The sequence below is a fragment of the Saccoglossus kowalevskii genome, chromosome 12, assembly GCF_978046115.1.
Source record: "Saccoglossus kowalevskii chromosome 12, keSacKowa6.1, whole genome shotgun sequence".
Lineage (NCBI taxonomy): Eukaryota > Metazoa > Hemichordata > Enteropneusta > Harrimaniidae > Saccoglossus > Saccoglossus kowalevskii.
This window is the reverse complement of record NC_140652.1, coordinates 7,861,031-7,975,663: the sequence shown is the minus strand read 5'-3', so window position 1 is coordinate 7,975,663 and position 114,633 is coordinate 7,861,031. Positions and strand designations below refer to the sequence as shown.

Below are 114,633 nucleotides of genomic sequence, written 5' to 3'. Positions count from 1 at the left end.
TGCCTTTCCCCGAGGATATTAACATAGCGACGTAATACCCACTGTACACCTACCCGTCTCTAGTTGCTAAAATGTTTCGCAGATTTTATGGTGACAAATTTAAAACTGATCACTTGGGGGTGCTTGGTTTCCAAAGCTGCCGCGTTTATTCACAAACCTAGTTGATTAATTGTTGAATGGCATAGCCTAGTGAGTTTCAATTGATACTCTAAATAATGAATGGTGATGTTCTCAAACTCAGTAAATGCTGATTGTATGGATTCATTCTGTTTGTTAGTGGTATTATACTTTTCTTGTACACTTTTCAGCAATGGCTATCAACACGAATATGATAAATGTAGCGATGTCTACAAATAATGCAGACAATATCACGTATATTGTGGGTGATGCCGAAACCGCGGCTTATTATGCTTTGAATTGGGTTTCAAAATGGCCTGATACCGCAAGACATCTATACGAGTGCCCAAAGCCCGGCGATGAGGGCTATTTAAACATTGTAGTCGATCGAAAGCCACACTTTTTCAGTGTGATACACGATGCTATCATTGAGCTGTCGAAATGGCAAACATTTGTGCAGGTTAGTATATTATATTTTTTGAAGATTGTGACGGGCTTAGTCTTCCCTATAGTAATGTTGTTCAGACAGCATATAACTGAAACTTTGTTTTGTAATATGAACGACGGTGATATCAACTGTTTCACATTGTTTTAACAGAGAACATATTTATGCAGTATTTGTTTCTCATGTCATATTCTTTGACCGTGTTGTTATTCAAGCAGTCGAAAATGATACGATACCAACCACACACACAGCGTAATCTTGGATTCTCGTCAAAAATGGCCAACCATTGAAGTATTTGCACTAATTGCATTGTGTTTTAACCGATCAACTTGAAATTGTTCATGTGGCATGTATGGTCAATGCTTCCAAAAAAATATAATTTGATCATTCACATGCTTTTGCCACTGTCTTTAATATTGTAAATTGGACATTTCAAAGAAAGAGTACCTAAGCCAAGGAGTACCTAAGCCAATGAACTTGATATCATGTCAACATGTATAGAGAAAGCAATATAAATAAAATAATTTTGTTCGTCCATGTGATTTGGCCGCCGTCTTGGATTTCCGGAAATATGATCACAATTTAGGACGTTTGTTTATTATGAGGGCTTGAATCAATCAACTTGATATTTTGCTTCGAACACGTACGTGCAAAGATTTTTTCGAGATGAATAAAATTAGGCTGATCAGTGACGTTACGTGGCCGCCATCTTAAAATACTTTGGATTGCTCACATGGTTTTAGTCGCCATCTTGAATTTCTCGCATAATGGGTCCCCCAATGTAAGCGTTATCTATGGGTTCTTTATGTAACCAAACACCAACAAACTGTTTGTCACAAGGCTTGTTTTCAGTTAATAATGGTAGCCAAAGGAGGACCAAAAGACCTTGCCTTGTGTTGTGGGTTCTTTAACCATTATTGGGGTGACCAGCTTTGGAAATGTACACGAATTCGACACGCACGCTTGCAATGATAACACGAAGATGTATTAACTTCCAAATCGTATTTAATAACACAAATATAAATAAAGGGGGGAATAATACAAAGAGGGCATATACGGAACAACTGATATATACACACGGCTTCAAGCTCCAGTCACGAGTGACAAGTGACTGGAGTATGTAGAGCCAAAAGTAAGTAAAATATGTAAAGTTTAACAAAAGCATTGATCTCCAACTGTAAACGTCTTAACTATTTGGTGTTCAACCAAGTGAACCGTTCATACCAAAGTTGGCAAAACTATTGAACCCAACAGAACATTGAACAAAATAACACGCTGCTACTCTAAAATAATTCTGAAATAATATCATGCATACCATGTCGACGGTACAGTCATGTGGAAGCGTAGACCTGCTGTACACGCTGTCGAAGTGGAGATGCACACGCCCTATTCCAGCTGGCAACGGAGCATTGAACTGGTTACACTCGACGAACCAAAGGCTTCTTGGCAAGGTGGCTTAGAGTAATGCGTCAGTTCCTATGAAATTTACTCAGCTCGCAAAACCATTGGTGACATCCACTAGAAAACTGCATCCATGGCGATTTCTTAACAAAGGATAAAAGAGCGGGCTTCCAACGCCCAAATGATGTGTATACTCATACTATGTGGCAGGAAAGACGTTGACAATAGCTTTTCCATTCATTAAATACCATGCATGAATTAGCATAACAGATAATTAGCATGTAGACCCTATCCAGTAAGCAATTAGTTGGTTCGTTGACATTGGTGGCGTCCTTATTACTCCACTAAAAATTAACAGACGTACGTGCATTTCACTTTGAGTGGGGAATCGACGTCCCACATACTCAACACAATTCGTTGCTGGGATTATTCTGCCCAGGTTATATTTATCATTGCGAATTTGCATGCTTCATGGAATTAGTTCTATAATAATTACATTACTATGATCTGAAATTACATATGTATTTTGGAACCTTGTGACACTGCTCAACTAATTACGTTTGTGATATACCTACAAAGCACAGCAATATGGTCATGTGCTGTAGTTTGTACAAATTGGGTTGAATACATACAAAAACTACTTAAACATGCTCTAACCTCTGAATTTTTAGTTTTTGCTGGATGTCAAAGTACGAGTTAATAATGCGTTACCATACTTCGTATTTGAAAATGATTTGCAGACGAAAGGTATGTAGAAAAATAATTGATGTGACGAAGTCAAGTTTCTATGATAACGTCAAATCGTCATATTTTCATCATATTTTCGTCGTATATTATACACATCTACAAAATCCGAAAATATGTCACAAATGTCTTCTTTTCAACGCCACGCATCTGTGACGTCAAAACTAGACTACTGTAACTGTCTACTTTATGGGATTTTTCTCATCATTATACACCAGCTCCATTGTGTTAAGAATACATCTGCCTGTCTCATTACTATTGCTAAGAAATTTGAAAACATCACACACATTATCTACGACCTCCACTGGATACCAATACCCAAGAATACTAACTTCAAACTTACAAATTACAATCAACTGTCAAAACATGTTTTAGGGCTGCAATTGTTCTCGAACCAACATCTATACATTAGTAACTGATTTATTGGCTTACTTTAGATATTCTACTATCTTACTACAAAAAACACAAAGGACCTATATAAGTATGCTAAACGATGCCATTAAATGAAGTAAAAGAAACTGAGCGGCGTGTAATCGTTATAGATAACTATACATAATCTGACATTTATTCGACTTATGGCAAAAACTGTGGACTGTAAACCCACACTATCTCGTGTGATACATATTGAATTGAATAGAAAACGTACTATTTGTAAAATTATAGTTTAGTTTTACGATACTTAAATATAACAAATGATTTAAAATCAATGCAAACAATCAGCTTACAACCCGTTTTTTAATAAAACGTTCTATGCACGTTTTAAACGTTTGTTATTTAGCTCGAGATAGCTCAAAAGCTAAATCAATAGAATAAACAGCCATTGTAGATGGAGTAGCCAAGGTATTAAAATGGATTAAGTACTGGCAAATTATATTCTGCAAAGGTTTGTCTCTAACGAATTATTTTTGCTTCATTAACTTTTTTGTATTTTGTTTGGGCTCTACAACCCTCAGAACCAAAATAACATATAATAATGTAAATCATCCATCGACTTCTCACGTTTTCCCTCGTAAAAGCGTTTTAGTTTGTTCCTCTCTAGACACCAACATAATATTTGTTGTATTAAACAAATGAGCTCAATACTAAACACAAAGGGAAGTGTATTGGCTTAAATTGGGATTTAGATCTTGTTATAATCAAAATCCCGCTTGGAAGTGATGTGATCAGAAATTTTCATATTATTTCTAGGTTTTAGTGTTTGAAGTTTGTGACTCGTGCTGATTAAATTGAGTTTCCTGTTCTATCAATTTGTATATGTATTTTCGCAATTTGTGTGTTTCCACTTCTTACTTCAAATTATACAGTGATGTGTAACCATTATTTCACCGGTATTTTTTCAGCTTTTATCAAAAGCTTTCTGACTCAACTTGAGTGTATACCTAACAAACTCAAAGAGGAATTTTTGGAAGATGTTTTTCGCCAGGCCGAACCAAAATGTGAGAAGACTGAAGAAGGGCGAGCCATGTGGAAAGACCCGGTTTTCTTTGCAACCGTCAGGAAAGAATGAACTCGTAAACTCCTGCTTGGAAATGGTTTTATTGTAGAATTTTCCCCTGTTATTACATATAATAAAAATAATTTTATTTTATGATTACTAATTTACTGAAAAAGAAATATGTGCTCATGCATTTTAATTCTGCGTTCTTCGTTTCCTTATTTTCTGAATATTCAACATATTCAGAAAATAAGGAAACGAACAACGTGGTTCATGCATATTTTTACTTGTTTATTATGTCAATTTCGTGTAGATTTCACACTGGAGTGACATTTCCCACAAAAAGAAATGTGCTACTTATGTTGGCAGAATCAAGCAAAATCGTTCAACAGAATGTCCATATCACAGATCAATGAACAAACAAATAGTGGAAATTACAAGTCTAAGTATACAAAACTGACAATACACAGGCGAACCAAAACAAGTCGATGGGTAAGGGATTATTGCGTACACAGTAATCAATAGTTTTTATTTGCGTATTACTTTGTTTGTGTGCAAATACATTTAACCTTCATAAATTACAGACGTGGTGAAATCCCGCTCGAACAATCTCGACCCCCCCACCTGCGTCTCGGGCAGTACACAAACTGGCAAGCAATGAGGTGCACGAAGACGAATGCATGGGACAATGTCGTGTAAAGGTGGGAGCGATCAGTCACCAAAATGCCAGGATAAATAAATCAGACTAAACCCAAAAAATATACAAACAAAACCAAGGCGCCAGTTTAAATACAGAGTAGTAGTCCAACTTGGTCCCTACACCATGTCGTAGCAATGTCCTAAGACGAAGACTATAACAGATGCAATCTTTGCACCATTTCTAATTGACTTCGTCCGCTAATTTCGAACTCTGAAGACACGACAGATGGTAAATGTGCTCCCTGATTGTATTCACACTGTGATATATATAGCCTATGGACAATTAATTTACACATTAAGGCTTTGCTATTTTCCAGGTACATTCGTGACAGTAAAGGTTACACAAGCAGAGCATTCTACAAACTGGCTATATAAAACATGATTATGCATTTCATCCTTTCTGTTTGATAACTGCAGTTCTTCTAAAATTGTGTACACTTACACCAGGAGTTATTGTCTTGCCTAATGGTGATGATTAATCTGGATGGACATTCGCAAGTTTACCTACTGCAAGTGCGAGAGGGCGTTGTGCACTTGTGACACTTTCTGGTAATGGTCACTGAATGTGCAGCAGATAATCTCGAGATTCGATCAAATTACAAGTTTAAAATCCCCAAATTAATGGCTAAAAGGGGGTTTTAATTTGCTAGTCGAAAGTGGTAGAATATCTATATTAGGACCTATAATTTATAAATCCACTGTAAGAGAACGTATATAGCACAAAACCAGACTCTCTACGCGTTGTTAACATTTTCAAGAAACAAGCTGCCCATGAGTTGACAACAAGCTACAACTTGTCCTTAACCCTAAACTCTATCAAACATCTCTCATCTGCATGCCACGTTTCGCTTCTCCATGTGATTTCATATGACAATATGTTAAGCCTCAGTGACATTGCTGCAGTGGGGCTCAGGCACATTGTATTAGCCACAGATCTATTTGGAGAAATTCAAACGTCACGTTGTCCTAATAACAAAAGTATTGTGAAAAGCATGCGACTAGTGTTGTAATGTTGGAAATGTGCTTTGCACATCAAATAAACAACATCAAGAAGGATTGAAAAGAATATTAGCTCCGTGTCTCTGTGCTTCAGAGAAACATATTAAAACCACTAGTTCCCCGAATTTGAAAACCAAGCTCAAGTTTATCCTGTGTACATACAAATAAAATTCATGGCCAAACTATTACGTTTTTTCTGGGATGGAGCCTCACTAAGTTTTTTGGGGAGCAATTAATTACTTCAAGTGGGCCTTTGCATCCAGGATAGATCATGTAATATGGAATATATCTGTCTGTTTATGGGGTAAATTGCTTCAAGTAGTTGGATTAAAGGCAGTTTCGTCGTCCTATACCAACACAGCTTTGTAAATATAGGGCAAAGTTCAACTTGGTCAAACACAGATTCTTGACCTGGTTTCTAGACAAGTTTAATTTGTGCCTGCATTGGTGATTGTAGACGACCTATAGACTACTAAAAGCCACTTTCTATATGTCCTTGAATCCAGTATTAGGTCACGTTGTGATGTCATTCGTTTTGCGTACATGCGCACATTTTTACTGTACATAACTGCGTCACCAAAGGGAGCAAAGTCACTTATCGGAGCTTTGACAAAAACAGAAGCCTGAGCGAAGCTGAACGAGTCTGTCGATCAAGGTAAGCAGTGATCATGAACACCATATTGTGGTACTGTGTTTTGAATACGTTCATGTTTTGTTCTTGTGAAAAATGTCGGATCTTTGTCAATAGAACATTCGTACAATACCCCAGTAATGCAACTGACCTGTAATTTATGTGTAGACCGAAATGTTTTCAAAGCATAAGTGTGGCGACAACATAATCATAGTATCACTGTGTTAGTTCATCAATACCAATTCATCTTGATATTGGAATTATTAAATGAGTGTAGACATGTTTACTTCATTACCGAGAGAGCAAGCGACTAAACATGAGATCACGGGTAGCGACTAATGAGATTCTACTAACAGCGTGTGCGTATATTTATGGGTAGTATACATAAACATGTTGACAATATTTGGATATCTCAAGAGTAATCGGTATGTGACACTAATCTAATCATGTGTTCTGGCATAATACAGTTGGTAGAATTAATAGAAGCGATGTTCACACATGACACTTGTATATGTGAATGTATGCGACCTTGCATACATGTAGCGAAAAAAATCAAGATTTTTTTTCAATTATTTCAAGATGAACGTTAATTTTACAATGTAAATGTTTTGACTGAACATGAAATCCCAGTTAAATACACACATATCGTATATGTTCAATCCATTAAGTGTGTATGCCTGTAACTTCAACTTCACATCCACATTGTATTAGATGTGGTTCGGCATCTGTAGACTCACAAATATATAAGCAGATAAATCCTTTAGATTAATGACATGTTTAGCTTACATGGTCGGCTGCACAATCAGCCTTTACAACATTTTGCCAACTTACCTGGTTTGATGCATTGGAACAATAGCGGACTGTCAGATGGAACCTTCAGTTCTGTACTAAGGGCACGTAAACAATATTATAGCTACAACAAGTAGCAGACCATCACGAGATGACTCGAACTAAGACCCAGACAGTTTTGGGGTTCATTCACCGATCAACGTAATAAAAAATGTCATATATTTAGACATCTCAAGAGTGGTAATAATAGTCATTGTCAGCTAAACATCCATGATATGTTCTCAGTTAGCTTTCGCACTTCTAATAGAACTCGTATATTTTTTTCGTAACAGGCCATGTGGCCATGTTACGGTGTCACATTTTGGTGGCGGCGCTTTAGGGACGGATCAGTTATTATAGCCGGGGATGGGCCGGCAAATTCCAGGGGTGTCCTCCTTATTTCTGAAGTATCAAGATGGGCGGTCAGTCTTTTTCAGACAGCATTTGAGGGGGTCACATTTTTTATAAAATATTGCAAATTATAAGTTACAACATGCCATACTTTCTTCACAGAATTTTGCAAGTGTAAACTGTTACTTTCTTTCCAGGCTGGTATTATCGGCATTGTATTTCTATATCATTTTGAAATTATTATACTTGCAAAAATCGGTATTTTAGTTATAATTTATTGCGGTGCACCACAGAAACAATTTATGGCGTATGACAGCAAATTATATAAAAACTTGTGAAATATTAACAATATTGCAACAATTAAGGCCAATACATTAAATGTGAAAAGAGCACAGCACGCTCTGTTGCTGTAAGTCTGGAATGTGATTTGTAAATATAAACTGTAAACAGAAATAAACTTGTTATAAATTGCAATAATGTTAATGTAAATGTTGACAAATACAGTACATGACAACACCCTGTAAAGTATGGACGGTTATATGTCAAATAATTTATATTGACTACAGAACAATAAATTAAATAAAAATATAAAAAGTTCTTTATGTTAATGTGTAAATTATACCACAATAAATAAATATTAGTAAGTGGAAATAAATAGGTTAACAGATTCTAAGCTATTAATTGTATGCAGTTTGAAATCACTGTCACATGACAAAAAGTATGGAGATTTACAGGAAACACAATAAAGTATGATATAAAAAAATAGTAATATAGAATATATATAAAATAATATAAAAAATAACAATCTTACATTTGAATACTGTCGATGAGAATGAAAGTGATTCAACCGAGTTAGAATCTGATTCTGATAATGATGCTGTAGTAGCAGAAATAGGCACCTGCAGTAGCAGTGAAGTGCGGTATACAGTGACAACAAGATCTGGGAGACAAGCAGGGACTTAGAGACATTCACTGTTTCGCTGATTTGTAGAAACATTTATTTTTCATTCAATGACTATAGTATGCAGACAATCTACATCAACTAACTATAACTAAACTAAATAATAAAAAGAACTGAAAATGGGGGGTGTCACATTACTTTTAGTCTTTGTAGGGGGGGGGTCACCATAATTGTTATTGTGGATACAGGGCGTTTTATTGATTTTGTTTCTACATTTACAAAGATTTGCCGGCCCAGCCCCGGCCATAAAAACTGATCGGTCCCTTAGGCTTGGTTAAATAGCACCTGGAGTAGTGTAAGATAATGTGATTGGCCGAGAAGTAGCCGTCTGGATATGTGTATTGAGACGTGTAAGACTGGCTTTGGCTGGTCACTTGCCAGAAAACCAGCGAAGACTGAACACACTAAATCTTGTATGCGGAAAGTAGTAGTTTACTATAATAGATATGCGCTGCAGGCAGTTATCAAACCAAGTTACGAACTGAAGCCTGTGCAAGTCGTGTGAAACCCATTGTATTGTAACTGACAAATAGCCTAGCTGAGGTGTGGTGGTTCGCACACTGAGTGGTCGTATCATTGTAATGTCAAATCTCTGCAAAATTTGCTGCGGCACGCTGTAAACGGGTCTACGTTTTTCTAGTTCAACTACTGTACGGCGAATGCACGCACGTGACAGGCGGATATCTAGATTCGATATTAGCAAGGTCAATAGAGGAAACGTTGGAGAAAGTCGCTAACTGCGTGGGACCACGCACATTGACTGTACTTTTTCACACGTTGTCCCAAACGACAAATTATTTATCACAACTAAATTTTAATATCCAGTAAGAAACTGAGATATAAATACAATTGAATAATCGTTACGCCAGTCCCGGGTGCCGTTCGACCGAACAGCAAAGCACATGCCCTGTCGGACCGAACTGATTCTATCTCTCGTCTCCAGGTAGCACGCCTGCATCTAAATTAAAAAAGCACATTTCATTTTATTTTATATATATATATATTATTTTATATATATATTGTCTAAGGGGTGACCGATATGATCGTTGTCGGCAACTTGGACATTGTGTAGAAAACACGCGGCGATTCAAACTGATCACAGTTGGCCTACATTAAAAATTGCAGTAGCTGCCACAATGAACTCAGTCGTGCCGCGGTTCCCGGTTACTAACTAAGGAAGTGACCATAGTCTCTCACTTATGTCCATGTCAATAAACAACCTTTGTATGCGCATAGGATTACATAATTTATATTTTGTAACTGTACAACGCTATCTAGATGAACGAGTCTCGCCAGTGCTTTGGAGCCTGGTTTACGTTGAATATCGGCGATACGCTTGATCACTTTGTAACTTGAACCACACAATCTATAAAATAGAAGTATACCTTTCGCCCGAGTGTTAAATTTTTCCCAAACGACGTCCCAAACTGAAAATATTGGCCAGTTTGTTCAGTGGAAAGGTTATTTGCCGTTTCTGCCAAATGAAAACGGACTAATTAGTGAACTACAGTATCGAGTTCGCTGCGTTCCCTGGGTATCGCATTCGCTTGAATGTTGCATGAAAGTGTCAAACATGCGGGTGAGAGCGTTTTATCCTAACAATAATCGTTGGCGAGAAATCTCGTTATAAACTAAAATAGTTGTTGTTGTTGTTGTACTTAACCAAGAAGCATGTCACTATACGCAAAGGAACGTTTATAAGCTTAAAATAAGATGACGTTTAAAAGACAATGTGTAAACTGACATGCCAGCACAATTTCGAATATACATATGCAAGTTAACTTCAATAACAATAATACTATAAAAAAGACGATTCAGACCATATTGTTTGTGTGAATAATTATCACTCGTAAATGTGTGGGTTATTTATCAAGTGAAGCTTTTACGGACATACACGTAGAACATTGATTGCTTATATGTCAGATCCTTGCGCAAGCGCCCGGACCGCCCTAGGTTGGTTAGCAGACCCCCCCCCCCCAAGTAAATTTTCGTGCCGCCGCCTCTGCTTTTTCTGGAATAGGTAAGACGCATTAAGTATTAAAATGAAGACAATAAAATCAGGGGAGGCAATAACACCAAAGTAATATTGCCCCGGGCGAACTTGACGTATAAATAGGTACTATTTCAGGAACTGCAATACAAGGGATGTAATAAGAACTAGTGAACTCAGGCCCGTAGCCAGCGCTTTTGAATAGGGGGTTCGAAAACAACAATAATATATTTGATGTGAAACGTGTAAATTTTATAATATGCAAAAAGTGTATTTGAGCTCTGTTACAGACATTTTTATATTCTCGGCTTTAAATTCAATTAGTTTACTTTGTGTTACGTTGGTAAGTTATTTCACATAACATCTTTGAACTATTTTATCATTTTAGAGAAGGGGTCCTGAGCCATCGTCCACGCACAGACAAACACATCCACATCCTAGATTCACTACGGCAAAATGTTGTACACAAAAAAGACAAGACTGTACGTATCTTAGCAATATTGTCTAAGCATTTTAAGGTAGAATGCTACTCACGAGATTGTTCGCTCTTCACAGATGTTAACGCACATAAAAGTCGAAATCTGTCTACAATTATTCATTTTAGTATTAGTCAATTTTGTATTATGTAATTTCATTGCTGTACAGGGCCTCAGTCCGTCGTACAAAATATAATGGGTAGAAAAGTGCATAGCAGGTTTTAAAAACAATACAACATCCATGTAAACATATGGTACTAAGTTAAGCTGGATTCATATTCATCTCGTCGCTTGAAAACTTTTAAAAGATACAGAGCTAGTTGATATATGGTGTGGCAGTTTGTGTAGTGACGAAGTAATCCCGACTGTCAGTATTTGCATAATTGCATAGGGTTATTGACAAAAGATCAGCCCTTAGACCATTATAAAATGGACATATAAAAACAAAGCGAATTTTTATTTTCTACCATGCTAAATTCAAACGCATAACTGCAAAAACTAAAAAAAATATTGATCTAACTGTATTTTTTGTGTGTCTGCCCACAGTCCCTCTATCACTGTGGTCTGCCCAATTCAACATTATGTTTATGGCCAAGACAGCGACAACTCGTCAGCATATTTTTTAGTCTATAATTGCTTGCTTGCCTAAAGTACACAGCCTGGATGATTGTAAAGTTGAGGCATGCCATTCTTGCTGACAACATTTCATTTATTCTTTATCTCTAAGACATTTTCAGTATCTCCAAATTGTTTTTCAAACCAGACAATGACAAAACCATATTTGAACAGGAGATTGTTATGTGGGTTTCCCAAGTAAAACTGCCGGTCTCGTCTAATCGTTTAAGCATGAACGTTTAGGGGTTCCAGCTATTTTTACTTCAAGTAATTTTAATCAATATGAGATACAACGCTTGCTTGAAATAACCACAGCATAATGGCAGCCTTCCACATTCGTCTAACATCGCTACATTGTTTGTACAACTATTAACGCTAAGCAGATATCTGCAAAATGTTGTCTGTACCCTCTCGATTTCCGAATTTTCGTACCCCCATATCGTTACCATAACAAATAACTGGCACAATGATTGCATCAAACAAATTAAATGCACTAACCAATGGCATACCACCAAGATTTTTACAGTATGTATTTTTTTTCGTCCACTGTAAATCTGATTCTAGAGGGCGGTAAAATAATATGCATATAGTGGCAGTTTAGCGCCGGTCTCAATAGACTTCAATGACTACATCTTCTTTTTATGAACCCACTAAAAATATAGTAAATCCTCCAAGACATAAAAAAACGTGTAAAAAATATGTTTGAACAATATAATTCATCACATAGTTTCAGTGCTGAAGCAACACTGTGGGGTGAATTTTTGGCTACAAGAAGCTCTTCGACCTATACAACTCGTGATGATAAATCTTCGGCATTTTTTTTAATGATCTGTTCAACCCATAGCTGTACATTACTGTCCAATAACACAAGCTACACATACTAATACAATAAGTTGACTACATTTAGCTGATACACTTGGAACAAAACAGTATATATGCCATCATTAACTTGAAGAATACAAAACTAATGAACCAAACTGGGAAAGTACAGTGTCGTGTTATCGTGTCAATCCCGTTCGATCCCCACACTTTACTAACTGAGCGAACACTAGCAAGACAAACGGCCCTATTCAGGACCACCACATCCTTCAGAGAGTGACTAGCATTACATTATTGTTTCAATGTTGTTTTAATTTTTAACATCAGCTGCTTGAACGCGATCTTCATTACACCATCGAATAAGCTTACCCATTTAAAATCATGTATTGGCTTCTGTTGAACTGATACTTCACGATTGACATTCAAAGCTCGTTGCCACCAAAAGTGCTCATTACTATTCAATTACGGCTGAGTTTGATAGTTACCTCACCGAGTCAAGTGATTTAAACGATGATAATTATTTTAATTAATACTGTACTCTACGACCATAAATCTATTCAGTTCCAAAATTTAAGGGGTTCGACCGAACCCCCCGAACCCCCCCCCCCAAACTACGGGCCTGGAACTATGATCGTCAACAATGTCACTGAAATCTTCTATGGGTCAAGGGCAGTCTCGCGTGACTCATAAAGGTCATACTGAATCTGCCGCATCCCTTTTTTACTGTAAGTGAAACAGTTTAGAAAGCCATACAGATAGTTTCTAAACTATGTTATTTTTACGTTGTGGTTATGAGTTCCTCAAGGCTTGGCTATGGCAATTTTCACATGTATGTATTTATGTGTACCTTGTTCAGGAAACATGCGTTTCCCCTTGAATTTAGAAGGTCATTCACGGTTGAATGGCACGGAACTGAACTTGATTAGACTGAAATCGAAAGCGACAACAATTGGGGCTGGGCGTTTGGGTTCTCTGTTGAAAAGGCTTGGTCACTCAAATTTTACACACAGTGTTCGACTATCGGAGTAAACACCGTATTTATATTAGGTCAATGAGAACGCCTCCGCCATAAAAATTGTTACTCGACGAGATCTATGACAACGTTGTACGTTTTTGGAACATCCAGGGCCGTAGCTAGCTTTTTTTCACTAGGGGAGCAGCAAATGCATTTTTTTAATTGCGTATAAATGTATAAAGGCGTAGAGTTGTGCAGTTGCGCCATACGTTATGGGGGTATATCTATCTATTTTAACAATAAAATCATCTTGATATATTTTATGAATATATACAACACACTTTTGTTCTATCTTCATATAGGAGTAACATTAATGTAATGTACAGGACTGATTATTACAATTGATAGTTGTAAAATACACAGTTTATGTTTACAACTTTGGCAATAGCATATCAATTTATCTCCAATTACTTTTCCTTGAATAAATCATCTCTGGGGAAGGAATGATGTCTGTGCCTCGGTGTACTAACATTACAAGAGCACTGAGTCTGTTTTGAGCCATGCTACATTGTGTCCATATCTTCACCCGCCGAAGTGCAGAAAAAGAACGCTCACATGACGCGCTTCCGACAGGTGTTGTAAAGAATATTGTGAGAATATGTGGATGGCTGGGAAATAGTTGACATCACAAACAGCAAGAGATGAAGCAGCATCATTATGCGTTGCTCAATTGGTGTATCGCTGAACTTTGTCAATTTCAATATTCAAAAATTCATCCCTTTGCAACAATTTCCCATAGTAGTTGTTAATTGAGGTCACATGGGTTGATGTGTGCAATGGTAAAAGTGCTTCTGCACACTAATGATAAGCAAATTGCGTTTCAAGATCTTGGATGACATGATCCGGGAAAAGATAACATACATTCAATATTTTTGAGTATATTCCGCATCGTTTACGAAATTCTCTCAATTGCTTCCCGCTGCCGTGAGGCATTGTAGACCCTCTGGAATCTCGACCACCAAGAAGATCATAATGAAGTGATCGAGCTTGATTAGTGGCTTCATAGCAACCAAACTAAACGGCCATTTTCATGGCAACCGCATATTCCAAAAAGAGAGAAGCCGTAATTTAAATGATTTATATCATCAGATTGTGGCGAGTGTGATCGATTTTCAGTTCAATTTACTGCCATACATACTGCCAGGGCAACGTCATACATCAATCATACTGGTATTCCTCACATTACTGCTTGTACTATAAAAATTCAACATTGACAGTTGTGTGCAACGTTTCTTCGAAGCTGACATGGCTAACGTGTCAATCAGAAATACTTGAAGGTAACGTTTGACCCACTGTGCGTCAAAGTGTCAACGCGCTCAGTAATAAATATAAACAAAGTACACGCAACTGTTTTATTTCAAATCGTGTACAAACCAAATACGTGGTTGCTCGAAACTTTTCGATTTTAAGTTTGTTTTTTGTTTTTTTAAACTCCCAAACTCAGAGGGGGAGCTGCCCCCTTGCCCCCCCCCCCCCCGCTAGCAACGGCCTTGACATTTGCGAGATCTGCTCACAACCTCTAGGGGGTCCGGGGGCATGCAAAAATTTGAAATCTAGACAATCTAAAACGCTATTCCTGCATTAGGGGAAATTTTGCTGACACAAAGGGTTTCCGCTTGATTTTGGAGGGGCGACGCCCCCAACATTTTCTTCGTGGAGCGACCGCTGCCGCTACAACTGTGTATGTATGCTATTAAAGAATAAATCGAGGTGAGTTGTAATTTTCACGTGCCCGTTTCAGTTTCACTGCTAAGAAGATCGCCCCCCCCCCCACACACACACATACGCGGGTCATAGATTGGAGTAAATTCATATCGTTTTCTAACGAAACTAAACTAAACGGTCCTTTTCAGAGCCACCATTTTGTTCCCAAAAGAGTGATACCGTACCAAACATTACATAATTTAATTATATTCACACAGAAGTAATAAACTGTCACACATACTCGCCACGACTGACAAATTACTTTGTGTGGAATATAAATAAGGAAAAATTATTTCTGCGTGTTTTTTCCGTGTCCCTATATCTTTTGAATGAAATAAAAAAATGATGCATGCATGTCAATGTTACTATAGCAGTCTGAGATGTTATGACTTAAGGTTAGGAGTACTTTAGGGTCAACTACTAGTATCTTATTCCGGGATCGCAAAGGCTAATTGATATACAGTAAAATACTATATTTTAGCTGGAAATAATTTTCGCTGTTATTTCCCCCAATCACTCACGCAAACGCACACACATATGCTATTTCCATATATTGAATACGTTGGCAACGGAAGGGACAAGTTTAAATCATATTTGTATAACACAACTTGAAAGCAACAGTCTCACAATAAATATATGTTCATCAATTATCAAACTAAACATTCAATGAAGCGGACTGTGACGGTTAAAACGAAAAGACAAGGCTAAGACGAAAACATGTGACAGTACGATTATTCTCGTCTACTACACGCCCGGGGACTACACGTTCAAGTATCCAACTTCCCAGCTTACAAAACATGATTAGTATGATCAATAGTTTCTAGTACTGCCTGGATAATTGCGTATTATTAGTTGACATCAGACATCAGACACGAGACTTGCACCGGATACTACAGAATCTTCAATTGTGAAGCATATTAAAAGAACTGTGAATATTGACGCCAAATGTGAGAAAGTAAATTCGATACCTATGCTTCTTTTGTAATTACGATTCCACGTGACACTGTGTCATCTGTAATGCAGCCCACATCGTGGCCTGCGGGCGTTCTTGTTCGAAAATACTACCAATCTCGGTCATGAATTCTCTAACAATATCATCTTTTAACAGTCGTGGAATTAAATCGTCCGTAAATGACGTGAGATCTTTGTGCAATAGTTGTGAAATTATTCACTGACAAAGAACGAACCCGACTCAAGCGAATTGGCGGCAAAAGAAAATAAAAAGTTAGTTTAATTCTGTTGAATCTAAAATTACATTTCTGGCATACAGTGAAATACAGCATTAAAAGGCAAAAACAGAACTGTGACAAAACGATAAAAAGCACTCAAAAACAAGAACGAAACAAAACAAAGCGTGATACTAATACAAAATGATAGAAAAATGGGTGGGTGGGTGGGTGGGTGAAAATAACCTGAACAGAAATGACTGGGCACGAACAGCGTGCGATGTAAACAGTGCATGAAAACAGAACAAAGCGAATTGGCTACAAGAAACATGCGCAGCGGAGCAATTAAACAAACAAACGAAGTTATGCAAATGAAAAGTATGCAAATGAATAATTAACAATTTTGAACTGCGTACAAAATACAACAATTATTCACTGGCAAAGAACGAACCCGACTCAAGCGAATTGGCGGCAAAAGAAAATAAAAAGTTAGTTTAATTCTGTTGAATCTAAAATTACATTTCTGGCATACAGTGAAATACAGCATTAAAAGGCCAAAAATGAAAGCCGCCAAAAGCAAATGTTCAAAGTGTCAGATCGACTTGGCCAGACTTGATAGCAGCGCGAATGCATGATGCCGTCCTGAGGCGACGACCGAATGAAGATTCCATGTAGAGCAGGTAAGCTTGTGAGCGCCAGTCGCCTTGCGCTTTAATTGCTTCAGGGTCGGCACCCGGCTGAAATGCGAAGGAGGCACCGCCGCGACGAAAGCTGTGACCGGAGTAGCTGTTTGGGTCCAGCCCTGTGGAGCTGAGCAATGATCGCAGATGTCGAACAAGAGACTGGTAGGTCAAAGGATGCAGTCTGCTGGTAGATGACGGCGGGTGGGTGGGTGAAAATAACCTGAACAGAAATGACTGGGCACGAACAGCGTGCGATGTAAACAGTGCATGAAAACAGAACAAAGCGAATTGGCTACAAGAAACATGCGCAGCGGAGCAATTAAACAAACAAACGAAGTTATGCAAATGAAAAGTATGCAAATGAATAATTAACAATTTTGAACTGCGTACAAAATACAACCATTTGTCTCATTCAGGAGCACTGGTTGTGTACCTCTGAACTTGGAATATTATCGCGTATACATCTCGATTTTAATTCGTGTGGGGAGTCTGCTATGAACAAATTTAACAATCTTAGAGTTGGGCGTCCGTTTGGTGGTATCGGTATTTTGTGGAGGAAGAGCCTAGATCATGTGGTGTCTATAAAGCGTTTCGATGATCCTCAGGTTCTTGGCATCTCTATTGAGTGTAACAATAATACATCTATTTTTAATTATTTGTATTTACATGCCCACAGACAATCCGGACAACTTCATGGAATATTTTAACTACCTTGCAAAAGTTAAATCAATTAGACATAATTCAAATACGTGTAATTCATTAATAATAGCAATCTGATTAAAATCTGATGTAGTGTACGGGCTTTACAATTATTTTGGCTATAAACTTATTTTAATTTTATTTTTTATTACTTTTGTTATTAATGCCCTTTTATTTTATTATTTTACTTTGATTTTGATTTTGTGATTTTTTTTTAATTCCGCCCTACCTACATCTGATCCGACGCCTATGTAACGAGATTTCAATGAGACCCACTATCGACGATTTCAGTCAACGAATCACAGACCTCCTTCTATAGCGCACATGATGACGTCACCGGGCGGAGTCGGGTGGCAAACACACTCAAATAAAATGGCGGATTATACTGACGTTAGCGACCGAGAATAACACGGCTTTTCGGTAAGTTTATCATTGTCAAATGCAACGAAAATCATTTTTATGTTAAAATTGTGGCTCGAATGGTTCGACTTTAGATCGTTATTTTGCATAGTTATTCTGGGAGTGACGATTTTGTTTCCACCGTTTCGACCGAACACCAGTGTTTTTTTCCAGTCGCCTGCCCTGGAGACGGGTGATGTTTTGTTGACGATCGGGCCAACATCGTCTACGGCATTGAAGCAGAGCTGTAAATATTCATCAAATTGTATCAACATTTTGTACATTATGCAATAACTCTTTATTAAAGTAATTGAGCTGATTTGGACTGGAATAAAATATTTTTTATTGGAACACAACGCAATTGATCAGGAAATATTTTTTGCTCCAATTTTCTGCGTCGATGCCGTGGGCCGGTGACCGTTATACAATTTAAAATCAGTTTGCATTGTTTACTATAGCTGTTTACAGTGTTCTAATCATTACGATTTACTTATTTTTTTGCTTCCATTCTAGATAATTGTGCTCAGTGATGTAAAATTGAAGCGATGACTGAATGAACGAACCTTGGCTGGCGAAGATGTATCTGGAAGTGTACACATTTGTTGGAAGTGAAAAAAATATTCAATGTAATGACAAAAATTGTAAAATGCTGTGGAATTTCTTTTGCAAATAAAAATATACTAGCAATTTTCTATTAATGGTTTATTCAAGTGGGCAAAATATAGTGTACAAAAAGATTGCCCGTAGAGTGTCGCTACACTGAAAAGTAAGCAACCGACAGCCTGTATAAAAGGAGGGCTGTGATTGGCTGTTACTTACGCGAGATTTGAACGGGACTTACATAGGCGTCGGATCAGATGTAGGTAGGGCGGAATTAAAAAAAATCACAAAATCAAAATCAAAGTAAAATAATAAAATAAAAGGGCATTAATAACAAAAGTAATAAAATTAAAATAAGTTTATAGCTAAAATAATTAAAGCCCGTACACTACATCAGATTTTAATCAGATTGTAATAATAGGTGATTGGAATGCCAATGTAACTTCTCCATTCGGGAGTGAATTAATTAATTTCTGCAACGAAAATAACCTTGTGTTGTCGGACTATGTGCATTTGCATACAAATGGAGATCCATTTACATATTATAGTGAATCCCATGACACTACTTCGTGGTTGGATCATTGCGTATCCACAATAAATGCACACGATGGTATTTCGTCAATAAATATTTCTCATGACGTCATCTCATCTGATCACTTTCCTTTGACTGTTCGTCTGAACATTGACAAACTTCCTACAATAGAAACTCGTCGACTGTGTGGTGTAGCTTGTAATACTGACAATGTATCTGTGAATTGGGATAAGATATCTTCCAGTCAACTTAATGACTATCGTGAAATGTCGGACAGATTATTAAAAGAAGTGACCATACCCATTGAATCTATTAGATGTAAAAATGCTAATTGCCATGTTGCTAGTCATCGTGACGACTTGCATACATTTTATTGTGATATAATAACTGCACTTAATTCTTCCACTCGTAACATTCAACATACTCCACGAAATAAATCTGTTAATCTGGTTCCTGGCTGGAACGAAGCTGTAAAGGAAGTTTATGATGCATCCAGGGACGTTTTTAAACGGTGGGTGTCATTTGGTAAGCCCCGTTACGGTCCAATCTCTGAATTAATGCGCAAGACCCGGGCTCAATTTAAGCGTGTATTTCGTGCATGTCGTAGGGATGAGGACCGCATTAAAGCTGATAAAATTGCTACACATCATTGTAATAAAGATTTTTCTAAGTTTTGGAAAGAAGTAAACTCTGATAAAGTAAACCAATTCATTTCTTGTTGTGTAGATGGTCAGTCTACGGAAATGGATATTGCTGATATGTGGAAAGACCATTTCTCTAGTATTCTAAATTCTGTAAAAAATTGCGAATCTCGTGATTCAGTTGAGGCCAGTTTAGGTAATATTATGTTTCACCCATCTATGATTATTCAAGTAGCCGAGGTAAAAGAATACATTATGCGATTATCGGGACGGAAGGCGGTTGGGACTGACAATATTTCTCCCGAACACCTAAAACACGCCAGTGATAGTTTATATGTACTCTTGTCGTTGTGCTTGACAGGCATGCTTGTTCATGGTTATTTGCCAAATGAACTGTTAGAAACTATCATATCGCTCGGGCGATATCACTTCCCGTGACAATTATCGTCCGATTGCTGTTGCTACCACTATGTCAAAGTTATTAGAATTAATACTTCTGAAACGGTTGGAGGATTTTATAACTACTACCAATTTTCAATTTGGTTTCAAGTCGAACCATTCCACGGACATGTGCGTCTATGTTGTTAAGGAAATTATTGATTTTTATAAATCTCACAATAGTCCTCTGTTTTTATGTTGCATGGATGCGTCGAAGGCCTTTGATCGTGTCAATCATTGGTCCCTTTTTAAAAAGCTTATTGAACGTCATGTTCCATTATTTATTGTAAGACTTTTGGTGTATTGGTATAATTCTCAGTAATTCTATGTTAAATGGGGTTCTGTTATGTCAGACTCGTTTGGAGTTTCTAATGGTGTTAGACAGGGGGGTATTTTATCTCCCTTTCTTTTTAACTTGTACGTTGATGATCTGAGTATTGAGCTTGGGAATATTTCTGTTGGACTTAAAATTAACAGTATGTTCATCAACCATTTATGCTGACGACCTTATTTTGGTTTCTCCTTCTATTAAGGGTTTGAATTTTCTTGTAAAGAAGTGTGAGAATTATGCCAATGAATTTGATATTTTATTCAATTTTAAGAAATCTGTCTGTATGTATAATTTACCATCCCAGTGTGGCATTAAACGAGTTCCCAATGTTTATCTTAATGGCAAGCCACTACAATTTGTTAGTCAGTATTGTTATTTAGGATATCATTTTACCCAGGACGGAAAAGACAGTATTTGTATGAGAAAACAAATACGTGGATTGTTTGCTCGAGCCAACTTTTTATTACGTAGATTTAGTAAATGTTCTCTTCCTGTTAAGTGTACGCTATTTCGTAGTTATTGTTCAAATTTGTATTGTAGTTACCTTTGGTCGGATTTTACTGTGGCAGATTTTAATCGTATTCGCGTTGCGTATAACAACGCTCTTAGAATTATATGTAATGTTTCTCGTTCTTTTAATAGTAGTATAACAGAGACTTTCGCCAGACTACATGTTGATGATGTTCAGGTTAAACTTAGAAAAATGTGCTACAGTTTTTCGCAACGTATTTTGTTGAGTAAGAACTCTGTTTTAATCAATCTATTATCTATTGATATTTTTTTTAAATCACGTATATGGAAAATGTGGCGTGGTCGATTTTATTTAATGCATACTGTGTAATTTGTTAATATTTTTTTTCTTACTTTTTATATGGGCTTGTCCTGAAATAAAAGATACAGGATCGTTTGAACAATGTCTCAAATTCCCGAATTGATATATTCAAAAAAGTTGAGATGAATATGAATTGAATATCCATAATATCTTTTGAAAAATCAGCTAAACAGTTCACCACCATGATTATGGTGAATTGGCGAGTTTTCAACGAAGACGACTGGACGTCTCCGGTCATGAGCTGGCTGGTTCGAATTTATCCACTTTTACAGTGATGAATATTGCGTTCGAGTTGAGTTACTAGTAATTACAAGCCTGATTTACATTTTTCTTGTTGTGTTTTTGTCAAGGTATTAAATATATGTGCGTTGGGGAATGGCACAATTATATTGCCTGAGTGAAAAAGGCTGGTGAGACTGTGTCACAATGTGTAATATCTATTTCCAACGCGCGTTGTCGACGCCTCTGATTGAGTTTATTTTGTATTTATATTTTCGAAATGTATCACTGGCTGCGTTTTTTTGTTATGTCTCGCAACTGAACGTCCAAGCTGACCTTGTTTTGGCTGTAAGTATCCTATCCACTAAAAAAAAGTTCCCCTGTCCATTTGTTAAAGAAATCTGCCTTGCCCACTGGGGGGTGCTGATATTACCCGCCCCCTACAAAAAATAGAAAAAATCCCCTCCCCTCAACAAAAATCCCTTGGACCAGCTTTTCCTATGAACAGCTCCATTGGCTGCCCCTGATTGTAACACAGTCCTGCATTATTGTAATACATTAGTAATGCCGGCGCCAGTTCCAACAAGCTGCCTCGTCATCAGAAACGAATTGTTAATTTCACTTTTCACAGCTTAGACCACAGGGAGCCCAGGAACTATAACAAACTGTACGCGATACCTATGGGCGAGGGGAGGGGCGTTATCGGCTTGTATCTAGTGTATTAGAAATAGACAAGGGATAAAGGCTCCAGCCAGCCCACATTTTTAAACTGGAAAAATAGGCGAAAAGAATGAAAAATAAAATCTATAAAAAAATACCAGCTTGAAGAATATTAGTTGCTCTTTCAAATTTCGCACGACACGGTAACGAGTCTTGTGAACGGTTCTTAGCACATTCTAGTCATCATATAATGATCATGTCCGATCATCTCGCGGAGCGCGTCGTGTCAACAACAAGTTTTGCGGCATTTGATATTTCGTCACGACAGACTCTGACGACCTCAGTCAGTTCCCTCAGAAATTCCCGCTAACTTTTACAAAGGCTACATTGCCATCATGAGCAACGCTTTATCGGAGGCGGCCCGGGACTATGGATTGAATATAACATGTATAGCGGAGTCAGCTAATATAGGTCAGGTAATCGAATGTTGAGGTAATCGCAAGTCAAGCGAACCGAATGTTGAGGTAATCGCAAGTCAAGCGAACCGAATGTCAAGACATTTGGACGTGAAAATAACCGAATCTTATGACAATTGAATGTCAAGATAATGTCAAAATAACGACACAATTGTAATAGAATGAAACAATGACAAAATAATATTGTAACAATTACACAATAATGAAATAATTAAGAAATAAAGTTGGAATAATGAAACAATGGCAATACGATGCTGCAGTAATAACACACTAATGGAATAAGCACAAAATAATGTTTAAATAAAGACCAAATAATCGAATTATGACCAAATAATAACCAAAGAAGTTTCCTAATTAAGATCAAAAAACTAAACAATGTTCAAATAATGACACCAAGCTAATTTTGGCGGTATTCCCACTCCATACGTAAGACGTCGTTCTGGATACTTCAGTCGTTCAAACAAAGTCACAGTCCAGAGAATTCCATTGTTTTCTGCAATTCTGCATTGAGACGTTCTAGGTATGTTCTAACTGCACTTGACACATTCCGTCTTCAGGACACAGATACTTATTTGAAAGGGCATATACAACTACACTGATAATATTATGGTTAATGTTCGAGTGGAGAGAATAAAGCATATTTAGGGGTCAAAGCCCCAAGGTCAGTTTCTTTCTTTCAAACTGCTTGGGATCATCAAACTCGTTATGTGTTATTATGCACATGCGAAATTTCGGCTCATTCGTTCTAAACTTGGTACCGCATATGTGCTTGTGCGAATTACAAAAATATGCCCTTAGCATTCTAATTGGTCGAAAACATTGTCCGCCATCTTGGATTTGAGAGTTTAGGGAGGCCAAATTTGTTTTAAGGATGTAGTAGACTTAACAGTCACTATTTTATACATTTTTTGTTTATTGTCTAGTTTGGTGGCATTTGTCTATCTGCATGCAATGGATGTGTTTCCCACTCAAAATAGTAACTAGTACACCCAAAAAAAGCATTTTTAACAAAAAAGTTAGGATATGTGTTTATAACAGCAGACCGCACACTTTGATTTCAGGATAATCGGCTTTGAGCGCAAACAATAAATATTGACCTAATTTGCATAAGTTGGCCATGTCTCTGTGATCGTTCACCGTGTGTGACACATCTAAAACTTAGCGCTCCTTAAAATTGTTATAAACTACATCTCATATGCTACAATAATCCATAATAAAATGATTAGCGGTCACGTGTCCTTGGCCATTAAAACACTTCAGATTTAAATTTGCATCTATCTATAAAGGGCATCAAAGTAATAGAAACTTTTTATGATTGGTCATGTGGTTTGGCCGGCATCTTAGATATTTCTAAACAAGGAATAGTTTTATACTGATGGTCTGATACTGATTTGTCCTATTTGCTAGATTGCATCTTTCCACACCACAAAAATAACCAAACATTTGAGGCATTTGTTACTTATGAATGCTTCTACCAATCAACTTCATTTGTTGTATATAGCATGTATGGCAGCATCTACTAACGAGAAATATAAAATAATGTTGATCAGTCACATGCTTTGTCTGCCATCTTAAATTTTTGACGAACATAATCAAATGTTTGGGAATTTTTTATCATGGGTGCTTCAACCGATCAACTTGATATTTTGTATATAACATGTATTGTCATAGCTCTTTTGGGGAAAAGTAATATAATTTTGATCGGCCAAATGGTTTGACGCCATCTTGGATTTGAACACAAAATGTTTGGCATTGTTTCTCATAATTGCTTCAACTGATCAACTTGATATTTTGGATATAGCGTATATAGCAAAATCTTTTAAAGAGAAATATAAGTAATTTTGATTATTTGTGATAAACGAAATATGTGCTTGAATTATATGGGTTGTATTGGTTGGATTGATCTTAAATTTTGCAATTCATTCTGGAGATGGATGCTTTCATTGGAATGTCACATCGATAGGTCATGTGGTATCTGAAATACAGTTGCAGCATGCAACCAATGCAATAATAAAGACATTGCACAATAGATGTAACAGTATGATCATGTAACCTCATGATATTTCAATTTTTACTCAGATAGGCATATATCGATCACCAGTCTAGGTAAATACACGGAACCAACGGACCACAAGGTATTGATCATTTAATCAACTGTAATAATAGCCAGGCGACCTGGCTGTGTTTTTACTAATATGCATTATGCATTTTATTATTATTTATTTTATTAATATGCAAAGTTTTATGAGAAAAACACACTAACATTAGACAATAATATTGTTTCCTAGTTGGGCATAGCGGGAGGAAAGCAATTTTTAAAGATGATTATATAAATATATATTCTTTTAACTTAAATTATGGAATTTTTTGGTCAGAGCGCCCTCTAGTATTTGTGGAGAATCATGTTTATTTGGAATGCTCTGTTTGGATGGAAGTTTAGCAAGGTCTGATATAATCGGATTCAAATAAGCATGAACCACTAATTTGACAGGGCAGTGATACTTATAATGCAGCAAGCTGTTCCAATTCCAATTCCAATTTCAGTTGTGATAGATGTTTTATATTTCTCTGTCGATTGCATTTATTGGTCCATCAAAATCAAAATAATATTTCCCTGTAGGTTAGACTGTTATTGATCAAGGCATTTTTAAAAGCATGGCTGTTAACTCCTCTCTAGTTATGACTCGTGGTCCTCCATAAAATACTGGTTGCATCTAATATTAAAATACAGATGGCGGACTATAGCGTTGATTCATCTTGTTGTACTCTGGATTACTTGGAGCAAATACAGATCCTAGAAAGTTAGTATTTATATGCCTGTGTGTGTTTTTTGTTTGTTTCTTTCACTGTCTTTGACTTTCCCAATATGTACGTTGCTATTGACAACAATTCAGTCCTTTGCATTGTTTTTCTTCACTATCCAGCTCCTCGTCGTGCGCTATGTGGCTGGTGTGGTATATTTAAGGTGCGTTCAACCATGGTGGTAAAAAGAAGAAGGAGCACTGACGATTATTGTTTCTGTGTGTACTATGATAGTTGGCGATTGTTTGCCAAGCAATGCGCTGTCCGTTTTCCTGTTATCTGCTTAATCCCTTAATGGGGATTACGCGGTTCGGAGTCTTTCGACACACTTCGGCAATCATCCGATGGAACTGCGTATGTGCAGAACCAGAGAAACAAACATGGCGTCGGACGTAACACGAGTTCCTATCGAAGTTCAGCGTCCTACCATCGCACCAATAGTCGCGATTTCCGGCAACCGCTCGCCGTCGCTCGGCCAGATTTGACAGTAGTTTTCAAAAGTCAAGGATACTAAGATTCTATAAAAAGTTAAATATTTTTGCGGTATTCTGTGGATCATATAAATAAAGTGTTTCAAAAGCTGACTCGTCAGAGAGCATAAAATATTGTCAATATTCAACTACAAACGGGATTAAATGTCCAAGTGTCCAGTTTCCGCTGTGTAGTGTGAATGGTGACCTCTTGTTTTCAACAAAGGTCACTGCGCATGAGTAACGACCTCATTTATGGTCTGCGCAACTGATTTAATATTTCATCGGGAAATTGTTTTCTGTGTAATCTGAATATTACGGTCAGTACACTAGTTTAAACAAACGGCAACTATCATCGAGTTCAATCACCAGAAGCACAAAGGGATTAGAAGCTTAACTTAGAAATAAACAATTGAATTTAATAGGCTTATTTTCCGTCAGTGCTCCTTCTTTTTTACCTCCATGGTTTAATCCACCAAATCAGCACAGACAGTAGGGCCATTGTCACATTTAGTGCTCCAAGAAAATATTCTCTGTTCATGTGTATTTATATAAATAGATGCAGTTTCTTTGGCTTGAATCAAATTCACTGGCTTTGTACATACAAGTATACAAGTTTACCTGTTTCTAGTTTCTTATTACCCAAGACAGTTGATCATTTGCCACATGTCACAACACTCTTTTCAAAGTGCCACACCTTAGAATAAGTAGTCAAATCTGATATTGACTGGAGCTTTTGTTTATATGGAAATGATCATGGTGAATGGCAAACTCAATGGTCAGAAACTAATAAAAATACGCACAGGCTTACTCTGTCAACCCCACTATGAATTAAAAGGCTGTTTATAAGGGCTTTTATGATGGTGTCATGTTTCTTATGAAAAACAATTTTAATTATAAACTTCTATGCCTTTGTATCCAACCTTGGTGATCAATCATACTAAACAATAGGTGTCAATATTACTAGTAATAATGTACTTCTTTTTCAGTACAATTACTGAATGCTTATGTATATGTTCTAAGAAGTTAGTTACTGAACTTAATTTAATTTCATTACATTGACTATATGTTAAAATTGGTCTGAATTCAATATGCCTCATTATGTGACTGAATGTCCAATCATGGACTTTAATTGTTCATGTAGCTAAGGGTTTTGGCTCTGTGTATTTTTGGGGTGGGTGCCATTCAATTATATATATTCACCAGTACGTATGATATTATTTTATGAATGCCAAATGAAGTACACATGAAAAATTGCAACGTATTATAATTTGATTTTTTGCTTAAAAACGTTTAACGTCCTATACACTATTGCAACTCGAAGGCGTGATTAACGGCACATTTTAGAAACTCAAGGTGGAAGCTCATGGCTTACGGAATTCAGTTCCAATTCTTGTCTAGTGTGTATGCGATTGTAATTCATCGCTTGGCTGCTGTACCATGGTCGCTCTGCACTTATTTGTTCTCTTTGATCCTGATCCTTGCACTAAATTGCATTTGCAAGTACTTAGTCTCATTTGTTGACATGTTATTTATAAAGATATGTCATGAATATATTACAAAGAACAACACTTTTGATAAACATTTCTGATACAAATGCGAGTGGAAAAATCTAACTTTTTGTTTTACAGCTTTCAAAAACAGTTATGAACGCCAAAGAAGCCACATCATTCTCTGCGTATAGAAAGCGATTTGTCAGCATCTCAGCAGGCCACATAATAGAGAGGCTGAATTTTAAAGAGTCGGATTCATTACTCGACGTGTGCTGTGGATCAGGGGAGTTAACAAAACTGGTGACAGAAAATGCCGGGATAAAATCGACTACGGGTAAGATTTGTTTTAGCTCCGCTCTCAAACTCATTAACTATTATTTGCAGTCTAAATACTCATACAGGCAACTAGTTCGTGATAAGAAAACTAATTATCAAAGAAAGAAACGTGATGAATTTTTAAAAATGGCGATACAACCTAATTCAAAACAATTTTGGAAGAGTTTGAAATCTAATAGGCCCAATGTGCCAGACAGTATATCAGAGGTTGAATGGTTTAACTATTTTAATGATTTATTTAACCCTCTAACCTTGATGGAGGACGAAAATCAAAAAGAGTTTTTCGCATCAATCAAAAACTACATTGATGATTTAGAAGATAATGCGGTGTTAAATAACGAATTTAATGTTTCTGAATTTGATAGGCCTATTTCTTTGGATGAAATTAGGGAAAATTTAAGTAAATTAAAGACAAATAAAGCCCCAGGACCAGATGGAATACCCACAGAATTTTGGAAAAATGATCCCATAGAAATCCATGAAATGTTATTTGTTTTATACAACAAGGTATTTGACCAGGGAATCTTTCCTGATGAATGGGGTAGGGGATTAATATCGCCTGTATACAAGAAGGGAAACAAGGATGACCCTGGTAATTATAGAAGTATTATGTTATTAAACGTCATAAGTAAAATTTATACAAGTATATTAAGTAATAGGTTAAATACCTGGTTAAAACATTATAATGAAATTGTAGAAGAACAAAGTGGTTTCCAGAAACATAGAAGCACATTAGATAATGTTTTCATTTTACGTACTCTTGTGGAAAAATATGTCTTTCAGTTAAAAGGTCGTTTCTATTGTGCATTTGTAGACTATGAGAAGGCCTTCGATAGGGTACATCATTGCTCATTGTTTTACAAATTATCGAAGACCGGTCTCAAAGGCAAATTATTTAATTCCTTATATTCAATGTACCAGCATGTAAAGGCAGCAGTGAAAACTCCCTGGGGGGGTAACTAACTACTTTAATATTAGTATGGGTTTGCAACAGGGCTCTGTGATTTCACCTCTTTTATTTTGTTTCTACATTAATGATCTTCATAAAACTTTTTAACAAGGTCATGAAACTGTAGTTTACCTGTGTGCTTTGAAATTGTGTTACCTATTGTATGCAGATGACCTGGCTCTGTTTAGTAGTACACCTATTCGTTTACAACGATTATTGAATAATTTGGCAGACTATTGTTCAAAGTGGAGACTTACAGTGACCTTAAGAAAACTAAAATTATTGTTTTTCGGAAAGGGGGTCGTTTAAAAAACAGTGAAAAATGATTTTGGAAGGGTAAAAGCATTGAAACTGTTTCAAAATATAATTATTTGGGGGTTATACTTTCCAGTTCTGGAAAGTGGTACCAGGCACAAAAATATGTTTCTCAACAGGCTAGTAAAGCACTTTTTTGTTTGGAAAAAAAGTTACAGAATCTGGGTGGTGTGCCGCCTGATGTTGCTTTTCGTATATTTGATTGTAAAATCCTCTCAATTCTCCTCTACGGTAGTGCTATTTGGGGCACACATTCTGATATTAATGATGTGGAGAGAGGACACAATAAATTTTGCAAATTTTTACTAAGTGTTAGTTTTGTTGTCACTAATTACGCTGTTAAGGGAGAATTGGGTCGGCATTATCTTAGAGTGTATGTAAATGTTGAAATTATTCGTTTTTGGTTAAAACTAATAAGTGATGTTACTCCACATATTTTAAAAGAATCGTATAAATTTCAACTTAATATGGCAGGAGCAGGTACTATCTGCTGGGCTTTGACAGTTAAAAATCTTCTCTATATATATGGATTTGGACATATTTGGTTTGACCAATATGTAAGTAATTCTATTGCATTCCTGGAACTATTTAGACAGAGGTGCTTTGATATTTCCAGACAAGATTGGAGCTCTGAAAGTCTCAAACTAGTAACTTATTGTAAGGTGAAACATGAATTAACATTATGAATAAACATGAATTATGCAATATACAGAAATGCTTTATGTAGATTAAGGATCTCGTCTCATGTACTACAAATTGAAAAGGGTAGGGCCAGTGGTACTCCACGTAACCAGAGGTTGTGTCCTTTTGGCTGTAGTGTAATTGAGGACGAATACCACTTTACATTAGTTTGTCCCAAATATAACTCCCTAAGGTTGAAGTTTATTGCACAGTATTACTACTCTCCACCTACAGAGATAAAGTTTATTTCATTATTTCAAACCCCATATATACAATTAAACCTTGGTAAATTTATATTTTATAGTTTTCAAGTACGGCAACTTATGCTTGGAGAAAACACTTAATGGCCACAGTACGAAATAAAGATATATAAGTCCCATTATACATAGATACTCATATTTTATATTACTTTTAATTAAAAGTGTTGAACCCTTTTTTGTAATTTTTAGTTGACACATATCTAGCTTTTGGATGCGAGTGAACAAACTAGCTCTTACCACTTTCTCACTATGCTTTTATGATAATTAGTATTCACATTAACCATATAGTGGTGGAATACTCTGTCAGATCACCCATCTCTAAGGTGTGCCTTTCCCTGAGGATATTAACATAGCGACGTAATACCCACTGTACACCTACCCGTCTCTAGTTGCTAAAATGTTTCGCATATTTTATGGTGACAAATTTAAAACTGATCACTTGGGGGTGCTTGGTTTCCAAAGCTGCCGCGTTTTTTCACAAACCTAGTTGATTAATTGTTGAATGGCATAGCCTAGTGAGTTTCAATTGATACTCTAAATAATGAATGGTGATGTTCTCAAATTCAGTAAATGCTGATTGTATGGATTCATTCTGTTTGTTAGTGGTATTATACTTTTCTTGTACACTTTTTAGCAATGGATATCAACCCGAATATGATAAATGTAGCGATGTCTACAAATAATGCTGACAATATCACGTATATTGTGGGTGATGCCGAAACAGCTGCGTCATTCAAGGCGGAATGGAAAAACTCGTTCGACAAGGTGTTGGCTTATTATGCTTTGAATTGGGTTTCAAAATGGCCTGATACCGCAAGACATCTATACGAGTGCCTAAAGCCCGGTGGGGAGGGCTATTTAAACATTGTAGTCGATCGAAAGCCACACTTTTTCAGTGTGATACACGATGCTATCAATGAGCTGCCGAAATGGCAAACATTTGTGCAGGTTAGTACATTTATTGGGAGATTGTGACGGGCTAAGTCTTCCCTCTAGTAATGTTGTTCAGACAGCATAGAACTAAAACTTTTTTTGTTATATGAGCAAGTGTTATATTAACAGTTTCATATTGTTTGAACTGAGAACATATTTATGCAGTATTTGTTCCTCGTGTTATATTCTTTGACTGTGTTGTTATTCAAGAAGTCGAAAATGATATGATACCAACCACACACACAGTGTAATCTTGGATTCCCGTCAAAAATGGCCAACCATTTGAGTATTTGTATCTCATGAGTGTTTTAACCGATCAACTTGAAATTGTTCATGCGGCAGGTATGGTCAATGCTTCCAAAAAAATATAATTTCATCATTCACATGCTTTTGCCACCATATTTTAATATTGTAAATTGGACATATCAAAAATTGGACAAGGAGTACATGGTTTTTGTTGCCATCTTGAATTTCTCACATAATGGGGCCCTAAATTCAAACATTTGTTACAGTTGTAACCAATCGATCTGAAATGTAAGCGTTATCTATGGGTTCTTTATGTGAAAAATAAAATATTAAAACACTAACAAGATGTGACCGCCTGTGTGATTTTACCAAAACCAGGTTTACATAAAACTAAGCGTTTAATTGTTTTTAAAATTCTTCTCATAAAGTTTCTGGCCGTTTGGTACAAGTTTTGTATGAAACAATCACATCAGAACATATTCAAAGATTGACTCTAAACTTTTTTTATAAGTGATTTGACTTTTGTAACCAAACACCAACAAACTGTTCAACTAATTAAGTTTGTGATATATCTACAAAGCACAGCAATGTGATCATGTGCTGTAGTTTGTACACATTGGATTGAATGCATATAAAAACTACTTAAACATGCTCTAACTTCTAAATTTTCAGTTTTTACTCAAAACCGTTGGCTATATTTGTCCCAATCTTCTGAAGGAAATTTATTAACGAAACTATTTAGTGAATTTTTAAGTTAAGTTAATTCTGTGATTAGTATTATTCTTACCTAACACATACAACATATGAATTGAATATAGGACATCATTGAGAATAGAAGACATTGTTTATTACAACAATGATGACTACACCATAGCAGCCAGTTTGACACTGTACAAGTGCTTTCCGATACTATTCAATAAAGCTTAAATTCGTCACTGAATCATGTATTAATACCAATTACGTTTCCATGATAGGGATTCCAGTATAAACACTATCCACTACAAGGCAATGAAGAAGATTTTGCTACAATTCTCAGGAAAGCTGGATTTGTGGATGTCAAAGTAGAAGTTGATAATGCGTTACCATACTTCGTATTTGAAAATGATTTGCAGACGAAAGGTATGTAGAAAGAGAATTGATGTGACGAAGACAAGTGTGCATTAATTATGGTAATCAATCTTATATACATATTAACATGTTATGAGTTGGTGAAACACAGACCGTAATAAAGGTCTCAAGGTCTGAAAATCGTTCTAGTTTACTTCATCATGTGGGGAACGTTTAGGTAGTTACCCAACTCATTGACTGTTTGTAGTTGAATTGATATGGTAGCCAGTACTGGTTTCTCTGGTTTCCGGCGTTCCGATGAGCTACCAAATGTTTACCCCCCCCCCTCCGTTTTTACACCAGAATTCGCAATATTCTATGGTAACGTCAAATATTCATATTTTCCTCATATTTTCCTCATATATTAGACACAACAACGTAAAATGAAGTAAAAAAACTGAGCGGCGTGTAATCGTTATAGATACATAATGTGACATGTATTCGACTCTGGCCAAAACTGTGGGCCACATCCAAATCAGTAAACCCACACTATCTCGTGTGATACATATTGAATTGAATAGAAAACGTACTATTTGTAAAATTATAGTTTAGTTTTACGATACTTAAATATAACAAATGATTTTAAATCAATGCAAACAATCAGCTTACAACCCGTTTTTTAATGAAACGTTCTATGCACGTTTTAAACGTTTGTTATTTAGCTCGAGATAGCTCGAGAGCTAAATCAATAGAATAAACAGCCATTGTAGATGGAGTAGCCAAGGTATTAAAATGGATTAAGTACTGGCAAATTAAATTCTGCAAAGGTTTGTCTCTAACGAATTATTTTTGCTTCATTTACTTTTTTGTATTTTGTTTGGACTCTGCAACCCTCAGCACCAAAATAACATATAATAATGTAAATCATCCATCGACTTGTCACGTTTCCCCTCGTAAAGGCGTTTTAGTTGGTTCCTCTCTAGACACCAACATAATATTTGTTGTATTTAACAAATGCGCTCAATACTAAACACAAAGGGAAGTGTATTGGCTTAAATTAGGATTTAGATTTGTTATAATCAAAATCCCGCTTGGAAGTGTTGTGAGCAGAAATTTTCATATTATTTCTATGGTGTTAGTGTTTGAAGTTTGTGACTCGTGCACATTAAATTGAGTTTCCTGTTCTATCAATTTGTATCTTTATTTTCGCAATTTGTGTGTTTCCACTTCCTACTTCAAATTATACAGTGAAACAGATGTGTAACCATTATTTCACCGGTATTTTTTCAGCTTTTATCAAAAGCTTTCTGACTCAACTTGAGTGTATACCTGACAAACTCAAAGAGGAATTTTTAGAAGATGTTTTTCGCCAGGCCGAACCAAAATGTGAGAAGACTGAAGATGGGCGAGCCATGTGGAAAGATCCAGTTTTCTTTGCAACCGTCAGAAAGGAATGAACTCGTAAACTCCTGCTTGGAAATGGTTTTATTGTAGAATTTTCCTCCTGTTATTACATATAATAAAAATAATTTTATTTTGTGATTACTAACTTACTGAAAAAGAAATATGTGCTCATGCATTTTAATTCTGCGTTGTTTGTTTCCTTATTTTCTAAATATGTTGAACACGTGGTTCATACTTATTTTTACTTGTTTATTATGTTAATTTCGTGTAGATTTCACACTGGAGTGACATTTCCCACAAAAAGAAATGTGATACTTATGTTTGCAGAATCAAGCAAAATCGTTCAACAGAATGTCCATATCACAGATCAATGAACAAACAAATAGTGGAAATTACAAGTCTAAGTATACAAAACTGACAATACACAGGCGAACCAAAACTAGTCGATGGGTAAGGGATCATTGCGTACACAGTAATCAATAGTTTGTATTTGCGTATTATTTTGTTTGTGTGCAAATACTTTTAACCTTCATAATTACGGACGGATGCAATCTTTGCACCATTTCTAATTGACTTCGTCCGCTAACTTCGAACTCTGAAGACACGACAGATGGTAAATGTGCTCCCTGATTGTATTCACACTGTGATATATATAGCCTATGGACAATTAATTTACACATTAAGGCTTTGCTATTTTCCAGGTACATTCGTGACAGTAAAGGTTACACAAGCAGAGCATTCTACAAACTGGCTATATAAAACATGATTATGCATTTCATCCTTTCTGTTTGATAACTGCAGTTCTTCTAAAATTGTGTACACTTACACCAGGAGTTATTGTCTTGCCTAATGGTGATGATTAATCTGGATGGACATTCGCAAGTTTACCTACTGCAAGTGCGAGAGGGCGTTGTGCACTTGTGACACTTTCTGGTAATGGTCACTGAATGTGCAGCAGATAATCTCGAGATTCGATCAAATTACAAGTTTAAAATCCCCAAATTAATGGCTAAAAGGGGGTTTTAATTTGCTAGTCGAAAGTGGTAGAATATCTATATTAGGACCTATAATTTATAAATCCACTCCTTCAGTTTTGTAAGAGAACGTATATAGCACAAAACCAGACTCTCTACGCGTTGTTAACATTTTCAAGAAACAAGCTGCCCATGAGTTGACAACAAGCTACAACTTGTCCTTAACCCTAAACTCTATCAAACATCTCTCATCTGCATGCCACGTTTCGCTTCTCCATGTGATTCCATATGACAATATGTTAAGCCTCAGTGACATTGCTGCAGTGGGGCTCAGGCACATTGTATTAGCCACAGATCTATTTGGAGAAATTCAAACGTCACGTTGTCCTAATAACAAAAGTATTGTGAAAAGCATGCGACTAGTGTTGTAATGTTGGAAATGTGCTTTGCACAGCAAATTAACAACATCAAGAAGGATTGAAAATAATATTAGCTCCATGTCTCTGTGCTTCAGAGAAACATATTAAAACCACTAGTTCCCCGAATTTGAAAACCAAGCTCAAGTTTATTCTGTGTACATACAAATAAAATTCATGACCAAACTATTACGTTTTTTCTGGGATGGAGCCTCACTAAGTTTTTTGGAGAGCAATTAATTACTTCAAGTGGGCCTTTGCATCCAGGATAGATCATGTAATATGGAATATATATGTCTGTTTATGGGGTAAATTGCTTCAAGTAGTTGGACTAAAGGCAGTTTCGTCGTCCTATGCCAACACAGCTTTGTAAATATAGGGCAAAGATCAACTTGGTCAAACACAGATTCTTGACCTGGTTTCTAAACAAGTTTAATTTGTGCCTGCATTGGTGATTGTATACGACCTATAGACTACTGAAAGCCACTTTCTATATGTCCTTGAATCCAGTATTAGGTCACGTTGTGATGTCATTCGTTTTGCGTACATGCGCACATGCGCACATTTTTACTGTACATAACTGCGTCACCAAAGGGAGCAAAGTCACTTATCGGAGCTTTGACAAAAACAGAAGCCTGAGCGAAGCTGAACGAGTCTGTCGATCAAGGTAAGCAGTGATCATGAACACCGTATTGTGGTACTGTGTTTTGAATACGTTCATGTTTTGTTCTTGCGAGAAATGTCGGATCTAGGTCAATAGAACATTCGTACAATACCCCAGTAATGGAACTGACCTGTAATTTCTGTGTAGACCGAAATGTTTTCAAAGCATAAGTGTGGCGACAACATAATCATTTATTATAGTATCACTGTGTTAGTTCATCAATACCAATTCATCATGATATTGGAATTATTAAATGAGTGTAGACATGTTTACTTCATTACCGAGAGAGCAACCGACTAAACATGAGATCACGGGTAGCGACTAATGGGATTCTGTTAACTGTGTGTTTGTATATTTATTGGTAGTATACATAAACACGTTGGCAATATTTGGATATCTCAAGAGTAATCGGTGTGTGGCTGATTGTGTTCTGTCAAAATACAGTTGGTAGAATTAATAGAAGCGATGTTCACACATGACACTTGTCTATGATGAATGTATGCGACCTTGCATACATGTAGCGAAAAAAGATTTGTTTTCAAACGGTTTCAAAATGAATGTTAATTTTACACTGTAAATGTTTTGACTGAACATGAAATCCCAGTTAAATACACACAGATCTTATATGCTCAATTTATTATGTGTTTATGCCTGCAACTTCAACTTCACATCCACATTGTATTAGATATGGTTCGGCATCTGTAGACTCACAAATATGTAAGCAGATAAATCCTTTAGGTTAATGACGTGTTTAACTTCCATGGTCGGCTGCACAGAGAGCCTTTACAACATTTTGCCAACTTACCTGGTTCGATGCATTGGTACAATAGCGGACTGTCAGATGGAACCTTCAGTTCCGTTCTTAGGGCACCAGCCAAGACTGAACACACTAAATCTTGTATGCGGAAAGTAGTAGTTTGTCATAATAGACATGCGCTGCAGGCAGTTATCAAACCAAGTCGTGTGAAACCCATTGTATTGTAACTGACAAATAGCCTTGTTGAGTTGTGGTGATCGGCACACTGAGTGGTCGAAACATCGTAGTGTCAAATCTCTACAAAATTTGCTGCGGCACGCTGTAGACGGGTCTACGTTTTTGTTTTCTAGTTCAACTAATGTACGGCGAATGTACGCACGTCACAAGCGGATATCTAGATTCGATATTAGCAAGGTCAATACAGGAAACGTTGGAGAAAGACAATTGTTTAGTCGTCGCTAACTGTGTGGGACCAGTGTAGTGTTGAGTCCTGCATGATCAGTTGTTTAGGCGTGGCCGGCCGAGCAATTGTTAAATTGTATTAATTAATTTCAAGTATTCATGTAATTAGGTTATTAAGTGTTCGCATGCAATGACTTTTTAACATAAAACGACGAACTTTGTTAGCATCACTCGTGAAAATAATTTTCATACCCAACGGAAGCCACGAGGAGGTCATGGGGTTCTGTCATAGTATCCAACTGATCCAACTCTACATCATCTAGTCAATCAATAAATAAAACTGGGAAAAGAACCAACATGACATATAACATTGGTGGAGTAGAATGTTTCATGGCATCACTAAAAAAAGCATTAGAGCTGCATCAATATATATAAGTTTAAACATGAATGCAAGAACTTTTCAACTACCGTGCAACTCCCCATATCACTACTGGGGTTCCAAGTTTTTTTTCAACTACCGTGAAACTCCTCATGGTACTACTGGGGTTCCAAGTTTCTTTTCAACTACCGTGCAACTCCTCATGGCACTGCTCGGGTACCAAGTTTCTTTTCAACTACTGTGCGACTCCCCATATCACTACTGGGGTTCCAAGTTTCTGTTCAACTACCATGCGACTCCTCATAGCACTACTGGGGTTCTAAGTTTCTTTTCAACTACCGTGCGACTCCTCATGGCACTACTGGGGTTCCAAGTTTCTTTTCAACTACCGTGCAACTCCTCATGGCACTACTGTGGTTCCAAGTTCCTTTTCAACTACCGTGCGACTCCTCATAGCACTACTGGGGTACCAAGTTTCTTTTTAACTACCATGCGACTTTTCATAGCACTACTGGGGTTCCAAGTTACTTTAGAACTACAGTGCGACTCATCATAGCACTACTGGGGTACCAAGTTTCTTTTCAACTACCGTGCGACTTCTCATAGCACTACTGGGGTTCCAAGTTTCTTTTCAACTACCGTGCGACTTTTCATAGCACTACTGGGGTTTCACCAACATCAATATATCGTCAATTGCTTCGAATCAAGTATATCTGAACCAGCTCAAAATTCGCATATTTGACAAGAGAGGAACACTGTACAACAACAGAAGACAGGAAAGCTAGCACCACCATTCAATACTACACCTACACGGAAGTAGGCAAAAAGGGCTCCATTGTCACAGCCCAACATGACTCACATAAAATATAACGAAAGCAACCACTAGCTGTGGGTCCAGTTGGCATCGAACATTTGTGTTACGCAAGTCTATGGAAGGAACCATAGCCTTTCAGTATGGATAACAACCCTACTGCCTTAGCACATAATTACATATATGCAATATAGTTATGCCATTACACTTCTGTTATATCAAGGAACATGTATATTTTTGTGTGGACCTGATAAGGTAAATTTCATAAATATGTCGGTGTATGATTTGGGCAATTCCATAATTTGTAAATTATTTCACAATGAATTTTGTTTCTGCAAAATAAATCTTTAGTAATACGTCCTAGTGTTAGACTGGTTCCACATGACTTCATGAGGTGAGCAAAAAAGCCAAAAACGGATCGAACTGCATATTTCAAAACGCGTTGTAAGAATAATATTCGAGAAGAAGTGTTTTGAAAAACGCAGAATAAGAATAGAGGGTGCCAAGCAAACATTTTTGTATTTATTATCAAGAAATCATATAAAATTAATTTCGGCTGAATGCCACGTTCAATTGCCATGTAATTTGACATGCAGATGTCTTATATAGAGCTCATTAAGATTCCGGAATAAGAATTCCAATATCTTCAAAATTTTGCAAATTATAAGCAAACAAATGTTTTGTTCCCAAATTTAAGATGGCTGCCAAACTCCTCGACCAATCAGAACAATTTTTGTAGGCAGCCATGACACTGTTACTCCTTACATGTACCCTAATTGTCATGTAATTCGGACAGTAATGTTATGACTTATATGTATTTTAGTGATTTGTTGACCATATAAGTAAAAAAATATGGCGCAGAGGTCACATGTTCGCTCAAGATTTTTTTTTCATTAATATTGGTAAGCACATACCACATACATAACATATGGAGATCTAGACCCTCAGAAAGCGGTGCAATCGAGCACTTCCGGGTTTTACTAAATCCAAGATGGCGGCTGAATGACGTCACATATCGAAAATCGGAAACGTTTTAGAGAATTGCATATAGATTGTGTCTATAAAGTTTCAGGTCAAGTCTGCGCTCAAAAAACGGCAGAATAATAATAATAATAATACAATAACATTACAATAACAAAAGACTCTCGATGCTGACAAGCAACAGAAGCCTAATGACACAAAATTGTTCAGAAATGACTAAAATATTATAACAAAGACTAAATGGACCCACAGCTAGACAACCAAATGAAAGTGGCCACTCGAATCATTCAAGAAGACGTTCATGATGATCAAGAACAAGAAATGGGATAACACTTTACTTTATGAAAGAACCAAAAAGCACCCTGGTACTTGCTAGATTAAAAGTTAAACTAAAATAACATAAGAAAGAGCCGAATAATCCTTTACACTTATTGTAGGGCAAGATAGTAATATTAGTAGTAGCTTTATAGCAGTTTCAACAATTCAAAAGTTTAGTTAGTCATTTCAAATTTGTTAACAGTTCTAGAAAACTGAAATATAAATCAATACAAGACATTCAATTGTGTAATAGTTGTAAACACAAACAAATTCTAGAAATGAACTGCTGCAAATTACTGGTGTATGAACTCTTGAGGTTACTATGAGAATTTTTATTGAGTTGTGAATCAAGGAGGGATGTAATGTCTTGCAATGAGTAACCTACAGCATTTCCAAGAGAAAAATGTGTACTGAAAGCGAGGCAAAACAATGTATATACGGATCGAGTCAATAAAGGTGGGGTGGTACCCACTAAAGTGCAAACCGGTGTCAACGGCCTGTCTACTGGGTTCCAATGTACTTCTGTACTGCAGGGTGACCGACTTTTATTTTATTTTATCCTTGTGCTAAAAAGCACAGAACGATACAATATGATACAATACAATAAAATACTGGTCGGGTGAACACGTCGTTCTCAACGCTCCGTGTGTTTTCATCTGGTTTTGATGGGTTGCTTCTGTCCGAACTTTAATTTTCAAATAGTTTCCCAGCTGAGTTTTTCTGGTTAGTGTTATTTTGTCATTCTAGGTATTTTTCAAGCTTTCATGCATCAGTGGTCGGCAACCAATGAAGACGGCTGCCGCTCACAAAAGCGGTTAATGGTTTGTGTTATAACGACTTGTATGGGAACCATTGAATCACATGTATCTAATGGAACAATGGGATATAATAAAAATGACTCGAGGGTTCATTGTATGTGTTCTAAATTTCTGCTGCATTCATGATGAGAACTAAAAGAGTGTTTGTTGTATATTTCTATTGTTTATAACCTGTTTTTTTTCCAAATCATCCACTTCATTTTGTGAAATATCAATCTATCAGATATTACTGAAATACAATGTATAGTTAAGTAATAACCATTTCTGGATTCACTCTTTAGAACAATTAACGGTGATGAATATTGAAGAAGCATCATCTTTTTCCAGAATTCGTAAACGGGATATTTGTATATCTTCAGATGACGTCATGCAACGGATTTGTTTTCAAAAGTCAGATTCGTTACTCGACATATGCTGTGGGTCGGGAGAGCTAACGAAACAGATAACTGCAAATGCCAAGATAAAATCAGCTACAGGTAAGAGGGGGAGACTAGCAGGGTAATTGTGTAATTAATAAATATTTTTTTAAAAAAAACGGTTACTGGTAGTACATTAACTAACAGATTTTTCACTAATTCCAGCATTTGACATAAACCCCAAAATGGTCGACATCGCTAAGTCAATAAATAGCGCAGATAATATCACATACTTTGTGGCTGATGCTGGAAATGCTGAGACATACAAACCCGAGTGGATTGACTCGTTCGACAAAGCATTGGCGTTTTATGCTCTACATTGGATTCCTAACTGGTCTGATACTATGAGATACATGTATAAATGTTTGAAACCAGGAGGGGAGTGTTATATTAATATCGAAGTGGATCACAAACCGCACTATATCAGTATAATAAACGACGCAGTTGATGAACTGTCAAAGTATCACCGTTACTTTAAGGTTAGTACAAGTAACGTGGTCTCAGTGATTCTGTTAGATTAGGTTTTATCAGCAAAACAAGAATGGAGAAACCTGTGAGGCAAATCGATGGTATCATATAAGGTTATTGCGAGGATACGTCAAAGTGTGCACGAAGACAGTACAGCGGAGGTCGATGCGACGGTGTACTGTCTGAGTGCATACTTTGAGGTATCCTCGTAATAGCCTTGTTATTATACATCTTTTCCTACAAGAATACATCACGGGAATGCCGAAATCCCAAAAAGTTTAGAACAGAATCAGCGAACTTCTTTGTGCGGCGGCCGGTCGAACCCTGGTGGCAGCCTTGTTTGTTTTTATTATTAGAGGACACTTACGCCGTAATCATTCCATATCTGGAATTCACATTTCCTAATATAGTAGCATGAATATATCCCGTAAAATACCGACAAATTACGACACGCTGTAACTTATGGCGTTACGGTGACAGATGTATAATAATATGCTCTACGTTTGATTCATAGCTGGCATAATACCCTACAGTACATATATGAATATGTGTAATCAGAAGTGGAGTGTTAGTTAGATAAACCCAACAATTACGTCCTACTGCATGGCGTTGGCGTATCATTTCTATGCTAGCAAGCATCATAACTATGTGTGTGCTAATTATCATAGGAAATGCGCATATAATTCTATTCAATTCGAGTCAGTTTTAAAAAAAAAACAGGCAGAGACTAAGATCACTGACTAATCCATGCGTTGTATACATACATTTCTAATAAGAAATGAATATTGTCAATGAAGAAACAACCAATAAGAAAAGATATCCTTTGCTACTAAGTAAAAACATAACGTAATATAAAAACTGAGAAATAGCGGTATATATTATGCAACGATCGGTATGATTTTGTTACTATTTACTGTATGTGATTTTGTTACTGTTTAATTTAAGGTCTATTCACATAACCACTACCCATTTCAAGGAAATGAGAAAGATTTTGTTGATGCTATTAGGAAGGCTGGTTTTGTTGATGTCCACGTTGACGTAGATCGAAGTTTTCCGTATTACGCGTCTGACAATGATATAGAGAATAAGAGTAAGTGTCCAAGGTGTCCACGCGTAATATAGAATATTTAAGACAGTACAGCGCGCATGTCTCTTTGTGATTATGCTAATTGTAAACCGGCCACGTTTGTATTCATATGCAGAGTGTAATTTCTATAGTTGCATTCATATGCTAAGTGGAATTGTTACAGTTAACAGCGACATATTAGGCAAACCGCTATCTAAAACCAGACCTTGCACTTGGATACTCGATGGAGGTATCTGAAAACATGAGTAATATGTTGAATAAATGAAAACAAGCTCGCACCCAATCAAAACTCTTAAAATGCTGGTATTATATACCTGAGCATATACAATTTTGGTTTTGTTCGTGTGAATCAAAAGATTTCATCAAATTTATCAGCTAATATTGAAATTGTCTTTACATTGTTGTGAGTGATTTTTCTTTTTTTTAAGCATTCCTTTTAGGGTTTTTACCTCAAATGCAGTATATACCCTACAACCTGAAGGACGAATTCTTGGAAGATGTTTACCAGAAAATCAAGACGAAACGTGACAAAACTGAAGACGGAAATCCAATGTGGAAACAAACGGTGTATGTTGGAACCGCACGAAAGGCCTACATCGATTAGTTCATTCAATATTTATTCAGACCCAATTGCAAAAGAATTTTGTTTAGACGGGGCAGATAAACAACTCCCATCCAATCGCCATTACAACAGTAATACACTTGTTTCTTGTACCTCGTGACCACCAGCAATCAATTTGGTTTTAAAAAGAATCATTCTACGGACTTCTGTGTGTGTTCGTTTTAAAAGAGATTATTCGTCATTATAACTCTCTTGGTAGTAATGTTTTTGTTTGTTTTCTTGATGCGTCAAAGGCTTTTGACAGAGTCAACCACTGGACACTGTTTAGCAAACTAGTAGACCGTGAGATTCCATCATACATCATTCGATTTCTTATGAACTTTTATTCGTCGTAATACTACTCTATTAGATGTGGAAATTCTGTCGCGCGACTATTTCAGGACGTCTTAAACTTAACACATTATCATCAATTACTATATATGGTCATGACATTAATTTGTTTAGAACGTTATTTGCCTCGGTCACATATTGACTACGGATTTAAATGACAATATGGATATTGACAGTCAGAGACGGTCGTTCTGCATAAGAGCTAATAGTCTGTTACGTAGATTCGCCAAATGCAGTTATCGTGTGAAATGTATTTTATTCGTTCAGTTCCAATTTTTATTGCTGCCAATTGTGGTGCACTTACCGTAAATCGAACATGAACGCTCTTAAATTATGTTATAATAATGCATTCCGCAGACTGTTCAGTTATCCAAGTGACTGTAGCGCTAGTGATATGTTCGTTACAAACCGCATTAATTTATTTTCGTGTATTTATCGTAATTTCATTTTTTTAAATTCAATGAACGTGGGCAGAGTTCGTCAAACCGTCCGCTTTTTAGTCTGATAATATACGGTGGAAGTCAGCACTTTTTCAACACTGGAAAAATCAGCTGTACTAGCTTTCACATTAATTTTTAGCAGGGGGTCTCTTCTGCTATGGATTTGAATTAAAGCAATAATAATAAACATCATTTGGGTAAATTATTCAACAAGCCTGAGATGTAGAAATTGGTGATCAACTTACTGGAAAATGCCAAAAGACCTTCAAGTTGGCAATTTCACATGTTGCTGCTTATTTTTGAAATGTATGCAAATATGCAGATGATGAACCACACACAAAACGCACTAGTGCACGATTATGCTTCGAATTTTGGTGCCATACCAGACCTGTCTGAATTGAAATTACAATCTTTGATCATGTGACACATTAGTATGGTATTTCTTTAGACAATGACTTTATATGCGAAAGGTTATAAGAGCACGTTTAGTTAGATTCAGATAAGTTTCTAAATAAAGTAATCGCTTAATCATAATAAAAGTTCCAAATCTTTTGTTGGTACCGATCTCTATGTGCCAATTTTGCAACCTAAGATCTTCAAATTGCTGTTTACATTCAGATGAGAATCTACTCCCTTATTGTAAAACTATAAGCACCGAGATGCAATGCTATTCGAATATTTTACCCAGCATTTCATTGTTAGGCATAATACATTGACCTTACATGGATATAATTTATGAATTTTTAACCGATATTTGATTAATCATGGCACGATAATTGTACGTAAACTAAACCAACCGAGTCGGCCCCGGTGACTACGCAAGTCACACACAGTGCTGTCTTAGCAAATACTGTAAAACATGTATGTTTCGCGAGCATGTCTTTTTCGCGAATTTAGCGAGAGAACTGGTTCGCTAATTCAAGATGTCGCTAATGACTTGATTATAAATTCAAAATGGCCGCCAAACAAAGAAATCAACAATGACAAAAGAGTTTCGCTAAATCAAAATTTCGCTATTACGTCATTTTACCACAATACGCTAAAAGTGCATGCCGCTTTTTCAACATGTTTTACAGTAGGGCGCTGATACATATAGCCTCGGGTTTCACTGACAAGATTGAAAGTATTCAGAACCCCGTTCTGCTAAGCCAATCACCACATTCTTTCAAATAAATATTAACCGATGAGAGCTTGGCATTAGACAACTACAGAAAATAATACCATAATACCAAAAAGCCACTGTCGAAAATTGTCGAGGATTATGTTGTGGGTTGGAACACTCCTCGGTCAACTGTTTTCAATAATTGAAGCAACTCCAAACGTTGCACCTTGATTAGGATGATGAGAAGACTAATATGGTAGATGAAATGAAGAAAATTCTACAAAATAAAACTTAACGTATCTTGAACCGAGGAGTAGCAAAATAAATGACTTGACAGACACTTATTTAAAATATTCAATTGTTTACTTTTCGGAAGAATTTGTTGAAAGGTATACAAAATAATACTTGTGCGAAAAGAAAAATCATAACGCCGCACATTTTTTTTCGTTATTTCTAGAGTACAAATCTACTTTGGCATTCGTATCCACCTTAAGAAATGGAATATACCAAGATCCACCCGACAACATCCCTCCCACACACAAAACCCATAACCCAACCAGTACATGTACCCTAATTGTAAAACACAAGGAGTCCCTATCAACATTCAATTGATTAATACAAATATTAAATATGGCATTGGAAATAAACTGCCTGTTAATGCCAAGCAACCTCCCAATTATAAAAGCACATATTCGAAATTGCACTTGTTAAATATTTGGTGAATTACCAAGTATTTGGGCAGATGTTATTTCAAATGATATGAAATTGGAACAAACATTATCAAATTATTACATTTTCAGACAGAAATCGTACAACGTCTTTGCAGCATTAACTTTCCCTGAAGTAATGTTTGTTCATCGTATTGACCACGAGTGGGTGCAATTAAAATAAAATTAAAGATGAGTGTCCCAGACGATAGATTGTACCGACATGAATAAAATTATTAACAATGTCGGTGGATCGAAAGAATTAATGTAAACTGGTGTCCCTCGGACCAAAAAATCACACATCTCACAATTATAAAATACCCCCCTCCCCGGCCCTCCACCATAAACAAAGTGCTTTATGTAATTGCATTTCTTCATTTTTTGTAATCGTATTAAAGGATGGGAATCCGATTATAATTTCCACGCACTTTCACACCTGGGAAAACACATCTGCAACAAACTGTTCGATTAAGTTGCGCCCTCTAGAGAGAAATCGCATCTATGTTGTCAAGGGGACAAGGGGGCTGCTCACACCGTCGATATGGTTTCAATTTGTGAATGTCTGTAGACAGAGAAACACAATATAATAATATTCTAAACGATGAACGTCTACACAGCCAATCAGAGGCGTCCCATTAAACGACATTGCTTACGCTCGTGTACGTCATGTTGACGTCATTGTAGCACTTCGTCGTTAGAGGGCACGACTTACAGGAACGGTCTATTATTCAATCATATTCCGGAATGATGTACGCCAGCTTGTGGCAGCTTTTCCACAACGCCCTCTGAAGATTAATACCTCGGCGTGTCCAGGTGCTCAACGTCGATGTTGCCAGATATTGTTTTAACCATGCCAGGATTGGTGTACGCTGTAAGTTCCCTGTTGTATGGGTCATTGAATCCAGTACCGTATTCGCCAAAATCTTGGTAAACCCTCATATAGGTATCACGGAACCACATGCCCAAACCGGCTATAGCGACCAGACACCCGAAACATCCTGCTACAAGTGCACCCGTGTTGTTCGATCCGCCATTCTCCGCTAAAAACAAAAGAAGACAGTCATGAGACATATGAGGGCGCTTAAGACGAGATGCATAAGATTAGGTTAGCAGCCTGTACGCGTATTTGGGTGGTCATGGTAATGTAAAGTAGCATCTCAACAAATCAAGTCATTTGTGATCATTCGTGTGGTCACTTGGTTTCTCCATCTTCCCCAAAAACCGGGCATAAAAGACTTGAATCCATCAATCTTTGAGCAGTAATAAATTCCTCCGTGTAATATACATTTAAAGCGCAGGCGCGTATGCGGGACGTAATCGTTTTATCGATGGTTCTGTGCTGTTGCATGATGGGTAATTTGTAGTATTCGCTAATTACCAATAGTTTTGAGATGATATACAGATTTTAATTTCTATTAATAAATTTACTAACAATGTGTTCAATTAAAGAGACGGAAATAGTTGACGGTCAGTGTCTCGTCGAGGACGAGAAAGCAAACGACTTGTTTACCCCCGAAGTACTAGTATTCCATCTTTTCCCGTTATCGTTTCCTCTGCTTAATGGAAGATATCCTTAATTAATTAATTCCATAAACTTTTGCGATTCTGAATTTGGAAAAAATCACCAAAATGTAACTTTTTCCGTTTAAAGAATTAACGTAATCATGTGTTTTGCATATATAACGCCCGTATATCACACAATCAAAGTCTGGTCAGCATTGGTCACGTGTGGCCAATTCTACGAAAATGTTTGGTAATTATTTTGAGGATATTAATATACTTTGCATAAAAACACTACAAGCATTTATATTCCCTCCAATCACTGCTTGGAATCTGTCCGGAATTACACATTTGTATCAGACTTTTGTTTATTCCAACTCAAGTGAATTATTCACGAAATAATTTTCGCGCATGATGCAAAATAGGGGGGGGTTCATTTTTGTTGAAGGGTATCCCTCCGAAATGAATTCAAACTAGAAAGCCACAGAAAAGGCTGCAGCGTGACGCCTTAAAATTAAGATTTTTCTTTAAATGTTTAATTTCTGAACACCAAGAGGAAGTAATCAGTACATAAAGCAATGACGTTATGCTATGTAATCGTACAAACCCTACACCAATCCTCAACGATCAATCTTGTAATGTTAATTTATTCATACCTGCTAATGTCCTGCTGACGCAGACTGAGAGAAACACTATGATGCTCTGTAGGCACTGTGACGTCATCGTCTGAAACAAGGAAAGCGGGTCAAAGGTTAATAAATGAATGGTAAAGCAATGTGTATCACGTGACTATTCTGAGTTTGTTTGTTTTCTGTTTTATGTTTGTTTTTGTTTATTTTATTTTTTTGTTAGCACGAACATAAATAACAGCAACTACAAGTAGCCCACCCTACATGTTACCTAAGTTGTATTCCTTCTAATTCAGTAATATGAGGTGACTGCGAAAATGCCGCAAAATGTGCACGAAGAGCTTGTACGACGGGAGCATCAATCGACGCGCTGTGGTGGGAGAAGACGGCGGGGAAGGGATAGTTGATGCGACCGCGTGCTGCCTGAGTGCATACTTCGCGGTATATTTCGTAATAACATTAGTATTATACGTCTTTCCAAACTAACCACTTGGTACAGGAGGCTAATAGTAAAAATATGAAAATTATTGGAATTTCCTTGTGTTGTGAACTTTGGTTTTAAAAGCGTAAGTTGGCAGTACAATTGCAGATGCATAATAATATGACAGTATTTTAATATGGCGTGTATACCTGTCAATGATAAAATATATAGAAGCATAGTGCTCATAAACGTGTCACTCACTTATTAATTTATTCTAAAAAAATACCAATGGGAACACTCCAAGTATATCACACGTAAGTACAATTCAAATAAACTATTAGAACAAAACAGGTAAAATTACCTACAAATAACCGAATTAAAATTTCGAATGAATTATTCTGACAAGGCAGATAAAAAATCCATATTATCGGTAATTTACTTCTTACAATTATTTCCCAGTGTCTTTTGTTCTGCGATTTTTTGTGTTTATATTGCACACCTGTATACAGAATGTTGGAGATGGGTTCGTGTCATCTCATTCGAGATCCACCAAACTCTGGTATCTGGTACAACCAATCTTAGTTGGTTTTCTCTGTCCTTTTAAATTGGCATCTCTAACTACTTCCTTATTTCATATCTAACATTGGCAGTAAGTACATCATTGACTGGTCGCGGTAATGACAGAATGCTTAAAATGTTTACTCTAAGTGTTTGAAAAATGAATTCTAGTGATTTTCTGTGAATTATTACAAATCTCATTAGAATAAAAAGTAGTACTGTCACGTAGCCATTGTTATTGTATTTATAAATACAGGTTGTCAGGTGGACCAATTGACACGGCAATTTTAGAATACATACCATCCCACGATACTGTAATAGTACGACCGTACTGTCAAGCAACAATACATTGATGTGTTAATTAGTTCAATTATTATTCAAATTATCCGTAATACTACGTCTGATGATTTAACACGCGCTAGCATTTACAAAAGCCATTTGCAAATTTGCATACATTTGTGCGTAAATTGGCTATTCAAATTGCCTGCGTGCGGACCACTAATAATTTGCGTTTACTTGTTTATCAAAACACAAGATTTGAAAAGCTTTATTTTGGGGTGCCTCTCATTGATTCATTTCATTCGAGACTTTTCTGGGGTCTATAATAGAATCGCGGCCAATTACAGTTTTATATGCGTTTGACAACTGGTAGTTGCTGGGTTTTAGTGATCTTTCTTTCCGATGAGTTTTGGCGGCGGCTATCTTTGATAAAATTGATTTGTGGTCCGTTCGTTCACTGCACTGATATGCAAACATTCACTGCTATACACCTTTTAACTACGTCTTGACACGAGGTCAACGAAAGCAATCTTAATGTCTGTGAGCAGACATCTCAGTTTGGTTGTACTGTAAAATACTTTATTATTTTCGTTTGGAATTAATCTTCGCTATTTTCGCTAAAGGCATGATTCAGTAAAATAAAATTTTCCCCTATATTTTACATGCAACTCGTCAATATTCAGTGAAAATAAATTCCACAACCACCCAAAGAGTCTTTTCAGTGAAAATTAGTTCCAGCTAAAATATAGTATTTTACAGTATTCGCTCGTCGTCTAGAAAAGTGTGCGTCTAGACCAGACGACAACAGACCAAAGAATACGAAAACACCCTTTGTGTCCCAGTGATAGATTGTTTAAAATAAATCGGGGTCACGAGACTCTCGCATAACCCCTCAAACTCGGTCCATTTACCCATTTTTTTAATGAATGCCAGTCGATGGTATCTGGTCGCCTGGCAGCCGACAATCGTAGAGCATAGAAGGTTAGCGAATTAACCACGAAATGAAGCTTGTAATAACTCAATGTATTGTTTTGTCGTTGTCAGTCAGTCTGAATTGCAAAATACTTATTAAAGTCGAACGATCAGGAGTAAGCTCGCGTGACGTGCTGGCTACGCACCCCCCCCCCCCACACACACACACACACTCAGGATCCATAGGGGGCCGCATGCCCGTTCCCATTTTCTCGGGAAAGGGGGTACTTTTTGACGATCTGTCTCGGGAACATTTTCCCCGAGAAAATCGTAGAAAAGGGGGTATATTTTGCTTGTTTTCCCGAGATTCTCAAAATAGTGGGTGTATTTCAAAACACTTCCCGAGATATACAAAAAAGGGGGGTTTAAAAGGAGTTCTAGACTGAAAAGTTCCCTAGATAGGGGGTGAAATTCATCGGAAAAGCCCGTGAAAGGGAGGGTTAAATTTTCTTCTTTTCCCTAGATAGGGGGGTAAAAAATGAGGGAACAAGCATAGGCCCCCTAAATATAGGGAGTGGAGGGGCGGGGCTACGCATCACCTGGCCAACTCGTGTAAATGTCAGTATATTCTAACCTTGTGTTGACCTTTACAGTGACGTATTGCCTGTTAACAAAGATTTCTGAAAAGAGTGAAGTCGAATTGGTTTAGTACAACTACGGCCCCAGGCTGTGGTCAAACACGAGATCCCCAAGTCATTAGCAAAACTGTCGGATTGCGACTGGATTGAAATCGCAAGGAGTTATGCAACAATACGGACATTAAGTCCAATCCTAAAGAAATCGCAGGCTCGTAGGCAGAGTAGAAACTCCATAACAGAACAGAAGCACATATTATGGTTTATTTAGGGACATTTAAACTGTTAGTGATTCAGTAACTTGTGTACAAGACAAACGTCTACATATAGACAGTCGAGTGATGGTCGGAATAATGTCGGTGCGCCGAGAAGATGAAATGAGTGAAATGGCAACATGCCAGTCAGACCACCGCGGAGGGCGCTGATACAAATTGTAGGCGTTGTGTTTATTTGTTTTTTAATTCCGTAGTTTAATCTGGGAGGTAAATTGGATTTTATGCAACAAGAAGGAACACAAACAGTTATTAATAAATTGCCTTTACACATAATTTGGAATAATTGAGGTGTGAATTCCATTCTTAGGTTTGGTTTGTAATCCAATTCCAAAGAAGTCAGGAGTCTACGCCTTCCTCGTGCAGTATGTAGGCGAATGATTTACGTTTCGTAAAAATACAAATAATTAACATGGCAATACAGTGGCGGTGGCACGGGGGGGCAGAAGGGTGGTAGCCCCTCGAAAAAATGTTGAGGGGCGTCGCCCCTTCAAAATCAAGCTGAAACCCTCTGTGTCAGCAAAATTTACCCCTCAAAATGCAGGAAATAGCGTTTCAGGGGTCTAGATTTTAGGATTTTTATTAAGGGGGAGCATTAATAACCGACAAAATAAACATGGAAGAGAGCCGAAAAATAATTAAAATGCTACAGTTATCGAACTTCAGGTAGACTTGACTTATGTGTCCAGTCATGATCAATAGTAAAAGTGAAAATCAGCGTGACATCTCGGTTTGACATACTTTCCTGGTTAATTTGCATACCGATAATAGCCGGGAATTCATGTGATGCGAGACGACCATTAAAACTTAGCCCACGAAGGGGTCAGCGTGGACAGACTCAAGGTCCTTATGTACTCAAATGTATTCATTGTTGATTGAAGCAAACTTTGCAAATCAGCCGAACACCCTCACAGATAGCAAATCTGTCTGTAAATGGGACACGTTTCCATTGGTCTTTCGAATGAATGAATGAATGAATGAATGAATGAATGAATGAATGATCAAGCCCAGTTTAATAAGTAAAACTCTGCGAGTGACAGTAATGAATCCATACAAATGTTCTAATTGTTACATAACAACTTGGGTTCAGTTACTGGCCGACTATGGGTTGATCCCAACCTTGCCGTCCTCTGCAAAGTTACACCCCATCGCAGTTTTCTTTCTACTCCATTGTAACTGGTGAGTCGTAAACATCATGGCGGCGTCTGAACGTACCCAATTAAACGGGCACTTTATGAATGACAGCTCCTAGACACACGCCCGACATTGACTTTAACAACATACCCGTACCAGTTAATGCACATACGAATTTTAAATATGCATTAAAAAATGTCGAATTTTAAACAGCAGTCGGCAATGGTTTGTCCCAACTTTCGCTTTTAACGTCAGCTGCAGCGTGTAGAAGGTCATACGGTTTATGCATTTTATCACGAGTGTGCTTACCTGTCTATTATCCAGGTATCTGCAGTTAAAACTCTATCTCACTATCCTACGTGTGTATACCCTCAAGCAAACGCTTCTTCTTGATACGATGATGGTTTTGGTTTTCTCAATGACCCTCCCGGATCGCCTGACGCTCTTTTGAATATTCCCGTGTCGTGTTTTTTCACAAGGCGGGTACGAAATGCATTGTAATAACGACAATAGAAACAGGGCCTCATTAACATATGCATTAAATCGTATGCGCCTGCGCTCTTAATACCTGTTTCTATTTTAACTATTTTTTATTTACCTAGAAGGGTCAATTAAGCCGCGTGAATTTGTTACGTATTGAGAATTACTTCATTGATTCGATGGTTAGTTTTAATTAAATACAGTGATAGTTCAATAGTAAGTTTATACGCGCGGACACCCCATTGGCTAACAGGTGGTTACAGTCAACGCATTTATAAGCGAACAGTTGATTGGTTGTATGGGCCGTTTTCAGGAGCGTATTTGCTCACCCCTTCAAATTTTCATTAAAATTTCTCGAATTATTTTTTAACGTACACAACATTATTATACCCAAATTATTAATAAACTGGAGCTGGAAAAAATATCCTAATATCGGGACACCCAAATCACTAGATGACAAGCCGGCAAGACATGATGGCAATCGGAATTTTTAATAGTTCCTGGTCTCGAAATCGCCGAACATTTTGGGCTTAGAACAGCGATTGCATGTTACACTTTCCCTAAATTTCCATGGATCATTCGGCAATAAGGAAACATCGACGAATTTTTTTAAATTTGAATTTTCGGTTAAATGGTTTTCCCACAATGAGCCTGTTTATGTAACCTCTTCACACAACTACATTAGTATTGTTATCTCCGGGTAGGCGTCGTGGTTTTAAGCATAGCATTTTTTGAGTGAACATGCCAACAAGTTTTTTTCAATTTTAAAATTAGTCATAATTAATACCAAAATACTAGATTATAGAATTTTGGCTTTCATGCCCTATGACTCTGAAATATAAGATTTTCCTCTATCCCCGGATGTTGAGGCAATTTACAACAAAATAATACGTTATGTTATTGATTTTTACGCCAACAGTCAAATTATAGGAATTAGAGGGAAACTAGGCAGAATGTCATTTACAGTTAACGTATAGTAAATGTTAGGGATTTCAGAGAAGATGGAAAGATAAAAAAACATATGAATTTTGGGATAAACAGGTTAAATGTGCACCAGATTCACATGGTTTTGGAAAACACAGGTCCGACAAGGCGTTGGTAATCCTCTTTTTTTCAAATCCCGTTGGTAATCTGTACACCAGAGCCTTATTTATCAGGTGTCGGATAGCCATCTGTAGGTTTCACACCTCTACCCATACTGTAACACTGTGGATAACCAGGCAAAATAGGAAGTGTGCTCTCTCTATCTCAACTCAATTAACGACGACTATCATTTCTTGTTACTATGACCCCTTCATACCGAGATACAAGTATACTGTTATCAGACTCGTCTGAGGTCAATCTTCCCAATTCACGATATTCGGTGAAACTACGAACAATAACTGTTTTCACCCCGAACGAACGACGACACAGTAAGCAAGGTATAACTGTAAGCCAAAAATCAAACTTTCTGAGTTAAAATCAAAATTATCTATCGCCCAGTGACGAAACGTGTCATCATTCCATCCTTTTATCGTCTGCAACATCCTAAGTGTCCCGGATGTTGTGACATAAAACGTTATCACACACAGTGAAGTCAGAGACAGTAAATAAGCTGTGAAACGCCAATATCAATATTTATCAAGCTTTCGACCAATAAAATTGACTATACCAGTGTTTTAAATTTGTCATAAACAGTTTCCTGCTATAAAAACTTTCCTGCCCTGGTCGCCTACCCGGAAAAAATGTAGGGGGAGGGGGCTACCCACATTGCTCAGAATTTTGCTAATGTTACACCAGGTATTTACAACAAATTTGTTGAAAACTGGTCAAATATAATACGATTGACCTATCTATACGACTACACGCAAGACGGTGGTATCTAGCGCCCTCTGGTGATCACTTTGTAAAACCTGAAATCATTACTTTCACTGCTTAAAGATTATAGACACAAATAAATAACTACTTTATTTTGAAAAATTAAATAAAAACCTTTATTTAATCAAACCATTAAAATTAACATGCTTTATAATACAGAGAATTGTTACTTTGATAAAAAAATACGAGTACATTACAGAATATAGAAGTGTATATTATAATAGAGCATACAGCAAGTCGTGAGAAAAATGCAGAATTGTAAAAATACACATCTAGAAATATTTGACACTGCATTAATGCAATAATGTGAAAGGCAGATGGTGTGAAAGCATGTTCATTTCAATTCCTTGTTTATTTTACAACATTTAATTACAATGTACTTTATGAGTTTATGTGTTGGAGAATGCAAATGTGTTGTATAACTTGTAACATTTCTGCGCAAGTGAAGAACATCACAAATTGATAGAAAAGACGACGAGCACCAATGGTTATTACATTTTCTCTTGTAGGACAACAAGATTTTCTATGTACAGTGAGTTAAGCACAAAAGGGAAAAATTATCACAGATTTTCTGAATTTGAAATAAATGATGGTACAATGTTTTACAGTGGTTATACATGTAATGTGGTTTGATTGCTATTGTGATATGATGACAGTTTAGACACATTTAAATAACAATACAACATTATGAATATCAAATTACCATGCATTGGTACATTGTAAATACTGTGAAATACTTTATTTTCGCTGGAATTCATTTTCGCTGAAAAGGCTTTTTGAGTGTTTTGTATGGAATATATTTTCACTGATTTTTGATGAGTTGAATGTGAAATATTGGAAAAAAGGTATATTCGCTGGAATCTATTTTTACTGAAGTATTCCTTCAGCGAAAATAAAAAAAAGAACTTCCAAGCGAAAATAAAGTATTCTACAGTATATATAATTTTTAAGCCACAATTTAAAACTACTGTACAATACTCCTATAAAGGAAGAAACACACACACTCAACATAGGAGTTTTCAGAAACTCTACAATGCATTTCCCATTGACGGCTGATTATTTGAAAGTTCAAAGAAAAACTTGTGGAATTCAAATTATTTTTTTGAATTATGAATCTGTATTTTGACTAATTGTCAATTTAAAATGGTTGGCATAGGAGGGATTAACACTATAGGCAAATCACAAAATCATTGTTTCCATGGATACAATTTAAAATGGTTGGCATAGGAGGGATTAACACTATAGGCAAATCACAAAATCATTGTTTCCATGGATACAAGTTACTGTAATTTTGAATGTAATTAATATAATGGAACGTTATCTTCAGCAGAAATGTATTTTCAAATGTAAACTGCTTTTGGTAAAGGAAAATCTTTTTAAATTCGCGATTTTTTTGAAATCCTCCAACTCAAAGCATCAGTGACTTTCACACAATTTTGTCTTCATGAATACCATAAAATCATCAAGTAATAACAATTTCTAGCAGTGAAAATTAATTAGTTCACAGAAGTTAGTCACATCCATCCTTAAATGTGATGTGATACTTTTAATTAAAGGGAAGTGGTCATCGAGCCACGTCCTGTTTCACATGAAACCCATTTGGATGTATACAACGCATGTAAAATACATTGTTTGTTTAAGTGATATTCAAACGCACGTTGTGTGACAACCACTACCCTTGAAGATTGTCATACAAATAAACAGTACCACTAAAATAACACAAATTGTGATTAATTTAAAAGCAAAAACCATTAGTATTCACACACAAATGTACTACATATCTATTGAACATAGGCATTTTTAACTTTACAAATAACTCATAAAAGATACATTCACACTTTGTACGAACTGCAGAAAACCTCTCCCTGACCGCTGTTAGCAACATAAGGGTTTTGGATTTTTTTCAGTTCATAAGTAATTTAACTCAACCAAATCACGAAATCAAATTTAGAAGTTTCTCCAAAAATAAAGTAAAGTGAACTTGAGTAACAAGTTGTGTTTGATTTAGAACTAAAGTACTCCAATATTTTCATTTTATTTTTCCTTACGATCACAACAATCCGTGGGAAGTGTTCTGCATGTAAAGAAAGTGGGAATGCAACTTGAAACCATAAAAATGGAAATACACACTGTATACTTAAACGCCAAATATTTTGAGAAAAAAAATTCTACATATAAATGTTTTACCTTAATAATATTTTGTAAAAAACAGTTGTAATTTAACAATAAAGTTGATTGCGAACATGCTGACTAATGAAAATCATTATAAGCAGGCATACTCTGTTGTTAGCTCTAGGTGTTCCACAAAATGGTGTTTACACTTTGTCACTGAAAATCATTTTTTTCACACACACTAAAATTTAAATCAACTGCATAGTAATCAGATATGTAAAAACAACACCGAATGAAAAAAATTGCATTTAATAAAGTCATACAGAGTTTAAAATTTTGAAAACAGATTTAGTTCCCCACACTAAAGTCACTACCACAACTTGAGTATATAAAGTGCTCAGTCTCCGAGCAACCAAATGTCAATAAAAACACAGTAAACTAAAATATTATATATGTTAATAACAAAGTTGGATTTTGTTTTGAAATATCTCTTATTTAACAATAAAAATATCAGGAAAATAAATATTAAGATAAAAGTATGGTGATCATATGGATCAATGTGAATGCAATCCTGTGCTGCCCGAGTACATACTTTTTAGTATTCTTATAACATATATTTTAATTTTTTTGGTTAATCATTTGCGCATGTGGACATGATTTTGTTTCAGTGACACGTTATGTTACAGCTGCAATAAATAATGTACACAAAGGAAAGCGTTCACATAAATATACTTTTAAATCATCATGGCATTTTACGCATAAACAAAGTCCACTGTTTCATTGCTATAAGAATAATATGAGGTTATTACGAGGATACCTCAAAGTGTGCACGAAGACAGTACAGCGGAGTATTATACATCATGGGAATGCCAAAATCCAAAAAGTTTAGAATAGAATCAGCGCACTTTTTTGTGTGGAGTTCGGTCACTTATTACAAGACACTTACTCACGTAATCATTCCATATTTAGAATTTGCATATCCTAATATGGGAGGATGAAAATACCTCGTAAAATACCGCCAAATTACGGCACACTAACTTATGGCGTTACGGTGACAGATGTATAATAATAATAGTATTTATCCATAAAATAACCACAAAAACTGTTTAATTTTTAAAATATACATGTTGTTCTAGTTCCCATTTGTGTAAAGCATGTATGCAAATATTGTATGCATTAAAATACCATAAGCTGTACAAAGACTGTGTCACTTTAACAGTTTCCATAGCAATGTAAATTTAGATCAAAATACATCATATTTTGACAAATTAAAAACAAAACACCAATTTTGTAGATGATTCAAAAGAATGCATTAAATAAAAAATATCGGGCTTCTCACAATTTTCATAATGAATCACCGGTACGGTACGCAATCTCAATATCCTTCCCCTTTATATTTCCCACCAAAAATTCAGTGCAAATATTTAAACATTTGGTAACATTTTCTTTAAATTTTATCATCATGAAAGATAATTTCAGATATTTTTTTTTTGTTATCAACAAATTTTGCAAATTTGTATGTTTTCTGTCAGGATGAGCTGACTGCATAATATCATGATGGAGGATGAATGGTGCCAACAGTTGACAGTGGCGCTCAAAAGGCCAAACTTTTAAACCTTTTGAATATTGCATTAGTAAGTCACATGACCTACTAAGTTACAAAACACACATTTCACAATATTGAAAATCTCATGGAATAATATGCATAAACACTGCCCTCTTTCGACAGAAAGTTACAGCCTCGTGTAAGTCGTTAAGATAAATTTTCAGTCTCATATTATATAGACACATATAAATCCTTTCAGCAAGTTTTGATCATCAAAAATCAGATACGAAATACTTGGTGTAAACGGAGAGCAAAATTTTCTCTTGAAACCGATTAAGGGATGACCATTTGAAATCAAGGGGGGTAGTTTTTTTTTTTTTTTTACATACACATGCATCCACAACTTTTTGTTTAAATTCTTTTTTTTAAATTACAGTATATGTATTTTAATAAGAACAAGCAAACTTTTACATATAAATATTATATAACAGCTGTGTTTTCTAACCACCCCTTTTTGTTTGAAATGTGGACCCTTATCTGACTCAAGCAGTTATTTTGCCCACCATTTGTGACAAGAATTCTTAATCTTATTTAGTGAGCAAATATAACATACACAAACACACATCCCACATAGAGTTATATTTTTCAAAACTAATTTCAAATTCCCTGTATTTTAACCTCTGTGTCACACATTATAGAAAATGTCTAGGGAGGGATTATTTTTTTTTTTTTGTAATTACTAGAAATCCACCCAAATTCCTATGTTTGAGTGAGTTGGTATATAGGCGAGCAGGTTTTTTTCCTACTATGGTTCAATCTTAACCTAGAATTCAGCCATTCAGACTGCCATTCCCAGTGCACTCAAGAATGGCCTGGTGAATCTCTATGTAAATACGTAGATGGCACATAATTCTGTGTCATCACTGATTGGCTGTCTCTATGACTACAGTACACTACCATTGGAATTTGAATGCGCAGACTGACCAGCACGAAAGGCCACAACCCTCCAGACCAATTCACTAGTCTATTATTTATAGATTTTTCTACTGATAATAGATCACATCTAGTCTACTTCAATCCACTGTATGTACTGTAAAATACTTAATTTTTGCTTGTAATTAATTTACACTATTTTCGCTTGAGGAATGATTCTGTGAAAATAAAATCCAGCGAATATACCTTTTTTCCTATGTTTTACATTCAATTTGTCGAAAATCAGTGAAAATAAATTGCATACAAAACACCCAATGAGTCTTTTCAGCAAAAATTAATTCCAGCTAAAATAAAGTATTTTACAGTTTTTGATATATATCACATGTCTGTATAAAAATGCCTATCACAGTAACACAACCTCATCTAGTAAAATAAAATAATAGCATTATTTTAATAACATAACAAATTTGTCCAGTGGGGGTGTAATAAATTATTTACCTTAGAATTTCTGCCATCCATGCACCACTTCACTAATTCCTTGCTATGAAGCCTATACACCTTATTGTTGCCAGAGATTCAATTTAAATATCCTTGCCTAAATACAAATGTTGTCAACTAGAAGTAAGGTAGATTTATGTAGATCATCATAGGTTGCATTATCATGGGGAATTTCTAATGCAGAATACAGCATTTACTTTCCGAATATGAAGTAATTCATTTCCTGAGACTGTGTATGGTATTTCGTAGTGCGTAAGGTTTGCATAAATGAAAACAAACCTGAGCTCAGAGTAGCGTATAATGAGTTGAATACACACTTAATTGTGTTTTGCAGATGAGTCTAATTTTAGGCATTAGAGGAATGGTATGTAGCGAGTAGTATGCCATATACAGTCCATGTTTTGCCATACCATATTTGCTCTATTAGAAGCGCATCTTGTATCGAAGTTCACATTTGTTGCTGTGTAGTCATTAAAATTTGACTTATTTTGACCATATAACACCTCTGCAATTTACACAAGTGAATGCGCAACTAATAGAGCAAAAACGTTATAGTGAGTGATATACCAAATGGATTCTAGGCATTAGCAAAATGATATATAGTGAATTAACGGTTGCATAGATTCTAGACAATAAAGAAGTGGGGTATAGTGACCGGAACACCAACTAGATTCTAAGTCATTTTTCTTTCCACAACTAAGACTACATTGCCACCAGTGCAACACCTAACTAAGTGTTGGTGGCATGGCGTGTAACAAGTGGACCATTGCAGAAATTCTAGGCTATAAATTATTTAACTGATTTCGTCTAACAAAATTTCTAACTGTTCACTGTTCAGTCAAGCATACCCATAGTCATCATGTTGTACTGTGTAGGGGCCCCTTTTACAACACTTGCAGAATTTCTTACAGACCAGGACGCAGATAATAACCAGTAGGAAAGCTCCCGCTGCTGACACGCCAATTATCAAGGCTGAAAAGGAAAAAAAAAACAAGAATTGACAATGCATAGTCCCTACCAAATTCCAACACTAGCAGCGATCTAGTGTGGCTGTACATAGTGCTGTGATACGATCAGTCGTTACTGGCAATGTACTGTAATGGGCTGAGCATATTTGGTTGATCACAAAAAAATTTAATGAGCAACCAAAATTCAATTTGATCACATCACAAAATACCACACCCTACTGTATTATGTAAACTTTCAACTGAATCAGGCAATATCTTAATAGGGAATCGGTATGTACATAAATAAAAAGAAAATGGCCACCCGTCGCCCCATTTTTGTTTCAATACTTGGTTTTTACTTTAGAGAAGTCAAAAATGTTCAAGGCCTAAAATTGATACAACTGTCTTAGCAGATAGGAATGATTATAGAATATCTATATTTTTTCAAAGGGCAAAAAATATAATCATATGTTAAAGAGAAAGGCTGTAGTGATGTTGACTTGTGTTTGTATTGCCCCCTGAAAGTATAACTAGAAGGGAAAATTTTATACATGTATCTAGGAGACAAAATACTTGGCAACCAATTTTATCAAGGGGTATCTAAATCTGAAAAAATGGTTGCCTGGGGATACAGTAAATGCAAATAAATACAAAATACAGCTGTTAAAAGTTTTTAAGCAGATATGATTTTGACCATGGATCTATTCAGTATTGTTTGTTACATTAAAAGATGATAAAAGTTGGCCATGGCCTCAAAAAAGTTGCACAATAAAAGCTATTTGGAGAAAAAAACAAGTTTCTCAGTTCGTATTTTTTTTTCAATTTTGTCCCTTCAGATGTCAAATTGTACTGTAAAATACTTTATTTTCACTTTAAATTTATTTTCCACTATTTTTGCTGAAGGCATGATTCAGTGAATATAAAATCCAGCTAATATGCCCGTTTTCCTATATTTTACATTAAACTCATAGAAAATTTGTGAAAATAAATTCCAGCTACCCTATTCCAGCTAAAATAAAGTATTTTACAGTATTTATGTTTTCATTATCACAGAAAGACATAATAAAACACTTACCTAGTCTGAATGTTTTTGATATCTGTCCATTTTCACATGCACGATAAAGATCATCCAGATAATCATCACGTGTCAAGTTCACAAAAGTATCAAATGGACACGCAAAGTCACAATTCGGTACAGTGATAGGGTAAGGAGATTTACTTGAATCATTTCGATAGTAGATTTCCACAGTGTAATTCCTGAAAATAAAATGAAATGTGACAAGCCACATTGATAAGTCAGAGAAAGTCGTTTTGTAGCAGTGATAAGTACAGTAGTCCTTAACCTTTTCACCACCAGTTTCCTCTTTTCATCACAAATTCACAAAATAGTCCCATTTATAGTCTTAACTTTCCTTCAGTAGATTGGGACAAAAACAGCCAAATTGTTTGAGTAAAGACTGAAAATTGACTCAAATTTTGTCTGTTGGCTCCAAAATCAGGGTTCTTTTCCATAAAAATTGAAGAATATAAATATTGACAAATTTTTAGGTTTGGTAGTACCCTCCACTGCCACCACTGTTCAGACTTACCCATCCTCCTCTAGGTAGAGTTCAAACATAAGACATGATGCAAACGGTGGTATCCGACCATTAGAAATATTCATAGCAGACATCATACCAGCTATTGTAATGTCATGCTGCAAAAGAAATGGTATAGCGCCCTCATCAGATTTTTGTTTTTAGTCACCATTCCAGCTTTTCAGTTTTTTTGACAACTAAAATAAATATTTTGCTGAATGGGGCACCACCTAATGGTACTACTGGCCCTATAGGAAGATTTTAAACACAAGACAAAACAGTGGAAAACTGACAGTTATAAATATTCATAGTGGACGTCATACTAGCTATTGTGATGTCATTCTGCAACGGAAATAATATAGCGCCCTCATGAGATAAAGAATTGTTTAACGTTTGTTTTTTGTGACCATCCAGCCTTCAGGGTCTGCTGATCTGCACTGGCTCGGAAGATGAATTCTGATTGGCTAAAAAAACAAAAGACTTGTGGCGTTGAATGCACGTTCATTCTCAGTAATGTTATGCAAATTAGAAATTCAAACTAGCTAATCATTTACAACCTTCCGAGCCAGTGCAGATTAGCCCTTCAGGGTCTTCGATAAAATGATTATTTTGCTGTCAATACAGTTTATGCAGATGTCAATGGCATGACCAAATGCCTAGCTACAGCTAGCCTAAGAAAACGTCATGGTCATGAAAATTCAAGGTTTGCGATAAATTCGTTATCAGCCATCAATGTAAGAAAGCACATCCCTGCATAGCGACAGAATGCACACAATTCTAACATGCTTTGTTCATTACGTGTCACACTTTAAAATCAGGACATAGAAAGAAAGTGACTCACAGCAGAATACATCATCATTCGGTATTTGTTATCTGGGAGAAGATCACCCCTCGTCTTATTCTTCATATTCTCCACAAACTTTCCAACAATCATACCTATAATAAATAATAATAATAATTAAAGTTTTTTTTTTCAGAATAATCTCTGTGATATCGTGTTGTATTTATTGAAGAAACTATTTGAGGTTTTAATATGACAATCCTCTATTCGTTCTCTCTCGCGTAACTTTTATGATTTTGTGAAGTACATTTGCAGTCACATGAAATTTCAGTCGCATGATACAATTGTTGCCGTGGCAACAAATATAATTATTTCTAATCAAAAAATTCAAATAAACGATTTTGCACGAACCAATACCGAATTTTACTGACAATTATATTCTACTTTTATTTGCTGTCAGATTCTAATAACGTTACTGAAGTGAATCTGTTTTACCTCCTTTCAATTTTGCCATTTCAGGCGTTGAATAATAGCTATACATATTGTAATCTGCAAGGTACTGTAATGTTTCTCTTGTGTTGTTGCCAATCCAGTCTGCAATAGTCCGATTGTCAGCTTCCTGTTAAAAAAACAAAATAATACATCTGAACATAAAAATATAACAACTAAAACTAAAAATTATTGAATTAGTCATGAATTTTTTTTTAAAAATGCATATTGATTCAGATTTCAGCCTAAAGCTTAAGGTCAAATTATTGATGAAACAGATTCTAAGAAAGTCAAAACAATTACCCAGATTTCAAAGTCAAACTTTTTAAAACTTACTTCACATACAATGACATCATTCACAAGACCAATGTTGTCAAATGTCAAGTTTGAGTACAGTCCAGTCTCATTACCGACGAACTCTACGAATTCCTACAATAAAAAATATATATATATATAATACAGAGCTATGTATTAGCTATTATAGCGATTCTAATTAGTTGTATATTGCCCGAAATGATTAATACACATGCATGATAAACACCATAAATACATTTTTTCATGTTTATTTCTTTCACTTTTAGCTGAAAAGGCGGTGGTTGTCATTCTGCGCATGTGTGACATTTGTGTTGAAAAACATTGATTTTCCCACAATTCAATGCGCTCTTCTTATGGAATCACAAGTACCGGTATGAGGTTTGACCTGAGCGATACTTTCACTAATTACTGTCGATGACCCCTTCGATACCCTCCAATCTCCTAAAAAAATACCTAATTAAAGCAAAGTTGTCATCTTTGTTTATATGAGACCCATATATCTTGCACAAGCACGTCGAAATAACTACCACCCTTGAACTTCCATTCCATGATATAAAGCTAGTAATTTTAATTTTTTAAAATCAGTTCAAGTATGATAAGTAACCAAATCATGTAACACAAGGTCATAGTTCAAGGTCAGTTTGCAAACAATACAATGTGTCAAATGATTTTTGAAGCTGCATTAGAAAATCAATAATCAGCTTCATCTAATTATTCAAGAAAGACACATGAAAGAAAGCGGGAGAGGAAGTCTTGGCTGACAGCATGATACTTCCAGAAGAAAAAATCCACAAAAGCAGGATGACGCACTTGATATTATTGATTGGCATTGTTGAAAACAATTAATTTGTGACCCTAATAATTATGCCATCCAGGCATGTTTGAGATACAGATGAAATGCACACACACATGCACAGAGAGCAATCCATAATTCCCAGTTTTTGAGAGCAATCCATAATTACCAGTTTTTGAGAGCAATCCATAATTCCCAGTTTTTGAGAGCAATCCATAATTCCCAGTTTTTGAGCTGCATACAAACAGGAACTAATAAGACAGATTGCCCAAAAGCTGAACAAGGTATTGTATTTTTCAGAAAAAAACACCAAATAGTGATAATTAAATTATTCCCATACACTATAGATGCCATTGCTAGCACATTAGAATAATGAAGATTAATACTCACAGAATAGTTAGCTTTCATCTGAGCATGCTCCTCGCTTGCCAGAAAGTCTTCATATAAATCATTCCATTGCTGACAATCATAGTCAAACTGTCTTAAAAGCTGAAAGCAAAAAATTTTAATGTGTAACCAGCTATTGAGCAAGAAACCTCCATGAATAGTAGGTACTAAATATTTAAAAAACTATGCATATGCAAATATCACCTTACAAACATATCCATGTGTATAGCTATATTGAATCTGTCGATGTGTAATGACTATGACGTAATAACTCAATGTTACATTTCTATTTTTTATTAACCTTATTTTTTCCCGCTTAAATTTGGGTAAATTTGTCACATTTTCTGTAAATTTCACTGAGTTCAATCTTAATTTTGTACCAAACAGACAAAATTTGACCTCGCTAATAGTATTTGATCAACAAATTTGAAAATGTTCGCAACATTTCATGTGGAAAAGTACAGACTATAAATGGAACTATTTTGTGGATGATGCCTGAACTTAATTTTGCACTGAGTATTGTATTCACTATGAAAAATGATTTTTTTTAAATCAGTTGATATGACAACAAATCCTAAAATATTGGACTATATCATAGTTACAGGTACTTTACTTTTCGTCAAAATCACTGCTAACAATATGTTAAAATAAGACATTGTCAGTAATTGGAAAATTTTTTCAATAAGACACGGCATTTTGGTTGGTTAATGACTGACTTGACTTGTTAGGTCAGAGGACATTTTTTCAGGTCAAATCATGTTAAAATCAAAGAAAGCTTAGAAAGAACTCCCATGTGCTGAGAGTATTGTAACACATTAAGGTATAGATGCAGGTTCGAGGGCACTTGAGAGTGAATTTTCTTTTTTTTTTTGCTTTTTATTATCCAAACAGTCTTGGCTATAGACTGTTAAAATTTCACAGCATTGTGAATAGTGGAACATACTCAAAAGATGATTATAAAATATACATGGTACAAACATTCTTACTTTTGAATGCTTAGCAAGATTTAGCAAGGCTGTACATAAATAATCAAAAAGAAACATGGTGAAAAAAAGTAATGACGGGATCTCCATATTATGCACTACGTTTAACTTTTTACAAAACAATAATAGGTTTAAATTTGGAACTGTTACAACTATTTTAATTAACATGAGCATTAGCAAACTTCTTACTGTGTGAAAGGTTATGCAAATTAGCCATTATCTCCACTTGTGTTTTCCAGTTTACCATGGAAGTTCAAATCTAAATAGCTCGCACAACTCTTGTTTATTTTGAGTGAAACTTTCACACAACGTTTATTAGTTGTTTATTAACAAATGGGCGTCCAGGCGTATATTTAGTATGTTTTGTTTTCATATTACAAAGTTGTCAAGCAGGATGTGTGCCGTATAGTCAATCCCGGTCAGTATTTCACACTTCGAATGTCATTGTCCGAGGATGCAAAGCTTTAAAAATAAGCCCAGACGTCCTTTTGTTCGTAGAGACGTTGTCAAAATAGTGTGAAAATGTCAAGACAAACTGACAAAAACTGTGGGAGCTAATTAATTTTCAATCTCTCTGACCAACCAAAAAACACGAACGGAGATAATGGCCGTTTTATGAAAGTGACTTTAATCCTCCACAAAAATGGCTATTGCATCACGACGACATGCCAAAATCCATCATACACCGACGCTTGCTGATGTTCAATCGTCAGATAAAAAGATAAAATAAAAATATTTACAATACTAGGGAAACAGACGTAAAATCGTCCGCGGAGTCAAAACCTTGCGCGAAAACTGTCATGGCGTTGTGTTATCATTTCCACTTAGGGAGGGACACAATGGATTACGTAAAGCCGATGAGATATTCATACAGTTATATAAACATAGCGATTCCCATTGGGTGGGTTGAGTCTAAATTTACCTTTCCTCAGACCTTTTAACAAATACTTTGTATGACGCAGATTTTCACGATCTCCGGTGAAATGGATCATGCGAAGTTAGACGGCCAGGTTGAAATGGGCCGTAATATTTTGCTACACAACGGCTATTCACAGTTTTTGTACTCAATCGCTCAAACGCCGGTGCGAAAAAGTCGAAATGGAAGTCAACTATTGTAAAACGAAACAGGTTTCATTCAACTACGAGCAGACGCGATGGGTTGATAAAAGTTAAAACGAACCCTGACCTCTGGAAATACCTCATTCATAGAGTGCCATAGTACCAGAGGTCGCCGAGCACGGCCGTACAACGTACTTTGTGACATCACTACAGATGCATGCTAGCTGACAAGGGGGGTTCCGATTAGGGTAACCAAGATGGCATCGCAGAGTGCGTGATTTTTCCGCAGTGTTTAAAAACAGTATCTCGTTGTCGATGTTTCTGTAATTTTCGGGGTAACCGAGCATTTCACGTTTGTATATTTTGCCACTGAAAAGTTAGTTATCGATGACAGCACAGCAATGGTCTGAATGGTGTTTATCCACTACTACATCGCAATGCTATCAGCATGGTGATCGTTACAGCAAAACGACAAATGTAAAATTAGTCAGTTTTATAATGCCTTCGGAGAAAAAAATGCGTGAAAAAAAATATTTAACAGTACTCCACTGGAAGCTGCCAGGCTAGAGGTTGTCGACATGTTGCGAGATAAGGGTCAAAAAGTTTACTTATCATTTACAACTGTATGTTTTTTGTATTCCGCTTGCAGGCTGGAAGCGTCTACGTCTTGTCTTTTTTTTTGTAGTTTGCAAGACTAGTTGGTAGCGCTTGAGGTAAGTTAAACAGGGTCGCAGACAGGAAGTTACACATCGCGGCACCGTAACTGAGGCCAGCAACTCATTTGCATATAACATCAACAGTGACTTGTCAATCAAAGAGCAACGTAAACAAACTTTCGGGACTTTTAATCACATACGTGTGCCTCGATTCCCGATATTTTAAAATCCATTTTTGGGCATGTTCCAGCATTGACAATGCTCCGAAATTTCAACACTATCTAGCCAAGACTGTCTGGGTAAGAAAAGCAAAAAAAAAAAAAATTCATTCCGAGTGCCCACGAACATGCATCTATACCTTAAATATAATTCAAAATTACTTAGCTGAAAACTAATTATGCAAATCAGAAAATTAATATGAACAGATTTTAGTGTAAAACTAATGAGGTCTGCGCAATGTAATAGAAAATCAATGTCTCCAAGTTTAATTGAAATGTGATTAGAACCAAAAAATTATGAATTATTATGCTTATTAGGGAATTAATATGAACAGATTTTTACCCCCAACTAATTAGGTTTGTACATTGTCCTAGAACATCTTTGTACTAAGTTGCATTGAAATGCGATGATTAGTACTTGAGATACCTGTGGAAAAGCTGAAAATTAACTAATTATGCAAATTAGGTAATTAATATGCACAAATATTTATCCGAAACAATCAATCTCTGCATAGTCCTTGAGTATGTAAGTACCAAGTTTCATTTAAAATGTAATGCTCACTACTTATATCAAAAGCTGAAAATTAATTAATTATGCAAATTAGGTAATTATATGTACTGATATTACCATAAAAACTATTCGGTCTGTGCAGTGTCATATGACATCTATGTACCAAGTTTCATTGAAATGTGATGATTAGTACTTGAGATATCTTGGAAAACCATTATGAAAAAATCATTATGCAAATTAGGTAATTAGTATCCGCGGATTATTACCAAAAACTAATCAAAACCTAGCATTAGTGCAGAGCATCTATGTACCAAGTTTCATCAAAATCCAATGAGTGGTTGTTTAGATATCAGTGGAAAAGTCATGGAACCACTAAAAAATGACTAATTATCATGTAAATTACGTAATTAATATGCACAGATTTTTACCAAAAACTGTTCAAATCTGTGCATATGTTCAGAGCATCTATGTATCAAGTTTCATCAAAATCCAATGAGTGGTTCTTTAGATATCAGTGGAACAGTCATAGAACAGCTAAAAATTAGCTAATTATCATGCAAATTAGGTAAATAACGAGCATGGATTTTTACCAATACCTAATCAAATCTGCGCATTGGCCCAGAGCATCTATGCACCAAAAAACCGATGTATGGTTCTTGAGATAGCAGTGGAACAGTCGGACACACATACACACATACACACACACACATACAGGTGTCCCATGAATTGTGGAGCCACCATTGAATTAACTTTTAATATAGTTGAATTAACTTTTAATATAGTTGCGATATGAACTCGATTAAAACGCGTTCCTATATAGGGTTGCGTTTTAATTGGAGTTTAATTAAACTCAATTACAATGCAATACAATGGAGAATTGCACTTTAATTAAGTTTAATTAAACTAGAGTTGAATATCCCGTGACTGAACATAGAAATGTTTGCGAAGCTTAGGTTTAGTATCGGGGTAAGGTATGGTATAATTATATTAATATTAATATAACGTGAACCATACCTTCCCCGATACTAAACCTAAGCTTCGCAAACCTGACTTAAATTCAATTAAATATTAATATAAATTATGAAACATTGTGGAGCCACCAATTTGGGGCTCCACTTGTACAAAGGGCTCCACTTTGTTTGTGTATGTCTGGTCTACTGGCTCTACTTCTACGTCTACACCAACACACACACACACACACACACATACAGACACACTAACTGCAAAGACTCCCATTATGTGCTTCGCACATGGGAGTCAAAAACACCACGAAGTAAGTTTTCTTACGCTTGAAAACATCCCACAACAAAAATAATGAAGATCTTGTTTTCCGCTGTTTTTCCAAAGACTCTAGTATTTTTTACACCTTAAATTCAAATGATATATAAATCGTATAGTAATAAAATTTGCATATTTTTATGAACATGTTTGTTTCTTCATTGTGAGTGTGGAAATGACAACGCATTTCACAATTTTTTCTTCTTCAACAAAACGTAATATTCCCCCTAGCCCAACATGATGAATGATAGATGTAATTTGCATAATTATTAAAGAGTGGTAACATAGTTACAATGTTTAACCAAAAAAAATTCATTTTAACTGAAGTGTTTCTCAGGTATAAGCCCACCCCTTACTTTCCCTATTTTTACATAATAAGGCGCCTGGCCCGAAGTCTGGGGAAGTACAGTATGGGAAAGACATTGCAAAGCATCCATATGTATGCTACCGTGGCAATGTTTCATGACGTCATAATTCACTCTGTGTTCAATTTTGACCAGGATATGAACGAAGACATGGACCACAGAGCACAGAATGAATGAATGACGGCAACAATAGGTGATTTTCCGTTCAACTGCGAGATCTCGCGAGATGCATGAAAGACGCACGTCGAACGTCTGCCGCAAAAATCAAACGATTTGATTTTCAACTTGAATTTCTTTATTTTGTAGCTCACATCGACCAGCCGATCTTGGACAGAGTAATATTGCTTCCGAATACCCTCACTTAATCGAAATTGTCTATCATCAAATGTGGACAGCACATTATTAAGCATGGAAATGCCCCCCAAAATATTTTCATGTTTGTCGAATCCCACGCGATGTTTGACGCCACTACGACACTATGACCTTTGTTTGTCCTGTTTTTACGTTTTATTTCACGCATAACGCATGATTCTCGCAGTTAACGGAAAATGGTCCATTGGTTGTACACACGTATGTCTCTATTTTTTTTTATTAATAGTAATGACACACAATGCATCTAATCTTAGCTAACTTTTATTCATTAAATTTATTTTATTATCGTAGAATTCCTCTAAAACATGATACAATCTAAATGTTACTACAAATCTTACCGTGTCATCTTCAATCGGTAATGTATGCACTGGAATTGGTTGCCATAGTAATGTCTTATTCCACCTTTGAAAATCATAAGGTGGGAACAGGGCAGCTAAATTGGTCTCGGCAGACATCAGCGTCCTATCTGTGTCTGAACTTCTAGCGTAAAATTGCTCTCTGCGGTAGTAGGTGTTGTTCAGGAGAGAGGTGTTGAACATGTAACGGTTACGTAAGAAGGCACCAAGCGAGTACTGCATCCTCATACCATTCTAGGAAAATGAATGAAAAATATCTAATTTAACTGAACCAAGCAAAACTTGTTTACATATGACATAGCAATCTATCCATCAAACATATAAAAAAAAATTCAAAAACTTTTGTGAAAGTGTATTGAGTAACCTTAATGTGAATAAATGAAAATAAAACTTGACATGCATGTACATAGCTTAGACTTTTATTGTTTTTTATCATAATTCACCTTTTCACCACCAGACTTTCTCGCCCAAATTTGTCTGCACCTTTTTTCTTATATTATAAGTATATTTACTTCTAATTTTGAAGCCAACATACAAAAGTTGAATAAATTTTCAGTTTTTACTCAAAAAATTTGGCTATTTTTTCCAATCTTCTGAAGTGCAGTTTATAAACAAGACTGTTTTGTGAATTTGTGATGAAAAGACAGAACTGGTGGTGAAAAGGTTTAAGAAAGAATCTCTCACGTTGACTCGAAATTTTCATAACTGGTTTGTTCTGTTGCGTCCTCTATAGTTGTCCCTGTGTTGTCAAGGTGATAAATATGCTAATGAGTAGCATGAATTGTAAGCTGCCAACCAATAAGAAAGGCAGCTTTTGCTGTGATCTGTTCTATGCAACTATAACGCACACGTAATCTGACAAGTAGAATCGCTTGCGCATGTGTTCCACTCCGGGTTCCGAAACTTCACTGCATATCATTAATTAACAAGCAGCCTGTCGGCTGAGATAGCTCCGCTGTTAGCAATGCACATTTCAATTAAAGAACAGAAGATATCATTAGAAAATGAACAATATGCATAGTACCAAAGCAATGGGACTTGCTGTTTTCAACAAGAATTCAAAAAGATCACTTTTCACTAAAAATGACAAACATATTCATCAAAATTGGAGAATTGAAGATATCATCATACAAATGAACAAAATTGAGAGTGGTCCACATGTAGTACCTATATATGTTATATCAAAGCAATTGGACTTGTGGTTTTTAACAAGAAGTCGAAAATATCACTTTTTACCAAAAATGACAAAAATATTCACCAAAATTAGAGAATTGAAGATAAGATCATGAAATGAACAAATCTGAGAGAGGTCTACCCAAGGTACATATACACCAAGTATCAAAGCATTCAGGCTTGTAGTTTTCAAGAAGAAGTCGAAAAAGTAAAACATTGACACGGACGACGGACGCAGGACGACGACGACGGACAATCACTCATATGATAAGCTCCGCTTGACAAAGTCGACAGCGGAGCTAAAAACATATAGTTTATTTAAAAATGACTATGCAATGGAGAAATATTTATGTGACATTAAATCTGCAAAACACAGAGTGGCAATGACTAAGTTTCGCCTGTATGCACACAAATTACCTATAGAGACAGGAAGGCACAAAGGTATTCCTAAAGAGAACAGACTTTGTACAAAGTGTTCAAATAATGAAATTGGGGATGAGTTACATTATATCTTTAATTGTAATAATAGTCAAATTAGTTATTTTAGAAATGATTTTTTTACAACTTTATTTATGTATGCACAAAATCTTGAAATAATAGGGGATGACAATTTATTTGCAGAAATGTTTTCAAGTACCGATAAATTTATCTATTCAGGCTTAGCCAACATTGTTTTTAGTATTTTAGAGCTTTTTTAGTCTAGTTTATTTTAGTTTAGTAGTTATGTAATTTTTTCTCTCTTGTTCTTGGTCATGGCATTTTATATGTTCCCCGTACCAAAAAAAATTTATCTTATCTTATCTTATGAATAATTTATAGCAATGAATACACCTCAGAATAGACCAGTCAGGGTAACTTTGTGTCTGACCACAATTTAAGAAAAAAAATGTATTATAAAATTGCCAGTCTAATGCTTGCTTGTATATATTGTCAATGTATGAAAGGTCTGTGTATGTCAGAGATTGACAAACAAATCACAAATTATAAGTCCCATTTTGAACTCTTTTGTCAAGGACCATTAACCATTTCACCACCAGTTCCCTCTTTTCCTCACAAATTCACAAAATAGTTCCATTTATAGTCTGCACTTTCCTTCAGAAGACTATGACAAATATAGCCACATTTTTTGAGTGAAAACTGAAAAATTGACTAAAATTTTGTCTGCTCCAAAATTAGTGTTCATTTCCAGAATTATTGAAGAATAAAAGAAAAAAATGTTACAAAAAAAAGGTTACACGTTGTAAATGAACATAAATTTGTTATGGATATTTTACAGAAATGAACTTTGACCTTCACCACAACTATAGACTGGTCTGATTAGCTGCAAAATCAATTTTAATTTTTTTTTGGCTTTTAGCAGTTACCTTATAGACACTTGTACTAATTGTCATGTGACTAAACTGATTTAATAGTTGTAGCTGTTAAATTGAGCAATGTATTATAGAAGCTATTCAACCACTCATGGTCTAGTGACATCATTATTTTAACACTTCGAGTGCCACATATTTTTCAGTGCAAATATTTTCACCAATTTTTTCATCATTTCGAGTTATATAGACAGTTTCAGACATCACTATTAGTTTTTGATCAAAAAGCTTGTTACTTTTTATCAACATTTTCTGTGGGAGAGGAGCAGACTTTCCAAAGACACTCAAAAGGTTACCCCTACTCCACACTTGTTAATAATCAACAGAAAACTTGTATCGATAAAACAAGTAGTGTAAATAAGATTCTCTATACAAGGAAGTCTTGTAAAACCTCATAAAAAGTTACTTTTTATTCTACATAGACTGGAAACTGAATTTAGTTGAAGAATGGAAAGCCAATAACTCTTTGTATTCATATAATATTATCAAGATAATGATGCAAAATTATGTGATTAATTGTTGCATTTATTGGCAATTTACAATGTGTTATTGGAGTTTACAAATCCATGATTTTGAAGCACAGTTACAAACTAAACAATGGAGGATACATTTGAATGCCCTAAGAAGCAGTTGTACTTTTCACTCTGTATCTTCTTTTAGGATTCAAAGCTCAAAGACTGACACAGTGAGTATGTGCTTTGGATAAATAGAAGGCTTACCTGTGTGAGCTGAGATGCCCCTTGAGGCCAGGTGTCCAATGTATTTGGATCGGTTGGGTAAACATAACCAGGAGCTCGGGCACCATGACGATAAACCTTTAATCAATAATAATAATGATAATACTGAGTGTGGTTATGACCAAGTACAAGTCTGTGAATGAACCAAATTTCTTTTAAATGAAGTTGGTGCATGTCACGAATAACGTATCAATCAACACTGCCAAAAACTGTACAACATAGTTGAACTCTGGTGACCTTGCCCTTTGTTATATAATATTATTCCCTTTATCATAGTTTGTTTCAATAGAAATATGCATTGTCATAATTAATTTTGAATACAAACAAGATTTGGGGTTGAACCAACAGTGGGGAATCAGTCTACCGAATGTCCTTGATAGATGTAAATATCTTAAAAAAACATTGGTGTCTAATTTGTTTAATTATTTTAAGGAACATAATTTATAGCTTTATTCAGATATTTTAGTATAAAAACAAATGATTCATCGCAGAAAAAAAGTGCTGCATTTAGAAGTGAATAGATTCATAAAACATGCAAGATAACAGAAAATCTTAGCTGACTTTTGTCCAAGTATTTTGTACAGGTGTATGTCAAAAATGAATGATTCACTGAGACAAATATGAACTGCCTTATTATATTCATTGTGTGACTACTGTATTATATGAAAAGTAAAAAAAAAAACACCCTCTATAAATAGCTACCATGTTGCAAGCTCTGCTTTGTAATGCAAATCAACTTAAAGTGCCTGTGAAATGGCTGCTATTTTCATGCCTAAAATTATCAATTGATATATAAATATTATTAATTTTTATGTTTCTAAGTATGAATTATTTTTTTAAGTGAAAAAATGTGTTTTAAACTCAGTCTACGGCAACTTTATTTTTGTGTATTTTAAAACGAGGCTCCTCATTAGCTTCTCATTTGCATACAGAAATTCCCCTTGTGACGTCAGAAGGGGAAGTCGCATGACAGCTTGCATTGCCGATACGTGTAAATAAGGCAAATTTCTTGTGCAGTTTTCTCGTCTTTGACTATATTGTCACTTATGTACTTGTTCGTCGAGGAAGAATGGACCATAATGAACACATAGTATCAATTTTTGTTGCATGGGGTTGAGTTAGATACGAAATATGTCTGTTCTGGTGTAGCTGGTCACCGTGATCGTCACCGACACTGGTGCACGTTTGTACACTGTTGCTGGACAAAATAGAATTTGACGTCGGAATTATCTCGTTATTTTATAGCAGTTTACTAGGCACGTCACTACACTGTTTTATTTCATCAATCGTCTGAGTGAAACTTTCAAAATTAAAATAAAATAGAACATATTTTGACATTCTAAACATTAGACTATAGTGATCACTATAAAATAATTAAAAAAACGACAAATCACAGTTACTAAATAAATGACAGCCACGTAGAAATAAATTGACATTTTGTTGAAATAGGTGAACGCGTCAGGTCACGGCGAGGGCAAGTGCGTTAAAAGCGGTGTTTAATTGGATAACAAAAATAATCGAAATCGACACACATACAGATAAATTCAGAGTGGATTCGAGTTAGCTTGATCCATGGCGTGATTGTCATAATTATAACATCATATTACAACTTTATTTGGTGGAAACACATTGACCAAGGCCGGATTCTTATTTCAGAAAATATTACGCAGATCAAGTTGCAAGCATGGAGGTAAAAAAAGAACAGAGGTGTGAATTCGACATTCAACACCAATCACTTAACGATTCAGAAACTTTTAGCCTTCGAAAATGAAAACAATTAGCAGTGTGTAAGGGCTGTGTAATTTCCTGTTTGTCCGAGGCTACGTTTTCGTGTCACTGTCAAAATTATTGCTACTCTTTACTTAACAGCGACTAAATGGTCTCTATAAAACGATAATCAGGATCGCAAAAAAAGTCAACTCATTCGAAACACTTGTCGTCTCTCTCTGTCTTCTGAAATCAGCCTTGGTGATCATCGGCTGGTGCGTAATCTATTTCTTTCAAAAGTGTTGCGCCAGGTTAATGTTGTCGGCGTTTCTCTTTAAACCTAGTTGTTTTTTTCATGGACGAGGACGGATTTTCCAAAAAAAGAAGCTGAGGTTAAGTGGCTTTCGTCCACTGATGTCGCACTTTCGGATCGATTAGAAACGTGTGAATACATGTACTTACACTATGACTATACGTTTCACTGCAACTGCCCATAACACAACATCTAAAAACTCTCTCTCTCAAAAAAAAAAAAAAAAAAAAATAGACAAAAAAAAGAAAAAAAAAAACGCCGACCGAAAATTGTATATCGTTTAAAAGTATACTGAATGACCAGTGTTATTACGGTATGACTTCCTCTCACATTTTGGCCTTTGGTGACGCACTTTCGGCGAGAGTCGGAAATCCGGAAACAGTCGACCGTTTCAGAATAGGTGGGCGTGGCTACAACACGAGAAATGTCCCAAATTTACTTGGATACGAGTAATCATTTTCAGCAAAAAAATCAATATTCGCCCATTTCAGTGGAACACAGATCTAAAATGGGAAACGTGAGGGTGGGCATTGCACAGGCACTTTAAATAGTTAGTTGGTGTCCAGTGGAGAGAGGAGTCAGCAGTACTGTTGCCTCCTGAGAATCTACATCTTCAAACACTGCAATCTTTGTTTTTGAAGTGCGTTTTAAAATTAGTATTATAAAAGCTCTATCATTCTGTTCTATTAGCTGAAACAAATTCCTGTGAATTTTCATTTGTCGAATGAACTGTTTGTCAAATACAGAATACATATATTTTAGTACAATTTTCTTTTTAAATGTAAATGCAACGTTTTGCTTTTTATGTATTTTTTATGTATTGTTTTTGATTTGATAACTTTGAACTAAATAGCTTCACATCTTGATCAAAGTTTTGCACCCAGTTCATAGGAGTGCTTATATAGATTTTCTGACATCTTGTTTCCTGTAAAGATTTTATTGGTAGGTTTGCAAATGTGTATCAAACTGTGCAAAAATCTTTTCCATGAGTTGGTTTTGAAACCCAGTATAGTATTCCCATGGGATTTGGGAGATACATTACCAAGGATATTATTACAAGATAAATGATTTGCTTCATTGAACACATACAACAATGCACATTTCCACTGAGATCAGTGACCTTTGATGTGTATCACCAGTGATCAGTCAAGTAAAAACAGTCAAAATATTTTATCAGATTTTCTCAATTTTTGCATGATATTTTCATACAGGACATCTGTTGTTCAAACTCAGGAAAGACTTTATACTAATGAATAAGTTGACCAAGTTTGGAATAGAATTAAAGTTATCATGCACACAATAACAATTTTTAACGACAACGACAACGCCGACAACGCTGGACAAAAATCTTTCCCTTAATATACCATCTTTGATGGTACAGGGAAGGTAAAAAGCGATCAAAAATGGAATTTTCACAATCTGTTTTGTACTAGCACAAAATTTATGCATATCGTAAACGTTTATAAAGATTTAAATATTAATAATAGTCCAAATAAAAAAAGGCAAACATTTTATTAACATGCACGTCTATGAAACAACTTTCACATACTTCCAGGTAGCTATGCAATTCACATCTCAAACAAACAGACTAGTATATTCTCAGGGGGCAGAACTACATCATTAATGTTGCTTGGACATTGCTCGGGTTGTCTTGTTGTCCTGTTCAGAAAAGTCTGAATAACTTAATAATATAGTATAGCCTTCTATGAGTTTTCGGCCTTTGTTTCCACCGGTGATGATTGCCAGGCGCTGAAAATACCCAGATGTCCACCCCCGAGAATAGAAGGAATGTAAACCAACGTACAACCTACAATTCCACTATCCCTAGGATTGTACTGGTGCATCATGGGTAATCTAATTTGAGAGGCAAGGTACTGTAATTTTTGCTTATTTCGCTGACTTGAAAATGCACTAAATTAAAACCCAGTGAATATGTAAAATTGAGCATAGAACACATTATGTAAATGATAAAACCGTGAATTTAAAACCCACTGAATATGCCTGAAATGGTAAATCAGTGAAATTTAAACCCAGTGAAAATTAGTCATTTTACAGTAGCCATTAGGGGGTGCTCACTTTGCTACATGCTCTACACTAATGCACCAGATGAGAATGGTGGCAAATGTAATTTGAAAATTACAAAATATTATCTACTATATATCTATTTTAATTGTAATTCTCAAAATTCTCTGTATAATAGTATCATGTATGAAAATTAATAAATAAATGAAAAAATTAAAAAAAAATTTCAGTTTCAGTGTTTGTCATTATATCGATACGTAATACACACATGTATTTGTTGTTGTGTTAGCCCCCCCCCTTCCCCTCCATCCCCCTCTCAATGTGCACGCGCAGTTGTGATATTGACATCACACCCCCTCTCCAACCATGGAAGGTATTACCTTCCATGCTCCAACCTAAGTAATACCCCATAAACAATTAATCACGTGACTCTAACTGGTTTCGCTTTCAATCTCAGTATTGGAAACGAATCCCAAAACGAATACTGCCTATTTTTTTTAAAACCGCAACTTTATCGTAACTTTAATACGTGAAATTTGCGTCGGTGACGTATTTTTAAGTTGTAAAGCGGTTGACAAGCTGAGAACTTAAACCTGCCACAGAAATTACGGCAATGTCATTTGCTTCATAAGTTTGTGTTGTCACATCGGACGCCCGCAGTTGGCTGCCAAGTCACAAGTGACGCCACATAACACAGCTTCTGACTAACGGTGACTCATCGACGTGTAGTTCTGAGTCACGGAAGGCACATATCTACTGTGCTGACAATGACCTACCAGATTAACAAGTTCGAGAGTTCTGGCTTCGTTGCTATCAGCAACCAGGCAGATAACAGCCAAGAAAGTAATAGCAGGAAGCACTGACAGCCACGCCATTTTGTCACAATTGGCACACGCAGGAAACGCATGATTATCACTATGGCTGCGTTTATACAGCTTATTGGGAAACAAAAGGTGCGATTCCAATTCTATGATCACACAGTTGGGATTTTGCCAGTAAATAAAAAAAACCAAATATAGAACATAATATTGAATATAAAATAATGCATAACAATTACTTTGTCACTGTGGTTGACTTTTTCCGTTTATCCAAATCGGATTTTGTTTCTCCGAGTAGGTAAATAAATTCAGGACAGTATTTTTGCTTGCTCCTGTTACTCTATTTTAGTAAAGGAATCGCGTTGCTGGAACTCGGGTGCTGATGGTGATGCCCCGAGTGGGGATGAGCAATCGTTCATTTCGCTAGCCCCCTATCGGAGGTTATGTGGCATGCTTTTGTTTTTATTGTAGCCCGGCAACTACGTATATCACGTGACTTGCTAGAGACAATCATGTTACGTCATCCGCGCTGCATTCAAGCTACTGTGTTCCATTTCGAACGCAGAACGCGACAATACAAAGTACATTTTACAAGTGAGAACACATCGCTTGCTATACTCTCAATATAATTCAACATTTATTTGTGAAAACTGAATCATCACGATGTTTCTATGCTGCATGCGCGCATCAAATAAAGTGGACATGGCGCCGGACTACGACGAAGCTCCAACGCCGACAGCACCAACATGCGTCCGATCCGCAAAGGCGTTTTGTGCCAACCAGGAGAAGAAACCCAAAGGAGGTTTGAAAAAGACACTGAGGTCGTTATTCCGTCGCTTGATAGGACGCGAGACAAAAGTTCAAGAAATTCACCTAAACAACGAATGTCGTATTGAAGACGGAGATGACGAAAACGATAATCTACTAGTAGGCAGCGATGACGTATCCCTATTCCGCCCAGACAACCCGTCACCTACTCGGCGTACTCCGACTCCACTACCATACACACTGCCACCAACGCCCGAAAATGAACTACCTGCTCTAAATATCGCCAGACTGCCGCCCTGGTATATTGCGGAACCATTGCCGAATTTTATAACATACGACGAAGAGAGGCGCACATTTTGAATTGTGGATTTGCGCCGATAGTTGTAGATGTTCGTCAGCTGCCTTAACGTCCCATTTTTCCTTTGCATACGTCGGCTACGGGGGCTATAATCAGTACTCCTAGTGAAACTTGGACTTGCAGGTAACACTCTTGTACTTGTACCCTGTCGTGTCTTCTGTTTTACCTTCTACAGTATATTAGCAGCTACTATGAGGTTACTTTCTTTTACCCCTTTTTGAGGAGGGGGCATCTGCGCCTGCAAGTTTCGCGTTTACTGCATTGTTGTTCGGCAGGGTTACGTAAAAAGTGCTTCGCATGTGTACGCCATCTTCAAAAGCGAGCTAGTATATCTGTTTTGGAAAGAAATTAATTTGTTTTTCTGCTTAATCCCTTTTTTAGGGTTACCTTGTTGTGTGTGCCTGATGTTGGCGCATGATGGCGCTGTTTAACCGAGAGATAGTAATAACAGTGAAATGTTTGTGATTCGTGTATATCTCGCCAGGGTAAGTAAATGATAAATCCTCTCTTTAACCCTTGGCTCTGGAGAAAGATAGGAAACCGGGGCATTTCCTATGATGCGATCTTTGTTGCAATTATTTATGCTAATTGGCGTAAAATTGTCTTATAATGCAGCTGACTTACTTCCTGTTCTCTTATTTCCTTGTCAAAAACAAAACTCGCCACGTTGCAAAAATGCCATATCACAACCACCTTTAATTTCATACAGTCGCAGCAAAAATCTCCGGGACATTCTTGTTCACAGCCAACTAAAAACCCAACTCTCCCATCTGGTTTCACAAAATGCGGCTCTAAGAGGGGTTGCAATGTTTGCAAATTTTCACCCAATACTACCAATTTCCATAGCACCACAAATAACAAAGTATATACCACAAAGCACCCCATCTCTTGCACAACTAGAAATGTCATTTATCTCATCACGTGCAAACGATGTCAAAAACAATACGTTGGCGAAACAAAGACGGAGCTCAGAACCAGATTTAATAACCACCTATGGACAGTGAGACACAACCAAGACACACCAGTAGCATGCACTTTAATAAAACCAACCACGACATAGACGATATTTCATTTATTGGCATAATAAAAATTAACAAAACAGACGACCACCTTAGAAAAAAACTTGAGTCTAAATGGATAGATAAATTGATTACACACACACCACTGGGCATTAACATCCGCCAGTGAGGGCGCATTTATCTAACAGCGCCACCTAGCTATTACACCTATAAATAGGTTTCCACCCTCTGTATGGGTTATGCCAATTTACATCTCACGGCATCCCAACAGAGGTAAGTCTTTGGAGTGTTATTATTATTTTTGTAAATACATTGTACTTGTAATCATGTTATTTTCACTGGACCATTTCAATCACAATCATTTACACACTGTATCTATTTGTTTTACAACAGTTTTCTTGAAGAAGCCCTATTTCTAGGGCGAAACGTTGTAATAAACATCACAGAACTGAACAGGTATATTGTCGTGACAATCCTTGTGTTATTTGCATAATACCAACCCGCAATACCAGCTACTGGGGATCTGATCTATTATTGTTGATTATTGCATTATGAGAAGGGTTCTTTTTTGTTATCTTTAATTCAAGTTAGTACAGCAAACATTCTGATTCCTTTTGTTGTATTTCTTACTTTCCTATCCTTTCTTGACGTTTATACGTTAACAAAATGCACATGTTTGGGATATTCTGGAGACAACTTCCAGAAATGCGCATCGCAAAGAAAAATCGACCTCAGAACAGCTTGAAAATGGGTGTCACTCCAACTACCAAACAAATGTTTAGATATTATCAGTGTACTTGTATTTACTAGTTCATTCAACGTACCACATTATTAACATATCCTCAAGCTGTAATTAAGTAATGTTTCATGTATTGTAACCACTGTAACAATGATGATTAAATGTAAACACTTTATTAAATCACTTGAAGTAGTTGTTTCGAATACTGTGTCCCTGTGCCATCATGTTCGATGACCAGTCCATCACCGGAAACGGAGCCACGTTGAATGTGACAATTTTTCTTCTTTTCATTACAGACTAAATATCAAGTCTCAAACTCACGCACGCTACTACAGACAGAACTGTCCAGCCCACGGCACGTCATAGCACGACTCAATATCAGAGAATACTTTTATATTATTTACCAGAAATCTGTTTATAATGGCATATTACTAAATATTGTATCTTCGAGATTTATATATATATTATTAAAACTGTTTATAATCATTCATATGGTTCATTATTTTCCAGCACTTTGATTTTTGCAGTTTGTTTTTCTTCAATAAAGAAAATTGTTTGTGTTTCGTGTGTATTAACTAACAATTCACGCCTTGACGTCATGGCAGGAGAACGTAGACAAAAAGTGAGGAAGGTCATGTCTCACTGGTGTGTTCTTATAAAACATTTATTTTTTATAGCATTGGCGATATATAAATCGTTTGAGTGGAACTAAAGGCAGCCATATTATCACGAGATTTAGAGCCGTTAATCCAATCACTAACTTTAAAGATAGACAAAAGAAAAAAAAAACTTTAATAATAATAACCGAGCTTATTACGTACAGGGAGCATGAAACCCGTCCACGTCGATCTACGCAACACAGCGTAGCCATACTTTGCGGCAAAGGCCGTCAGATCTGGCTGTACGGGTATGGTGAAAGCCGAATGTAGTGGTGTATCATAACAGTGAATAAATACTGAGAAACAATTGTAAACTCATAGTTGCTGTAGACATAGAAAGTAAAGTATGCAAATAACACCGAACACCTTCCATGCGCCGACTAAACGGCATGGTAAATAATACGTCAAATCAAAGTAGACACGTAAATAATTAACATGTACTACCAGTAAGTCTGACTTTTACGACGATCCTATAATACACTAAATGAAAGAAATTGACAGTAAGGACGAAGTATATTTTGTTATATCGATTTTATTTTATTTGTATATATTAATGACAGTGTCGTTATATGTAGTAATTGTCACGCGAAGTGTCAAGTCTGTTTTCACAGTATTCACATCTAAGCGATGTACATATAATAATCGCGACACAATCACATCGCGCGCAAAAATAAAGAATACGGTGATCCATGGACGTAACAACAGTTTGTTGAGTGTCATTGGTGCCACAGACATTTATAACATTGACAATTTATGGTGTTTTCGATACAGATATCTCAGCAGTGTGTGAACCTAGACGGTGCTCCAAACCCAACATAGACGACTTTCCCGGAAGTCGAAAATACGGTGTTTCACATGCGCGCATACCGTTTTGGGGTGTAACGTAAATTTGCACGCGTGATATTGTGCTTCTGAGCACAAATCAACGTCACGACTTGGGCCCTCAACGGCTGATTTAGTATAATGTGGTTGTGCCGAATAACTTATATATTTAAACGGACACATAATGTTGATTCACTGTTGAGATTAGCTGCCACGATAAACTCAATTGAACAGTTCCTGTCTGATTCCAGCGAGGCCGTCAACTCGGACGTATTAAAATACATCAACAAACAACGCATCAACATTGAAATAATCCTCATGCATGACCCTTTTACTTTAAAAATCCAAAACATATTAGTCTCGATGCCCATTCTCATCGAACAGCAACAGAAAAAAAAACTACCCCAAGTTTGCTTATCAGTTTCAAGATAAAAAGTGTTACTCGTATGATCACTTTTACATCAAACTATACATATGTTAATTATGTAAACTTCATTATATATATATAACTTACTGCATGTGATGGTGTCCAGGAACCACTTTAATGTCAGATATATACAAACAACAGATATGGTTTATTTGTGAGAGGCCGAGAATTACCGGTTATGGATCATTATTAATTACTAGTATCAGACAATTAAAGTATTAAATGCTGGTGGTCGACGTGCCACGCATGCGCGACATATAGGTATCTTAATATAGTAAACAAGATGGCAACTTTGACTGTTGCGCAGATCAACGTTACCAAGCTTTAATTCAGTATTTTTTTAGGAGATTGGAAGGTATCACCGGCAAATTTCGTTTTTAAATAAACAAAGTATTTTAAACGCTGTGGGTAGTTAGTAGTGGCGAAAGAATAGGGGCACTGACATAACCTCTTTTTACATACGTCACACTGACTTTATATGACTACGACAATCAAAGTCGAAAAATCGTAAACATGAATTAACTTTTCGGCAAATTCAAACCTATTGTGTATTGAGTTTTTTTTTAATTTCTTTCAAAAATATTTTACTATAATCGCGACATTACTTCTTACAGAATTGATAACCACTCGTTGAACCCCTTAAAGCTGCAATAGCAGTAACAACTGATCTTTTTCTCCCATTTTTATTTTTAATAAAACATTATGTGTGCTAATTCGTAAAAGTCATTGCTGACATGTCGACATGAAAGCATAGACTATACTCTATATGCCAACGCAGGTCTTCCGAGGGCGCCATCTTTTGAGATCCAGTTTTGCCAAGCAAACCTCAGAGATTACAGTGCAACTGAAGAGGACTACTTTCCGGGAGTTAAGGGCGAAATAAAGCCAATGGTCTCTCAATAATGATGTTATGTGTCACTTCCCGTAATAGTGTGCGTTGTGTCATCATTTTCCACGATTCTCATTTTGTGTCCGATTTCAACAATGGCGACTACTCGACCATTATTTTTCACATCGCATTGTGCAAACGGGAAGTCACTTGTGTTCAATGCAATTTTTCCTTAAAACAATATGCTGACGAGATTCGGTTGTCTATATGTAATTATATTTAATTATCGCTTTAAGTTGTTGAAATACACCGGCGAAGGTTAGCTGTCGTCTGTCGCGTCTCCTGTTGGTAGATTTGACGCACTCCTTGTCATCGCGTCCATAAGTTCATACGTCAAAATTGTGGAGAAGTTTCGGTCACATGAGCTGGAAATATTACCTTCCATGCCTGAAAACGCTGTGAATACGTTAGTAGAATCTGGCGTTCTGAGTGGATTTAGAAAGAACAAAGAAACTAAATCTTCTCTACGACTCTGTGGATTCAAACAAACAATTGTTTAATAATTAATACCTCTTCATTTGAACAAGAAATTAACATAATAACATAAATAACAGCCCGCATGTGATTTGTTATGTCACTTTCTCCTTGACTGTCAATTTATCAAAAATTTTAGCTGGTAGTGTACAACCTTGACACATACAATTGACACGGTCATCGACATTATCACCTACGTCATAATAGAATATAAACAACATAAGGCACCCTTACATTCGAAAAAACAATTGATTGACGAGGTGGTCAAAGTGGTGCATTATTTCGCTTAGGGATTTTCCACTAAATCTATTGCGAGTCAAGTAACTCCATATTACCAAAGACTATATTCTTTGATATTACGAACAAAACAAGGCTGCTATGTTGAATGCTTGGGCCAAACCAAATCCGCACAAAGACGGTAACCACGGGTAGTAGGAAAAATGTGTTATTAAAACAAAATATTAAAAATTTACTTAGTTTGTCCATAGACCCTCTATGGTTTGTCTTTTATCTTCCCCCTCCTGTTTTTCTTGCCAATTGCCTTCGCCACCTATTTACATAATGTAATGTCTCGTTTATCAATGACCATCATAAACAATAATATTTACACGATAAACACGATAAACACCAGTGTATATTGCCAATGCCCCGTATACACATTTATCATATACCTAGTATTGCCCAGTATTGTCCGGCCTCGAAACGTATAGGAAGTGTGCCCTCACCCCAGGGCAATACATTCCCGTTTCACCCCGGCCCAGTGCGCCCGGTTTAGGTGGTGAAAGCTATTGGCAAGGAGAACGGTTCATTTTGTACCTACCCTTCATACAGAAGGGGTACAAATATTTTGTAATATCTTTTGATAATATTTTTTTTGCTCCCCGAGAAGTAACCAATATTGACAAAATAGCCAGATGTTTTAATAATATATTGACAATAATAACGCAACCAACAACCCAGATATCATCACGGACAATAGAATCGACGTGAGAATCACTTGTTAGAAGATCTTAAGTTATGTGAGATACACCGGCGAAAGGTAGCTGTCGTCCGTTGTCGCCTCTCCTGCTGGTAGGTTGAACGCAGTCAATGTAATCGCGCCCAGAAATTCATATGTCACAATTATGGAGTAGTTTCCGTCACATGAGCTGTAAAGCGAGCGTGTCTTCCACGCATGAAAAGGCTTTGATTACATTGGTGGAAATTTGCGTTCTGACCGTGACGGTGGATATAGAAAGAGCAGAGAAAATTATGGGGGACATCTTCTTTACGACACTGTGAAACATCTAAGCAAACAATTGTTTAATAATTAATACCTCGTTCTTTGAACAAGAAATTAGCATAATAACATAAACAACACATGACTTGTTAGGTCACTTTCTCCTTGACTGTCAATTTGTCAAAACTTTAAGCCGGTAGTGTACAACCTTGACAGTCATATACAATTGAAACGATCATCGACATTATCACCTACGTCGAAATAGACTATAAACAGCATTGTACACCTTCACACTAAATAAAACAATTTATTAACTGTTAATTGGCGAGATTCAAAATCACAGCGGTATAATATTTCGATCAGTGATTTTTCCGCTAAATCCATTGCCAGATGAGTAGCTCCACTGTATTACGAACAAAACAAATAACCTGTACAAAATCTGGCTATGTTCTAGTATTACAATGAATCGTTGCATCAACGCGCAAATTATACTCAACTTTCGAGTTTACATTGAAAATATTCAGTAGTACAAGTATTTGTTTGTTTTTCATTCTGGTATCCGAGGTTGTCCCAGTTTAAAAGTTTGTCACTCATTACCCAATTCGTGGTGCTTATGAAGATAAGAAAAAAGTAATTAACTTCGATATCCATGTCCCAGGATTTATTTATGACCGGTGCAAAATAATATCGTAATAAAAAAGTGTCTTTGTAAATGTGGGTAAAACTTTTACAGAAATGTTTTGAATATAATATTATAATGGCGCGTTAATCGAACATTTGTGTGTCAAATGACGTCACAAAACACAGTGGACGCTTGGAAAGGTTTTATTTTTGAAAAATAAATTAACGAGATTATCGCCTAGTACATGAACTTGACGAGTAAAATCAGACGCCTGCTCATATTATTTAAGAAAGTTGATCATAAATCACATGACAATTCCATTGAATTATGATATACGGTCATGCATGAAACTACATATCTATAGTACTAAATAAGAAACAGTATTCCGTTGCTTAGTGTAGCGCCGTATTCTGAATAAAATCGATCGAACAAAACTTTGAAGAAAAATAAAAACCATAGAAACTAATTATTAAAGCTTCATAAACTGACAATATGGTCGCCTTTCACTGGCATACAACCATCTTTTTCTCGAAAAAGGCAGGCGATTCGCACATTTCTTGCAAAATGAATAAATTCTAGATATTTTCAATCATTTAAAGCATTATTTAATAAAAGATAAAAAGTATTTATTAGAATTTCTCAAGAATTCGTGACAAGTAACAAAATGTGCTATGATAAGATTTTGTTACCATGGAAACCAATAGTACATAACCAGAAAATCGCCATTTACCCGAAGGGTTGTCTTCTGTCTCGTGCGAAAAATAGTTTGGTATTCATATATTTTAATCTGGGTTTTGTTACAGTAGCATATATTCTTAGATTGACAAAAACACTCGAGCATACACAAGTATGAATTACTAATGGACCCCCTTTCTCATGATTACGTGGGCACCGTAAAAAAGTACCTGGATTTAATCATCCACCATTCAGCTGTAAGCTTCATCAAGGCACCATTGTAATAACCTCTTCAGCATACAAACCTAAAACATAGTACGGAACGGAACGAACTGCCACAGCGTCTTAGAGAGTTGGAGGTGCGAAAATGAGATTTTTTCATCATAATGGTCATGATTTAGCCCACATTTCAATTTTGTGGGGGTGGATTAACTCGATCATTTACGTTGTTCCCGCAAACATACACGCTTTTGAGGGGAGAGGGACATACGCATTTACTATTCACTATGGTTGTGCTCCTATCAATCAGCCTGACCTCAGACAACCAAACAATATTGAGGCCTGACTCATCGTGAATTTAAAAAGACACATTGTTCTCGAGAAAAATGGCCAGACGATGACATCGCTGTTACTCTGTGCACTTTATGTACTTGTATTGTTATTATTTTATGACCTATCACCAAAACGTAGGATCTGGTGATTCGTACATTTTTAATACGTCAGTGTGTTTCTTAACCTGTAAACAGTTGCCCTTCCCTCCGTGCGTGAACGCAACCGGGTCTAGCCGATATAAAAACATATCGGATTAATTTTAATCTTAGCCCGTACTTGGTGCAGCCTGAATACTTCTAATATATACCATGGAAGGTACTAATGGAGTACGTTCCATGTATATATATAGTACACGCTTGGCAATAGACGCTGATTTTGACATTTCTCTCCATATTTTGTACTGTATGTGTAGTGCCATGCTTCTACCTATGTGTTTTTCTGTTGACTCAAAAAAGTAATTAGTAGATTTCTTCTCTTATTATTATGACTTTTGGGGCTTTTAATTATTTTAATTTTTTGAGCTGGTCTGTTTTGTTCTGTAAATTTACTCGTGAATCAAAATATACATTACAAACTGTACTGTACTCCATACAGTGACAATAAATTATGTACAATACAATAAAAATATTCTTTCCAGAATTGAATCTTTTGTTTTCCCTTTCTCTTCACCAACGCTAATATGCATGTAATTTGTTGTTTCTTGACATTCTCTGTAATTACGCACATACGATGTTTTGGCATCTGCGCATGTCTGTAGATTTGCACCGGAGTTCCATTTTCTGCAGGATTTTAGCCGCTGAGTTTACTGAAAATGAAACATGTTGACAAAGCGGCATGCAATTTTAGCGAATTGTGGTAAAACGACGTAATAGCGAAATGTTGATTTAGCGAATCTCTCTTGTCATTGTTGAATTCTTTGTTTGGTGGCCATTTTGAATTGACAATAAAGTCATTAGCGACATCTTGAATTAGCGAATCAGTTCTCTCGCTAAATTCGCAAAAAAGACATGCTCGCGTAAAAAGACATGTTTTACAGTAATTAAAAGTAGTTTAAATCGATTGATAATACCATGCATTGAGTTGTGGAAAGCATTATGGAATAAACATTGAAAATCGTTTCATCTTTGCAGTATTTAGATTTCAAGGTTGTGTTGTTTTTAGTGACGGTGATGACTGATATACTGTCTAAACATATCACCCTTTAGACCCTTTTTTTTTCATTCCAGAAACGTACCAAGCGTTTGTGGTACAAATTGGTTGATCAGCTCCCAATGGTCACATCTCTGATTATAACTTTCTTGTTGCTGTTTTCATAATAATGCCAACAATTACGGTCACATATCAACAATTACAAACAACAAACATTCGTGTTTAAACACCAAGTATTAGTGCAACAAAACTTTCCCCAGCAGCTACCAACAAATAACACACACATTGTTTGATTCATTTTATTTCAGAGCCAGCAAGCAACAACAACATGTGAATAAAAACCCCATGATCTTACAATAAATTTTAGCAGATGTATTGTATTATTTGAATTATTAAGTTACATTCGTGGTCTACGAGTAACTATTACAATGCAATGTATTGCAATACAACGTGGTTGGAGTGGCACGTTGTTTGTGTGCTTTCTATGTTCACTCTGACAGTCATTGTTCACTTGAATAACATAAATATAAGTGATATCAGAGGTACATTACTTGGGGTTTGCAACAACGGTGACATGATACCAAGATTCCACCACAATCTCGCTCTCGCATAAGCGTTCCAACTCAGAAAAATGCGAATGCGCATGCCCGAGGTAACTAGGATACTGGGATGTCCAGGTGGATCAAAATAGCTGCCCACGATATGACGGATTACGAGAACTATATTTTCTGTACATTTTCGATGTATTACATTTTTCACTATGATAGTGGCAAGAAAAGTTTTATTTTTTCATTACAAACCTTGAACATTGATATGTGTCATGTCAGAAGGTCGTAGCCTCAGTCTCGCTATCTACGAGAAGAGACTTGAATGGGATCTTGACATGATGTCACCATACAGTACTATGCGAGTTGCAAACCCCAAGTAATGTACCTCTGGTGATATATATAGACCGTCGCAAATAGTCACTGTGCAATCGTGCGCGCGCAACTAGTTACTGTGCACGCGTGCGCGCGTGCGTAGTGACTAGTTGGCAAAAACCGGTCGTTCGCACTCAAAGATAAAATAACGGCGTTGTTCGCCGCTGTTGTTAATAAATATATATGGATGTATTTTTGTTAATAAAACAACTTATGGTAATGTCATCGCGTATCTGTGTTGATCAACGATCGGCATTTGCTAACACGGTTGGCACGAATGACGGTTGCTGGTTGGCATGAATGACGTCACAGTGCGACGGCCTACTATTAGCTTATTTGTATACCTTAGAGGCAAATGTCCACCCTAATCTCGCCGAGAGCATCACGAGACTTGTTTCTGTCGCTGAAACCGAGTGTTCCATTCTCTCTCTCGCCATCTCATACATTGTTCTAAATACATGCTGTAGCTGCTTACATGGAAAGTAAAGCGAGTAAATAACACCGAATAAACGGCATGGTGAATACTACGTCAAATAGACATACTAGTATACTGTGTGCGTGACTAATCGCCTAGCTTCACGTCACGGCATGTCTTCCACTCGGCCACCGGGCACCCAACAAAAAGCATGTCTAATAACCGAGCTTATGACGTGCAGGGAGCGTGAAACCCGTCCACGTCGATCCACGCCACACAGCGTAGCCATACATTGCGCCAAAGGCCGTCAGATCTGGCTGTACTGGTACGTATGAAAGCCGAAAGTAGTGGTGTATCATTATAACAGTGAATAAATACTGAGAAAATAAATACATCGGTCTGGGTAGTGGACGCGATAATGAGGAGATTCTCTCAGCGACATCTCGACTGCTATTCGCGTCTGAGGTATATTTTCCGCTTAATATGAACGATAATACAATATTTAATGAATTGGAATGTTTCATTCCTAGAAAAAAATGTAAAACTTGTGAACAAAAAAAATGCCCACATGCTCAGTCCACTTTCACGTAAAATGGGTACCCTGGAAATGAAAGCTGGTAAAGCTACTTTAATGGTTTGAACTGAGAAACCACCCAGAGAATTGGTAAATGGCGATAATCTAACAGTAACACAAGCCACATTATTAATTCAATTAATGCTGAAGATAAAATTCTGGTAATTTCTTTACAAGATTATATATAGTAAAAATAACGATAATTATAGTGATAAAAATGCTAATTCTGAAAAGTGAATCGGCATAAACAAAAGTCAAATAAATCAAAGAAAATGGCAATTGTAAATAATAATCAGGAAATCCGTATGGAAACAGGTACACCCTGTGGTAGCAACAAAAAAATGAAAATATTAAAAATAAAAACGTACAGTTTTACATAAAATAACCGAAATGGGTGACCAAAAAGCACGGAATAAAAACAAGAATAAATACAATGAGGGTAAAAGTCTCGTTGATAAAAATTAAAGTGTCTAATGAAATGAGAGTACGAAACCCTTTTTTTTTTACTTGAACCCAACCTTGGTCGATTGGTGGTTCAAAGGAAGTATACCTCTGTACATATGTTCAAGACGCATTGAAAAATCATGTCATAATATCGCACCACTTCACATCACCATACCACACTATACTACCGCCGCACCACCATCAGAATATATCGCACCAAATTTCATCACCATCACACAGCACGGCACATCAATATACCTCCGCCGTACTACACACCGCACTAACATCGACCACCACATCGCATCACCACCACTACATCGGACCACCACCACATCGCACCACCACCACCACATCGCACCACCACCACTACATCGGACCACCACACTACACTACTTTGTAAGGACGTCATTTCTTTTAATATAACGTGCAAATACATTGTTGCTCACATATTTCAGTAAAAGATGTTATATATACAAAGTGTTTACAGTTTTTCTCATGTCGATAATAATAATGAACGCAACTGACACCAACACTACCATACTCTATATACAAATCATTTACAATGGCACGATACTGTAATATTCGCGCTAGGCGCAAAATTTACTGCTTTTATAAAACAATTGTATATTAAGATGTTTATGCAAATATAACGTCACGCAGCACGTGACCCGACCGTCTGGTGGGCAAATGTGAAAGTCACGAGGTGTTTAATATTTTATTTCAGTGAAATATATAAGCTTAAATTAGTGACGGTACTAGGGCCTGGTTGTTTCAAGAATGGACTCTTTGTTCAATAATATCTTCTGTAAAAGGACGGCTGTTTCTTAAGATTGTAATTTTAGTGTATTTCAGTGTCTCTGGAAGCGGTGGGGGTCGTTACCTGCGCACGCGCGGAAATTGAGACCTAAGCGACTATACAAACGCTTGTTTGTAAACAACGTTACGCTATGACCGTTGACCGCATGTTAATTTGATGGACGACTCCCTGGCTTTAAGGTGGTTATAACAGATCTATAGCCTTGTATAACGTTTACAATGTGGTTCTAGTTACAGATGTACGATTTATTGCTGCTTTATTAGTCTCTGACGACACACAGCGCACTCAACACGTCATGTTAGTTTCAGTTACAAACTTTGGCTATACTTGACAGATAATTTGTTTTAAGCTGGTGAAAGTGGAAGTTGTAAATATGTGAGGAAAGACTATAAAGTCGTCTGCATGCATTTGACTAATTAATTTGGGCGACTATTTTATCACATTTCAGAAGTTTTACATATTATATTATGGTTAATCTAGCCATCTGATTGGCTGATAAAGCTATGATGAATAGTTCACCAATGTAGTTCGGTGATCATAGATTTAACTGTGTTTTGTACACAAACATATTGTAAATGTCAAAGAAATGAAATCATCTGTCTCAATGTAGCCAAAATTAGACCGTTAATTTAAACACAGGTTTCACGCAAAGGGGTGTCACCATTTTTCATTTTATATCCGTTGACATCAGCACTAATTGCGGACGTAGTATCTGACAAATCTATGTACTGCTTGCCGTTTGACACTGTCGTCTTCGCAGTTGTATCCCCATTTATTACATTCACGCGTACGCCCGCTTCGTCTCTCGTAAACTGAGCCATTTCCTCATCGTCTTTTTTTTCGTCTTTTTCTTTTTTCGAGCGCTTCGACATCATTATCCCCACCGGCACCATCAGAAACAGAAACGAGGCTTCAATCACCATATAGATGGCCGGGAACGCTGTGGTGCGCCCTCTGTCGTTGGGATAAGACAGCAACATGAGAGTGAGTGCCAATCCGACGTTCTGTACGCCGGTCTCCACGGCAACTGTACGACACTGACTTTTGCTCATCTTTGCTAACATTGCTAGTATGTAGCTGAGCGTACAGGCAGTGGCAGGAAGGATGCACCCAATAAGCCAAAGTGACGGGTGATCCGTGAACGTATTTGGGCGCATAATGCACTCGAATGTGTTGATGAGAGCTACGCCGATCAAGGAGATGATGTTAAACACCTGCAATAGTTAAAAAAAGGTAGATTTTATTACAAGATATGGCTGTGTTTTTTAAAGCGCGGCGGTCGTCGCGCAGCGCGTGTTCGAATTTCAAACAATGTATTTTTCACGCGTTCTATACGTCACCATGATGACCACCGCCCTTTAATACATGTGAACTTCTATACACATTTACCCGAAATATGCAAATTTTCCCTGAATAATACGTCAAACCACAATCCCTCTATGATAGAGGGACTGTGGTCAAACATTGCTGATCATATCGTTAAAATTACACTACTAGTATATCCTTAATTCAACGAAAATCACGTGAATAGTTCTGTGTTTCTGGATCGTGGGTAGATTGTGATTTTTGTCATCGTGCGCCTCGCTCATTTTATTTTAATTTTATTATTATTTTTTTAATTTTGCGTACTGTTAAAATGCGTCACAAATGGCAGAATAGAGAAATGTGTTTTTTCTTTGTTTCAGAGGATGTTCCTATGTTCAAAACCAATATTCATAACATCAAAAAGTAAACTAAAATTAAATCAAGCAATCTCAGTCCGAAGTATGTCTGGGCATTTCTCACATATAAAATAATCATTTAATATGAGTTAATATTTCACTCAGATTAGCGCAAATCCTGAAACACATAACAGTCTAGAGACCTTAGGAATCATCCGTTGGTTATACGTTTACTACGCATGCGTAAATAATCTGATGGTACAATTCCAGAAATAAAAAAAAAAAACGATGAGAATAAATCTTGGCTTTGCGTTTACATCTGTACTGTTGTTACGTAACAAGTGTCACCTAGTGGGTGCATTTGATTATTTGCCATGATTCACACTGTACGTGTGTACGCATTGTACTCGACCTAAGAGGGGATTAGCGGGTATACCCGGATATTGAGGTGCCGCCCACATTTGCCCGACAAATAAAATTACATACTTTGCTGAGTACTGCTGCAACGTGCTCTGACTTGTAACGGATGAAAAAACCAACAGTGACAGGAGCCAATATACCAACGAGTGCGAGAAATATTTGCAAATACGGAATGACCAATTCCTGGTCACTCCATCCTTTGCTGTAGATGAAGAGAGACAACGGCATCATGCCAAACGCCACCACAGTTGAACACGTTGTCATACAAATACTGAAAGAAAAATAACACTTGCGTTAAGATATGGTACGATGATCTCACTGTAGTGACATGGATTCAATGATAACCACTTGACTCTCTTGTTCGTTGCTCTGCCGCTTGGGACGCGATGACTAGATTTCACGGTATCGTAGACTAAATTACAAACTCCGCCTTTACAGATTCAATAACGAGAAAGTCCAAACTGAAAATTTACATTTCATCAAATCGTAGTCTATGGTCAAAGGAAGGAAATTTTGCTGAAGTTATTCCCATATTTTATTAATTCATTTGGAGAAACTTTCCCAGTATGCCGTTGCCCGGGTTACGCACAGTCAAATATAATATAAATGCCAAACTTGATTCATGATGATAGTTAATAATTTGAATTTAAGAACTCATTCTCGGATTAATCGATTAAAGTGCATCATTTCCTTTGTATTGACTCGTAAAAAGATCTAGATTGCCTCGAGAATTCCTAAACCACAGCTCGGAACATATAATGTTTATAACATGCGTTAGTTAATTATATGCCCACAAACATTTTGATGATTTTGAAAGTTGATGGAACACATATGTATTATTCACAAGTCGGGAAATTGAACTGACAGTTGATTTGTTACCTGAGCGAGAGGTCGCCATCCAGCCAGTATGTTAACATGTTCGACATGTTGCCACCAGGGCAGCATGCCATCACCAACACTCCAATGGCATACTGGAAGTCAAGTTTGAAAGCATGAGCGAGACCAAATGCGATTAGCGGCATCATACCATACTGACACACGAACCCGATGAAGACGCCGACCGGTCGCCGCAGATGGGACATGATTTCGTCGTACGTAATTGAGCAACCCATGGCTATCATGACAAACAGGGCCACTATTATGACAGTTGTACGCTGTGCCAATTTCAAAGCTTTGATACGGGGAGACATGTGCCACTCTTCGACTGTTGCGTTACCGGTACTATTCGAGGCATTCCCCATCACTGCCCCGGAAAGAGCGCTAACCCATAACTCAGTGAAACTTTCAAAATCGTCCATGTCGGCATCCAGATCAGACGGTTTCACCAAACCCGTGAAATTAAAGCCTTCCGCCATCTGGCCCGCTTCCAACCAAGTGTTCACAAGTATACCGAAACTTCACACCCGGAGAGTGACACACGAATGACCAGTATTTCGTTTCTTCCAGTTCTATTTGTAGTACATTGATATAAATATGCAAATTACTTATATTATAAAAATAGACTTCGTCAGCTATGATTTGCGCCTTTGTCGGTTCGTAAAATTGTGTTAACACATCGATGCTACGTGGTGGCTATTATTAAAACTAGATAACACTTATTGCCGGTCATTAAATACCACCGTCCACTTGCACGTTCCGATGATCATACCACCTAGAATCCTTTACAGCAAATTCTCGGAGACTTGAGTTTTCCGCTCGAACCAAACTGCGGCACCCACACCGATACAATGTTTTGTACAATGTGGTTTTGATTAACTCATTAGTAAAATTAAAATTGTCAATCGAGTCGTGAAAGCCAATTTACATACATTTGTATTTTTATATATCTAATGACCGATACGAAGTTGATGACGTCCGAAGATTGGCACTCTGGCTGATTTAAATTCCGATCTAAATGAATGACAAACAATATGCGATTAAGGAGAAATTCTGCTTTTCATCCAAGTCACCCAATTGTTTTGAGATAATCAGAATAATGGTATGTATCTTCCAGCGAATTTTATCGTCACGAATACTCATAATTTTACAAATAACATATACCAGGAAACATTAAAATAAAATATCACACATGAATTTGAAACGTTATTTTAACATAGCTAAGCAATTGGAAACTCCTTTTTTTAACTGCAAAGGGCACGGTGTCGTATGGATGTACTCTTTCCTGACGTTAAGGTTAATGCCATACACGGACTTTCATGGTGCTGGTACTACTATTTTACATATTCTATTCCAATCAATTTGAAACGTCCATAATTATGACTCCATGACTGCGTCATATCTGATCATAACAATATCCATCTTCGCGAATATTTGTAAGAATTTTACCGTATCATGCAAATTTCAAGAAGTCACAACTGAGCGGGTAGTTCATACAAAAGTTATGGCTATAGACCACTTTCCCGGAAGTAGCAAAACTGGGGTGCAAAAATAGACCTGCTTTGTCATGGCGGATAATACAAGCATGTCAGTTTACTGATAGTCGATAAAAAAGAATTATATTTTTGTTACGTCAATTGGTACACCCAGAAGCACAATATCACGCGTGCAAGTTGACGTTACACCCCAATTTTGCATGCGCGCGCATGCGAAAAGCCGTAACTTCGACTTCCGGGAAAGTTGTCTAATCTGGGCACGGAGGAAGCGTTTCTCCGCCAGAGGGCGTTTCATATTTATCATTGCAGCAATAACATAGAAGGCAATCATTTATGCCAATAATATAAAAACGCACTGTTTGCATTGATATCATGAATGACCTGACCGCTAAATGTTGTCATGTACTTAGTTTAAAGCGGGAGGGTCGTCACCTACGCACGCGCGGGAATTGAGTCACAAGCGACGATAACACACGCTAAAAACGCAAAGGCTCATGGGTAGGAGCTTGTTTGTAGAAAATGACACGCTATCGCCATCTGACGCATGCGCAGGTGACGACTCCCCGCTTTAAAACTGTTTATTAGTTGTGAAGAACACGTCAAAAATACAATATTTAATGCTTCTTTTAAAGGAGTGGTCGTCGCGCCACGCATGCGCGGGAAGAATTTGCGTTAAAATCGGTGTTTAGTGCACAGATCAAAACTCACTTTCGTGCTTACCGCTGTGAAAGCACGTTGAATTGTGGGAAAACTAACATTTATCAAGTCATATGTCGTACACGCGATAACCAACATTGAATCTTTGAAACATATACATAATAATGTCAGCACATTCAGACGATGCGAGGCACGTATCTGTAATTTGAATAATATAATTATCCCAATTAAGATTTTTGTACAGGTTAAAATTACGTAAGTCGATTAAATATTTTAGAATAATCAAGGCACCATTAGTTTGTAAGAATAGTGAGCTAGTGATATCCACTGTATATGTCATGGGAAGGTGCAGAGGCGATAGTCATATTTATCTTTTCAGTGGTATTTATATTATCACTTATCATTTATTTTAACCTAATTTCTTTGCGAATTTATAAAGTGGCTAGGCCACCACAACTCCTTATGTTATTCAGTCGAAGTGGGAGATCATCGAGCCGGAGGAGCCGGTTAGTCAACATTGACTGACGCAGAAATGAATTGTTTGAGGTTTGTTTTGATATATCTGACGATTGATTGGGTTTTGCACGGACGATCATGCAATATCTGACATAACTAGCAAATAAAGACAGATTTATATCTTTTTAATACTAAGCAGGGGGAGTTGTTGCGGAATCGACGTGCCACGATGTTAATTTTACAGTGTGATCAGTTTACACTGGCGCGAAATGTCAGTGGTATAAATCCATCAAAAAGCAGACGAATATCCCTCCGCAATGGTAATCCTGTGCCAGAGATAAGAAACGCAATGAATACCCGAGGGTATGTGCCACTCAGTCTGTTTTGAGTTGTTTTGCTAAAACGAGGAATATACAGTTTTAACATTGGCAGCTGATTCGTGTTTTTTTTTACTAATTTAACTTTCAAATTGGCTCTTGAATCCACAATTAACGTACAAACAAGCGACATGAAAATAGGTCTATTTACTAGTGACATACAAAAATGGGAGGGGGACAACAAATACAACGGTCAGGTTGGGGTGTGCAAATAATTGGTGTATATTTATAACACGGGTCTAACTACAGAGGATGTGTATATGTATGCCCCAATTTAATAATGCATGCATGTTTAGAGCCATTCGCGATAGAATTACGTCATCGAAATACGGCTAATAATTACGTCATGGTGAGCGCAATGACCACACAATGACGTATTTTTAAACCGTAGATCAAATGATCAACATAATCGAACGTTTTACATCAGTACATGATAGCATTGGCATAACCAGGATCGCACAAATAACTAATGGAGATGTCATTCTGAAATTGAGCAGTGTCCGGAAATCAGGATATCCGCGACTGCAAATGTGCGTCATCCTGACCAGTCACGTGACCCACCTCGATCGGGATCACACGTACCCACGTACAGTCTAATTGCCTTCAATTGCGTTTTCAATTGTGCTGGTAGCTGAATCTCATTGGACAATTTACATTCGATTCGTGACTAGTTATCAACATTTATAGAACCTTTATTAGTGAATGTAAATATATGACTCACAGTACAATTCAAATTTAATATCCGTTTCCCCATTTTGGTATCAACAAGCCCCATCATTTGTTAGTTTGTTCTATTATTTTCAACACCATCTTCCAAACCACAAGATTTTAGTTAACTTTTTACTGCAATGTGAGAACACTTTAGTATTAACAGTTATATGGACACTGTTTCTTCCCTCATGTTTGTATTAGCATTATACGGATACTGCGTGTATTACAAAAAGAACACTGTTACTTCCCTTACTTTGGTATTAACAATTATACGGATACTGCATGTATTGCAATAAGAACACTGTTACATCCCTTACTTTGGTAATAACAATTATACGGATACTGCATGTATTGCAATAAGAACACTAATACTTCCCTCACTTTGGTATTAACAATTATACGGATACTGCATGTATTGCAATAAGAACACTGTTACATCCCTTACTTTGGTAATAACAATTATACGGATACTGCATGTATTGCAATAAGAACACTGTTACTTCCCTCACTTTGGTATTAACAATTATACGGATACTGCATGTATTGCAATAAGAACACTGTTACATCCCCTACTTTGGTAATAACAATTATACGGATACTGCATGTATTGCAATAAGAACACTGTTACATCCTTCACTTTGGTATTAACAATATACGGATACTGCATGTATTGAAATATGAACACTGTTACATCCCTCACTTTGGTATTAACAATATACGGATACTGCATGTATTGCAATAAGAACACTGTTACATCCCTCACTTTGGTATTAACAATTATACGGATACTGCATGTATTGCAATAAGAACACTGTTACATCCCTCACTTTGGTATTAACAATTATACGGATACTGCATGTATTGCAATAAGAACACTGTTACATCCCTCACTTTGGTATTAACAATTATAGGGATACTGCATGTATTGCAATAAGAACACTGTTACATCTCTCACTTTGGTATTAACAATTATACGGATACTGCATGTATAACAATAAGAACACTGTTACTTCCCTCACTTTGGTATTAACAATTATACGGATACTGCATGTATTACAATAAGAACACTGTTACTTCCCTCACTTTGGTATTAACAATTATACGGATACTGCATATATTACAATAAGAACACTGTTACTTCCCTCACTTTGGTATTAACCATTATATGGATACTGCATTTATTACAATAAGAACACTGTTACTTACCTCACTTTGGTATTAACAATTATAGGGATACTACATGTATTGCATTAAGAACACTCTTACTTCCCTCACTTTGGTATTAACAATTATACGGACACTGCATGTATTACAATAAGAACACTGTTACTTCCCCCACTTTGGTATTAACAATATACGGATACTGCATGTATTGAAATATGAACACTGTTACTTCCCTCACTTTGGTAATAACAATATACGGATACTGCATGTATTACAATAAGAACACTGTTACTTCCCTCACTTTGGTATTAACAATTATACGGATACTGCATGTATTGCAATAAGAACACTGTTACTTCCCTCACTTTGGTAATAACAATTATACGGACACTGCATGTATTACAATAAGAACACTGTTACTTCCCTCACTTTGCTATTAACAATTATACGGATACTGCATGTATTGAAATATGAACACTGCTACTTCCCTCACTGTGGTAATAACAATATACGGATACTGTATGTATTACAATAAGAACACTGTTACATCCCTCACTTTGGTATTAACAATATACGGATACTGCATGTATTGCATTAAGAACACTGTTACATCCCTCACATTGCTATTAACAATTATACGGATACTGCATGTATTACAATAAGAACACTGTTACATCCCTCACTTTGGTGTTAACAATTATACGGATACTGCATGTATTGCAATAAGAACACTGCTACTTCCCTCACTTTTGTAATAACAATATACGGATACTGCATGTATTGCAATAAGAACACTGTTACATCCCTCACTTTGGTATAAACAATTATACGGATACTGCACGTATTGCAATAAGAACACTGTTACATCTCTCACTTTGGTATAAACAATTATACGGATACTGCATGTATTGCAATAAGAACACTGTTACTTTCCTCACTTTGGTATTAACAATTATACGGATACTGCATGTATTGCAATAAGAACACTGTTACATCTCTCACTTTGGTATTAACAATTATACGGATACTGCATGTATTGCAATAAGAACACTGTTACATCCCTCACTTTGGTATTAACAATTATACGGATACTGCATGTATTGCAATAAGAACACTGTTACATCACTCACTTTGGTATTAACAATTATAGGGATACTGCATGTATTGCAATAAGAACACTGTTACATCCCTCACTTTGGTATTAACAATTATACGGATACTGCATGTATTGCAATAAGAACACAGTTACTTCCCTCACTTTGGTATTAACAATTATACGGATACTGCATGTATTGCAATAAAAACACTGTTACATCCCTTACTTTGGTATTAACAATTATACGGATACTGCATGTATTGCAATAAGAACACAGTTACTTCCCTCACTTTGGTATTAACAATTATACGGATACTGCATGTATTGTAATAAGAACACTGTTACATCCCTCACTTTGGTATAAACAATATACGGATACTGCATGTATTACAATAAGAACACTGTTTCATCCCTCACTTTGGTATAAACAATTATACGGATACTGCATGTATTGCAATAAGAACACTGTTACTTCCCTCACTTTGGTAATAACAATTATACGGATACTGCATGTATTGCAATAAGAACACTGTTACTTCCCTCACTTTGGTATTAACAATTATACGGATACTGCATGTATTGCAATAAGAATACTGTTACATCCCTCACTTTGGTATTAACAATCGTACGGATACTGCATGTATTGCAATAAGAACACTCTTACTTCCCTCACTTTGGTATTAACAATTATACTGATACTGCATGTATTGTAATAAGAACACTGTTACTTCCCTCACTTTGGTATTAACAATTATACGGATACTGCATGTATTGCAATAAGAACACTGTTACATCCCTCACTTTGGTACTAACAATTATACGGATACTGCATGTATTACAATAAGAACACTGTTACTTCCCTCACTTTGGTATTAACAATTATACAGATACTGCATGTATTGCAATAAGAACACTGTTGCATCCCTCACTTAGGTATTAACAATATACGGATACTGCATGCATTGCAATATGAACACTGTTACTTCCCTCACTTTGGTATTAACAATTATAGGGATACTGCATGTATTACAATAAGAACACTGTTACTTCCCTCACTTAGGTATTAACAATTATACGGATACTGCATGTATTACAATAAGAACACTGTTACTTCCCTCACTTTGGTAATAACAATATACGGATACTGCATGTATTGCATTAAGAACACTGTTACATCCCTCACTTTGGTAATAACAAAATACGGATACTGCATGTATTATAATCAGAACACTGTTACTTCCCTCACTTTGGTATTAACAATATACGGATACTGCATGTATTGCAATAAGAACACTGTTACTTCCCTCACTTTGGTATTAACAATTATACGGATACTGCAAATATTACAATAAGAACACTGTTACTTCCCTCACTTTGGTAATAACAATATATGGATACTGCATGTATTACAATAAGAACACTGTTACATCCCTCACTTTGGTACTAACAATTATACGGACACTGCATGTATTACAATAAGAACACTGTTACTTCCCTCACTTTGGTATTAACAATTATACGGATACTGCATGTATTGAAATATGAACACTGCTACTTCCCTCACTGTGGTAATAACAATATACGGATACTGCATGTATTACAATAAGAACACTGTTACATCCCTCACTTTGGTATTAACAATATACGGATACTGCATGTATTGCATTAAGAACACTGTTACATCCCTCACTTTGCTATTAACAATTATACGGATACTGCATGTATTACAATAAGAACACTGTTACATCCCTCACTTTGGTGTTAACAATTATACGGATACTGCATGTATTGCAATAAGAACACTGTTACTTCCCTCACTTTTGTAATAACAATATACGGATACTGCATGTATTGCAATAAGAACACTGTTACATCCCTCACTTTGGTATAAACAATTATACGGATACTGCATGTATTGCAATAAGAACACTGTTACATCTCTCACTTTGGTATAAACAATTATACGGATACTGCATGTATTGCAATAAGAACACTGTTACTTTCCTCACTTTGGTATTAACAATTATACGGATACTGCATGTATTGCAATAAGAACACTGTTACATCTCTCACTTTGGTATTAACAATTATACGGATACTGCATGTATTGCAATAAGAACACTGTTACATCCCTCACTTTGGTATTAACAATATACGGATACTGCATGTATTGAAATATGAACACTGTAACATCCCTCACTTTGGTATTAACAATATACGGATACTGCATGTATTGCAATAAGAACACTGTTACATCCCTCACTTTGGTATTAACAATTATACGGATACTGCATGTATTACAATAAGAACACTGTTACTTCCCTCACTTTGGTAATAACAATATACGGATACTGCATGTATTGCAATAAGAACACTGTTACTACCCTCACTTTGGTATTAACAATTATACGGATACTGCATGTATTGCAATAAGAACACTGTTACTTCCCTCACATTGGTATTAACAATATACGGATACTGCATATATTGCAATAAGAACACTGTTACTTCCCTCACTTTGGTATTAACAATTATACGGATACTGCATGTATTGCAATAAGAACACTGTTACATCCCTCACTTTGGTATTAACAATTATACGGATATTGCATGTATTACAATAAGAACACTGTTACTTCCCTCACTTTGGTAATAACAATATCCGGATATTGCATGTATTGAAATATGAACACTGTAACATCCCTCACTTTGGTATTAACAATATACGGATACTGCATGTATTGCAATAAGAACACTGTTACATCCCTCACTTTGGTATTAACAATTATACGGATACTGCATGTATTACAATAAGAACACTGTTACTTCCCTCACTTTGGTAATAGCAATATACGGATACTGCATGTATTGCAATAAGAACACTGTTACTTCCCTCACTTTGGTATTAACAATTATACGGCTACTGCATGTATTGCAATAAGAACACTGTTACTTCCCTCACATTGGTATTAACAATATACGGATACTGCATATATTGCAATAAGAACACTGTTACTTCCCTCACTTTGGTATTAACAATTATACGGATACTGCATGTATTGCAATAAGAACACTGTTACATCCCTCACTTTGGTATTAACAATTATACGGACATTGCATGTATTACAATAAGAACACTGTTACTTCCCTCACTTTGGTAATAACAATATCCGGATATTGCATGTATTACAATAAGAACACTGTTACATCCCTCACTTTGGTACTAACAATTATACGGATACTGCATGTATTACAATAAGAACACTGTTACATCCCTCACTTTGGTATTAACAATCGTACGGATACTGCATGTATTGCAATAAGAACACTCTTACTTCCCTCACTTTGGTATTAACAATTATACTGATACTGCATGTATTGTAATAAGAACACTGTTACTTCCCTCACTTTGGTATTAACAATTATACGGATACTGCATGTATTGCAATAAGAACACTATTACTTCCCTCATTTTGGTACTAACAATTATACGGATACTGCATGTATTACAATAAGAACACTGTTACTTCCCTCACTTTGGTATTAACAATTATACAGATACTGCATGTATTGCAATAAGAACACTGTTGCATCCCTCACTTTGGTATTAACAATATACGGATACTGCATGCATTGCAATATGAACACTGTTACTTCCCTCACTTTGGTATTAACAATTATAGGGATACTGCATGTATTACAATAAGAACACTGTTACTTCCCTCACTTAGGTATTAACAATTATACGGATACTGCATGTATTACAATAAGAACACTGTTACTTCCCTCACTTTGGTATTAACAATTATACGGATACTGCATATATTACAATAAGAACACTGTTACTTCCCGCACTTTGGTATTAACCATTATATGGATACTGCATTTATTACAATAAGAACACTGTTACTTCCCTCACTTTGGTATTAACAATTATACGGATACTGCATGTATTGCATTAAGAACACTTTTACTTCCCTCACTTTGGTATTAACAATTATACGGACACTGCATGTATTGCAATAAGAACACTGTTACTTCCCTCACTTTGGTATTAACAATTATACGGACACTGCATGTATTACAATAAGAACACTGTTACTTCCCCCACTTTGGTATTAACAATATACGGATACTGCATGTATTACAATAAGAACACTGTTACATCCCTCACTTTGGTAATAACAATTATACGGACACTGCATGTATTACAATAAGAACACTGTTACTTCCATCACTTGGCTATTAACAATTATACGGATACTGCATGTATTGAAATATGAACACTGCTACTTCCCTCACTGTGGTAATAACAATATACGGATACTGCATGTATTACAATAAGAACACTGTTACATCCCTCACTTTGGTATTAACAATATACGTATACTGCATGTATTGCATTAAGAACACTGTTACATCCCTCACTTTGCTATTAACAATTATACGGATACTGCATGTATTACAATAAGAACACTGTTACATCCCTCACTTTGGTGTTAACAATTATACGGATACTGCATGTATTGCAATAAGAACACTGTTACTTCCCTCACTTTTGTAATAACAATATACGGATACTGCATGTATTGCAATAAGAACACTGTTACATCCCTCACTTTGGTATAAACAATTATACGGATACTGCATGTATTGCAATAAGAACACTGTTACATCTCTCACTTTGGTATAAACAATTATACGGATACTGCATGTATTACAATAAGAACACTGTAACATCCCTCACTTTGGTATTAACAATATACGGATACTGCATGTATTGCAATAAGAACACTGTTACATCCCTCACTTTGGTATTAACAATTATACGGATACTGCATGTATTACAATAAGAACACTGTTACTTCCCTCACTTTGGTAATAACAATATACGGATACTGCATGTATTGCAATAAGAACACTGTTACTTCCCTCACTTTGGTATTAACAATTATACGGATACTGCATGTATTGCAATAAGAACACTGTTACTTCCCTCACATTGGTATTAACAATATACGGATACTGCATATATTGCAATAAGAACACTGTTACTTCCCTCACTTTGGTATTAACAATTATACGGATACTGCATGTATTGCAATAAGAACACTGTTACATCCCTCACTTTGGTATTAACAATTATACGGATATTGCATGTATTACAATAAGAACACTGTTACTTCCCTCACTTTGGTAATAACAATATCCGGATATTGCATGTATTGAAATATGAACACTGTAACATCCCTCACTTTGGTATTAACAATATACGGATACTGCATGTATTGCAATAAGAACACTGTTACATCCCTCACTTTGGTATTAACAATTATACGGATACTGCATGTATTACAATAAGAACACTGTTACTTCCCTCACTTTGGTAATAACAATATACGGATACTGCATGTATTGCAATAAGAACACTGTTACTTCCCTCACTTTGGTATTAACAATTATACGGATACTGCATGTATTGCAATAAGAACACTGTTACTTCCCTCACATTGGTATTAACAATATACGGATACTGCATATATTGCAATAAGAACACTGTTACTTCCCTCACTTTGGTATTAACAATTATACGGATACTGCATGTATTGCAATAACAATACTGTTACATCCCTCACTTTGGTATTAACAATCGTACGGATACTGCATGTATTGCAATAAGAACACTCTTACTTCCCTCACTTTGGTATTAACAATTATACTGATACTGCATGTATTGTAATAAGAACACTGTTACTTCCCTCACTTTGGTATTAACAATTATACGGATACTGCATGTATTGCAATAAGAACACTGTTACATCCCTCACTTTGGTACTAACAATTATACGGATACTGCATGTATTACAATAAGAACACTGTTACTTCCCTCACTTTGGTATTAACAATTATACAGATACTGCATGTATTGCAATAAGAACACTGTTGCATCCCTCACTTTGGTATTAACAATATACGGATACTGCATGCATTGCAATATGAACACTGTTACTTCCCTCACTTTGGTATTAACAATTATAGGGATACTGCATGTATTACAATAAGAACACTGTTACTTCCCTCACTTAGGTATTAACAATTATACGGATACTGCATGTATTACAATAAGAACACTGTTACTTCCCTCACTTTGGTAATAACAATATACGGATACTGCATGTATTGCATTAAGAACACTGTTACATCCCTCACTTTGGTAATAACAAAATACGGATACTGCATGTATTATAATCAGAACACTGTTACTTCCCTCACTTTGGTATTAACAATATACGGATACTGCATGTATTGCAATTAGAACACTGTTACTTCCCTCACTTTGGTATTAACAATTATACGGATACTGCAAATATTACAATAAGAACACTGTTACTTCCCTCACTTTGGTAATAACAATATATGGATACTGCATGTATTACAATAAGAACACTGTTACATCCCTCACTTTGGTACTAACAATTATACGGACACTGCATGTATTACAATAAGAACACTGTTACTTCCCTCACTTTGGTATTAACAATTATACGGATACTGCATGTATTGAAATATGAACACTGCTACTTCCCTCACTGTGGTAATAACAATATACGGATACTGCATGTATTACAATAAGAACACTGTTACATCCCTCACTTTGGTATTAACAATATACGGATACTGCATGTATTGCATTAAGAACACTGTTACATCCCTCACTTTGCTATTAACAATTATACGGATACTGCATGTATTACAATAAGAACACTGTTACATCCCTCACTTTGGTGTTAACAATTATACGGATACTGCATGTATTGCAATAAGAACACTGTTACTTCCCTCACTTTTGTAATAACAATATACGGATACTGCATGTATTGCAATAAGAACACTGTTACATCCCTCACTTTGGTATAAACAATTATACGGATACTGCATGTATTGCAATAAGAACACTGTTACATCTCTCACTTTGGTATAAACAATTATACGGATACTGCATGTATTGCAATAAGAACACTGTTACTTTCCTCACTTTGGTATTAACAATTATACGGATACTGCATGTATTGCAATAAGAACACTGTTACATCTCTCACTTTGGTATTAACAATTATACGGATACTGCATGTATTGCAATAAGAACACTGTTACATCCCTCACTTTGGTATTAACAATATACGGATACTGCATGTATTGAAATATGAACACTGTAACATCCCTCACTTTGGTATTAACAATATACGGATACTGCATGTATTGCAATAAGAACACTGTTACATCCCTCACTTTGCTATTAACAATTATACGGATACTGCATGTATTACAATAAGAACACTGTTACTTCCCTCACTTTGGTAATAACAATATACAGATACTGCATGTATTGCAATAAGAACACTGTTACTTCCCTCACTTTGGTATTAACAATTATACGGATACTGCATGTATTGCAATAAGAACACTGTTACTTCCCTCACATTGGTATTAACAATATACGGATACTGCATATATTGCAATAAGAACACTGTTACTTCCCTCACTTTGGTATTAACAATTATACGGATACTGCATGTATTGCAATAAGAACACTGTTACATCCCTCACTTTGGTATTAACAATTATACGGATATTGCATGTATTACAATAAGAACACTGTTACTTCCCTCACTTTGGTAATAACAATATCCGGATATTGCATGTATTGAAATATGAACACTGTAACATCCCTCACTTTGGTATTAACAATATACGGATACTGCATGTATTGCAATAAGAACACTGTTACATCCCTCACTTTGGTATTAACAATTATACGGATACTGCATGTATTACAATAAGAACACTGTTACTTCCCTCACTTTGGTAATAGCAATATACGGATACTGCATGTATTGCAATAAGAACACTGTTACTTCCCTCACTTTGGTATTAACAATTATACGGCTACTGCATGTATTGCAATAAGAACACTGTTACTTCCCTCACATTGGTATTAACAATATACGGATACTGCATATATTGCAATAAGAACACTGTTACTTCCCTCACTTTGGTATTAACAATTATACGGATACTGCATGTATTGCAATAAGAACACTGTTACATCCCTCACTTTGGTATTAACAATTATACGGATATTGCATGTATTACAATAAGAACACTGTTACTTCCCTCACTTTGGTAATAACAATATCCGGATATTGCATGTATTACAATAAGAACACTGTTACATCCCTCACTTTGGTACTAACAATTATACGGATACTGCATGTATTACAATAAGAACACTGTTACATCCCTCACTTTGGTATTAACAATCGTACGGATACTGCATGTATTGCAATAAGAACACTCTTACTTCCCTCACTTTGGTATTAACAATTATACTGATACTGCATGTATTGTAATAAGAACACTGTTACTTCCCTCACTTTGGTATTAACAATTATACGGATACTGCATGTATTGCAATAAGAATACTATTACTTCCCTCATTTTGGTACTAACAATTATACGGATACTGCATGTATTACAATAAGAACACTGTTACTTCCCTCACTTTGGTATTAACAATTATACAGATACTGCATGTATTGCAATAAGAACACTGTTGCATCCCTCACTTTGGTATTAACAATATACGGATACTGCATGCATTGCAATATGAACACTGTTACTTCCCTCACTTTGGTATTAACAATTATAGGGATACTGCATGTATTACAATAAGAACACTGTTACTTCCCTCACTTAGGTATTAACAATTATACGGATACTGCATGTATTACAATAAGAACACTGTTACTTCCCTCACTTTGGTATTAACAATTATACGGATACTGCATATATTACAATAAGAACACTGTTACTTCCCGCACTTTGGTATTAACCATTATATGGATACTGCATTTATTACAATAAGAACACTGTTACTTCCCTCACTTTGGTATTAACAATTATACGGATACTGCATGTATTGCATTAAGAACACTTTTACTTCCCTCACTTTGGTATTAACAATTATACGGACACTGCATGTATTGCAATAAGAACACTGTTACTTCCCTCACTTTGGTATTAACAATTATACGGACACTGCATGTATTACAATAAGAACACTGTTACTTCCCCCACTTTGGTATTAACAATATACGGATACTGCATGTATTACAATAAGAACACTGTTACATCCCTCACTTTGGTAATAACAATTATACGGACACTGCATGTATTACAATAAGAACACTGTTACTTCCATCACTTGGCTATTAACAATTATACGGATACTGCATGTATTGAAATATGAACACTGCTACTTCCCTCACTGTGGTAATAACAATATACGGATACTGCATGTATTACAATAAGAACACTGTTACATCCCTCACTTTGGTATTAACAATATACGTATACTGCATGTATTGCATTAAGAACACTGTTACATCCCTCACTTTGCTATTAACAATTATACGGATACTGCATGTATTACAATAAGAACACTGTTACATCCCTCACTTTGGTGTTAACAATTATACGGATACTGCATGTATTGCAATAAGAACACTGTTACTTCCCTCACTTTTGTAATAACAATATACGGATACTGCATGTATTGCAATAAGAACACTGTTACATCCCTCACTTTGGTATAAACAATTATACGGATACTGCATGTATTGCAATAAGAACACTGTTACATCTCTCACTTTGGTATAAACAATTATACGGATACTGCATGTATTACAATAAGAACACTGTAACATCCCTCACTTTGGTATTAACAATATACGGATACTGCATGTATTGCAATAAGAACACTGTTACATCCCTCACTTTGGTATTAACAATTATACGGATACTGCATGTATTACAATAAGAACACTGTTACTTCCCTCACTTTGGTAATAATAATATACGGATACTGCATGTATTGCAATAAGAACACTGTTACTTCCCTCACTTTGGTATTAACAATTATACGGATACTGCATGTATTGCAATAAGAACACTGTTACTTCCCTCACATTGGTATTAACAATATACGGATACTGCATATATTGCAATAAGAACACTGTTACTTCCCTCACTTTGGTATTAACAATTATACGGATACTGCATGTATTGCAATAAAAACACTGTTACATCCCTCACTTTGGTATTAACAATTATACGGATATTGCATGTATTACAATAAGAACACTGTTACTTCCCTCACTTTGGTAATAACAATATCCGGATATTGCATGTATTGAAATATGAACACTGTAACATCCCTCACTTTGGTATTAACAATATACGGATACTGCATGTATTGCAATAAGAACACTGTTACATCCCTCACTTTGGTATTAACAATTATACGGATACTGCATGTATTACAATAAGAACACTGTTACTTCCCTCACTTTGGTAATAACAATATACGGATACTGCATGTATTGCAATAAGAACACTGTTACTTCCCTCACTTTGGTATTAACAATTATACGGATACTGCATGTATTGCAATAAGAACACTGTTACTTCCCTCACATTGGTATTAACAATATACGGATACTGCATATATTGCAATAAGAACACTGTTACTTCCCTCACTTTGGTATTAACAATTATACGGATACTGCATGTATTGCAATAAGAACACTGTTACATCCCTCACTTTGGTATTAACAATTATACGGATATTGCATGTATTACAATAAGAACACTGTTACTTCCCTCACTTTGGTAATAACAATATCCGGATATTGCATGTATTACAATAAGAACACTGTTACATCCCTCACTTTGGTACTAATAATTATACGGATACTGCATGTATTACAATAAGAACACTGTTACATCCCTCACTTTGGTAATAACAAAATACGGATACTGCATGTATTATAATCAGAACACTGTTACTTCCCTCACTTTGGTATTAACAATATACGGATACTGCATGTATTGCATTAAGAACACTGTTACTTCCCTCACTTTGGTATTAACAATTATACGGATACTGCAAATATTACAATAAGAACACTGTTACTTCCCTCACTTTGGTAATAACAATATATGGATACTGCATGTATTACAATAAGAACACTGTTACATCCCTCACTTTGGTACTAACAATTATACGGACACTGCATGTATTACAATAAGAACACTGTTACTATAAGAACACTGTTACTTCCCTCACTTTGGTATTAACAATTATACGGATACTGCATGTATTGCAATAAGAACACTGTTACATCCCTCACTTTGGTATTAACAATTATACGGATATTGCATATATGGATACTGCATGTATTACAATAAGAACACTGTTACATCCCTCACTTTGGTACTAACAATTATACGGACACTGCATGTATTACAATAAGAACACTGTTACTTCCCTCACTTTGGTATTAACAATATACGGATACTGCATGTATTGAAATATGAACACTGCTACTTGTCTCACTGTGTTAATAACAATATACGGATACTGCATGTATTACAATAAGAACACTGTTACATCCCTCACTTTGGTATTAACAATTATACGGATACTGCATGTATTACAATAAGAACACTGTTACTTCCCTCACTTTTGTAATAACAATATACGGATACTGCATGTATTGCAATAAGAACACTGTTACATCCCTTACTTTGGTATTAACAATTATACGGATACTGCATGTATTGCAATAAGAACACTGTCACATCCCTTACTTTGGTATTAACAATTATAGGGATACTGCATGTATTGCAATAAGAACACTGTCACATCCCTCACTTTGGTATTAACAATTATACGGATACTGCATGTATTGCAATAAGAACACTGTTACTTTCCTCACTTTGGTATAAACAATTATACGGATACTGCATGCATTGCAATAAGAACACTGTTACTTTCCTCACTTTGGTATTAACAATTATACGGATACTGCATGTATTGCAATAAGAACACTGTTACATCCCTCACTTTGGTATTAACAATTATACGGATACTGCATGTATTGCAATAAGAACACTGTTACATCCCTTACTTTGGTATTAACAATTATACGGATACTGCATGTATTGCAATAAGAACACTGTTACTTCCCTCACTTTGGTATTAACAATTATACGGATACTGCATGTATTGCAATAAGAACACTGTTACTTCCCTCACTTTGGTATTAACAATTATACGGATACTGCATGTATTGTAATAAGAACACTGTTACTTCCCTCACTTTGGTATTAACAATTATACGGATACTGCATGTATTACAATAAGAACACTGTTACATCCCTCACTTTGGTATTAACAATATACGGATACTACATGTATTGTAATAAGAACACTGTTACTTCCCTCACTTTGGTATTAACAATTATACGGATACTGCATGTATTACAATAAGAACACTGTTACTTCCCTCACTTTGGTATTAACAATTATACGGATACTGTATGTATTACAATAAGAACACTGTTACATCCCTCACTTTGGTATTAACAATTATACGGATACTGCATGTATTACAATAAGAACACTGTTACATCCCTCACTTTGGTATTAACAATATACGGATACTGCATGTATTACAATAAGAACACTGTTACATCCCTCACTTTGGTATTAACAATTATACGGATACTGCATGTATTACAATAAGAACACTGTTACATCCCTCACTTTGGTATTAACAATTATACGGATACTGCATGTATTACAATAAGAACACTGTTACATCCCTCACTTTAGTATTAACAATTATACGGATACTGCATGAATTACAATAAGAACACTGTTACATCCCTTACTTTGGTATTAACAATTATACGGATACTGCATGTATTACAATAAGAACACTGTTACATCCCTCACTTTGGTATTAACAATTATACGGATACTGCATGTATTACAATAAGAACACTGTTACATCCCTCACTTTGGTATTAACAATTATACGGATACTGCATGTATTACAATAAGAACACTGTTACATCCCTCACTTTGGTATTAACAATTATACGGATACTGCATGTATTACAATAAGAACACTGTTACATCCCTCACTTTGGTATTAACAATTATACGGATACTGCATGTATTACAATAAGAACACTGTTACTTCCCTGACTTTGGTATTAACAATTATACGGATACTGCATGTATTACAATAAGAACACTGTTACATCCCTCACTTTGGTATTAACAATTATACGGATACTGCATGTATTGCAATAAGAACACTGTTACTTCCCTCACTTTGGTATTAACAATTATACGGATACTGCATGTATTGTAATAAGAACACTGTTACTTCCCTCACTTTGGTATTAACAATTATACGGATACTGCATGTATTACAATAAGAACACTGTTACATCCCTCACTTTGGTATTAACAATATACGGATACTACATGTATTGTAATAAGAACACTGTTACTTCCCTCACTTTGGTATTAACAATTATACGGATACTGCATGTATTACAATAAGAACACTGTTACTTCCCTCACTTTGGTATTAACAATTATACGGATACTGTATGTATTACAATAAGAACACTGTTACATCCCTCACTTTGGTATTAACAATTATACGGATACTGCATGTATTACAATAAGAACACTGTTACATCCCTCACTTTGGTATTAACAATATACGGATA

The 114,633-nt window shown here is 36.0% G+C and overlaps 5 protein-coding genes and 1 long non-coding RNA gene across 8 annotated transcripts; 3 read left to right on the top strand and 3 right to left on the bottom strand.

The window, feature by feature from the left end:
- The first annotated feature begins 6,364 nt into the window (after nucleotides 1-6,364).
- On the top strand, nucleotides 6,365-34,023 carry LOC144347597 (4-vinylphenol methyltransferase 1-like). Of its 2 annotated transcripts, XM_085506093.1 has the most exons (6): nucleotides 6,397-6,495; nucleotides 24,986-25,041; nucleotides 27,810-28,005; nucleotides 30,847-31,160; nucleotides 32,366-32,510; nucleotides 33,729-34,023. In XM_085506093.1, the coding sequence occupies exons 3-6, from the start codon at nucleotides 27,825-27,827 to the stop codon at nucleotides 33,893-33,895; spliced, it is 807 nt and encodes a 268-aa protein (XP_085362219.1). In that variant the 5' UTR covers nucleotides 6,397-6,495; nucleotides 24,986-25,041; nucleotides 27,810-27,824; the 3' UTR covers nucleotides 33,896-34,023. The 2 variants fall into 2 exon arrangements, with proteins under 2 accessions (XP_085362218.1, XP_085362219.1); XM_085506092.1 differs by lacking the exon at nucleotides 24,986-25,041 and having other exon boundaries at nucleotides 6,365-6,495.
- Nucleotides 18,035-18,869, top strand: LOC146735465 (uncharacterized). Its single transcript, XR_014931077.1, has 2 exons — nucleotides 18,035-18,198; nucleotides 18,691-18,869. It is a non-coding gene; the product is annotated as an uncharacterized LOC146735465 (long non-coding RNA).
- Nucleotides 34,024-35,774: 1,751 nt separating the features above from the next.
- Nucleotides 35,775-43,917, top strand: LOC102805273 (4-vinylphenol methyltransferase 1-like). Of its 2 annotated transcripts, none has more exons than XM_006815124.3 (5): nucleotides 35,775-35,899; nucleotides 40,644-40,838; nucleotides 40,944-41,257; nucleotides 42,192-42,336; nucleotides 42,762-43,917. In XM_006815124.3, the coding sequence occupies exons 2-5, from the start codon at nucleotides 40,658-40,660 to the stop codon at nucleotides 42,935-42,937; spliced, it is 816 nt and encodes a 271-aa protein (XP_006815187.1). In that variant the 5' UTR covers nucleotides 35,775-35,899; nucleotides 40,644-40,657; the 3' UTR covers nucleotides 42,938-43,917. The 2 variants fall into 2 exon arrangements, with proteins under 2 accessions (XP_006815187.1, XP_085362514.1); XM_085506388.1 differs by having other exon boundaries at nucleotides 40,926-41,257.
- Nucleotides 43,918-45,735: 1,818 nt separating this feature from the next.
- Nucleotides 45,736-52,395, bottom strand: LOC102804513 (uncharacterized). The gene is made up of 3 exons (XM_085506387.1): nucleotides 52,184-52,395; nucleotides 47,691-47,760; nucleotides 45,736-46,574 (listed from the first exon to the last, which is right to left on the bottom strand). The coding sequence occupies exons 2-3, from the start codon at nucleotides 47,755-47,757 to the stop codon at nucleotides 46,327-46,329; spliced, it is 315 nt and encodes a 104-aa protein (XP_085362513.1). The 5' UTR covers nucleotides 47,758-47,760; nucleotides 52,184-52,395; the 3' UTR covers nucleotides 45,736-46,326.
- Nucleotides 52,396-54,299: 1,904 nt separating this feature from the next.
- On the bottom strand, nucleotides 54,300-78,603 carry LOC100368569 (prostatic acid phosphatase-like). Its single transcript, XM_006815120.3, has 10 exons — nucleotides 78,483-78,603; nucleotides 73,647-73,742; nucleotides 70,370-70,621; nucleotides 64,593-64,691; nucleotides 63,431-63,523; nucleotides 63,101-63,224; nucleotides 62,666-62,760; nucleotides 61,837-61,943; nucleotides 61,323-61,504; nucleotides 54,300-60,272 (listed from the first exon to the last, which is right to left on the bottom strand). Exons 1-10 carry the CDS (start codon nucleotides 78,579-78,581, stop codon nucleotides 60,139-60,141), a joined length of 1,281 nt encoding a protein of 426 aa, XP_006815183.1. The 5' UTR covers nucleotides 78,582-78,603; the 3' UTR covers nucleotides 54,300-60,138.
- Nucleotides 78,604-92,294: 13,691 nt separating this feature from the next.
- LOC100368722 (ileal sodium/bile acid cotransporter-like) lies at nucleotides 92,295-95,560 on the bottom strand. The gene is made up of 3 exons (XM_002733664.4): nucleotides 95,027-95,560; nucleotides 94,214-94,418; nucleotides 92,295-93,280 (listed from the first exon to the last, which is right to left on the bottom strand). The coding sequence occupies exons 1-3, from the start codon at nucleotides 95,500-95,502 to the stop codon at nucleotides 92,696-92,698; spliced, it is 1,266 nt and encodes a 421-aa protein (XP_002733710.2). The 5' UTR covers nucleotides 95,503-95,560; the 3' UTR covers nucleotides 92,295-92,695.
- Between the last annotated feature and the right edge of the window lie 19,073 nt (nucleotides 95,561-114,633).

Coding starts and splice junctions, on each gene's coding strand:
- LOC144347597 (XM_085506092.1), top strand. CDS start 27,825: ATGAACGCCAAAGAAGCCACATCATTCTCTGCGTATAGAAAGCGATTT. Junction 28,006..30,846: donor CGGGATAAAATCGACTACGG/GTAAGATTTGTT, acceptor TACACTTTTTAG/CAATGGATATCAACCCGAAT. Junction 32,511..33,728: donor AAATGATTTGCAGACGAAAG/GTATGTAGAAAG, acceptor GTATTTTTTCAG/CTTTTATCAAAAGCTTTCTG.
- LOC102805273 (XM_085506388.1), top strand. CDS start 40,658: ATGAATATTGAAGAAGCATCATCTTTTTCCAGAATTCGTAAACGGGAT. Junction 40,839..40,925: donor CAAGATAAAATCAGCTACAG/GTAAGAGGGGGA, acceptor ATTAACTAACAG/ATTTTTCACTAATTCCAGCA. Junction 41,258..42,191: donor AGTATCACCGTTACTTTAAG/GTTAGTACAAGT, acceptor GTTTAATTTAAG/GTCTATTCACATAACCACTA.
- LOC102804513 (XM_085506387.1), bottom strand. CDS start 47,757: ATGACGTCACAGTGCCTACAGAGCATCATAGTGTTTCTCTCAGTCTGC. Junction 46,575..47,690: donor CGTCAGCAGGACATTAGCAG/GTATGAATAAAT, acceptor TTTTGTTTTTAG/CGGAGAATGGCGGATCGAAC.
- LOC100368569 (XM_006815120.3), bottom strand. CDS start 78,581: ATGGCGTGGCTGTCAGTGCTTCCTGCTATTACTTTCTTGGCTGTTATC. Junction 70,622..73,646: donor GGGCATCTCAGCTCACACAG/GTAAGCCTTCTA, acceptor TCATTTTCCTAG/AATGGTATGAGGATGCAGTA. Junction 62,761..63,100: donor AATGGCAAAATTGAAAGGAG/GTAAAACAGATT, acceptor TATTTATTATAG/GTATGATTGTTGGAAAGTTT.
- LOC100368722 (XM_002733664.4), bottom strand. CDS start 95,502: ATGGCGGAAGGCTTTAATTTCACGGGTTTGGTGAAACCGTCTGATCTG. Junction 94,419..95,026: donor GATGGCGACCTCTCGCTCAG/GTAACAAATCAA, acceptor TTTTTCTTTCAG/TATTTGTATGACAACGTGTT. Junction 93,281..94,213: donor TTGCAGCAGTACTCAGCAAA/GTATGTAATTTT, acceptor TAACTATTGCAG/GTGTTTAACATCATCTCCTT.